The sequence below is a fragment of the Peromyscus californicus genome, unplaced genomic scaffold (assembly GCF_007827085.1).
Source record: "Peromyscus californicus insignis strain IS unplaced genomic scaffold, ASM782708v3 Scaffold_3__1_contigs__length_106647218, whole genome shotgun sequence".
Classification (NCBI taxonomy): Eukaryota; Metazoa; Chordata; class Mammalia; order Rodentia; family Cricetidae; genus Peromyscus; species Peromyscus californicus.
In genome coordinates this window covers 94,746,381-94,884,738 of record NW_026294551.1, presented here as the reverse complement: position 1 = coordinate 94,884,738, position 138,358 = coordinate 94,746,381, and the positions used below count along the sequence as shown (strand labels likewise).

At 50.9% G+C, this 138,358-nt stretch overlaps 7 protein-coding genes and 1 pseudogene across 21 annotated transcripts; 3 read left to right on the top strand and 5 right to left on the bottom strand.

The window, feature by feature from the left end:
* Window positions 1-25,347: 25,347 nt before the first annotated feature.
* On the top strand, window positions 25,348-36,440 carry Pkmyt1 (protein kinase, membrane associated tyrosine/threonine 1). The gene is given in 9 exon segments (XM_052759184.1): window positions 25,348-25,554; window positions 30,641-30,826; window positions 30,828-31,133; window positions 31,961-32,454; window positions 33,128-33,234; window positions 33,376-33,548; window positions 33,718-33,875; window positions 36,037-36,114; window positions 36,206-36,440. Coding segments are annotated over 8 exon segments (1,473 nt in total). The 5' UTR covers window positions 25,348-25,554; window positions 30,641-30,781; the 3' UTR covers window positions 36,318-36,440.
* Window positions 35,892-40,059, bottom strand: Paqr4 (progestin and adipoQ receptor family member 4). The gene is made up of 3 exons (XM_052759183.1): window positions 39,548-40,059; window positions 37,840-38,061; window positions 35,892-37,724 (listed from the first exon to the last, which is right to left on the bottom strand). The coding sequence occupies exons 1-3, from the start codon at window positions 39,711-39,713 to the stop codon at window positions 37,291-37,293; spliced, it is 822 nt and encodes a 273-aa protein (XP_052615143.1). The 5' UTR covers window positions 39,714-40,059; the 3' UTR covers window positions 35,892-37,290.
* Window positions 40,060-40,771: 712 nt separating this feature from the next.
* Kremen2 (kringle containing transmembrane protein 2) lies at window positions 40,772-48,174 on the bottom strand. Its single transcript, XM_052758267.1, has 13 exons — window positions 48,128-48,174; window positions 46,418-46,482; window positions 46,239-46,311; window positions 44,890-44,979; window positions 44,674-44,769; window positions 44,254-44,448; window positions 43,257-43,348; window positions 43,061-43,185; window positions 42,725-42,878; window positions 42,061-42,393; window positions 41,856-41,981; window positions 41,697-41,775; window positions 40,772-41,463 (listed from the first exon to the last, which is right to left on the bottom strand). The coding sequence occupies exons 1-13, from the start codon at window positions 48,172-48,174 to the stop codon at window positions 41,253-41,255; spliced, it is 1,686 nt and encodes a 561-aa protein (XP_052614227.1). The 3' UTR covers window positions 40,772-41,252.
* A 59-nt stretch (window positions 48,175-48,233) lies between these two features.
* On the top strand, window positions 48,234-51,100 carry LOC128122638 (uncharacterized; annotated as a pseudogene).
* A 2,876-nt stretch (window positions 51,101-53,976) lies between these two features.
* Window positions 53,977-72,231, bottom strand: Flywch1 (FLYWCH-type zinc finger 1). 2 transcript variants are annotated; one of them, XM_052759176.1, is made up of 8 exons: window positions 72,043-72,231; window positions 65,949-66,292; window positions 65,154-65,579; window positions 63,831-64,289; window positions 63,424-63,687; window positions 58,991-59,254; window positions 57,746-58,255; window positions 53,977-55,093 (listed from the first exon to the last, which is right to left on the bottom strand). In XM_052759176.1, exons 2-8 carry the CDS (start codon window positions 66,175-66,177, stop codon window positions 55,071-55,073), a joined length of 2,175 nt encoding a protein of 724 aa, XP_052615136.1. In that variant the 5' UTR covers window positions 66,178-66,292; window positions 72,043-72,231; the 3' UTR covers window positions 53,977-55,070. The 2 variants fall into 2 exon arrangements, with proteins under 2 accessions (XP_052615136.1, XP_052615137.1); XM_052759177.1 differs by having other exon boundaries at window positions 65,949-66,287.
* Window positions 72,232-77,676: 5,445 nt separating this feature from the next.
* On the bottom strand, window positions 77,677-98,912 carry Flywch2 (FLYWCH family member 2). 4 transcript variants are annotated; one of them, XM_052759178.1, is made up of 4 exons: window positions 88,595-90,524; window positions 86,877-87,039; window positions 80,601-81,028; window positions 77,677-77,874 (listed from the first exon to the last, which is right to left on the bottom strand). In XM_052759178.1, exons 2-4 carry the CDS (start codon window positions 86,987-86,989, stop codon window positions 77,783-77,785), a joined length of 633 nt encoding a protein of 210 aa, XP_052615138.1. In that variant the 5' UTR covers window positions 86,990-87,039; window positions 88,595-90,524; the 3' UTR covers window positions 77,677-77,782. The 4 variants fall into 4 exon arrangements, with proteins under 4 accessions (XP_052615138.1, XP_052615140.1, XP_052615141.1 ...); XM_052759180.1 differs by lacking the exons at window positions 86,877-87,039; window positions 88,595-90,524 and adding exons at window positions 81,223-81,272; window positions 86,694-86,843; XM_052759181.1 differs by lacking the exons at window positions 86,877-87,039; window positions 88,595-90,524 and adding an exon at window positions 97,784-98,912.
* Window positions 98,913-108,476: 9,564 nt separating this feature from the next.
* On the top strand, window positions 108,477-130,633 carry Srrm2 (serine/arginine repetitive matrix 2). Of its 11 annotated transcripts, none has more exons than XM_052759168.1 (15): window positions 108,511-108,937; window positions 112,394-112,665; window positions 113,517-113,624; window positions 113,827-113,991; window positions 115,875-115,952; window positions 116,308-116,370; window positions 116,626-116,658; window positions 117,075-117,125; window positions 117,866-117,958; window positions 118,611-118,803; window positions 121,074-127,660; window positions 128,379-128,666; window positions 129,757-129,870; window positions 129,979-130,083; window positions 130,166-130,633. In XM_052759168.1, the coding sequence occupies exons 2-15, from the start codon at window positions 112,424-112,426 to the stop codon at window positions 130,173-130,175; spliced, it is 8,130 nt and encodes a 2,709-aa protein (XP_052615128.1). In that variant the 5' UTR covers window positions 108,511-108,937; window positions 112,394-112,423; the 3' UTR covers window positions 130,176-130,633. The 11 variants fall into 11 exon arrangements, 9 of the variants coding, with proteins under 9 accessions (XP_052615133.1, XP_052615132.1, XP_052615130.1 ...); XM_052759167.1 differs by having other exon boundaries at window positions 108,513-108,937; window positions 116,311-116,370; window positions 129,976-130,083; XM_052759165.1 differs by having other exon boundaries at window positions 108,783-108,937; window positions 129,976-130,083.
* Window positions 130,634-131,199: 566 nt separating this feature from the next.
* Window positions 131,200-137,178, bottom strand: Elob (elongin B). Its single transcript, XM_052759182.1, has 4 exons — window positions 137,088-137,178; window positions 136,849-136,983; window positions 135,403-135,508; window positions 131,200-131,372 (listed from the first exon to the last, which is right to left on the bottom strand). The coding sequence occupies exons 1-4, from the start codon at window positions 137,088-137,090 to the stop codon at window positions 131,260-131,262; spliced, it is 357 nt and encodes a 118-aa protein (XP_052615142.1). The 5' UTR covers window positions 137,091-137,178; the 3' UTR covers window positions 131,200-131,259.
* Window positions 137,179-138,358: the final 1,180 nt, after the last annotated feature.

Below are 138,358 nucleotides of genomic sequence, written 5' to 3'. Positions count from 1 at the left end.
GTTGTGTTTGAGAGTCTGGACTCCGCCTCCAGCGGGGAGATATGGGTATCATCTATTGACCTCACTGAGAGCTGTCACTGGAGTAGGTGGTGTGGGCTCACTATCCTCCAGTAAGGAGACAAGCCTTGTGAAGTGGAACAGTTTGTGAGATGAGGAGGGTCGGGGAGGTCAGGGCTGCTTCTGAACCTCCGTTCTGAACCCCTCCTTGGAGGCCTGTGTGTCCACATTTGCAGCTCTAAGAGGAAGAAATGAAGTCATCCAGTAGCTAACACGGGATGAGGACGAGTGACTGGCTTTAAAAATATTTTTTAAGCCGGGCGGTGGTGGCGCACACCTTTAATCCCAGCACTCGGGAGGCAGAGCCAGGCGGATCTCTGTGAGTTCGAGGCCAGCCTGGACTACCAAGTGAGTCCCAGGAAAGGCGCAAAGCTACACAGAGAAACCCTGTCTCGAAAAACAAAAAACAAAAAACAAAAAAAACCCAAAACAAAACAAAAATATTTTTTAAAAAATTTGGAAGTGTTCTGTAATCTGGTAGAGTAAGGAGTCCCAGAAGCCTTACCTGCTTATGGAGGTGTTGTTTGTAGGAACTGTGCCCTTCACTATTCAGAGATCAATAGACTAAAGGAGAAGGTATTTTTCAGCCACCATGTGGTTGCCGGGAATTGAACTCAGGACCTTTGGAAGAATACCCAGTGCTCTTAACCTCTGAGCCATCTCTCCAGCCCAGAAGGTATTTTTAATGGAGGGGATTTTTTATTTAGTTGTTTTTTGGTTCTGGGGCCTGAATCTACACACTTGTACTCTTGACTGAGCTATATCCCTGGTCCCTGGGGTTCATAATTGTTTGAGATAGCTAATTTAGTTCAAGTTTACAGGCCATTCTAAATATCTAATGTATAATTTAATTGAGCATTAATCAAAGAATGTGAAAGTAAATTCTTTTTGGTTTTCTGGTTTTTGTTTGTTTGTTTGTTTCTTTTTTTTTCCAAGACAGGGTTTCTCTGTGAAGCAGTCCTGGCTGTCCTGGAACTCTTCTGTAGACCAGGCTGGCCTTGAACTCACAAAGATCTGCCTACTTCTGCCTCATGAGTGCTGGAATTAAAGGTGTTCACCACTGCCGTCGGCTGGAAGTAATCCTATATCTAAATTATTAATTCAGTGACATCTAACCATAAGGAAAAAATACTTTTGGCCTGGTGTGGTGGCTCGTGCCTATAATTCCACCACTGGGAAATGGAAGCAGGAAGGACAGGAGTTCTAAACAAGCCTCAGCTGTATAGCAAGTGAGAGACCAGCTTCTAACTTACGTAACTGGGTTTCATAATGTCCTGTATCAAAAGGCTGGTGAAATGACTTGGCAGGCAAGAGTGCTTGCCACATAAGCCTGACATGTAAGCACACTTTAAAGCCTGGAACCCACAGTAGAAAGTGAGAACTACCCCTAAAAGTTGTCTTCTGGCCTCCACTCTGTGGTATACATGCACTCACCATCACACACAAATCATACACCTACAAAATAATAGTAAACTAAGTTAAACTTTAAAATATGATATTTTTATTTTTTTAATTTTAATTATTTTATGTGCATGGGTGTTTTGCCTGCATGCATGTCTGTGTACTATGTGCATGCAGTGCCCTGGAGGCCAGAAGAGCGACTCCGAGCCTCTGGGATTACAGACAGTAGTGGACCGACTTGTGAGTGCTAGCATGGAGTCTGGTTCTCTAGGAAGGCAGCAAGTGTTCTAACCACTGAGTCATCTCTCCAGACCCCACCTTTATTTTTTGAGTAGGGCCACACTGTATATAGCCTGTGCTTGGCCTTGAACTCTGAATTCTCCTGCTCAGCTTCTCAACCTTCTTGCTTCCAACTTTCAAGGTTAGAGTACAGCCATCACACCCAGCTTCTTTAACAACTTTAGTGAATGATTACAAATGAAAACAAGTTCTGAAGTGTTCCTTTTCGTGGTAAACACTCCCTAAGACCCCCCCCCCCCCCCCCCCCCCCCCCGCCCCCCGACCCGACCCAGAGGCAGTCTTTCTTTTCTAGTGCTCGAGGTCAAACCCAGGGTCTTGAGCATTCCAGGGACATACCACTGAGGCACATACCTGTATCACAAATCCTAATTGGTCTTAATAATAAAAACCCAGAACCAGATATTGGGGTAAATGCTGAAAGATCAGAGAGACAAAGGAACAAGCCACAGCCACCTCTCACCTCACCAACTCCTCAGCCTGCAAGGAGTGAGCTCCTGTCTCCTCCCACCTCTCTCTGCTCAGCCATGTCACTTCCTGTCTCCACCTCTCTAGTGCTGGGATTAAAGGCATGAGATCCCAAGTGCTGGGATTAAAGGTGTGTGCCACCTCTGCCTGGCCTCTATGGTTAACCAGTGGCTAGCTCCTCACTCTGCTCTCGAGGCAAACTTTATTTGTTAGAGCACAAACAAAATATCAGCATGCATACCCAGCCAAAAGAACCCTAGGTTGGACATGTTTTCCCCCTAGACTGTGACCAAGTGACACCCCTCCCTGGGGACAGGCTTTGAGCCTGTTTGTTGTCATGTCTTTCATTTGGAGTAGAGCCTCTGGCACAGAGCCACATCGTCATTTGATGAGGAGTGGATAAGTGGACAAATGACGCAGGATATGCCAACTTCATTGCGATCAGCCCTCCTCCAGGACACACACACACAGGCAAACAACGGATCACACGGCTTTCATACGGCTTTTATTAATACTTCAGCCCAGAGGATACCACAGGCTGGGCAGTGCCCTGGGCAAGTCTTGAGATCCACTGCTATGCTCCTCTAGCCAGGCTCTAATGCAGAGACCCTCGGGGTGGTGGGGAACAGGCTCCATGCTCAGCATTTCCCAGAGGGGCAGTGTCCTGGGGAGAGGCAGAACGGAACAGCATCTAGGGCACTGGTGATGCTGCTGAGGTCATCACTCAGCAGTCTAGGGGCCATGGAGCCTACTATCTCTGCCAAGGACTGGGAACACCTGGAGGGATGACAGCAGTGACCCCTGAGTGGAGCATGTGGGCCACCGTGACTCCTCTTACCCCTGTAACCATTTCCCAGTTGGCTCTTGGAATCTGCCTTCACTTCAGGATCCCCTACAACACAGACCAAAAGACAGGGGCATGTGGGACACCAGGGGACTTCTGCCTACCCAGCTCTTTCACTTCAGGCTTGTGGAGATATCACTCACCAAAATGTTCTAGTCCCAGCTCTGGCCTCAGCTGCCCATAGGGCCCTGGGAGGAAAGGGTTAGGACAGCTAAGCCATACAGCCCTGGGTCCCCTTCTTTTCCTCCAAATCTTAGTACAGCATTCAGGCTTGGCTCAGGGCCTCCCCTTAACTCTGTGTTTTCCTTCTCAGTCCCTCCTGTACCCTGGTACCATTCCCTCAGCCATGGGTATGCTCCCTCCTTCCCTACACACAGCTGTGGGTTGTGCCTGGATTCAGGGCCCTGATACTGCCCACATACCCTCACTCACACACCCCATTTACCTGCCTGTTTTCCAAGGCCTGCATATCCATATCCTGGCTTCATTCCAGGCCCCCAGAGCCGGAGGGCTGGCCAGGGGGAGCCATGCAGGGACCCAGCCTGACCTGCAGGAGAAGAACTAGTATGGGAACACTATCCCCCAGAACTGGGCATTCAGGAGGCCCCAGTCCCTCTGGACTTTGGAACCCTCTTGATCTCCCTTGCTGGATTATTATTATTGTAGTTATTATTATTATTATTATTATTATTATTATTTTACCATTTCTCTCTAGGGTTGGAACTGTTGCTTTGGGGTACAGAAGAGTCTCCTCCCTGAGTCCTACAAAAGATCAGTTATTTATTCCTACCCAGCTCTTGACTATGGCTAATCCTCTTCGTTACTGTATCTGTTACCCTGAGTCCAACTCACCATTCCTAAAACCATTGGCTATAGGGAACCCTGGAGGATGAAAAAGAAGGTGGGGGTGGTGATAAGTCTAGCTTCCTGTCCCATATCTCAGCCCCCACCCTCATCCTGCTCCCCAGGCACCTGACTGCAGGGTCTCCGGGAAAGTTCCAGCTTCCAGAGCTCCGTTCCCATAATGGAAACCTGCATGAGAAAGGTTGGAGCAGGGAGGGCCAGGACAGGGCAGCCAGATAGGAGCTCTTAGCAAGGAGATACAGAAAGACCAAATCAGGCTGCAGAGGCAGAGCCCTTCCACCCCACCCCTGCCCCCTAGTGGCGCAGGCATGTAATTTCAGCTACTTGGGAGGCTGAGGCAAGAGACCCCAAACCTCAAGGTTTGCCTGGGCTCTAAAGACTGTCTCGCGCAGAAAGGAAAAGCTGATGAGATGGCACAGCCAGCAAAGCACCTGCAGCCCTAACGTGCGAGCTCGATGGACTGAGTTTGATTCCTAGAAGTCACATAAAAGTGGAGAGGACTGACTCCATAAAGTTGTCCTCTGATGCTGGGTGGTGGTGGCACATGGCTTTAATCCCAGCACTCAGAGGCAGAGGGCAAATCTCCGAGTTTGAGGCCCGCCTGGTCTACAGAGTGAGTATTAGGACAGCCAGGGTTACACAGAGAAACCTTATCTCAAAAAAAAGAAAAAAGTTGTCATCTGACCCCCACGTGTGTGTCATGGCACATTCACACCCCCCCCCCATAACAATAAAACTTTGAAAATAGAAAGTAAAAAAGGCCGGGCGGTGGTGGCGCACGCCTTTAATCCCAGCACTCGGGAGGCAGAGGCAGGCGGATCTCTGTGAGTTCGAGGCCAGCCTGGGCTACCAAGTGAGATCCAGGAAAGGCGCAAAGCTACAGAGAAACCCTGTCTCGAAAAACCAAAAAAAAAAAAAAAAAAAAAAAAGAAAGTAAAAGGCTTGGCATGGTGGCACATGCCTTTAATCCCAGCACTTGGGAGATAGAGGCAGGTGGACTTCTGTGAGTTCTAGGACAGCTGGGGCTATATAGAGAGATCATGTTTCAAAAGACCAAAATAATAATAATAATAATAATAATAATAACAACAACAACAGCAACATAAAATAGAAAGTGAAAAGAAGGCTGGGGTATTTGGTGGCTCCATCCCCCTGGCTCAGTCTTTCACCTCCTTATCCAGCCTGCTCCAGCTCTGCTTTCCTGCTCCTCCTCCAGGAAGGCTTCCCTGTCTTTTCTTCTGGGCAACTTCTTTTTTTTTTTTGGTTTTTTGAGACAGGGTTTCTCTGTGTAACTTTGCATCTTTCCTGGAACTCACTTTGTAGACCAGGTTAGCCTTGAACTCACAGAGATTCGCCTGCCTCTGCTTCCCAAGTGCTGGGATTAAAGGAGTGTGCCACCACCGCCCGGCATCTGGGCAACTTCTAAAGCTGCTTTCTTCCCAGCTTCCTTCTGACCATCACCTTCACCTCAGGCAGGGTCACACCTGGCATTGGCCATCATTGTGGAGGAGAGGATGTGGGTGAATAAGAAACAGAACCGTGGTGGCACATGTCTGTAATCCTAGCACTCTAGAGGCAGTGGTAGGCAGATCTCCATGAATTCCAGGCCAGCCAAGGCTATACAGTGAGATTCTGACAGAGAAAGAAGAGAGAGGGGGGTTGGAGAAGGATGGAGGGAGGGAGATAGAAACCGGAGGGCTGAGAGCCGGCCGGAATAAAGAGTCTGGCCATGAGATAGATTTGCTTGAGCCCAGGATGGGCATTTGGAAGGGCTCACCAACTTTCTGCAGCTTGAGGCCATGGAAGCCTGAGGGAGAGGAGACTGTGGGTCAGATATGACCCTGGCCCTTCCCTCCCTCTTCTGGAGACAGAGGAAGGGGGGGGGGTTGGGGGGGGAACATCCTTCTCACCAGGTTCTGCTTCAGCTCCATAGCCATTGGAAGGCTGGTAACCTGTGAAAGGGTGGGGGTCAGTGATGGAGGGTAGAGACTTTGCAGATCTCCTTAGGGACGGCATGCTGACCTAGGGAACCTGAAGAAGAAGCAGGAACTGGCCCAGTTTACATGGAATAGAACCAAAGGAAGAACTTAGAAAGCAACAAGAGACTTTGAGGGTAGACTATGGGAGGGTCTTCCTGGCCTTAGGGTACCAGAGGCAGCTTGAGAGAGAGAGAGACAGAGAAATAGAGAAGTTGAGGATTTGTCCCTCTGAGATTTACGACTTGGAGACAGACAGACTCATACCTGCTTTCTGAGGTTTCAGCCCCCACTGCATGGCCGGAGTTGGTGCTAGAATGAGGGATTCAGAAATGAGCCCTGTACAGGGTCTCTCTGAACTTCAGAGGATATGACATCAGAAAATGCAGCCAGGTCCAGCCCTTACAGAGCCACAGGCCTCCTGGCACCTCCCGCCTCCTCAGGCTCCACACTGACCTGGGAATTTACCATTCTGCACTGGGGGTAGGAGCTGGGATCTCAGGCCCCAGCCACCTCCTTTGTCTGAAGGGACTGCTGGAGTGGGAGACCTGGGAAGGAGCTGTGGTGGGGCAATCCCACCATTGCAGGGACCTAGATTGGGGAGGGAGGCAAAGGTGAGGAGCCGGCTCCGGGTGGTTGCTCACACTGTCACTCAAGACACCTTGGCCAGGACAAACCATGGTTTGCAGTGGCTTCCAGGACATGCACAGCATTCCCAGGAGACATCTTACAGGTGAGATAGCCCAGTTCTGTGGGCCATACTGCTCAGGGGGCTAAGAGAGTTGAGACAGGCAAAGGGCTCTTGCTGTCAGCCATGCCCTCTGACCTCTCTCCCCACCTGGCTGGAGTACTCACCTGGCTGGGCTGCCATTCCATTTCCATTGTTGTAGCCTGGGAAAGAAAAGCAGTAAATGAAGGGCAGGATGGGGTGGGTCTGCCAGAGAGGCAGGGGAGACAGAAGGCAGAGGTGAAGGGTCTCTCTCACTTGCCTGTCTTTGGAGGTTTCATTCCCCCTCCGAGGCCTGGTGGAGACAAAGAAATAATCACATATACACACCCTTCCCTGGGAGTGAAACCTCTGCCCCTCCCCTCCCCTGCACTCACCTGGCGGGATCCCCATCCCCAGCCTGTTTTCTGGCATGTACCCTGGGAGGAAAGCAGGCTATGAGGACTGGGCTGACATTGGGTGTAGAAATATCAAGGGAGGCAGGAAGAGGGACAGAAAGAGCCTCCCCTGGTTTCAGAAGTTTCCCAGCCCCTCCCAGGCCTGAGGTGAGCTGGACAGGGTGTGGGGGACCCCACCTTGCCCTTGCCCCTTCCCAGGACCATCTGTGCCTGAGGGGCCTTGTTCCCCTTTCTGTGCCCCTTACCTGGCTGTGCTCCTTGACCTTGGAAGACTCTAGCTCCCAGCCCATTTCTGTACCCTATGGAGACGAAATGAGGCTACCTCTCTTCCAAAGAACTTTCCTCTGATCTCTATCTAGTATCTGGCTTACAGTTCCTACCCCTTCCTCCCCTTCCTGGTCCATAGTTGTAGGGAACTGCAGGGTCTAGTGGGCAGAGAGAGATGAAGGATGGAAGGGCCCTATTCAGGTTTTGAGAAGCCAGGGGGCCTTCGGATGGGTCCCAGAGTGAGTGTGCACTTGCTTCCTTTGCTCGACTCTCACAGCCCCTGCACCGCCTCCAGTACCTGCCTATTGCCATTCTGAACTGGGAGGAGGAGGGGGAAGTGAGTGGAGGATGGAACTAAAGTTAGGGAGGAAGGGATTTTGGTCTCTCCTTTGGAGTCAGGCTAGAAACTAGAGACTCCTTTGGACCTGTCCCTGCAGACCTGACTGGGGACCATGACAGGATAGCCAAACACTAACTCCCTTACCCAGCTGGATTCCAAGCCCATGCCCATTCCGAAATCCTGGGGATACAGACGGGAGGGTGCATTAAAGAGGGAGGAAATTCAGGGCTGGGGGGACAGGCAGAAAGACAGGCTAGAGCTGGGCGCACCTGGCTTCTGGGACTTCATGTCTGTTCCATAGTCTGAAAGAGATACAGGGTACAGGTGAGAGATACTGGGTTCCCTGCCTCTGGGCCTCATAAGCCTGGCCCAGCTCCTACCTTGTCCATAGCCATTTTGAGCAGCAGGGCCTGTGGGAGGATAGGGAAGATGTTATAGGTGGGCTGTGGAAGAAGAGGCCAGGATGAGGAGTCCCTTAGTGTCCCTCACCTCCTCCCTGGCTCCACGATACCCGGTATTCCTGCTGGTTTCCATTCTTCCTTCATAGGAACTAAGGCTGGACTCTCCTCGGAGAGAGGCACAGGGAAGCCCCCTCCCACCATGGGCTTAAGGACTAAGGGTGGTGAGGACATAGAGAGAGAGAAAGGGCATGTTATCCTCACCTGGCTTCTGAGACTTCCCGCCTACTCCTGCATTTGGCAAGAGACAAAGAGGGGCTGACTGGATTTGTGTCAGGGACTCCCCTCAATCCTCTATCCTCTTGATATCTGTCCCTGGCCTTTCTCCCCATCTGCCCAGTTTCCTAAAATTACCACAAGACCCATGCCCAGAAGACCACACCTGGCAGGGCATGCAGTCCATTTCCATTCCCATATCCTGGGGAGAAAAGGGAATGGGATGAGATGGGGGGCGCTCAAGAGGAGGCAACCTCTGAAGCAAGCAGGGAATAAGGGGCTATGGCTATCCCCTTCTCTGGATTCCTAAGTCTCCAGCTAGGAGGTTTCATACCCCTCCCAGGTCTGTGAAGGAAGAGGGAATCCAGGCCTCAGGCTAGACCACTCACCATTCAACTGACCTAACCCTCTTTTTGTGGTCCCAGCCCCAGCTCTCTAAGGGGCCTGTCTTTGCCTTATGGTCTTCGACTGGCTGGGATCCTGTCCCAGGAAAGGCCCCAGCTCCCAGCCCATTGCCATAAAGAGAGAAGGAGGGAGACACGGTGGGAGTATTTATGGATTCAGGAGTGCATGGCCAGCGGCCCTGTGCTGACTGGTTTTGTCAACTTGACACAAGCCTAGAGTTTCTGAATTGAGAAAATGCCTCCATCAGATCGGCCTGTGGGGCTTTTTCTTGATTGATGACTGATGTGGGAGGGCCCAGCTCACTGTAGGCAGTGCTGATGGTCCTGGGGGCTATAAGAAAGCAGGCTGAGTAAGCCATGAGAAGCAAGCCAACAATCCGCACGCCTCCATGGCCTCGGCTTCAGTTTTGTCCTGTCTTCCCTTCACGGTGGACTGTGACCAGGACATCTAAGCCTAAATAAAATCTTTCCTGCCCAAGTTGGTCATGGTGTTTTATCACAGTAATAGAAACCCAGACCCAAAGTAGACAAGACTCACCTGGCTTCTGGGGTTTCCTGCCCCCTCCAAAACCTGTGGGAGACATGCACAGCTGGTGAACCCTGCTTGCTCACCCCTGCCGCATATACACACTGTATAAAAGTCTCCCGGTCCCTTCTGGACCCTGCCCCTACCTGCTCCAAATCCATTCTGGGCTGCCATGCCTGTGGAAAAGCAGGACATGGGGTTCAGCTGAAGTGGAGATAAAGGGTTCCTCTCGTACAAAACTAGAAACCTAGAATCCTGGAGGCCTGCTCTCAGCACCCCCTCAAATTTGTACCAACTCTGCCCCTCTGAGGCCTAGGAGGGGAGCACAGAGGGACCCCCAGATGTGGCCCCCAGATGTGGCTCCCTCAGGTCCTTCTCTCACCTGGCTGGGCTCTCAGTCCATTCCCATTCCCAAACCCTGGAGGGACAAGAGGAGGTGGAGTTGATTCAAGGGGAGCACTATCACCGGAGAGAGACCAGCATTGGCAGGAGTAGGTCCCACTGCCTTCTGGGGTTTTGCATGCAATCCAAAGCATGAGAGAGAAATGGGGAGCAGGTGAGGCCCCAGGAATGCCTCTCTTAGAACCCTGGTGCCCTGGCTGTAACCCCTGCCAGTTCCCTGGTGCCCTCACCTGGCTGGGCTGCAGCTCCTATTCCGTGCCCATTGCCAAACCCTGGGAGACGGCAGGAAAGAGTGAGGGAGGCCAGGCTACACAGGGGTGAGTGGGCTGGGCAGGGACAGGGCGGGTCTCACCTGGCTTTGGAGGTTTCATGCCCCCTCTGATGCCTGAGAAGGAAACAGGGACTAGGTGAGGAACCAAGGGCTCCCCAGAACCCCAACCCTAGCACATTCCTTCCATCCCTTCCTTTACCTGGTCCATGGCCATCCTGAGCTGAGGGACCTGAGAGGAAGGGAGGGGTGAACAAGGGGCAAGAGGCCTATAGTCAGTCCCCTCTTCATAGCCACGCAAAAACCAAGGTTCCTGAGGACTTTCCCAGTCCTCCTCCTCATTGACTGGCCCTGTCCTCCAAAGTCTTAGAGGGGAAGGTGGCTGTAGGCAAGTAGACCCCACACCCCCACCCCAACCCCACCCCCCCACCCCCACCCCCCCACCCCCCGCCCACACACACACACACACACACACAGCTCACCACCATCACCTGGCTGGGCTCCCAGGCCAAGTCCATTCCCATTCCTGAATCCTAGGGGCAAAGAAGAGTGTGAATGAAGGAGCGTTCCGGGCCAGAGGAGTGACAGGCCGAGGAACAGCTCAGGACAGGGCTTACCTGACTTCTGGGGCTTCACACCTCCATAGTCTGGAAGAGAGACAAAGATCAAGGTGAGGGACCTGGGGTTCCCATTTGGGGTCCTCCCAAGGAGCCCAGCCCTGCTCCTGCCTGGTCTGTAGCTGCTCTGAGATGCAGGACCTAGTAGGGAAAATGAAGGAGACTAAATATCAGCCCTCTTTCTGAACCTCAGCCCAAGGCCTAGAGCTCCATCTCCATCTGCCCACAGACAGCTGAGCATGGGTCTTAGGGGGGTCACACTGTGCGCCCTCTCCTTATATCTTTCTTGCTTTCCCTGCCCCACCCTGAAGCATCCAGCATCTTCACACAGTGTCCCTAGTGGCCTCTGAGGATTCAGACCTACAGTGCTTACTTATGGCAATCCTGCCCGAACTTCCGTCCCCCAGGTCTGGCTCCAGCAACCCCTCACTTTCTGTCCCTCTTCTGTCCTCTGCTGCTCCTCGGTTTCTTTCCCAGGTTCCTTTCTTCCGCTCATGTTCTAGAAGGTGATGGTTCTTCTTCTGGGATGAAACTTTAGCTTCCTTCTTGGGTCTTGCCTCTCTACAGCTCTGGATGCCATATCCAGTTGCCTGGGTCCTTCCTTGGGTATCACAACCAGCCAGAAACATAGCTTCCTCTTCCATCCACACTATGTCCTGCCTTCTGGGCCCCTCAGCCATTTCTAGAGCCCGCCACCTCTTTCTGTGGATGTCCCTCTCTTCCATGCTCCTCAAGCCTCCACCTCTTGAGTGGAACACAGCCAACTTCCCAGTTTCTACTTTCTCTGTCTTAGAATGCTCAGGGTGGCTCTTGTGACAGCCTCAGTACTGTGCTGTTGTCCTATCTGTTTTCCCAACACGCCTTGGGCTCCCCCACCTGACTAGCCGGGGACGGGTGTGGTTTGTTGAATGAATGTTTGCCGTGTGAGGCTAAGTTGGAAAGCAAGCAGGTGGTCTCACCTGGCTTCTGGGGTCTCACTCCTTCTCCAAGGCCTGGGGAAGAAGAGAGATTTTTAGCCCTCCACATTAGCACTCCCACTCAGGGGTGTTTGAAAAATCACAGTGCTTCACCTGGCTGGGCTCCAGTTCCTGGGAAGGCCCCAGCTTCCAGCCCATTTCCATTCCCAAGTCCTGGGGAAACAGTGAAAGAAAATGAGATCGCGAGCCTGGGGGAAATGCACGTGTGTAACACAAGGATGGGCACCGTGAGAGTCTCACCTGGTTTCTGGGACTTTCCAATTCCCCCAAAGCCTGGAAGAGACGTGTAGGTGAGGTACCCTCATTTCTGGGCTGGCTTCTTTCCAGAAACTCAGCCCCGGACACCCTGCACCTGTCCCTGTCCTCTTTACCTGCTCCAAAGTCATTCTGAACCCGGGCAGAGGGAGTTGACCCAGCGCTATGGATGCACTTAAAGGGGAGTGAGGCTGAGCTGGTCAGCTCCTGGCTCTTCCTCATTCTTTAAATTCCTTCCCAGTTGGATCTTTTTTTTTTTTTTTTTTTTTTTTTTTTTTTTTTTTTTAAAGATTTATTTATTTATTACATATACAGTGTTCTGCCTGCATGTGTCCCTGCAGGCCAGAAGAGGGCACCAGATCTCATTACAGATGGTTGTGAGCCACCATGTGGTTGCTGGGAATTGAACTCAGGACCTCTGGAAGAACAGCTAGAGCTCTTAACCGCTGAGCCATCTCTCCAGCCCCCCCAGTTGGATCTTTACTTCTCTTTTGTTTGTTTTGAGACAGGGTCTCTCTATCTGGTCTGGAACTCTCTCTGTAGAGTAGGCTGTCCTTGAACTCACAGGCGTGTTTCTGCCTCCTGAGTGTGGGATTAAAGACCCTCATCACTAGCCAGGTAATAGTGGTGCTCGCCTTTAATTCCAGCACTCAGGAGGCAGAGGCAGGCAGAGCTCTGAGTTTGAGGACAGACTGAGCTACAGAGTGAGTTCTTTTTGTTTGTTTCTTTGTTTGTTATTTTAAAGATTTGTTTTATTTATCATGTACACAGTGTTCTGTCTGCATGTATCCCTGCAGGCCAAAAGAGGGCACCAGATCTCATTCTAGATAGTTGTGAGCCACCATGTGGTTGCTGGGAATTGAACTCAGGACCTCTGGAAGAGCAGCCAGTGCTCTTAACCTCTGAGCCACCTCTCCAGCCCCCTTGTTTTTGTTTTTCAAGACAGAGTTCCTCTGTGTTACAGCTCTGGCTGCCTTGGAACTCACTTTGTAGACCAGGCTGACCTCGAACTCACAGAGAACCGCCTGCCTCTGCCTCCTGAGTGCTGGGATCAAAAATGTGGGCCACCACTGCCCAACTTAGAGTGAGTTCTAAGTGACCCTATCATTGTGCTCGGTTTTGTTTTGTATTAGAGACAATGTTACTTGTAACTCAGGCTGGCCCCCTAACTCACTATTAGCCTGGGGTGGCCTTGATAGAGGGTTTCTACCTCCTAAATGCTAGGAATACTTGTGCCACCACACCCTGTTTTGGGGTTTTATTGTTGTTGTTGTTTAGTTGGTTGGGGTTTGTTTGTTTTGTTTTTAAGACAGGGTTTCTCTGTGAGGCTCTGGCTGTTCTATAACTCGCTCTGTAGCCCAGGCTGGCCTTGAACTCACAGAGATCCGCCTGCCTCTGCGTCCTGAGTGCTGGGATTAAAGGCGTGCGCCACCTCTGACAATGCTGTTTTTTGTTTTGTTTTGCTTTGTTTTTTTTGAGAAAGATTTTGCTTTGTGGCTCAGACTAGCCTGGAGTTCACTGTCTTCCAAACTGACCTGAAACTCTTTTTTTTTTCTATTGAGAATTTTTTTTATTCATTTTACATATCAATCACAGATCCCCCTCTTCCCTTCTCCCACCCCTCTAGTCTTCCTCCCCAACCCACCCTCCTACCCCGCAACCCACCCCAGACCTGGAACTCTTGATGCTCCTGCCTTGGCCTTCTGAGCCCTGGGGTTACAGGTGTAAACCACCTTACCCCAGGGGTTTTGGTTATTGGCCCATAAAGTGAGCTCTCCAGCCTGTGCATGGTTGAACTGGAGCTACATGGTGTCCATAGGGCTCAACACCAGGTCTGGCTCAGGGATGCATTTGGGAGATTGGTTAAATGAATGACCCCCTAAAACCCCTGCCTTAGGGTCCCCAGGTGGGGGCCCTGGACTTGCCTCTCCATCAATTCACTTACCTGGTTGAGCTCCCAGGCCGTTTCCATTGCCAAATCCTAAAGGGAAAATTGGGTGTGAGCGGAGAGTTTGAGGGGGGCTTGGGAGTAGATGAAGGTGACAGGTGGGTGGGGACAGAGCCAAGAGGACAGTGGGAAGGACAGGTGACTGCTCACCTGGTTTCTGAGCCTTCGTGACAGCTCCCAAACCTGGGGAAGACCCAGGGAAACTAAGCCACATGCAGACCCCACACCACTCCGACTGTTCTAGAAATCAACTTTCTTGTTTCTTTTTTTTCACTGGAGATTAAATTTGAGGACCTATGCACACTGGGGAACTGCCCTACCACTGAACTATATGCCAGAGACCGTTTTTTTTTTTTAACTTTTATTTTCATTTTATTTATTTTAATCTATTTTAAAATTCTTTGACAATTTCACTTACGTATTTAATGGATTTTGGTTATTTTCACACACACATACTCACACAAGCACACACACACACTATTACCTTCTCTTATCCCTTCCCACCCTCCTCTCACTATTTTTTGTGTGTGTGTGTGGGGGGGGGGGGACAGGGTCTCCCTGTGTAGCCCTGACTAACCTTAAACTCAGAGATCCTCCAGCCTCTGCCTCCTGAGTACTGGGATTAAAGGTGTGTGCCACCACCGCCCTGCCCCACTATTTATTTTTATGTTTTTATTGAGAAAGTCTTACTATGCAGCTCTACCTGGCCTGGAACTCTCTCTATATACATATACTAGTCTGGCCTCAAACTCACAAAGACCAACCTGCCTCTGCTTCCTGAGTACTGGGAATAAAGGCATATACCATCATGCCCACTTTATTTAGTTTTTGAGACAGGGTCTCATGTAGGCCAACCTGACCTTGAGCTGCCTATGAAATTGAAGATGCCCTTGAACTCCTGTTCTCCTACTTCTGCCTCTCAAATGCTGGGATTGCAGGTACATTCATTAAGCCCAGTTTATGTGGTTCTGGGGATCAAACACAGACCCTGACGTGTGCTGGACAAACACTGTTCCAGCTGAGATAAGTCATCGGCCTCTAGTTTCCATTCTGAGACAGGGTCTCCCTAGGTTTCCCAGCCTTGAATTCTCTCATCAGCCCAGGCAGTCCCTAAACTTTCAGTCATTCTGTTTCAGCCTCCCAGGTATCTGAGATTACAGGTCTGTGTTCCAAGACTTGATTCCAGAAATAACGTCTCCTACTTTTTCTTTTTTTTTTTTTTTTTCTTCAGAGCTAAGCACCGAACCCAGGGCCTTGCACTTGCTAGGCAAGCACTCTACCACTGAGCTAAATCCCCAACCCCTTATTTTTTTTTCTTGAGACAGGGTTTCTCTGTGTAACAGCCTTGGCTGTCTGGATCTCGCTCTGTAGACCAGGCTGGCCTCAAACTCACAGAGAGCTACCTGCCTCTGCCTCTGCGTGTTGGGATTAAAGGCACGCACCACAGTAGGCCCCAGAAATCAGCTTTTGCTCTCCCAGACTATGACTTCCCCTAGATTCTCCCCTACCCTTATCTCCAGATCCCCAGTTTGGCCCAGATGCCCTCACCTGGCTGGGCTCCAACTCCTGGGAAGGCCCCAGCTCCAAACCCTGGGAGACAGCAGGAAAGAGTCAGGGAGGCCAGGCTACAGAGGGGTAAGTGGGCTGGGCAGGGGCATCGGGACAGGGCAGATCTCACCTGGTTTTGGAGGTTTCATGCCCCCTCTGATGCCTGAGAAGGAAATAAGAACTAAGTAAGGAACTAAGAACTCCCCATAACCCCAATCCTAACACATACCCCCAGCTCCTCCCATCTCCTCCTTTACCTGGTCCATGGCCATTTTGAGGTGCAGGGGCTGTGGGCAGAGAGGCAGAGCTGCAGCTGGGCCAGTATGAGGGTAGACTGAGATAGTTCAGACCACTCCCATGATATCCCTACCCCAGACATTTGTGTCCCAGGCCCCCAGCAGTTCTCTTAGAGAACATGCCCAAACACCAGCCTAGAAGATCCTCTCTAGGCCAGAGTCCACTTCCACTGCTCTTGGGAGGTAATGCAGTGACAGAGGTAGAGATGGGGAGAGATGGAACCTGGAGATGACAGAGCTAAGCTGGGGATGCAGCATCACAGGGAGAAACGAGAGAGAAAGAGAGAGACAGAGACAGAGAGACAGAGACAGAGAGAGACAGACAGACAGAGAGAGAGGAGGCTGGGCATGGTGGCACACATCTTTAATCCCAGCATTTGGGAGGCAGAGGCAGGTGGAGCTCTGTGAGTTTGAGGCCAGCCAGGTCTAAAAAACAAATTCCAGGACAGCCAGGACTGTTACACAGAGAAAACTTGTCTTGAAAAACCAAAAGAAGGATGAAAGGAAGGAACGAACAAATGAAGAAACGAACGAAGGAACGAACAAAGGAAGGAACGAAGGAAGGAAGGGGCTGGAGAGATGGCTCAGAGGTTAAGGGCACTGGCTATTTTTCCAGAGGTCCTGAGTTCAATTCCCAACAACCACATGGTGGCTCCCAACCATCTGTAATGAGATCTGGTGCCCTCTTCTGGCCTGCAGGGATATATGCAGGCAGAACACTGTATATATAATAAATAAAATAAAAAGGAAGGAAGGAAGGGAGGAAGGAAGGAAGGAAAAGTGCAGAAGAAGGCAAGGAGCAGGCCTTCCCCTCACCTGGTCTCTAAGGTTTCATGTACCCTCCTAGGCCAGAGACAGGCATAACAAGGTTGACATCCCCTGCCCTCTTATTAAAACTGTGCCCCGAGCCCTCTTCACCAGCCCACAGTTACTTCACCACCCTGCCTCAGTTACTCTCACCTGGCAGACCTTCCTGCTTCAGGGGATCTACTGATGCCCAAGCCATTTCTGCCACTAAATACTGAGAAGGGGTGGTGGACATGCTTGGGGGACATAGGGAGCCATGGGTAGAGATGGAGCTAAGACACGGGCAGCGCAGGATCTCCAACACCTAGCTTGGAGGTTTTCTCCCCTCCCAGGCCTGGGTCAGCTGGAGAGCTGAGCTCTGCCCTTCATTCAGAACCAACCTCTCTCCTTTTGGTTCCAGGGGTCCTTACCTGGCTGTGCTCCCACCCCTGGAAAGACTCCAGCTCCCAGCCCAGGTCCATATCCTGGGGTGAAAGAGCCAGAAAGAGGAATAAAGAAAGGATGGGGCATCAGGCTGAGAGAGGGACAGGCAGGAGAGGGCGCTCACCTGACTTCTGGGGCTTCACAACCCCTCCAAAGCCTGAGGAGAGAGATGAGGCAGATGATGGGACCCCAGGGACCAAGGCTCCCTCCTGGGTTCTCAGGTCCATACCCATTCTGAACTGAGAGGCCGAAGGTGCTGTCTGGGGCTCAGTGAAGTGGTGACCAGGGAGAGTTCCCTGTCCTCTCCTCCCCACACCTGACACCAGAGCTTGCCATGGTCTCTCCTGCCTGCTTTTCCTAAGCCACCAATTCTGTCTCCTTGAGGTCCGGGAGAACTAGCCTAGCGGTATCACACCCCCAAAGAGGAACATTCCGGTTTTCCTGCACCTCACCTGGAGAGGACACTATATCTTGGCAAGTTCCTGCTTCTAGACCATTGGCATTACTAAATGCTAGGGAGACAGGGAAGGGTGTCAGCGAGGTAAGGAGCGGGGGGTGGGGGGGTGGGGTGGGGGGGTGGGGGGGGAGGTGAGTGGGGTGGGGGGGGGTGGGGCGGCTGCAGAAGTAGGGAAGGACAGGCAGCACCCGAGGAAGGCTCACCTGGCTTTGGAGGTTCCATACCCCCACCAACACCTGAGAAAGAGATGAAGGTCAGCTGAGGGTCACAGGCCGGATTCCCTCTTCCTAGGGACAACCCTTGGTTTCTGACCACCCAGGCAGCCCACCTCTACCTGTTCCATAGCCATTTGGAGCTGGAGAGCCTGTGAGGTGAGAAAGAGCTGAGTTGAGGAAGTGTGGGGTCCCAGTTGAAGTCGGGGAGGGGAACTTTGAAATTCTTCTCTGAGATCAAGATAGACACTAATGATCCGAAATGTCTCCCCAACCCCATCATTCACCAGTTCTTGTCTCAGAGGCAGGAGAAGAATGCCCCAAATGCTGACATCCTCCCATCCTGTGACGCTCACCTGGCTTGGTGTTCCTGGGCCCCCGCTTAGATAGATGGAGGTGAAGGGTGTGAGGAAGAGAGAGAGGAAGACAGGGAGTGAGCGAGCGAGGCTGGGAGAGCTCACCTGGCTTTGGAGGTTTAGCACTTCCAAAGGCTGGAGAGAAAGCAAGCAGGTAAGTGCCGAGGCCCTCCCGGAACTCCCCATCGCTCACACAGTCATTCAGTGGGTCTCCCCACCTTCTGGGGCTCAGATTGAAGAAGGGTGGGCACAGCATGGACCACCCCTCCTTTCTTCCATCTCTCTACCTTCCAGCCCTACCTTCCTTCCTTTTTCTAGGGTAGGGATGGGGTGGGACAGTTTTACTCTGTAACCCAGGCTGGCCTAGAACTTACTATGTAGTCCAGGCTGATGAATGCTCAGTGATCCTCCCACCTCAAGCTCTGAGTTTGGGGATTACTGGTGTGAACCACCACACCCAGCTTCCCAGGGTTCTGAAACCCTGTTATCTGCCTGTTTCCACCCTTTTGGGGGAGAGAGACTAGAGTGTCCTGCCTGGCCCTCAAGGCCTCGCTTCACCTCACCTGCTCCCAGACCACTGGAGGGGCTGTAGCCTGGGGGAGAACGGGAAGTTTAGTCTAGGGATGGGCAGAAGGGCAGGAGCCTCTCTGGGCCACTGCCAACACCTCTGACAATTGAACCTCATCTGTAGCCATTTGGACTGCCAAAGCCTGTTGAGTTGGGGAGAATTTAGGAGGGAGCCTGGAAGGCTAAATGTGGATGCCACATCTGTTTGGGAAGCTCAGTTTCCCCTCTTGGTCACATAAGGAGGCCCAAGGACAGGCCCAGAGGAGCAGTCTGGGATTAGGAGACTGAAGTTGGGTTCCTGGCACAGACAAAGGTGTCCAAGCCACACCCCTGGCCATTCGAGGGGCGGAGCTCACTCTGCTCTCCTCCTCGCCTGTGTGTATAGCCCTCCCCTCCCGTCCAAAGATCTTCACCTTTGGACCCTTCCCTCCCTGGAAATCCCCTCCCTTCCCCTCCTCAACTCCTCTCTTCATCCAGTCTCGGGGATCTGCAACAGGGATCCCTCCTCCTACCCTTAGGACCCCATAGGCCCCTTCATGACACTCAGTCCCACCGCTAAAGCCGTGAAGCCCCTCCACCTTCCGGCTCGCTGGTCCCCTGCTGCGGTCCCACCTTAGCACCCTGCCCTTTTTGCTGCCAGAACCTTCCTCCCTTTGTCTTGGCCTGCTCTCTACTCTTGACCAGCTCCAGCCCCTCTTCCAGGGGCCCCATGTTCTCAGGGACAAAACTCCCAGCTCTTCCAAGAGGATGAGTGTCTGAGCTTCCCACCCTCAAGCAGACATTGCTAATGTTGCCACTTGGGAGGAGACCCCATGTGAAGGAGGCCTTCATATCTGGAGTCCCAGAGCTGGGGACCATCTAAGGTAGTCCCTAGAAAGCTCCAAAAGTCCCTGGGGTCAAAAGTGTCCAGAGGGCCACTTACCTTTCCCCAGGTTGGGAGGGAGTCGGGGCAGTCCTAAGGAAGCAAAGGGTGCTGATATTCAGGGCTGGAGTCTCAGGAATGGAAAGGAAGCAAAACTCAAATCTACCGCCATTGCCCCTAAAATCCTCCTCATCTGAATTTTCTGCCTGCCCAGTCTCCCCTAGCCACAATGCCCACCCCTCCCTGATCACTCCAGAACTCAAGGGTTTTTTTTTTGTTTTGTTTTGTTTTTTTATGGGGACTTATGTACCCCAGACTAGCCTCACACTTGCTGTGTAGACATATAGCCATGAAACCAAGAATGATCTTGAACTTCTGGTTGCGCTGCAAACACTCTACCAACCACATTCCATCTCCACCCCCCCCCCCCCCCCCCCCCCGGGAACCCAGGCATCTAACCCCTGTTCTAGTCAAATCTCAGTCCCAGGCCAGCTGCCTGGACCCTCCCCAGAAACCCATCCTCACCGCCTTGCAGGCTCCCAGGAGTCAGGCACAGCAGCGAGAGAGCAATGGGAAAGACCCAGATGCCCATGATGTCCAGGGATTGGGAGGGCTCAGCACCCTTTGGGCCTTTAAACAGCTTTGCTGGGAGCTTAGTCACTCAGGCCCCCAACTGTGAGGGGCAGAGGATCTGCTTGCAAACCCTAGGAGGCCAGACCAGGGCCTCCCCCTAGAGCAGAACAGGCGCCTGGTCCACTGGGCCTCCCTATAATGTACACCCTCATCCATCATTGGTGCTGACAGCTAGGATAGGCCTCCCTGGGGCTCCTCCACCCCTGTCAGTGACTCTGGTCCTGGCACCAGGCAGGAAGGGTTCAGATGTCCCCCCAGCAGCTGGGGAGAAGCAGGTTGGCACTGTGTCCCCCCAAACAGCTGTGGGAAAGGTGGGAGCAAGGCCAGAGATCTGCTCATGGCTGGCACAGAGCTCTAGGAGAGTGTTAACTGTGTTACTAGAAAGGCAAATGGGAGATGCAACAGTGTATCAGAAGAGTCTGACCTGGATGTGAGCTATTGTCCTGTCCGATCCCCCTGGGATCACTAGAAATAGACCTTTTGCCCCCAACTGAGGACTGACTCGCTAGAGTCCAATCCATATCCTATGCCCTTCCTCATTCCATGAGGGACAGTAGCACACAGGGATAGATTACTCCGTTTTCTGCTGTCTTGTTTCTTTGTCTGCATGCATTGACATGAGGGGTAAACTCAGGATCTACTGCTTAGGATGGGTGGAGTAGGCTGCGTGGGGGTGCTTGAGGACTTGGAGAACCTTTCATTCCTCCTAGGGCCTGGGCAACTGAACCTGGGCTTGGTGCAGGGGGCCTGGTAGGGGGTATTTAGGAGAGGTGAGCCTGGGATAAGCTAGGGTGGGGTCTGGCCGGTAAGTGCCCCCACTCAATGCCACAGTGAATCTGTGGACCCCAGTGAGCTGGCTGAGGATGGCATTGACTCAGCCCCTAGCCCTTGGACTCAAGTCCAAAAAGCCCCATATCCTGTCTGTCTGTTGGCTTTTCTCAAACCTAGCTGAGCCCTCCTGGAGCTGCTGGCTAGGGGGCTAATTTGCCAAGGCTGGTTTCCAGACAGGGTGGAGGTCTGGAGTGCAAGGAAGGCACAATGAGGCTTCTTGACATGGGGCCTCGGAGCCCACCATACTTACAAGCCCAGTTTAGCAGTCAGTAGACTGAAGACTAGCACCCAGCACCCTTCACTCACAGGCCAGCCCCAGCCCCAAGCTGGCTCTACAGCTCACTCATTCTTGGCTCCCCTACACTCAGGGCTACACCCCAGTGATAATCTCTTTCCACCCTGGGCTCTTGCTTATAGGCATGCATATGACCAGTCCTGTGGTATCTCTTGGCCTTCCCCTCAATCCCACCTTTTGTGCAAAGCTCCTCTGGTGATTGCAGGGCCCCTCAGCCCAGCACCTCAGCATAGCAGCACCCAGCACCCCACTTTCATCCTGCTTGAATGGATTGGATCTTCCATTAGTCTCTGGGAAGGATGCAGAGGTGGTCTGGCCCCAACAACTTCCTAAGAGTCCAGGATAGGGAGAATGCTGCTTGCTTTGCCCCAAGGCCATGGGTGCTGGTTCTCTGATCCTTTTTACAGAGGCCAGCTGAATGGATCTAAGGCAGGGCGATAAGTTGACTTTGGACCTTGGGCGCTCATCTGGCCTTTCTGAGTCTGCGTACTTTCCTCCAAAGTGATGACAGTAAGAGCCCCTTGGGCCAGGGCTATTGGGACTTCTCGTTTTGTAGGTGGGGAAACAGAGGCAGAGAGGAAACGGCACATGGCCCAAATAGTACAACTCCTAAGTTCGGCCAGAGTCTGGTCCCAAGCAGTCCAAAGAGTTCTGAGTCCTCTCCCCTGCTCTTAGCTTTCCCCAGTCCCCTGAGCAGGAACAGGCCCAGTTATATCAGCGAGCTTCAGAGCTGGGACAGCTGAGGGCCCCCTAAGCAGAGCCAGACATACAGACACACAGGACTCATTTGGAGGGCGCCAGGGAGGTAGGAGGAGAGAGTCCACTGGAGGTACACTGTGACAGCCTGCTTGGCCAGTGCCAGGCTGCCGGAGAGCTGGCACAGGCCTGTAGAAAATACCAGCCAGCCGGGTCCTTGGGCCAACTTGATGTCTGCTCAAGACCCACAGACATCATTTCTCCACCCAGCTCCACCCAGGCAGTCTAAGAACAAAGACTTGGGAGTTCGAAGAACCCCTGGTAGAGCACTCCTCTGGCTGTTGAGCACCTCGGGCTAAGGGGATGTGGCCTGGATCTAAACAGAAAAGCAACTAGAGGGGTTATGGCAGGGGTCTAGGAGACCGCTGGGACTCTGGAAGTGCAGGACTGATACCCAGGACACGCGTTACCTAAAATGGCAGCCTGCATCAGAGGATTCCCTGGCAGTTGTTTGACCCCCGGCAGCACCTGTGAATTCGAGAGGACAGCTGGAAGCACAGCCAGGCGCCTGTGGGCAGACATCTCCCGCACCAACAGCTGCGCTGCTGCTCCTCAGCTGCCCCTTCCGCCCCGTGTCAGCCACATCTGAGCTTCCGACTTCCCTGGGCTGCCTTTGGGACACCTTCCCAGACATTACCCAGGCACTCACAAATGGGCAAAGCTGACCTCTGTTAACCTCTTCTCTCACCCACCTGCCAATTATTAGAATTTCTGCAACTGTGAAATATGATATACACAGAGAAGCATACACGAGACAGAAATATACAACTTAACAAATACTCAAACACTATGCAACTGAAACAGAACGTAGACAGTTCTCAGAAGCGTCCATCATGGTTTCCTTAGGATCTCCAGGATTCCATCTGAGACTATCATTTTCTCCTCCCCTTTCTTGTCTTCAGTTCCGTTTGTGATCCCATCTGAGTGAGGGAATCTTCCTCAGAGTCTGGGAGGTGTGTACAGCTCTGTGGTACTGTTGTAACGAAGTGTCACACTAGGTGTCTTGGATGTGGGGGTGAGGCTTGTGGTATCTAGCACCTGGCCCAGGTTTGGAGGCGTCCAGTGCAAGAGTCCTGGTGTTTTGTTTCTGGTGTTTTGGTTGTTGAGACAAGGTCTCATATTTACTCTTGGCTGGCCTGAAATTTGCAATGTAAACCAGTCTGGCCCCGAACTCTGAGAGACTGACTTGTCCCTGCCTCTGAATGCTGGGATTAAAGGCATGCACCACCTTGTCCAGCTAAGAGTCCTGGTTTTGATCCCTTTGGAAACATGCCTCTGTCTGTGTCACCAAAGTGTGATTCCTGACTTAAACAGCTCTGCTTATGGTCTTGACTGATGCAACCCATGTTTGATTTTGTATCAAGGGGAGAGAAGTCTCTTCCACTAGAGCAGTGGTTCTCAACCTTCCTAATGTTGTGACCCTTTAATACAGTTCCTCATGTTGTGGTGACCCCCAACCATAAAATTATTTTCACTCCTACTTCAAAACTGAAATTTTGCTACCATTATGAGTCATAATGTACGTATCTGTGTTTTCTGATGGTCCTAGGTGGCCCCTGTGAAAAGGTCGTTAGACTCCCCCGAAGGGTCATGACCCACAGGTTGAGAACCACTACACTAGCGGCTCCGCCATCTAACCCATAAAAAGTGCTAAACCAACCATTCCCAGGGTGGTCCTCTGCTGCTACTTCATGCATATTTCACTTTCTAAGCCAAGCTTTGACTTGCTGGCCTGCTGCTTCTGTTCATACATTTTTTTTCTTTTTTAGCAATGAGACCATGAACCTGGACAGGAAAGGGCTGACCTCTCTGGTCAGCATCTCCTACAACCAAAGCAGTTCACATGTATTTTCTCAGCTAGTGATCATTTCTCCAAGGAGGGAGGAGCTATTCATTTTACACATGTGGAGCCTGGCAGAGCAGTACTACAGCCTTTATTTCCCTGACACAACATCTGCATACTTACCTGCAACTTCTACTAATTCGTGTTTATTGCATGTGTAGTGCAGCGTTTCTCTACAGAGTGAGATGTTTGTTGAAGTATGCTGCTGAAATGAAATGTTTATTTATCCCTGTAATGCTGAGGATTGAACCTGGCTTTCACACATGCTAGGCATGAAGTCTATGACTGAGCTTGACAGCCTAGTCATTTTACTTCCTTCCCCATTTCCCTCAAAAGACAGGGTTCAAGTTGCTAAAACTGCTTCCCCTCCTTTGAGACAGGGTCTTGTTATGTAGCCTTGGCTGGCCTGAAACTTCTGATAAAGACCAGGATGGCCTCAAACTCAGAGATCCTCCTGCCTGGTTCTCCCCAGATCCCCAGTGCTGAGATTACAGATCTCCACCACTATGCCTAACTTTCATTTGTTTGTTTGATTGATTTTGAGATGGGATCTTGTTATAGTACCCAACTGGCTTCCAAATTCTGGGTTCACATTTTTTGCCTCAGCTGCCTCTGAGCTTGGGGTATAGTCATGTGCCATTGCATTGGGGTTTTGTTGGCGGTGGTCTGTTTGTTTCAAGCATTATGAATTAAACTTTGAGGAGTGGACAGTTGAAAGTGGGTGGGGCCAGTTGGAGAGGGACCTGTCTGGGGTCCTCAAGGAGGACTAGTCTGAGTCACAGGTGCCCTGGCTCTCAGAGACGCTAAATCAAAGTTTGGGGGTGGGATGCACCCTGGCTCTTGGTCTTTATAGCCACAGCTGTGTTTGGTCTGGGCCTAGATTTCTCACTTCTGGATTAAATAAAGGTCCCCTTTGGGAAGAAGCAAGCTCCACGCCACGTTTGTTCTGCGCAGGCTTTCTGCTAACCACTTTAAAGGAATCATCCTAGGTTCATTGGCTCACTTTTACAAGAGAGGTGACGATCTGAAGCTTGGAGATGGCTGTGCTGGGATCCATGACTGGTTCTGTCTGGCCTGGAGCTGACCCCAAGGCCTATCTTTTTCCTTAGGCTCATCATAATTTTGTTTTCTTCAATATGGTATTTGTTTTGTTTAATATGGTATTACTTTTTCAATTATATGTCTTCTGAAATAATAGCTTTCCTTTACACAAACATTATTTGAAGGCAACTTTATTTAAAATACAGGCAGCACAGGCCCTTGGATCACTTCTCTCCAAAGGAAAGCTTGTGCACAAGGAGGCTCCAGCTTCTTAGAAGAGGCGCTCCCCATCGCTCTACTAGTGTGATGAAGATCGGCGTCCGAATGTGTAAGATGATGTGTAACGCTCACTTCCGGAGGAAACGCCACTTGGGTGGAGGGCCCTGCCTGTCCTTTTATGGATTCGAGAATTAAGGCAGCCCAGAGACGGTAGCGAGTATGGGAACCAAAGTCTGGAGGCCGACAAAAGTCCTCGGAATCCTGGGGGAGGAGAGGATCGCTCCCACCTGGCGTCCAGGACTAAGAATTCAGCTCCCCATTCAGCAGCAGGGCCCGAAGAGGTGCGCCTGCGCAGTGAGAGCGCTCGGCCAGGCTTCGGGGGCGGGGAGGCCTCGGTGCGCACGCAGGACGCGAGGCGGAGCCCATGCCGGAGCCCGACGGGCTGCGCCAGGCGGGGGCGGGGCCACAGGAGAGCCTGGGCGGGGCCTCGAGGCCGGTTTGGAATTTTTGGCGCGAGCTGGCTCCGCGCGCGTTCACGGGCCGTTCCCCTTCGCAGAGAGTGCTTCGTGCCGGTGTCCAGAGGCGCCGCTGCCCGACCCCGGCCTGCCCGGCCCCCGTGAGGCCCGCAGCGGCCTCCGCCGACCCGGAACCTGGGACCTCGCTGCTGCGCCGCGCCCCGCCCCGCACAGCCTCCCCAGGTGAGCCCACACCCGGGTGAGGGCTCCGGGCCGCGCCGCTCTTCCGCCCGGCGCCCTGCCCCGCGCCCCCGCCGCGCTGCGCCCCGAGACGGCCCTCGGCCTCCTCCCGCAGTGGCCCGTCGCCCCCCTGCAGCAGCCCCACCCCTCCCTGTCCGTCACGGGCCGCCTGGCCCTCGGGTGACTCCGGGTCCGCGTTGTCGCCCACGCCCCGCCTACTCCCGCGGACCGCCCTGGGTGACTGCCTGTCCCTCTCCACTGGGAGCCCCTTTTCCATCACTGCCTCTCTTTTCCCTCGTCTCTCTGGGAAGAGCCCCTTCCGGGTGACAGCCGGTCTACGCAGTTGTTTGTCAATTGCGGATTGACGGAGCGAATTCAGCAGCAGCCCTACCCCGGAGGAACTCACAGTCTAGCGCTAGACGGTGATCAACAGATGTGTCCAGCCCAGTGAGAGGGTGAGGAGGCCCCTGGAAACGCGGAGGTCACCCTGGCTGATCAGTGGCTCCGGGACACTCTGGACTCAGCCAGGTCTCCACTACCGGCCCTTCTCACCCCATAAAGGCTGTTTGACCAGGCCAGAGGTGTTAAAACGTAAATGACATTGAGAGGGGCCGGTCTTCCTGGCTGGCGACAGAAGGTGATGGGTTCCCCGATGCTAGGCATGGAGACTGTATTTCTTCTTCCTTTAAAAAAAAAAAAGAAAAGGCCGGGCGGCGGTGGCTCAGACCTCGAGGTCAGCCTGGTCTACAGAGCGAGATCCAGGACTGGCACCAAAACTACACAGAGGAACCCTGTCTCGAAACCCCCTCCCCCCAAAAAGAGTATTTCTTTTTGTTATTTTTTATATGTATAGGTATTTTGTCTGCACGTGTGTATGTGCACCACGTTCGTGCCTGGTGTTCACATAAGCCAGAAAAGGGTGTCAGATGTGTGCTGGGAATCAATCCTGGGTCCTCTGGAAGGGCAGCAAGTACTCTTAACCACTGAGCCATCGCTCCCTCCCTTCAAGGATGTATGTTTAACCAGCATGATCATGGATCCTGACAGTCTGGTTCCTCCAAGAAGACCTTTTTTTTTTTTCCTTTTGGGGTAGGGACCTGAGTGGTAGGCCGGCACTCTATCACTAAGCGCATGCCATCTCTGGGATGGGATTCTTAAAGTAATGAGAGCCATAATAAGAGAGCCTTCCAGCCAAGCAGCTTAATTTAAGTCCCTAACCTCACTTGGCTAACCAAGTAATTGGATCTAGCCACACTCTCAGCTAGGTGTGGCAAATTTTGATACATGTGTTTCCCCCTAGTGGACTCTTTCTTTCGCTTTCAATTTGTTTTTGTTTTTTGTTTTTTTTTTTCAATTACAACATTGTAGCAACCTGATGCTCCCCTCTGCCCCAACAGGCACACGGTTACTGACACGTGGTACCACTGTACTTGAGTCATTTCAACTACTATCTAAAGCACCGGTTATGATAACAGTTAGCCAGACACCAGTCTTAAATCCTTCAGCTTTTTGTAGGCCAGTGCAGAATTGCAATTCCACAAATTCCTGATGCTAGGTGCTCTTCATAATTCAAAATATCCCAGATTTAGGGCCTGGGATTATATTAATAACTCTGTTGATACAGCATTTACCTAACATGAATGATCCCTGAGTTGGATACCCAGCACTCCGTAAACTGTGTGTGTGTACATGCCTGTGATCTTAGCATTCTGGAGATGGTGGTAGGGGGACACAGTTATCCTTGGCTGCACAGCAAGTTTGAAGACAGCCTAAACTAGGGACCCTGTCTCAAAAAACAAACAAAAATAAATCTCAGATTTAGAAAGGTAATATTGTCTCATATTTAGAAAGTACAGATGTAGGGGTAAGGATGTAGCTGTGGTAGAATGCTTGGCTGACGTGTTAGGCCTTTGGCTTAATTCCTAATACCATAAATGTAATAATAGCTTTTTTTTTTTTTTTTTTTTTTTTTTTTTTTTTTTTGGTTTTTCGAGACAGGGTTTTTCTGTGTAGCTTTGCGCCTTTCCTGGAACTCACTTGGTAGCCCAGGCTGGCCTCGAACTCACAGAGATCCGCCTGGCTCTGCCTCCCGAGTGCTGGGATTAAAGGTGTGCACCACCACCGCCCGGCCTCTAAGTTTAGTCTTATATGAGAGTTTGACTTGGGGGGTGAGTTCTGAACATCCACATGAATTATAGGATCAGCTCTTTCCAGGCTGTCCTCTGAACTCAGAGATCTGCCTGACTCTGCCTCCTGGGGTGCTAGGATTAAAGGCGTGCACCACTACCACCTAGCATGCTCATTGTTAAGGAAGCCAGATGGGTTTCTGACAGGGATTGTACGGAATCTGCAGATGAATTTGGAGAGGTTGGACAGGGGTTTGTTCTCTGTGCTAGAGAAAGGCTGAGCTGAAGGTCTCTGAAGGTATAGTGCTTTAGGCAAACACTGTACCATGAACTATGCCCAGTTCACAACTTTAAGACCATTGCCATGAACATGTTTTCCTTTTTATTTAAGTCTTTAGTTGTTTGTATATGCATGTGTTCAGGGGCCTCTGCAACCACCAGGACCTGCAAGGGGTTAATCTGTGTGAGACAAGAGGGAAATCTCGTTCAGCACGACTCAGGAGCCGGTGTTGGTTCAAACTTCTAGAGGCTGACGCGGGGCAGTTTACTGGAGGCATATTTAAGTCCAGTACAATTTGGGGAAATGTGTCCTGCTGTAACACGATCCCCTGTGCACAAGGATAATCAGATCAAAACTCTTCTCAGTTCTATTGATAGTCTACTTGTGCTATCTTAAGGCCTAGAGGAGGACCTGGCCTCCGTCATACAGATAGTGTAGAGGTCATCTCGGCTATTAGCCACCTCTGGTCCTGCTCATGGGAGCTTGGGGGAGCCAGGTATGGCCTAGCTGTATAGATAGCATGGGGTTACCTAGGCTATTCCCAGCCTTCTGGGCAGAAGAGGTTAATATATCTTTTTTCTTTGAAAGGACAGTCCTGTGTATTTAACATTCCTGGTTTTCCTAGTGCTATTTATGAGTACAAAGACATTTGTGCTCCTAAAACATGTGTCTGTTTTGGTTTTGGTAGTAGGGATCAAAGCAGCCTAGCACATGCCAGGGAGGTACTCTACCATCAGTTGAGCTATACTTCTTCTTCCTTCCTTTCTCTCTCTCTCTCTCTCTCTCTCTCTCTCTCTCTCTCTCTCTCTTTTTTTTTCTTGAGACAGGATCTCACTATATATGTAGCCCTGGCTGGCCTGGATCTCTCTCTCTGTGTAGACTAGGTTGGTCTCAAACTCATAGAGATCCTCTATCTCCTGAGTGCTGGGATTAAAGGCATACACCATCATGCCCAGCATTTCTTCCTAGTTTTTTAAAAATAATTTTTGATATTATTTTATGTGTATGGGTTTATTTATTTTATGTGTATGGCTTTGCCTGAATGTATGTCTATGTTCTACATGTGGGCAGTGCCCATGGAGGCCAAAAGAGGGTGTCAGATTCCCCTGGAAGTGGAGTTACAGGCAGCCATGTGGGTCCTGGGAATCAAACTTAGGTCCTCTGGAAGAGCCGTCAATCCTTTTAAGAGCTGAACTATCCCTCTAACCCTTCTTTCTTTGTTTTGAGACAAGATCTGAATATGTGGCCCAGGCTGACCTCAATTTTGTGAACCTCTTGCCTCAGTCTCCCTAGGCTAGAATTACAGGGTACCGTGTACCAACCCCAACAACTAAGACATAAAGTTTTTCATTCACTAAAAATATTTACTATTGTCGGGGTGGAGTGTGCCGTGACATGTATGTGGCGGTCAGAGGACAACTTTGTGGAATTATTCTCGCCTTCTGCCTTTATGTAGGTTCTGGGTCTTGAACTGATTTTGTCAGGCTTGCAAGGCAGGCACTTTACCTGCTGAGTCATCTTTAAGCCCCCCCCCCCCCCCCCACCCCCCCCCCCCCCCCCCCCCCCCCCCCCCGTTTTTTCTTTGAGCAAGGGTCTCATGTAGCTCATGCTGGCCTTGAATTCTATATGTAGCCAAGGATAGCCTTTGAACTCCTTATTCTCTTGCTTCTGCTTCCTAAGTGCTGTGATTATAGGTGACAATCATTGTGCCTAGCCCCCACCCCTTATGACAGCATTGTCAGGTATGAACTGCACCCTGTTTCACAATCAAGTTTTCCTGGGGGCAGCCTTAGGGCTCTATTTTACAGCCCGCCTCCACCTCTGGGCAGTCTCTCTGAGCTGTGCTGTGGACAGTGGTGCACTTCCTCCCAGCTGGCCCTGTTGCCTAAGGAGCAGGGTGCTGAGACAGGACAGAGGTCTCTGAGATTGTCTGTTGCCTCTTCCAATGCGGAGCTCCCTTCCTGTGAATGAGCTGGGGCTGGGACCATGGGCTTCTCAGCCTGCTGGGCCTGACGTAGAACCTCCATCTGGTCTGTCGGGGACAGGAGAGAGCAGAAAGCCCCTGGTTAGTCCATTACTCGACCGAATCCAGCCTCTGCCCTGTGGAGTTGGTGGGAGACTGAGTCATGCTGAGAACCTGCTCTTCCGAGGCGGACACTTTAACTTTGACAGGGAGGTGAAGTTCTGCAGGGAACTGAGGCGGCAAGAGCCTCCGCTCTGGACATGTGCCCACAGTGCTGGAGACTTGCAGGTTCTACTCGGTCTCCACGTTGGTACCAAGATTTGCTAGATTTTCTTCTGTAACGATCTCATTTTCTCTGACTTAGTATCACTTCCGGAGACTAAGATGGTTGTGTAAGTTTTCGTCTAGTCTATCTGTTTCTGGGGAAAGCCCATAGGTCTCCTCATTTTATATACATACTCTAGAAGAGAGTCAAGTTTTGGAACTCACAAGTTTTTACTGTGATGAGGGATGGCATGATTTTCCCATCTCAGGACCTTGGGAGAGTCTGCAGAGAAGACTGAATGGGCAACTCTAGAGCTGCCTGCCTTATAATTCCTCTGCTGGGTATGAGGCCCTCGGAGATAAAGGCTTATGGTCCTGACTTCATATTTATGTCACCTCAAAGCTAGAGATGGCACAGTGTGTAGGTGTGTGATGGCCTGTTCTCCTTCTCTGCAGGTACTTGTGGCCCACACAACCTTCATGTGGAAAGTAGAACGTGTGTGTGGCAAAGGAGTGGCTGTCTTGTGGGCCACAGAATCAAGCACTGTTTGAGTGGACGGACACATAGCTCTGTGCTCTGATCCTCTAGCATTGGTCATGTCCATGCCCACTGAGGGCACCCCACCGCCCCTAAGTGGTACCCCCCATCCCAGTTCCAGCCTACTTCCGACATGCAGAGCCTGGTTTCTCCCTCAAAAGGCCTGGGGGCCTCAGCCGGAGCCTTCCACCTCGGCCCCCTGCCAAGGGCAGCATCCCCGTCAGCCGTCTCTTCCCTCCTCGGACTCCAGGCTGGCACCAGCCCCAGCCCCGGAGGGTGTCATTCCTGGGTGAGACCTCAGAGACCCTGCAGAGTCCTGGATATGACCCAAGCCGGCCAGAGTCCTTCTTTCAGCAGAACTTCCAGAGGCTTAGCCGCCTAGGTCATGGCTCCTACGGAGAGGTCTTCAAGGTAAATGAAGGGTGGTTTCCTAGGCTCCTCTGGGGAACCTCTTTGCCTTGGTGGGATAGTGTCCTAGGTATCCTCCTGCCCTTTATTCTTTGACAGCTTGCCTCTCTAGGGCTTGCAGCCACCTCCCACCCCCACCTCCCACTCCCCACCTCCCACTCCCCAGCTCCCACTCCCCACCTCCCACCCCCATCTCCCACTTCCCACCCCCACGTCAAGCGCCTCGAACGCATGCCTCGCGCACACTGGCACCTTGTTCAGATCCTGGTACAGCCTGCAGCAGATCTCTGTTGCCACTCCTCTGCTTGGAGATGGCTGTGCTGAGATCCATGACTGGTTCTGTCTGGCCTGGAACTGACCCCAATGCCTACCTTTTCCCCTAGCTTAGCAGGCTCAAAAGCTGTACCCCTTCCCATCATAATTTTGTTTTCTTTAATATGGTATTAATTTTTCAATCATTTATATGTCTTCTAAAACAGTAGTTTTCCTTTACACAAACACTATTTGAAAGCAATTTTCTTTAAATACAAACAGCACAGGCTCTTGGATCATCTCTCCTCTCTGGAGGAAAGCTGGGCACAACAGAGCATACTGCCCTGTTGTTTTGGGACTAAATCTTTCTCTTAGCAATGGGCCCTGGTCAGAGGCATAGTCTGCCCCATCTCTGTTGCTGGGTCTCCAGTGCGTTCTCCTGCAATGGACGTGTCCAGGTCATTATCATTGTTTTAGAGGTCTAAGACTGACGTGTATTCCCCTGCATGGTGAAATCTTAACAATCAGCATCCTCTGATTGTCTCCCATCCTGCCTCTGGGCAACACCTCCCTTCCAGGTGCGCTCCAAGGAAGATGGCCGACTCTATGCTGTTAAGCGCTCCATGTCACCATTCCGAGGCCCCAAAGACCGGACTCGCAAGCTGGCTGAGGTAGGCGGCCACGAGAAGGTGGGGCAGCACCCACACTGCGTGAGACTGGAGCAGGCCTGGGAGGAGGGCGGCATCCTGTACCTGCAGACCGAGCTCTGTGGGCCCAGCCTGCAGCAGCACTGTGAAGCCTGGGGGGCCAGCCTGCCAGAGGCCCAGGTCTGGGGCTACTTGCGGGACACTCTTCTGGCTCTGGACCACCTACATAGTCAAGGCCTAGTTCACCTTGATGTCAAGCCTGCCAACATCTTCTTGGGGCCCCGGGGCCGCTGCAAGCTGGGTGACTTTGGACTACTGGTGGACCTGGGTTCAGCTGGCGCTGGTGAGGCTCAGGAGGGAGACCCTCGCTACATGGCCCCAGAACTGCTGCAGGGCTCCTACGGGACAGCCGCAGATGTGTTCAGGTGAGGCTGGGATGTGGAGAGGTCCTGAAGGAGGCTCTTATTGGGGACTGATCAGCAGAAAGGGAGGGACCGCCCAAAGGAAGAGCTCTTTCCTGGTACTAGGGTAGGAGGGCATTCAGGCCTGGGAGGTGTTGGCCCTGCCCACTAGCTGAGGGGTCTCCAGAGTAAGCAGCAAACTCTCTAGAGGCCCCTTTACATTGTAGGCCAGACATCTCCTTGGCTAGCAGCTCTCTGGTTAGGCTCCATCACAGGGAGAGTAGGGTGCAGTGAGGCTGAGGAACTCGTCAAGTCCACAGTTAGCATCTGGAACTGTACGCAGGCCAGGCTTCTGAGTCCACACTGGCTCCTACTGCCTTGCCTTGGTTGTATTCTGTTTATTCCCACAGAATGATGATGCCAAACCTAATCATCATGGAAAGTAATTTACATGCCAGTGAGGTTCTGACGGACCTCCATTGCAACATGCTTAAGTGGGGGTCTCTGCTTCACAGCAAGGCCTCCATCTTGACTAGTGCTTACTGGCCTCCTCAAAGCTCCTTGCCCCTCTCCCACCAACTTCATGGTTTATGGGGGAAGAGAGCAGCCCTTTCCTACCAAGATGCTGCCTAGGACTGGGATCTGTGTCACAAAGTGGACTTTGCCTCTCCTTTTCTTCGTGCCCTGTCCTTCTTAGTCTGGGTCTCACCATCTTGGAAGTGGCCTGCAACATGGAGCTGCCCCATGGTGGGGAGGGCTGGCAGCAGCTGCGCCAGGGATACTTGCCCCCCGAGTTCACTGCTGGTGAGTGGGGGCTCAGGAAAAGAGGCAACTACTATCAGCTTCTCTGGTAAGGGGTGGCTAGTAGTAGGGGCACCATTGAGCTGAGGGCCCAGTCAATAAATACCCTGGCTCCTGACGTGCATGACTCTGCCTCATGGGCAGGTCTGTCTTCTGAGCTGCGCTCTGTCCTCACAATGATGTTGGAGCCTGACCCCCAGCTTCGAGCCACAGCTAAGGCCCTGCTGGCCCTGCCCATGCTGAGGCAACCTCGTCCCTGGAACGTTCTGTGGTATATGGCTGCAGAAGCCCTGAGTCGAGGTTGGGCCCTGTGGCAGGTAAGCCTCTGTGGTGGTCTACTCCAACTGTTCCTTGCCCAGGGGACCTACCTAGTCTGAATTTACTATATAGACTAGGTTGTGCTTGTTCTTCTGTCTTCCTACCTCAGCCTCCAAGTGCTGTGATTTTTGTCACAGGCTTGAGTTCTGAGGCCCCCTTTCCCCTCAGGCACTGATCACTCTGCTATGCTGGCTCTGGCATGGTCTGGCTCATCCTGCCAGCTGGCTGCAGCCTCCGGGCCCACCAGCCACACCGCCTGGCTCTCCACCTTGCAGCCCCCTCCTGGACAGCAGCCTCTCCAGCAGCTGGGATGACGACAGCATAGGGTGGGTGAGAGTCTAGGACGTGGGGGTGGGGGTGTGCGCGCATCACGTGGTCAGTGACAGCATAGGGTGGGTGAGAGTCTAGGACGTGGGGGTGTGTGGGTGTGTGCGCGCATCACGTGGTCAGTGACAGCATAGGGTGGGTGAGAGTCTAGGACGTGGGGGTGTGTGGGTGTGTGCGCGCATCACGTGGTCAGTGACAGCATAGGGTGGGTGAGAGTCTAGGACGTGGGGGTGTGTGGGTGGGGGGTGTGCATCACGTGGTCAGTGACAGCATAGGGTGGGTGAGAGTCTAGGACGTGGGGGTGTGTGGGTGGGTGTGTGCATCACGTGGTCAGTGACAGCATAGGGTGGGTGAGAGTCTAGGACGTGGGGGTGGGGGTGTGTGTGTGCATCACGTGGTCAGTGACAGCATAGGGTGGGTGAGAGTCTAGGACGTGGGGGTGTGTGGGTGGGTGTGTGCATCACGTGGTCAGTGACAGCATAGGGTGGGTGAGAGTCTAGGACGTGGGGGTGGGGGTGTGTGTGTGCATCACGTGGTCAGTGACAGCATAGGGTGGGTGAGAGTCTAGGACGTGGGGTGGGGGGTGTGCATCACGTGGTCAGTGACAGCATAGGGTGGGTGAGAGTCTAGGACGTGGGGGTGTGTGGGTGGGTGTGTGCATCACGTGGTCAGTGACAGCATAGGGTGGGTGAGAGTCTAGGACGTGGGGGTGGGGGTGTGTGCGCGCATCACGTGGTCAGTGACAGCATAGGGTGGGTGAGAGTCTAGGACATGGGGGTGGGGGTGTGTGCGCGCATCACGTGGTCAGTGACAGCATAGGGTGGGTGAGAGTCTAGGACACGGGGTGGGTGTGTGCATCACGTGGTCAGTGACAGCATAGGGTGGGTGAGAGTCTAGGACGTGGGGGTGGGGGTGTGTGCGCGCATCACGTGGTCAGTGACAGCATAGGGTGGGTGAGAGTCTAGGACGTGGGGGTGGGTGTGTGTGTGCACATCACGTGGTCAGTGACAGCATAGGGTGGGTGAGAGTCTAGGACGTGGGGGTGGGGGTGTGTGTGTGCACATCACGTGGTCAGTGACAGCATAGGGTGGGTGAGAGTCTAGGACGTGGGGGTGGGGGGGTGCATCATGTGGTCAGTGCCACATGGCAGGCATCAGGCTCCATGGAGAGGAGGGTGGATGGGCCTCTGTCATACCCAGGGGATGAGGACTGGCTGTGTGGGTGTGGCTCATGGTCTGTGTGGGCAATTATGACGTCCCGCACAGCTTTGCCAGTCATTAGTGCAGGATTATAGCCCCCACCTCTGTAGAGGTTGTCCCTATTCAGGGACAAAGTGCTGTCCTTCCCTGGGTGGATACTTCTAAGAACCTGCTAAGTCCCTATCCTGAGAGGATTCCCTTTGTCCCAGGTGTCTGCTAGCCAAGGGAAAGTGTAATTAAGAAATTGCTCCGGGCTGGAGAGATGGCTCAGAGGTTAAGAACACTGGCTGTTCTTCCATAGGTCCTGAGTTCAATTCCCAGCACCCATATGGTGGTTCACAACCATCTGTAATGAGATCTGGCTCCCTCTTCTGGCCTGCAGGGATACATGCAAACAGAACACTGTATACATAATAAGTAAATAAATCTTTAAAAAAAAAAAAAAAAAAAAAAAAAGAAATTGCTCCATAGCCGGGCGGTGGTGGCGCATGCCTTTAATCCCAGCACTCGGGAGGCAGAGCAAGGCGGATCGCTGTGAGTTTGAGGCCAGCCTGGGCTACCAAGTGAGTTCCAGGAAAGGCGCAAAGCTACACAGAGAAACCCTGTCTTGAAAAACCAAAAAAAAAAAAAGAAATTGCTCCATGGAAGAACCACATTCTCTCAGGATCCCTCCCTTTAAGTAGGATTTCCCTCACTCTGAAGGGTCTCTGTAACAGCAAAATACTAGAAAAGCCTCATTTACCAAAACTTGACTTCCAGCTCAGATGAATCTGAAAAGGGACAGAGATGCCCCTGAACATGGTCAGATAGGAAGAATTGACAGTTATCACTGTGTGTTTATTGTTTTAGTCATGGCCTACCTTCACCAAGCAGGGGCCTGGAACCAAGCAGGATCAGAGCTGGTTTGGTCCTAACCCTTCTCAACCCTCAACACCCTGTTTGTCCTGTCCTCTCTCTGTAGTCCCTCGCTCTCCCCAGAGACCATCTTGTCCCGGATCACTAGGAGAACCTCTACCCCTCGAGGCAGGTACACACCAAGGTGAGGAGGTGAGCAAGCCCAGGGCCTTGGGCTGTTGGGCACAGTCGGCTTTGGGATCCAGAGTCTCGTTCCTTTTTCTTTCCTCCCCAAGGGATGCCCTGGACCTAACTGACATGGACTCGGAGCCTCCTAGAGGTCCCTGCCCTACCTTTGAGCCACGGAACCTCCTCAGCCTATTTGAGGACTCACTTGACCCAGCCTAAGCCAGAGGCCCAGTCTTGGTGCTTTTAAACCTCTGACCCTCTTTCCTACCTCTCCCCTGGAAACTTCTGTATCTAATAAAAAGTAATGAATCTTGGGAGCACCCAAGGTTGCTCATGTGGCAACATAGCGCTTCTTGTCCCTTTATTGATTGCCTAAGGTCTTAGGCCTCTGGGATGATCTGGCCATGAGGCCATACTCTGCTAGAGCGTGGCCTTTGGCCAGCAGGTTGAAGCCACACACTGTATAAGAGATTTCCTGAGCAGACGTGTCTCTGATGGGCAGATCAGTCAGACAGACCATGGCACTGAAAGTGAGTCCTTGGTCCAGAGGGGTCTGAATCCAAAGCCGCCATCCCACACCTGTGCTGCTGCTTAGGGAAAGCAGCAGCTCCTCTCATGTCTCTTGGCCAGATGATACAAGCAGGACCAATGCCCACTTGGTCCTGAGAGAAGGGCCTGGTCCCACTGCCGTGAGTCCTGACTTCAGGAATGACAGGAACGGTAGAATTCTGGCTGCTGAGAGGTTTAGCATGCAGGGCAGAAAGATGGAGGTCAGGAAGCGGGGCAGAGAGACTAGTCCAAGAATCCAGGAGGTGTCTTCTGGGAGTGGCAAGATTCAGGTAGTGGTTCTAGGCTGGAGGCATGGTAAGTTGGCAGGCCTCAACTCTCAGACATGAATTCAGAGACTCTCACAGGTCAAACAGGGTAAATTCAAGCTCAAAGAATGATTTCCGTCTAGCTGACAGTACCCTGGAGGGAAGTTGGCAGGGAGAGGGGTTGCTGGAATTTGAAGGCCTGAGTGCAAGAAGTGGTTAATCCACAGGGAAGAATGAAGAGCCGTCTCCCAGAGAGGAAGTCCCATGTGCTGGTTCTTCCAGGGAACCAGCCCCTTGCAGACCAGCAAAGGAGGGAAGGTGGTGTTTTTTTGTCTCAGGAAGCTGTGGGCAGGCTGGTTTGGCAGCTAGGAGACAGCTCAGTCTGGGGGACAGGAGTGGCGAGCAGCCCAGAGCAGGTCAGGTACAACACCAGCATGTAGCTGGAGAATGGAACCTACACTGAGCAGGTGCATGATCTGGTGGGAGTTGCCCCAGTAGTCAAAGCGGCCAGGCCCCCAACGCTCTGGTAGACGTGCCACATTCACCAGCCCTCCAAGCAGTGCCAATGCATCCATGCGCAGGTAGCAGGGCAGGGAGCCTGGAGCCCCTGAGCCCAGCCCTACTCCACGGGCCCCAAACACCAGCAGGCGGGCCCCAGCTTGCCAACCAAAGGCTCGAAGCCGGGCACTGGTGGAGGGGGCAGTGAGGGCTCTCCAGCCAGCCACACCTGACAGTGCAGTGTAACCCATCAGGGCAGCTGGACGAAGCCAGGGTCTGCAAGCCAGAGTGCAGTGGATGATGGGCAGGGCTCCTGCAGAGAGAGAGAGAGCAGAGGAAAAAAAATATCAGTCCAAGCTAGCTGATTTTCCCTACCCAGGGTTCCTACCAGTAGCCCTTGCCTCCACCTTCCTGGGGCCCTGGCTCACCAAGAGTGTTGACAAGGCAGACTCCACACATATCCAGGGCAAGGAGCCGGGTGTACACAGGACTGCCTCCTTGGTGGCACATGAAGAGGTGATACAGCACAGAAGCTGCAGGGGGGGCCAGGCAGGCCACACAGTGTGTACCTCCCAGCCAGCCATCCTTGCCCAACTGACCCCAGGGCATGGTCATTGGCACCAGCACCAGGAAGCCCAGCAGGGCTAGCCCTAGAAGGGAAGGAGAGTTACCCATCAGACACACTCAGCATAAAGGAAAACATCCCAAAGGTATCAGTTGGAGCCAGGAAGATAGCTCATAGGTAAGGCTGCTAAGTCTGACAGTCAGTTTGATCCTGGATTCCACATGGTAGAAGAGAATCAATTCTCACAAGTTGTCTTCTGACTTCCACATGCCTTGGCAAATGTACACCCACCCACCCACACATGCACTAAGTTAATACATAAATATAAAAAATGTAAAGTGACCTGACTATCAAAAACACAAGAAAGACAGAGCAGGCAGAGTTCAGTGTTGCTGCCAGCCCACACACAAGCAGGTCTGTGGGTCTCAAACTTTCAGAAGTGTTACTGTCAGGGATCACTGCAGGTCTAGATGTAGAGACAATGAGCCACTTTGCAGGTGTGGAAACAGGCTTGGAGTAAGCCTGTCCCAGCTGAGCCCAGCAACTAGGCAAAGGATAGAGGATGGTGAACCAGGGCAGACTAACTTCTGAGCTATCCTGGCTGAAGCTAAAGCCACAGCTCCTCTTTGCCACACAGGAGGCCAGACCAGATCTGCCTGTCTGTCCCGGAGTGTCTGCAGAAGCCTGGAGAAGCATGACCTCAGCCTGAGTTCTGATTAGGACAGGAGGGACATACTAGACTCAGGGTTACTTAACATTGTCAAATGTTGGCTTTGGGTCTTTTTGTTTTCCATAAAGGAAGAAGGCCAAGAAAGGCCAGAATGAAAAGAAGGGACTGAAAGAAGCTTATCCTATCTCCACTGGGGGTGTTTTCAGGAGCTCTGTTCCTTCCGGTGCTGCCCTTTCTTGGAGATTCCCATCCTTCCCCACGGGCAGTTGGCATTGCTCTAATAGAGGACAAATGCAGGCATCAGCCCCACTCTTGATGGGGGTCTGACAAAACAATAGCCTTCTCCTCCTTTAGAGAAAAGCACAAGTCTAAACCTAGCTGGCCCTAGTCCCCTCTCCCAGCTGGGGCAGCTCAAGGACAGGCCAGGGCTGTGTCAGCAGAGCTCTAGGGGCCGCAAGAGGGAGGGGGGGACGGGCCACCAGGCGGAGCCCCAGGGTACTGTTATGGTGGTGGGGACACTAGGCTACCACGAGGAGGGGCTTGGGCAAGGCAGGGGCGGTCTTCTTCTTTCTGACTCCTCCTAGCCAGTGAACGCCCATCTCCAGGACGAGGGGGAGGGTGCCCAGGGCACAGGATTACCAAGGGGGATACTAGGATCCTTACCCCTAGAGCTCAACGGGATTAAGCTGGCTCCCACTCTGCTTCCCTCTCCTGCCTTGGGGCACTGCTGGAAAAGCAGAAGCTGGCAACGAAGCTTGGGACAATGGCAGCTTTGTCACCGCGGCGCCTGACCCAACCAGGGCAGGGGCAGCCTAGGACTCAGGCTGGGGGGCTGCTGCGCTCCCAGACAAGGCGGCCACGAGTACGGGAAGCATGAAGCATGAGGTAGCCGCCCACCTACCGTGTGTGTAGATGTTGCCCAGCTCGTTGTGCAGGTAGAAGAGGCTGCGCAGGCAGCCCGAGCCGCTGCTGGCCGGCCGGTAGCCCGTCAATACGAACTTATTGAACTGCAGGTGCGGTGGCGAGCTAGCCCAGTCCAGCAGACGCGGCCCGGACAGGAACGCCATGGCCTCACGCACTGCGGCCGGCCTGCGACCCTCTGTTCCCAGGCTTCCCCCTCAGTGGAGCCGCAGCGCTGAGAAGCTCATCCCGATTCACCTCCGGGCTGTCCGGTCGTCCTGCGTGGAGTCAGCCGGGGGTCCGGGCCCTCGTCCCTCACCCGCTGCGCACGCGCGAGCTCGACGCCCCCGTAAGGGAAAGGAAGCTGGCGACCCGGCTGCCGCTGGAGCTCAGCGCGTCCAGTTCCACCGTGGCAGAGCACCGCAGGGAGAGATCCCGTTGGCCGCAGCGGCGGACGGGCGTCTAGCCGCAGCCCTGAGGACGGGCGCGGCCGGACGCTGGAGGGGACGCCAGGCTCCACCCCGGCTCCTCGCCCCCGCCACCCTGCCCATGTTTCGCGCGCTGGATTCCTGACGTTCGCGTTGCAAGGACCAATGGGCGCTGCGGGCGGGGATGCTCCGCCCCGAGACCGCCCAGGCCTTCTCTTTTTAACATATGCGGTTCCAGCCTTCTTTGCATGGGGTGCCTGTTGGCTTGGGACGCGATGTTCTGGGTTGGGCTCCTCTACTGGAGTGGCCTGGCACCTGGCGTCTACCAACATTTCATACCCCAGCTTTCTTAGTGACCTCCAGGTTGCCGCATGTTTGGATACCCACCTCGGGTACACAGCCTGGCTACCCAGGCCTAAGCTCACAGTCAGACTCTGTCCAAGGTGCTGCTGGCTAAGGCCCCTTCAGATGAGTCCGGCGCAATGCTGGCGCGCACCCACTTTGAAGGTATACCTCCATTGGCCGGGTACCCAAGCGTCTAAGATGTGTGACGCACCTAGAGCCCTTGGCGAGACCCAGCCCTTCCGGCCAGGCTTCTTCGAGCTTGGGTTCCACCCAAATCGCTCCCTAATATCGCTCACAAGGCACACCCTCGGCCGGGCCCAGTACAGGCAAGGAACGGGCAAAGGCAGGAGGCCAGGGGAAAAAGGTCGGTTTTCTACTCTTGCAGGTACCAGAAAGAAATTTCTTCCGCATTAAACTACCCACAACCAGCTTCCACTTCCTCTCTCACAAGAAAGCTCACCGTGTGAAACGCCCAGCATCTCACCTGCCCAACAACACCCTTATTAACATAGCTCCTCCCTCACACAAAGAACTTGCTGACGCCTTTACCAAAATAGGCCCTTTATTTTAAGTCTATGGTCAGTCTTTAGATCACTTTTGTTGACCCATAACCTTTCACTGAGGGCAGCAGTCCAGGACCACCCCCAAAAGAGGCGCAAAGAACCCTGAAACCAGACACCACCCCTCACATCAAGGTCCAAGGATTAGGGTGTTGGATTCCTTTTGCCCTTTGGCTTCAACCATTTGGACCCCAAGGGTCAGACCAAGTTTCCAAATAGCACTGGATGCTTCCTGTCCGATTTTCTGGTCTCCCTAAGATGACCAGAGACCGAGCTGCCTTTAAAGGGGCACAAGGAAGAGGTAGGGTGCTGCATAATATCTCGGGTGTCCATCTCGCCGGCAGAAGTTGTGACGGACCCCCGGCATCTGGGGTCAGAGAGCAGAGATGAGAGAGCGCAAGGAGCTCTGGCTGGAAGCACTCAGGGGCCGGTAGCCCGCGGCAGGACCCTCAGCCTGAGAGTCCCCTGGGGGACAGGGCAGGGCCACCCCTCGGGGTCGGCGGTACCACACAGCCCAGCTTCTCCCGGGGCCCCGGGAAGGTCCCAAGGCCAGAGACCCTTTTCCTGGAGCCAGCAGACAGCTCCTAGAGAGGGAGCAGACATCAGCTGGACCCATACCCAGTCTTGCCTCCAACATCCTGCTCTGTCTGCGAACCCTTGCGTAATTCTCCCACGGCCTCGCCCCCTCAAGAACCCAGGACCTTCCTAGCTTTGTCCCCCCCGTCCTAGCTCCCCACCGGAGCCCCCACACCCGAAGCACGAGGCATCAGGCGCCCAGTGCGGGTTCTGCCCTCAGGCCCTGCCCCAGCGTCCGCACCGTCGACGCAGCACACGCAGCAGCGACAGGAGCAACAGCAGCAGCACAGAGATGGCGGTCACGGTGGAGAAGACTCGGGCTGCGGGCACAAGGGTGCGGTGAGGACGGGCCTCCGAGGGCCGCTCCCTGATTAGCTCCCACCTTGCAAGTCAGCCTCACCCCCTATGGAAGCCTGTGCAGCTCCGGGCTTGGGGCTGCAGCTCACGTCAGCACCATCGGGGTCCCCTGCAGGAGTTTCGGCCGAATCCTTAGGAGATGCGCTGTCCTCGACCGTGTCCTGCAGTCCTGAGGAGAGAGGTATGAGGTGAGGCGGCATGGAGTAGGGTTGTGCAGGCGGGGACAGGAGGGCCGGCTCCCTGCTCACCCCGGTAGGTGAGTGCGAAGCCTTGAGCATGGCCTCGTGCGTCGCTGCGGAAGGTGAGCAGTAGTGCAGCAGTGCGCAGGCGCAGAGGCCCAGGCGGCGGCGGGTGGGCACCGTCGAAGGCGCGGAGAAGGTTGCCCGATGAGACGTCGCGTAGCTCCAGCCGGTCTCGTGAGTCGGCCAATTCGAAGAGGCGGAAGGTGAGCTCTAGCACAGCGCCCATTTGGCCCAGTACCCAGCTGCAGTTCCGGTCTGGCCCATACTCATCCGGAAAATCCGGAGAGTAGATGACACCCTGAGGTGCCGTCCAGTTTCCCTGGCATGAGCCCACGGACACTGTGGGCGGGGCAGGTGGTCAAGAACCTGAGGCCATCCGGGCTCTTTCTTTCCAGCGCAGAGATCCCGGTGGAAAGATTCTCCTTTCCAGCTAGGCCTCATTCCCGCCCCAGTAGGCACCTGGCACCGACAAGTTTCTTTAAATAAGCTCCGCCTTCGGACCAATCCCTTATCAAGTGCGGGCTTCTTGCCCATTACAGATCCTGCCTTCAATCCTAGTCTCCCTATCTTGTCCCACTCCAACATCAGGCTTCCCCGATTCCACTCCTACTAGAGAATGGCACATCAGATCTCATTGAGACTCCACTCTTCATTCTGGTCCACATCTCACCTTCATAGATGCCCAGTCGCCCATCGCCTCCACACAGCTGGCCTGGGTGGCCGAAACAGATCTGGTCACAGTCGGTGGCAGGGGCTGGACGTCCCCGGGCCAGGTCGCTCTCAGAGCCACAGAAGCAGGCATAACCAGCCTCCACGCCAGCCAGCTGGGAGCACAGACTGGGTGACCCCAAAGTCAGGGATGGTGGATATGGGTGGAGTAGTGGGATGGTAGGTAGGGATTGATGAGGTTCAGAAGTTAGTGTCAAGTTTTGGCATTAGTGTTGGGAGCTGGGTAGGGTCCTGAGGTCAAGGTCAAGGGTCACTGGTCTGGGCCCAAAGACAGTACCTGGTAGCCCTTCATGCGGCAGAATCGAAGGCACACCTGGACTGTGAGCTTTGTGGAGGTACCACTGGGACCACTGAGGGCGGGGGGTGCCCCAGAATCCACGAAGCATCCCAGGTACCCGGGCACTGTGGAGGAAGCAAAGTCAGAATCCCACCTCTGAAAGTGGCCCCCTGGCTAGGCTCTTGAGTTCACTTACTGTGACATGTGGGGATATCACAATAGCGCCAGTAGATGCCCTCTTCTGTCTCTGGCACGTAGCACCATGGCTGCACATCACCATCTGGGTTCCTGTGGTCAGAGGGAGGCAGTGAGGAGCCCACCACCCTGCTCAGTGTGGCCACCACGTTTCTGTCTTTGTTAGAGGCCATGCTCCTCTCTATTAGGACACATTCTAGTTTTCTCCACCTGCTCCTAGACTTTGACCTCCCGAGGGGACAGGGGAAGTCACCATAAGAGCCTGGAGAGTTGTTTTTAGGTGTTTGACTTTGACCTCATGGGAGAACTTCTGACTTTTCAATGGGTCTTCTCTACTCTCTTGCATAAAATGTCAAAAAAGGGGCTGGAGAGATGGCTCAGCGGTTAAGAGCACTGGCTGCTCTTCCAGAGGTCCTGAGTTCAATTCCCGGCAACCACATGGTGGCCCACAACCATTTCCCAGCAACCACATGGTGGCCCACAACCATCTATAATGAGATCTGACATGCAGGCAGAACACTGTATACATAATAAATAAATAAATCTTAAAAAAAAAGTCAAAAAAGTCCAAGTGGTAAGCCCTCGGCTTTGTGCTTGGGCAGAAAGTGGCCCCCTTTCAGCCCCTGACTGATGCTCCAGAAGAAAGCTGTGACTTTGAACTCCTCACATGACGGGGTGTAGATGCTGCTCAAGTAAATACTACAAGAGCCAGTCCAATCATTCCAGGGTTCAAGTCCAACCAGATCTGGCATCCAAGGGCCCCTTGAAGGTGTAAGCCTTTTGTCCTGGCCCCAACTGGAGGCCTTGCAGAAAACTATCACCTAAGTCTGATATACCTTTAAATCCAAGTTTTCGGGAACCTGGTGAACCTAGTATGAGATAGGCCCCGCCCCTAAGTCTTCCTGAGGGTACTGTACCAGGCCAAGCAGACCTCCCCTCTGGCCCGCCTCCTGCCACCACTGGTCCAGCCTTACTGACAACTCCACCTGGCTCCTCACCTGCAGAAGTTGTGTGCGCCCAGCCCCCAGCGGCCCTGAGGATCGCTGGCGCTGCTGTAGCTGTGCTGCTGCGTCTGGTCCCAGAAAAGACAAGGGCGTCCGGCCCCGCGCGGGCCCGTGTAGTTCTGGTGGCCGCGGTAATCAGCGCCATTCACCTGGAAGCATTCGGACAGGCCTGCCCGGCAACCGTGGCATCTTGGAGCAGTCTGGACGCTCACTGGGCCTCCTCACTTCTCGACACCCAACTCCTGCCTGGCCCCAGCCAGGACTCCCCAGTTCCCACCCCCGAGGGGGCCTTCGGGCTGCTCAGCTGCTCCATCCACCTGCTCCCCGACCTCCCCAGTTTGGGGGCCCCAGCTCTGGGCGCAGAAGCCCAGGAGCTAGCAGCGACTTTGGCATGGCCGCTGTGCCTAAACTTACCTGGACTGTGCAGGCTCCCTGCTGAGGCCCCGCGCGGCGGCAGCAGCATTGGGAAGAGGAAGAGGAGGCATTGCAGAACCGGAGTCCTCATCTTCCCTAACCAAAGAAATGTTGCCTGGGCCAGAACACGGCCTGGGACGCCCCCCGGGGACGCTCTAGGGTCTCCCAGGTGACCTGAGAGGGGCGTTGTCCTCTGATCGTCTGTCCTGGTCTTACTTTGGTCTGCGCTGCCGGTCCGGGACCAGGAAATATCTTCCCGGGGTCTCTGCCCGGCTGTCGCTCCTCAGGGGTCTCTCGGGGAAGTATCTGGCCAGAGGATGAGCTCAGGATCGGCTTTGTAGCTCTGGGTCGTGCCTGGGCCCCCACACCCACCCCATCGAACTGTGCCTGGCACCCTGAGTCTCCCTCTCCCAGATCTCTAAAGCACTGCCTCCTGCCCCGTTTGTGTCCCTACAGGTCCCTCCCCTCTTGTCCCACAACCCCCCCCCCAAGACTAGAAGCCCCGCCCGCGATTGGAGCGCAGACAGCAGGTCCAGACGCCTCCCACGCCTGTCCCCCGGGACCCCCAGCGTCCCAACACGTGCCTCCCCACCCCTTTTTCTTTTTTTTCCCCAGGGTCAGCGTGGGTTCTATTGGGAGGGTATGGAGGGGGACAGGCCAGACAGCTTAGCAGACCTCTAGAGGACCCTAAAAGGAGAGTTACAGGACTCCCTCCCGCGGCTGCACCGAGTCAAATGGACACAGGCACTCTGATTCAAGTGCACGCGGGCACTCCCGTTCAATCCACTCATTCATTGTAAGACGCTCACACGCACATCTTCCCCGAGTCCTCACGCTACTCTCTCCCCAGCTCCCGCCGCCGCTGGCTTGAATAAGGAAGCGCCACTCCCTGCCCCTGATCGCGGGAGACAGGCAGGAATCGTGGACGCTCAGCCCGCGACAGGCAGGGGCAGCTGGTGTCTGGGGAGGAAGGCAGCTGTGTCCCCTGTTCCAGCCCGCCCCCTCTCCCGCTTCCATTTCTTTCACTCCCTAGGACCCCAGCCCAGGCTCTCCGGAGCCTTGCCTGCGGTGGAATTCCCCCAGCGGTGCCCCCCACCTGGCAGGGGAGGGGGAGGGGAGCAGGCCCAGGCAGGCGTGGGGGGAAATTCCCCGCCCCATCCCCCTGAGCCCAACTCCTCCGAGTCCTCTGATCTCCCAGTGCTGCCCCGGGGCTTGGGGGGAGGCCAGCGCAGGTGCGTGGGAGGGCGGGGGCGGGAACCCAGGGAGGGAGATGGGGGAGACCTTATGCAGCCCTACCCTGTTCAAACCCCTTGCCCATCAGACCAGCCTGCCCACCCTTTATTAGCCCGTATGTGTATGCCTTGGGCCCAGGCTGCCCTGGCCCAGCTCTGACAATCCTGGGCTTTCCCCAACCTAACTTGCATCCTGAAGCAGATGGAAAAGCAAGATTCATTGGGAGGATTCTGAGAGGCCGAAGCGTGCGTGGTGGAGATCAATAATTAGCTGTGGGAATCTTGCAGTTGTGTGCAGTTGGCCCGTCATGCGAGGGTTCTTGGGGCCACTACAACTCGCCAAGGGGTGAAGGGGGTGGGGTAAGGATGCGGTATTCCAAGGAGATGGGCTTGCGGAGGTTGTAGGCTGGTGAGGGGTGCCTCCTTTGGCACCTCTCTCAGTGGCCAAGCTGCGCTCTGGGCTAGAAGCCCCAAGCCGACCTGTCTGCCCTGGGTTTTCCTTCCCTTCCCACCTGAGGGCCAGAAGAAGCTGGGGGCGCTGTAGTCGGACCCCTCACATTTTCCGTGAGGGTCAGTCCTGTGGAGGAAGAAGTGAATGAACAGGAATGGGGGATCCAGACCTCAGTATACAGAGCAGGAATCATGGCAGAGTTAGCTGAGGAACGGCTCCTCCCTGGCAGAACCATGGGCCCTAAAACAGCCCTCCACAGTTTGGAGTGGATCTGCCCAGTCCCCTGCAAAGGGGCAAGAGAGGGAGGTGGTGCTCAGTACCAAGCTGGGGACACTGAGATGGGAGTGAGTGGGAAGCATCCTTGCCAAAGTTTCAGTCTGGGGTGGCTTGAGGAACCATTAAGAAATCAGAAAGACCTCATGCCCTGCACCCCTCATCATACTTCCCCAGCATTCCACACTGTGCAGGCAGCAGCCTGTCAGCATTCCCAAGGCCCTAGGGGGACATTTGCACCTCCCCATTCTGCAGATCCACGAACTGGGGCTCAGAGGCCCTTGGCAACTGTGAGCTCACTAGTTATTTAGTCTTGGAACCCGATTTTAAGCAGAGTATGATCTAGGTGCCGGGCATGACACCGGTGTCCCTATCCCACAACTTTGGAGTTCTCTGACTCCACAGGCCTAGGTAGTTACAGAGACACCAGATATCTCTCTCAGTGGACTTTTTAAACAGAGTCTCACTTGTTGCCCTGGTTGGACTGGAACTTGTCATAATAGACCAGATTGGGCTGGAACTCATAGATTCCTCCTGCCTCTGCCTCCCGAGTGCTGGGATTAAAAGCCTGGGCCACCATGCCTGCCTGCCAGTTCTCTTTTTCCTTGACCATAAGTCCCATTGCCTTCCCCACACCTCCAATGAGAGCTGCTATCCACAGCGGTCTCCCCAGATGGGGAAACTAAAGTATGGAAGGAGTTAGTCCAGAGTCACAGTGCCTAAGACCCCTGACCCTGGGACATACAGTGTATCTTGGCCTGTTACTTCCATGAATAGATTTTTACACAAACCTGTCATGTAGGGACAATAGAGAGAAAAAAGAACAGAAAACTTGGGCACGGGGGCTGGAGAGATGGCTCAGAGGTTAAGAGCACAGGCTACTCTACAAGAGGTCCTGAGTTCAATTCCCATGCAACCACATGGTGGCTCACAACCATCTGTAATGAGATCTGGTGCCCTCTTCTGGCCTGCAGGGATACATGCAAGCAGAACTACATCAGAGAGAGAGAGAGGGAACTTGGGCATGAGGGTGGGTGGCCCTCGCTCTTCTTTTCTTTGAAGTACATGATACCAAGTTTGTCCCATCCAGTTTAAAAAAAAAAAAGGTGATATGGTGGCGACATTGGGTGGCATTATCCAGGAAGTTTCCCAGGGTGCATTTGAGCCCATTTTATTTCTTCTTGGTAGTCTGAGTGAGGGTAGACCCTAGTGTGGACTCAGAGCAAAGGGAACCCCAAAATTTCCAATATGACATCCTGGTCTCTCAGCAGTGATACTGCCTGTAAAGGGACCACTCCAAGCTCTCTTTCTGTGTGCATACCTGCATTCAGACTTCCCCTCACTACCTCACCCCCACCCCAGAGGTTGCTCTGGTCTTTTTCACTGCACCTTCCACTCACTGAATCGCACCTCCCTTGCATCTTCCTTCACTTGGTCCCAGGTCATAAGTGAGACCTTGTGTGGGTGCTGTTTGTTGTTTTGGATCTCAAAAGCCTACCGTGATCTCCTGTCACAGTTTGCTGGGTCTAGCTCCTGTGTCTGCATCACCGCCAGGCCAACTGTGAGAGGGCAGGGCACAGCACGTGCCTCTGTATTGGGAGCGTATGTCATCACTTCAGAGGACCAACACTCCAGACCACACTCGCCTCCATGAGCTGCTGCTGTTGCTGCTGCTGCTGCTGGCTTGTCCTAAGTGCTCTGGTCACAGCCTGTGAAGGACTGGGAGACACTCAGAGGTGGAACACCCACTTGACTTTATCCATCTACTATGAGATTTGACTAATTACTTGAGCTCCCTTGGCCTCAGTTTCCCTACTGGGATGCCACCAAATGGCCACAACTGGAGAAATGGGTGTCCAGCAGTCCTGCAGCAAGTTGGCTCTTTGGGAGGAACAGAGGGTAGCAACCTTTCCTAGTTACACCTGCCACCAGCCTCCAGGGGGTGCTGGAGAACTCTTTCTTCAGACGGCTTATGATTTATTGGAAATTGCCTTTGTGGACTAGGTTGGCGATACTGAGAGGTGGAGTCAGTTTAATCTGCTCCGCCCATGAACTTCTTCAGGATGGACTTCAGGAAGGGCGGCTACTGAGCTGGGGCTATGGGTTAGGCTGGTCCTTCAGTGCGCCTCCCTCACAGGAGGCCTGGGAAGAAGGGGTTTCACTTTCGAAAGATGAGCTGGCTAAACAGAAAGGCCCTGTTTGGTCATTTGCAATCAAGCTAGCCTGGCGGTGCTTGATGCTAAAGTAACTGACTTGAGGGGGTGTCAGGGGTGTTGGGAACCTCTGGGAAGAAGACTGAGAGCCTGGAGGCCCACAGTGATTGGTAAGGAACCACCCATGACTTGGTTTCAGAGTCCGCTGGTTTGGAGCAGAAAGGTGAGAACTGCACCTGTCCAGCCTCCCCTCCTGCTGCCCCAGACCCCCGACTGTCTGTCCAGCCTCCCCTCCTGCTGCCCCAGACCCCCGACTGTCTGTCCAGCCTCCCCTCCTGCTGCCCCAGACCCCCAATTCTGTCTGTCCAGCCTCCCCTCCTGCTGCCCCAGACCCCCATTCTGTCTCTCCAGCCTCCCCTCCTGCTGCCCCAGACCCCCATTCTGTCTGTCCAGCCTCCCCTCCTGCTGCCCCAGACCCCCATTCTGTCTGTCCAGCCTCCCCTCCTGCTGCCCCAGACCCCCAATTCTGTCTGTCCACTCTCCCCTCCTGCTGCCCAAGACCCCCAATTCTGCCTGTCCAGCCTCCCCTTCTGCTGCCCCAGACCCCCAATTCTGTCTGTCCAGCCTCCCCTCCTGCTGCCCTAGACCCCCAATTCTATCTGTCCAGCCTCCCCTCCTGCTGCCCCAGACCCCCGACTCTGTCTGTCCAGCCTCCCCTCCTGCTGCCCCAGACCCCCATTCTGTCTGTCCAGCCTCCCCTCCTGCTGCCCCAGATTCCTATTCTGTCTGTCCAGCCTCCCCTCCTGCTGCCCCAGACTCCCGACTCTCTCTGTCCAGCCTCCCCTCCTGCTTCCCCAGATTCCTATTCTGTCTGTCCAGCCTCCCCTCCTGCTGCCCCAGACCCCCAACTCTGCCTGTCCATCCTCCCCTCCTGCTGCCCCAGACTCCCGACTCTGTCTGTCCAGCCTCCCCTCCTGCTTACTCAGACTCCCATTCTGTCTGTCCAGCCTCCCCTCCTGCTGCCCCAGACCCCCAATTCTGTCTGTCCAGCCTCCCCTCCTGCTGCCCCAGGCCCCCAATTCTATCTGTCCAGCCTCCCCTCCTGCTGCCCCAGACCCCCGACTCTGTCTGTTCAGCCTCCCCTCCTGCTGCCCCAGACCCCCATTTTGTCTGTCCAGCCTCCCCTCCTGCTTCCCCAGACTCCTATTCTGTCTGTCCAACCTCCCCTCCTGCTGCCCCAGACCCCCATTCTGTCTGTCCAGCCTCCCCTCCTGCTGCCCCAGACTCCCGACTCTCTCTGTCCAGCCTCCCCTCCTGCTTCCCCAGATTCCTATTCTGTCTGTCCAGCCTCCCCTCCTGCTGCCCCAGACCCCCAACTCTGCCTGTCCATCCTCCCCTCCTGCTGCCCCAGACTCCCGACTCTGTCTGTCCAGCCTCCCCTCCTGCTTACTCAGACTCCCATTCTGTCTGTCCAGCCTCCCCTCCTGCTGCCCCAGACCCCCAATTCTGTCTGTCCAGCCTCCCCTCCTGCTGCCCCAGGCCCCCAATTCTATCTGTCCAGCCTCCCCTCCTGCTTACTCAGACTCCCATTCTGTCTGTCCAGCCTCCCCTCCTGCTGCCCCAGACCCCCAATTCTGCCTGTCCAGCCTCCCCTCCTGCTGCCCCAGACCCCCAATTCTGCCTGTCCAGCCTCCCCTCCTGCTGCCCCAGACCCCCATTCTGTCTGTCCAGCCTCCCCTCCTGCTGCCCCAGACCCCCATCTGTCTGTCCAGCCTCCCCTCCTGCTGCCACAGACCCCCAATTCTGTCTGTCCAGCCTCTCCTCCTGCTGCCCCAGACCCCCATTCTGTCTGTCCAGCCTCCCCTCCTGCTGCCCCAGACCCCCATTCTGTCTGTCCAGCCTCTCCTCCTGTTGCCCCAGACTCCTGACTCTGTCTGTCCAGCCTCTCCTCCTGCTGTCCCAGACTCCCGACTCTGTCTCCTCTTTCCTCAACAGACCCCTAACTCTGTCTCCTCTCTCCTCAGGAAAATTATAGCATCAGCTGGGGGTTACAAATGCCCATAGGGGTGCCAATCGCTGCTGGAGTCCTGGCCCTCCTGGCTCTCCTGGCTCTGGCCTTTCACTGTCTCAAAGAGGTACCTTCCTTCTCCTGACTCCATGCCTCTGCCCACAGCCATCTCCTTAGAACCTGCTCCCCCTCCTCATGACTCTCTCTGTACCCAGGCCTGGAAGTCCAGATGGAGCCTTTGCTGTGGGGGCTGGAGGTGCCCTCAGACTTGGAAGAACCTGCAGTTTGTCTTCAACCACAGGCCGGATGAGGGCCAGCTGGGAATCCTTTCTTCAGAGCACCATGGCCCTCAGCTGCCTTCCTCAGTGTCCCCTGAAGGCCCTAATGGCACCAGGACTGGTCCTCAGCTTTGGGTATGAAGAGGAGACACCCCCCCCCCTTGCTTCAGAGGAGGTTGTAGTATCCGTCAAGCACCCTGCAAGTATTTGGAAAACCATTAACATGGATGGAGGATTGACTGCATGAGAAGGGCAGTGACTCTTGTGGGGGGAGGGGTTGGTCCTTGTCCCCCAGGACACGAGGGAGGGTCTAGAAGAAGGGTCTCTCTCCTCTGGCTTAGGGCAGCAAAGCTTTCTTTCCCCAAAGCCACTCTGAAGAAGCAGAGGTTCTGGTTACTCCATCTTTAACAGTAGCCTGTTCCCATGGGTGCAATGCCATGCATGACCCAAGAGAGAGCAGAGCCTCGGGCTAGAAGCAAAGGCCCGGGGCCCTCAAGAATGGCCACTGAATGGCACAGCAGGCAAAAGGAAGCTGCACCTGACCTCCTTCCAGTCCCAAGAGCTCTGTCACTGTCCAGGCAGAGTTCTCAGGCCTCAGGTCCGGCTGGCTCCTTCCTGGGACCACAGCAAGGGCCACTGCAACCTCACTGCTTGTAGCCCTTGAGCTTTCCCGGCTCAGCCCAGGTATCAGAGGAATCAGGGCCTCCTGAGGCATGTCTGGGTCCCTGGCTGCTGAGCACCAAGCTGGTGAGCTTTCTGGGTCAGGACACTGCAGCCTACCCTCTTGCCCACGTTTCCAGACCCAGAGCCACTGGAATCTGGACTCCTGAGACCCAGAGCCACTGGAATCTGGATTCCTGAGAACCCCCAGGGCCACTTGATCAGTTTTTCCTGGGCTTTTCCCGTTAGTAAGGGCAGGTTAGTTAGGTTGGCAGGTAGAATGTGAAAATGCCCCCAAGGTTGCTGTCCCCCGAGGTCCACAGGCTCATGAGCCAGTCCTCTGGAGCACAGATACAACCATGAGTGCACCTCGCTCTCTGATGAGGTCGTGCTATGGGGTGGAGGGACTGATGCAGATCCATTATAGCCTCTAATTAACTAAATTGTCTCTGCGTTAAGTAAGAGAGGGGGCCAGGAGCAGTGGTGCATGCCTGTGGGTGGGCTGAGCCAACTTGGCAGGGTGAGGCAGCAGGATCACTTGAGTCCAAGACATCAAGGCCAGCCTGGGTAACAAAGTAAGGCCCTGCCTACTTTTCAACAGGGTCTGCTATGTAGCCCCAGCTGGCCTGAAATTTGATTTGAGATCCTACCTTGACTCCCTGCCTGAGTATTGGGACTATAAGCACATACAGTCTGAGACCTTGATTCTCAAAAAAAAAAAAAAAAAAAAAAGTGGTGATGACGAGCCTGGATAGCCTGATCTGGTCTGTGAACTGTTCAAGAGTCTGCCCAAAGCTGCCCAGGAGAGGATGAGCCTCCATTCTGAGGCTGCCTGCCATCTTGACTGCTGCTGTGTGACCCTAGGCAGAGGACACTGTCCAGCCCTCCCAGAGTCCTGGTTCACCACAGCATGAGATAATAAATAGGAGTTTTTGGCAGTTTTTTCCTGGCAATTTGTTCTAAGGCAACAATGTGTGCCGAACAGGACAGGCTGGCAGGTCTGAGGGCAGTGAGGAGTGAGGCCACTTTGGGCAGGGTACAAATGCCCAGGGCTGTCAGGAGAGCCTGCCTAACCTCTACTACCCTCCTTTTTGGCAGGGGCCCTGCTGTGGTGAGGTAGGCTGCACTGGGCCTATTAGAATGAGAAGGGAAGATTGGCCTCCCCAGAGTACTAGACATCTTCTTTTGGCCTTCCAGAGCAAGAGGCTGTAGGATGAAGCAAGTGGGAACAGGCCTAAAGCCTGTGGTACCCTAAGCGGGTCCTGGAGACATCCTTAAATACATCTCTAGCGTCTGGTCCTTAAACCAGGTAATCAACCTCATGCACACAGTCAGGGAGAGAGCTCCATGGCAGGTACTGTGGCGTCTGCATTGATAGGTGGTTAAGGAGGTGCCTGGAGGCAGAGGTGGGTGGAAGCTGCTGCCGTCACCGGGTGAGTTGCTGGGGCCCCAGATGAATTAGAAGCAGAGGGATGGGGATGGATAGTAAATGCCCACTGTTGCTGGGTGGTGACGGTGACAACTTTAATTCCAGCACTCAGGAGACAGAGGCAGGGGGATCTCTGAGGCTAGCCTGGTCTACAGAGTGAGTTCCAGGACAGCTACACAGAGACAGGGCTATACAGAGAAACCTTGCCTTGAAAAATCAAACCAAACCAAGCAAACAAATAAAAAACCCCACTGTTGAGTTTTTGTTTGAAATCCTCGTCTCTATCTACCCAATGTAATCTACCTGAGATTACAGACATGTACTACTAGGCCCAGCCTTTCACAGGGATGCTGGGAATCTGACTCAGGTCCTCAGGGTTGTGTAGCAAGCATTTCCCCAGCCCCCAGACCATCTTTTTGACTGGAGGCCCAGAGTGGCTGACAGTCAGGGCTGGGCAATGGGCTAAGATAAAAAGTGGGCAGTTACCGGTCCAGACATATCCAGGGTCTCAAGAAGCAAACCTGGCCTTCGTGTGGTGCCCATTCCATTCTGGGCTCATCCCAACTCATTCAGGTGAGCTCATGAAGGAGTCCGGCTGAGGGGGTGGCACATGGCCCACTCCTCAAACCTTCCCTATGGCTGGGAACAGAGCCTCAGCAGGTGCCCTCCCAGTCCTGGTCTAGGCCAAGCAAATACCATAGCCCAGGAGTTGCCAAACACACCCATTACTTCCCCAGCACTTGGCAGATGCTATGTGGCTCTGTGGCAGCACAGACTTTTGTTGTAGAGGGGATGGTGACACACAGCAGCTCTGCACCATGAGACTAAACAGGGTTTATTGAGGGAAGCAGATGAGCAGAAGCCAGTGGTCGGCACCAGGCCGTCACTATCCACAGGGGTGGCTGCTTCATGGCTTGCTTGCTAAAGGAGAGGAGCATGCAGCTCTGTTTCAGGGTAAGGACAGCTGTCTACGGTGCAGCACGCAGCAAGTCCTGCAGTTCCCAGGGATGCTACAGTGTCATTTCTAGTGTGGTTCTCTTAGTTCTGTAGGAGGCAGGCTTTGATGCCATCTAACTTTCCTTGTGCATCAGGCAACACCATGGGCAATTCTTAGTGGTGCAGCCATCGCCAGAGCATGCCTATCTGTTGTCACCTCCTCCTGACATCTAGGCTGGCTCCCTCTGCCAGGAACTTCTGCTCCCACAAGAACTGTGGACAGGGGTTTAATTTAAGTTGGGACAGAATGCAAGACACAAAGTCTGACAGGAGGTACAGCAAAGCCTTGAGCCTGGCCTGCTCTGTCATGGTTGGGGTGGGCTATGTCCTAGTAAGCAGCAAGTGACTGAAGACCAGGAAGGCCCCACCCAGCACTTGTCCCTGAAAGATGCAAAAAACACAAACAAAAGACCCCCTGCTGTGGCTTGAACTGTCTTCGGAGGGTGGCAAGAAGTTCCCGTACATATCCTGGCTCAGGGCAAATTCATTTTGCTGAACTTTATGGAGCTCAAAAAGGGTTACACCCCCCTGGAAAGCTTTTTGCAAGGCTGCATGCTCTGGAAGCAGATGGTGCTGAGGCCTGGACAGCAGAGTGAGGTCGAGGTATATCAGTCCAGACACACTTCTCCACAGCTGTCTAAGGTCATAACGGTGGCAGCAGCGTGGCACAGGTCTGCAGACCACCCACCAGTTCTTGGCACTATTTTATTGCCAACACAAGATACCACGCAAGGTCCAAGCACTCCTCCTGGGAGAGCTCTGAGGAAATGTGAAGGTCGTCGATGCTTTGGAAGAGGAAAAGGAGTTGTCAAGCGCATCTGAGTGGATGGGAAGTGCCTGTGTGGATGGGAAACATCTGGGGTGTCAGTTGCTCCTCTGTTGCGTCAGAGAAGGCTCGCCTCATCGGGACTGGGTGTTCAGTTTTTGCGCTTTGAAGCTCCTGATGACAGAGAAATGTGTATCATTACAAAGGTTTTATTGGCCAGGCAGTGGTGGTGGACGCCTTCAATTCCAGCACTCGGGAGGCTGAGCCAGGCGGATCTCCGTGAGTTCGAGGCCAGCCTGGTCTATAGAGTGAGTTCCAGGAAAGGCAGGGCTACACAGAGAAACCCTGTCTTAAAAACAAAACAAAACAAAAAAACCCATTATGATCTGGTTTTTGTTTTTTTTAAACCCTCTCACCATATAGCTGAGGTGGGCTTGGAACTGACCACATAGCCCAGGCAGGCCTTGAACCAGGCATGCTCTAGTTTTTCCTCAGCAAAGATGAAACTGGGGCCTGATGTTCAACTGTGCTTGGAGGCCTGTTCTCCGAGACCAGCAGACTTGCAGGTCCTTCCTTTGTTACCACTGCACTGTCACAAGCCACACCAGTCACAAGTCTAAGAGTGGCTGGGCTGGGTAGTTCTGACTCACCATGACGCTGAGATGTCACCAGGGCCATACTCATCCGAAGGCTCAAGGACAGAGGACCCACTTCCAACATGATTCCTGCTCTAACCTCTTCTTGAATCAGTTTTTGTAGCTTTTATCACTCTTGGAATACTTTCGTGGGTCTGGGCATTAAATTCAGGGTCTCGCACATCGTACACAAACTTCCAGTCCTATCTCTAGTAATTCATTAAATAAGTTATCAAAGTTGTTGACATACCAATAAATGTTGTCTGTAATAGTCTATGATTCTTTTATTTATCATTTTATTTATTTATTTTTGAGACAAGTTCTTGCTGTGTAGACCAGGCTAGCCTTGAACTCATAGAAATCCACCTGCCTCTCCCTCCCTGGTGCTGGGATTAAAAGTATGTGCTACTGCCGGGCGGTGGTGGCGCACGCCTTTAATCCCAGCACTCGGGAGGCAGAGGCAGGCGGATCTCTGTGAGTTCGAGGCCAGCCTGGTCTACAGAGCGAGTTCCAGGAAAGGCAGGGCTACACAGAGAAACCCTGTCTCGAAAAACCAAAAAAAGAAAAAAAAAAAAAAGTATGTGCTACCACACCTGACTTATCCTTTTAGTTTAAGTTTTTATTTGTATGTAGTATGTGTGTGTCTATATGCCACATGTACCTTCAGAGGCCTGAAGAGGGTGATGGATCCCGGCAGCTGGAGTTACAGATGCTAGTGAACGGCACGACATTGGTGCCGGGATCCGAACCGAGTCCTCTGTCAGCACAGTTGGTACTGAGCCCACTGCGCCCTCTTCCCAGACCCTGAATCTGTGGTTTTTTTTTTCCAGAGCTGAGGACCGAACCCAGGGCCTTGCGCTTGCTAGGCAAACGCTCTACCACTGAGCTAATCCCCAGCTCCCTGAATCTGTTTTTATTCTACTTGGCAATCAACCTCTTTCTCCCTTCCCATTCCCCCTTTATTTTTTAAATGCTTATCTTATGTGTATGGGTATTTTGTCTGTATACCACGTTTGCCTGAAAGAAGAGTGCCCAATCCCCTGGAACTAGATTACAGAGGGTGGTGAGCCAGCATGTGGGTACTGGGAACTGAATCGGGGTCCTCTGCAAGAACAGCACGTGCTCTTAACCTCTGAGCCATCTCTCCAGCCCCAATAAATGCTTTCCTGACCAGGTATTGAACCTGGGCCACAATGGTGAGAGCACACATTTGTAATCCTGGCACTTGTGGGGGCAAGAGAGTCAGAATTCAAGATTGTCCTAAAATATATTGTGAGTTTGATGCTAGCTTGGGCTATAAAGACCCTATCTCAAAATAACAACAAAACAAAAACATTGGTTTTGTATTTGTTTATATAAAGGGAACTATTTTTTTTTAAAGATTTATTTATTATGTATACAGTGCTCTGCCTGCATGTGTGCCTGCATGGCAGAAGAGGGCGCCAGATCTCATTATAGATGATTGAGAGCCTCAATGTGGTTGCTGGGAATTGAACTCAGGACCTCTGGAAGGGCAGCCAATGCTCTTAACCTCTGAGCCATCTCTCCAGCGCCCCCTCCCCCCAGATACGGTTATACTGTGTAACAGCTCTGGCTGTCCTAGAACTCACTTTATAGACCAGGCTGGCCTCCAACTCACTGGGATCTGCCTGCCTGGGCCTCCCAAGTGTTGGGATTAAGGGCGTGCTCGCCACCATCGCCCAGCCTGGGAACTAATTTTTAATTAAAATTATTTGCAGACTTGTGTGTGTGATACATGTATACAAACACACAGTACTATTGCATCCTTCTGGGGTAGTCCTTTTTTTTTTTTAACCAGATTTTTCAAGAGACAACGACCTATAAAGTATTGAGCTGTCTTAGAATAAAAGGAGATCACTCCCGGAATGGTGGTGCACGCCTTTAATCCCCTTCCTTTAATCTCAGGAGGCAGAGGCAGGCAGATCTGAGTCCGAGGCCAGCCTGGTCTACAAAGTGAGTTCTAAGACAGCCAGGAGTGCTATTACACAGAGAAACCCTGTCTCATTGGAGGGGTGGGAGGGAAGAAAGAAAAGAAAAGAAAAAAAGAGGAAGATCAATTTGGAATTGGAAATGGTCTAAGGGCTACGCAATGGGAAGGGACCAATAGAAATGAGAGGAAAAGGGTCTGGAAATGAGGTCAGGCACAAAGCCCTGGTCACTTAGTACATACTTTTCTTCTTCTTGGCTTCACTGGTCTTCTTGGCTGTACTGGTCTTCTTGGCTTCACCGGCTTTCTTGGCTTCACCGGCTTTCTTGGCTTCACCGGCTTTCTTGGCTGCACTGGCTTTCTTGGCTGCACTGGTCTTCTTGGCTTCACCGGCTTTCTTGGCTGCATTGGTCTTCTTGGCTGCCCTGGTCTGCAGGGCTGCACTGGCTTTCTTGGCTGCACTGGCTTTCTTGGCTGCCCTGGTCTGCATGGCCACCCTGGGGAACAGCTCCTTCTCCCGCTCCCGCAGGGCCTCCAGACCATCCACGTCAGGTGGGTGGCAGTGGCTCCGCATCACCACGATCCGCCGGCCCTGGGTGATGGCGCGGCTGCGACAGCCCAGCCGAGCCTGGTCCCGGCACATCCAGTACACCTTCTCACCAGCGGCTTTCTCCTTCCGGTACAGGAAGGACTCATAGACCAGGAACCGGCCTCCTAGGGATGTCCGCAGGAACTCCAGTGGCTTCCGAGGCTCTGGAGGGGCAGAGTCATACCGTGAGGGGACCACTGGAGCACAGCCCTCGGCAACAGGGGACTGGGCCTCTCTCTGTCCACTGCAATCCCAGGAGGATCCACTCTGGGGCCTGTCCCCTTCCCTTTGCCTGCTCCTCAGGGTTCTGGGGACTGATGCTCAGCCACGCTCCTGAGACTCTCTAATATACTTGTTTTCCTTTACAGAGGCTCCAGTGCCGCCCGGGCTGTCCCTGGAGCCCTGCTGGAGGCCTCACCAGACCACAAACTTACTGGGGTTTCCCAGACAGAGGTGGTGCTTGCTGGGAGGCCTGTGGTTCATCGGATCTGTGTACTGGGGCCTGTCCTATCCCCATCCACCCACTGGCCACAAAGCCGTGATCAGACTTAAGAAGCTGAAGTCAAAGGTCATGTGATATTGGGGGCATGGCCAGAGAGAGCATGTGAAAACAGAAGCTGGGCAGAACGGGCCCAGGGGCAGAAAGGAGGAAGGAGAGGCCCTGGGACGGAGGGTCTTTGGGGTTCAGGCATACTGCTCAGGCACGAGTATGTACACTTCCAGGGACTGCCAGCCATGCCACCCCTGGCCTACCACCCCCACTTTTTCTTTGGATCAGAGCTAGTGTCTCAGCAATAGCAATCAATTGGTGTGGAAAAATCAGTGCTTCAAGCACAGAACCTGGAAAGGGACTGGAATGTTGTAGGGCAGTGAGGAGAAGCCACTCGCCCTCCACATACCTGGGCCGTTCCAGCTGCTCAGGTTAGGGAAGTTCTCCCGCTCCCGCAGGGCTTCCAGGCCCCCCATGTCAGGAGGGTGGCAGTGCCTGCGCATGACCATCACCCGCTGGCCCTGGGTGATGGCGCGGCTGCGACAGCCCATCCGGGCCTGGTCCCGGCAGGTCCAGTACACTTTATCTCCAGTTGCTTTCTCCCGCCTGAAGAGGAAGGACTCATACACCAGGAAGCTGCCCCCCAGAGGGGTCTTCAGGAACTCAGGCCCTTCTGCAAAGAAACCAGAGAAGCAATCAGGGAAGGGGGCATGGGAGCTAAACCTAACCTTGGGAGGGGAGGATTGGGGAATCTTCCCATTTTCATACCAAGAACACCATACACCTTGAAGAGACCCTACCACCTACTTCATGCCTTCCCACCTGCTCACAGTGAGATAGTCCTGTGTCCTCAAACCCCACTGCTTCCATCATGATACTGCAGGGAGGGGGCAGGGTGTTTGCTCATTTATACTAGGTGCCCTCCAGGGCATTGGGCAGGTACTCCATAGTATGAAGAACTGCGGTCAAAGCAGCTCAGAGCTCAAGGGGGGAGCTGGAGTCACGAGCCCCAAGGGTATAAGCGTGAGCTGTGGAGGTAAGAGGAACCTGAAATATAGCCTGGCCTTGCCCAGAGGACCCTCTAGCCCCTACCCTGCTTCCTTGTCATTTATACCTGTCATTTTGACCAGGTATAAGGTTCTACTGTGGTGGTTTGAATAAGAAGGGCCCCCATAGCCTCATAGATTTGAATGCTTGGTCACCAGAGAGTGGCACTATTTGGTGTGGCCTTGTTGGGGTAGGTGTGGCCTTGGGCTTTTTTTGAGGTTTCAGAAGCCCAAGTCAGGCCTAGTGGCTCTTTCTTTTCCTGCAGATGCAGATGCAGAACTCTCAACTACTCCTCCAGAGTCATGTCTACCTGTGTGCTGCCATCTTCCCTGACATGATGGTAATGAACTAAATCTGTGAAACACATCCTTTTCTAAGAGTCGCCGTGGTTCTGGTGTGTCTTCACAGCAACAGGACAGTTACTAAGACAGAAGCTGGCACCGGGAGCCAGGTGCTGCTGTGGCAGGCTTGACCATGCTGCTTGTTGTTGGAATGTGGACTCTGGATTAAGAAAGCAGTTGAACACACTGAGCAGGGCTTGATGGGCCACACTAGTAGGAGCATGGAAGACAGTGACAGACTAGGGAGTGGTCAGGAAGAAGCCGAGGAGGGGCAGCCCTGAGAGGCTGAAGGCTTGAGTAGAAGCATCTGACTCCGCAGCACAGCCCCTAGAAAGGTGGGGAAGGAGACCAGGAGGTCAGGACCGCCTGAAGAGCAAAGCAGCCCAGAGGCCGAGAGGGAAGGAGGCGTCAGATGGGGAAGAGCAAGCCTTGTGCCTGTGGGGAATGGTCCACCTCCTCCACACTGGAGTAAAATGTTTCTCAGGGAATGGCTGGAGAGGTGGAAGTTAAGCCATTAAGAGGACGGGTTGCTCTTCCAGAGGACCCAGGTTCAATTCCCAGCAGCCACACAAATGCTTACAACCATCTAGAATTCCAGTTCCAGGAGATCTGATGCCTTCTTTTGGCATCCATAGGTACCAGTCCAGCCTCTATGGACACCAGGTACACACATGGTTCATAAACATACATACAGGCAAAACAGCTATACATGTGAACACTAAAAAATAAATAAATAAAATAAAATAAAAAAAGGCTTTTGGGGAATAAAAATGGTAGAGTACAAGGGTAGAGAAACAGTAAGCCAAAGACACCAACAGAACAAGCAGAGGCAGAGGAATCGTAAAATATTAAGGATGTAGCACGATAGGATGTAGCACGATAAGACCCGAGCCAAGGGGTTGGAGAGATGGGTCAGCCACTAAGAGCATTGGCTGCTCTTCCAGAGGACCCAGGTTCAGTTTCCAGCACCCACACAACAGCTCACAGCCATCTGTAACTCTAGTTCCTGGGGAGCCAGTGCTGCCTCTGGCCTCCAATAAGCGCGCACACACACACACACACACACACACACACACACACACACACACACACACACACACGCGCGCGCAGGACAAACACTCCTACGTATAGTAAACAACAGAATTCAGCCAGGCCTTGTAACAAGATCTACACAAGCATGTGGAGAAGCTGAGCCAGAGAGGCCCTCGGGGAGCTGGAGGCAAACGGAAGCAAGGTGGGTCTACATATAAGGAACAAAGCAGGGTTGGCCCAGTGGGAGAGAGCGACACTGAAAGGGGGCAGCAGAAGTCTGTGAGGAATGTTCCCAAGACCCAGAACCCCAGCTGCCAGCTCTGCAGGGGCAAAGTTAGGCCCCCGTGTACACACAGGGCAGGGCCTTCCTTTAATAGGAGAAGGCCAGTGTCCATGGGAAAAGCTGCATGCTGGAAGGCAGACACCAGAGCAGGCAGGTGAAGACTGTGCCTGGAGAAACCAGCTCCTGCCTCAGCAGGACCCAGGCAGAGGCCACCATACTGCTGACACTAGGCACATACAAAGACGTCATTCCACTATGAATGCAGAAACTTAAAGCTTCAGTAGAAGAAACAGAAAACAAAACCTAGGAAATCGAGGACTGCAAAAGTGACCAGAGTCATCACAGGAGGATCAGTGACTAGGTAACTAGTCATAGAAAGCCACGAAACAGGAGCATTAGGTAGGCCTGTGAGAAGACACTGGGTCGTACCGGGCATGGTAGCTCTACCTTTAATCCCAGCACTCAGGCAGAGGCAGGAGGATCGCTCTCAGTTCAAGTCTAGTCTGGTCTATATATGGAGCTCCAGGACAACCAGGACTACATAGAGAGACCCTGTCTCTCAACCAAACCAACTGAGGAAGACACCACATTGAAGAACACAAGCGGTGGTCTGAAAGGCCCCTGGTGAGCCACAGCCTTGGCACACCAGGGTGGCAGAAGACTGTCGAGTTCTACAGCAGAATCTGCTCACACATATGGGTCAGCCATAAGAAAAACACTATGCTATCTTCAAATAGATTCAGCTATTGTGGAATGACGCTTTACAGCCTGGCACTCTCAGACAGCCAACACTGTCCAGCAAGTGTGTGGGGAAATTACCAACAGCTTCTAATGGGCAGGGTCTCAAACGGGTCCTCCAAGATGAATGGCTCAAGGACCTCTCAAACCAAGACAAGAAAGCCCAGAGGCAGGGCATCTGGCCAGGGACATCTAAGTGATAGGTAGGCCTGACATCAGCCCCAGGCAAGGCCGAAGCCCGCAGGGCTCAGCAAGCTTTGGGGTCGATTGTTGATGTGATGCAAACACAGAAGGATGGAGGCAGTGATGGGTCCCTGGAAAAAGAGGCACACACAGCAGCTGCTGGACAGCCACACAGGGAAGGAAAGAGAAGTGTGGAATAGTCCCAGCTCTGCACGGGCAGAATCTGATAAGAACAGAAGGCAGAGGCTAGTGAGATAGATCAGAAAACAAAGGCACTTGCTGCCAAGACTACCGATCTGAGTTCAGTCCCCAGGACCTACAGGACAAAAGGAAAAAACTGACTCCTCTATGTTGTCCTTGGACTGATACATGCATGCCAAAAGTACGCATGTATATATGTGTGTACACACACAGAGGCAGGCAGAGCTCTGTGAGCTTGAGGCCATCCAGAGCTACATAGTTGAGACCTGAGACCCGGTTTCAAAAAACAAAACAACAACCCCAAATCAAACAAATAGAAAGCACAAAACCTACTCAAGAAGTATACCAAGGCTAAATCAGTTCCTCTGGCTGGACGTCAGCAGGTAACAAGGAAACTGAACATGGATTAAATGGATTAACAGCAGTAGAATGCATTTTAAGAAATGGGGAAGCGGGCGGTGGTAGTGCACGCCTTTAATCCCAGCACTCAGGAGGCAGAGGCAGGCGGATTCTCTGTGAGTTCAAGGTCAACCTGGTCTACAGAGTGAGATCCAGGATAGGCTCCAAAGCTACACAGAGAAACCCTGTCTGGGGGGGGGGGGGGTGAGAAAAAAGGGGAAGCAAATGTTTGGAGCGGGGATGTGGGGCTGAAAGTGATATTATGTCCTGGCACCATCTCCCTGTTTATAAGGGTGTCATAGAAATGGAACAAAAAGGAGTGAGGATGATAAAACATCTCCTGTATCTGGAATAAGCTTAGGACCAAAAGGCCTTCAGTAGACTCTACTACTAACTTAAAATAACAGGAAAGGAGATTAGGTTTATCATGTTTGGGGCCTCAAAGAGTAAGTAGGCAGGTAAAGAGGAACCTGGGAGAGCAAATCCCAGATGGACTGAGTATGGGGGCAGAAGTTGGGGGCACAGAGGAGAGGACTGTGACTTCCAGAATAATTACAGAAGGAAGGAGGGCAGGACACATGTAACCAACAGAAAAAGCTGTGGGGTCACCACAGGTACCTGGGCCATCCCACTGAGAGTGGCCGGGGCGTTTCTCCCGCTGCCTCAGAGTCTCCAATCCTAACAGGTCAGGTGGATGGCAGTGGCTTCGCATCACAGTCACCTGCCGGCCCTGGGTGATGGCGCGGCTGCGACAGCCCATCCGTGCCTGGTCCCGGCAAGTCCAGTACACCTTCTCACCAGCGGCTTTCTCCCTCCGATAGAGAAAGGACTCATACACTAGGAAGTTGCCCCCTAGAGGGGTCCTCAGGAACTCTGGGCCTCCTGCAGGACATGAGAAAGGTAGTTAGGGGTGGGGCCAGAGGATGGAGATTAAGAATGCAGGGGTAGGTAGAGAAGGATGGCCACCCCCCTCCCAAAATAAGGCAACCAACTCTGGCCAGCAGGCCCCAAACACTGAGACTCACTGGGGTCCACATTCTGGTCCTCCTCCTCAGGAGACTCCTGCAAGGACTCCTGGCGCTCCCTTGCTCGCTTTCTGGACCTGGACCTACTGAGAGTCAGTGTGCCCTGCCCCCTGCGGTAGAACAAGCTGTCCACCCCTTGGAGCAGCGTGTCCTCGATGTCATCACAATCCTCCAAGTCCCCGGCGCCAATCCGCCTTGCCTGTATCTTCTTTATGGTCTTCTCCTGCTGTCGCCGGGCCCGCAGGCCTTCCATGTCAGGTGAGTGGCAGTGGCTGCGCATAACCGTCACTCGCTGGCCCTGGGTGATGGCACGGCTCCGGCAGCCATTGACTGCATGCTCCCGGCAGGTCCAGTACACCTTGCTCCCCACTGTCTTCTCGCGCTTGTAGAGGAAGGACTGGTGTACCAGGAAAGTGCCTCCATAGCATGTCTTCAGGAACTCAAGGGGCTGATACCGCACTGGAGGAAGAACCCAAGAAGGTCACACACCATGGACAAGAGCCCAGGAGGAACCGTCAAGGACTTTTCTCCCAGATGTTGACATACTTCCCTGAGCTGGGCATGTGTGAAGCCCAGTGCATTCCCACCAAGCCACCCAAGAGGAACAACGGTTCCTTCTCCAAGTCAATTAGACCTCAGCCCACCAGTTCACACCACAATGGGAGGGGCCAAGTTGGGCTCTGATTCAGCAGGTTATGCTCTGGGCCATTCTTGGGTTTGTTCAAGAATGTTCTCCCTCCCACTAGAATCCAGTGCTCAGTGCCCAGTCACTCAGATCCTCAGATCCTGTGGGTCAGGAAACTCCGGCTTTCTGGAAGCCACGCCTACCTACTCCAAGAATGCAGACCACCTCTCACCTAGCTAAGCAGCCCAGAATATGACTTGATTAGCATCACCCCACAAGCTCCACAACAGTCCAAGCTGCCACAACCTACCTCAGGAATAAGCCTGAGACCCCAGAATTCACATGAATTTCCTGAGGCTGAAGGCATCATCCATGGGGTTGGAATTTGAACCTGGGACTCAAAGCCAAGTCCCTGGGCACCCTGCTGAAACTTAGCCTGAATCACTGAAACCTGCCTATCAGCATGCAGATTTCTAGGACCCATACCAGGCCCTGCGGCACTGGGAAACTTTGAAAGGCCCTGGGACCCCCAGATCACAATGCTGTCTGTCCCATGGGCATCATGATGACTGGGATGCATTTATATTTTTGACTTTGAGCACATTTTGAGAACCTACATGAAATCCCACATTTGTATTTGGGCATGAAGGAGCTGAGCGTTCTTTCCTGCCCCAAGTGAGGAGAGGACATGTACTCACCCACTCCTGGCGTAGGGCGTTTCTTGGGAGGCAAGCTCTGCAGTGCCAGAGATCGGTACCCCTGGTCCTCCTCTGGCTCTTCAACGCTTTGCTGAGGGGTGGGCTCTGGCTCCACAGGGTACAGCCATAGGCTCACCCCTTCTTCTTGGTCTTCAGAGCCTTCAGGCAGGCCTGAGCAGGGCACCTTCTCCTTCCGGCGCCGCATTTTCAGGCCCTCCTTATCAGGTGGGTGACAGTGGTCCCGCATCACTGTGACTCGAAAGCCACGGGTGATGGCCCGTCCCCGGCAGCCCAGGTCTGAGTGCCGGCGGCATTTCCAGTACACCTTGTCCCCCACAGCCTTCTCTTGCTTGTACAGGAATGACTTGTGGACTAGAAGGCGGCCCCCATATGGGGTCTTCAGGAACTCCAGGGGCTGGGGGGCAACTGCGGGTATGAAAAAGGCTGGGTTAGCTTCTCTAGGGCAAGGCCCTTGGTGAGTGGGACTTAGAGTAGGGTAAGGTCCTCTGGGCAGGATGCTTTCTCAGGCTCCTAACTGTCAGACAAGCCCAGGTTTTAGAAGCTGCTTTTGTGATTAGGGAGAGGATTTAAGGAGTTTAGAGAACTCTGCATACAGTAGCAGTTCCCATGAGCCTGGGGAGAGGGCCTGGTGCCTGGGACACAGGATGTGCTTACAGACTAAGAGGTTCAGCTAAAAGGAAGAATGGGGTACCCAAGGTCACCCTGATGGAAAATGGGGGTGTAGAGGTCAACAGATATGGCAGAGCAAGGCCCAGTAGGGCCACGGAATCTCACCTGCATCTACTCTGCTACGTTTCCGGTGAATTATCCGCCCCTGCTTCTTGGCCGGCAAGGTCTGGGGGGTGCTGCTGGATACAGTGGCAGGGCCTGTCGGTTTGGATCCCTCTTTATCCCCAGCCAAGACCAGATTGGAGGACTCTTGGGGCTTCTTGGCTCCAAGAGATGGCTCTTGGCCAGCTTTCACACGCTCACCCTCCTGCTCATTGGGCTCAGGTAGGGGCATCCTGGGTCTGAGAACCTGGCCCTCAGGCCACCTTCAGCCCTCTGGTAGATGGGTCTCTCTTCCTCTTCTTCCTCTTGCTCCCAGGCCAGACTATGGGAGCCCAGGAGGCTCTGTCCTAAGAGAAGAACCAAGGCAGTTAGTGGAGGAGGTCCCTGGGCCTGGGACTCTAACCAATGGATCTGGGATGGAGTCTGGGGCAGATAGAACTTCCTCAGTGCCCTGGGGTTGAGAGGCTGTGGAGGGACTTGACATAGGTAGGAGCCCTGGGCAGATGCACTCACTACCAGTACCTTTCCTGGCAGCCCCACCCAAGCCCCTCCAGGGCTGCTGGTGACGAACGTAGTAAGTCACCTTAGAAGTCACTTCTACCTTAGAAGTCTCATCAGTGTCTAGCATAGGTCCCTTCCAGACCATTCTTAGTGACCCATCTAATAGTTAAGGACAGAGGCACAGGAACCAGACAGGCCTGAGAATGAAGAGGCTGAAATCCCATTGTGCCTGCTCAGATGCCAAGGTGCCTACCTGAGCTTGGTCCTGGGCACTTCACCTCAATGCTGGGCACCTGTCTCAAAGAACGCAGGCCAGTAAGTACTAGCTAGTACTTTGCATGGCAGAAGGCTGAAGCCTAGCTCCAGGAAATGGGACTCTCTGGCCTCACACAGGCTATCCCCTGACTGACTCTGGATGCCCCAGCTCAGCCCAGTCCTCCAGATACCACAGGGCCTTTGCATTGACCTTTGCAGTGACCTAGTGTTGCCTTGGCTGGGCAGAGGCAGGGTTCCACACTTCCAGTCTAGACAAGGATGTTTGTTTGTTTTTCTTTTTAAGATTTATTTATTTATTATGTATACAGTGTTCTGTCTGCACTTATCCCTGCAGGCCAGAAGAGGGCACCAGATCTCATTACGGATGGTTGAGAGCCACCATGTGGGTGCTGGGAATTGAACTCAGGACCTCTGGAAGAACAAACAGCCAGTGCTCTTAACCGCCGAGCCATTCCTCTAGCTCCTGTTTGTTGGTTTTTCAAGACAGGGTTTCTCTGTGTAGCCCTGGCTGTCCTGAACTCCTATGTAGACCAGGCTAGCCTCTAATTCACAGAGATCTGCTTCTGCTTCCCTAGTGATGGGATCAAAGGCATGTGCCACCACGCCTGGCGGTGGCTTCTTCTTTAATACCCTCAGTGAAAGAAACCAGGAAGAAAAGATCAGTCTCTTAGGATCTGTTTATATGAAGTATCTAGAGGGGCCAGCATACAGAGACTGACAACAACTGAACGATGGCATCTGGAGACTGGGAAGTGATTGCTAATAGGTGGAGCTTTTCTTCTGCAATCATCAGAGTGTTCCAAAATTGGTCGTGGTGGTGACTGCACTCTGTGCTGAAAACAAAAAATGGATTTGGGGATGGAGTTCCGTGGCTAAAACGCTTGCCTGGTAAGTATAAGGCTCCTTTCAAGCCCTAGAAGTGAGTAAAACCAGGCATGATGACAGTCCACCCGGGAGGCTGGGGCAGAATCTGAGGCCAATCTAGGCTTCCTAACCACGTTTGTCTCAATAAACCAGAGTCAAGGCCAGTGGGATGACTCAGGGGACAGAAGCCTGACTTAACTGTGCGAGCCTGATCCCTGGAAGCCTCCCCAAAGTAGAACTGATTCTGTAGATTCTGACCTCCACCCAAGGGTCACAGAGTAAGAACTCTCCCACATCACACAAACACAATAAAACAACACACACACAAATAAATAAAAATCAGATAAGAAGTGTAAGATGCTGACATTCGTGTTGATGAAGGTGTGGGGGTTTTCTATACAACCCTGCAATTCTTTAAAAATCTTTGTGTGTCTTTGTATGTACGTACATGAATGTACACACGTGTACCTTAATGTAAGTACGGGCAAGTGCATCATGCGTGTGCAGGTCAAATGGGTGTCAGTCAGTCTGCCGTCACCTCATTTGAGGAGTCTCTTATTCACTGCTGGAAGGAGAGTCCTGAGCGTCTCCTGTCTCCCATCTCACCACAGGATACTAGGACTACAGATGCTTGATACCACATCTGGTCTTACATGAACACTGGGATCCAAAACCCAGTCCTCATGATTATTGGCTGAGCCATGTCCCCAACCCTATTTCAGTTTAAAAAAAAAACAAAAAACAAAGCCAGGTGGCAGTGGTGGTGGTGGTGATGTAGGTGGTGGTGGTGGTGATGTAGGTAGTGGTGGTGGTGCACACCTTTAATCCCAGCACTCTGGAGGCAAAGGCAGATCGATGAGTTCGAGGCCAGCCTGGTCTACAGAGCGAGTTTCAAGACAGCCAGGGCTACACAAAGAAACCCTGTCTTGAAAAACCCAAAAACAAAACAAAACCCTAAATTACTTTTTATTTATTGTCTATGTGCATGTGTATATGCATTTGATTACATGTGAGGCACAGTGCACGGAGGTCCTGGGACATGCAGTAGTCAGAGCTCTGTAACCAAGATGGACTCTGGCTATCTAATCAGATCCTCAGCAAGGCAGCAAGTGCCTTTACCTGCTGAGTCATCTATCCAGCCATCCAGACTTATTTGTTTGGGGATTTTTTTTTCCTTCCTTGTTTGAGACCAGGTCTCACTATGTAGATCAGGCTGGCCTAGAACTCAAGGAGATCCACTTACCCAAACTGGCATCAGACTAATAATGCTGCTGTGGCTGGTCTTGAACGCCTGATCCTCCTTTCTCTACCTCCAACTGCTAAACTTACAGATGTGTGCTGCCATGCCCAGCCTTGTATTATTTACTTTGTTCATCGACTTGAGCTCTAATGTGTTCATTTTATACTTTTCGCTCAATATAAGCCTATAAGAAAACACAGTGTGGACTGGAGAGGTGGCTCAGCGGTTAAGAGCGCTGGCTGCTCTTCCAGAGGTCCTGAGTTCAATTCCCAGCAACCACATGGTGGCTCACAACTATCTGTGATGAGATCTGGTGCCCTCTTCTGGCCTGCAGGCAGAACAGGTAGGTATACATAATAAATAAATCTTAAAAAAAAAAAAAAAGAAAGAAAAAAAAAGAAAGCAAGCAAAGTGTGTTCAGGTTAGACAGATGTGAACAGGTCATTCAAGAGTCTAAAGGCTGTGGTTTACTCTTCCATCCTCTCTCCTCCCTCAGTGCTGAGGTCAGAGCTGGATGATTACAGTTATCCCAGGGTGGTCCTGCTGGTAGTCACACGTTACTCAGAGGGTCGGGGAGATGGCTCAGTGGGTAAAAGTACTTGCTGTAAAAGTATGAGATCCTGGGTTCAACTTCCCAGCGCCTATGTGAAACAGGGTCACAAGCCTGTCTATAACCCCAGCATTGGGGTGTGGAACCAGGCAGATCTCAGGAGCTTGCTGCTACCCAGCCTTACTGAAATTGTGAACTTCGTGTTCAATGTGAAATTCTGTCTCAAAAAATAAGATGGAAAGCCATTCCTGGCTTCCTCCTCTGACCCTCTTCCCAAAGTAGTGAACGAGATGCTCTAAGAGAAGCTATGCGGGCAAGCATCACTCCCGAGGCAGGATGATGGTGGTCGATCCCCAGAAAGACTGCCATTTACTACTCCAGTTCCACAGCCTCAGCACTGGTGGCATTCTAGACCTGATTCTGCTTCACTGGGAGGGGCAGGGCAGGGCAGGATGCTTATCGGCACCTCTGGCCTCTATATACTACATAAAACCTACTATCACCTCTTTTCCCGAGTTACTGTGGAACCAACACTGCTGGCTGTCTTGGGACTTGGGGCGCGCCAACAGTGGACTGTCTGAGAGCACTGTTTCAAAGCAATTTAGAAATACAGACACTGCGGCAGGACGTGGTGGTGCATGTCTTTAATTTCAGTACTCAGGAGGGAGGGGCAGGTGGAGTTCTGTGAGTTCGAGGCCAGCCTGGTATATTGAGTTCTAGGAGGCAGACCTACATAGAGAGACCCTGTCTCAGAAGAATAATTTCTTTCTTTTTTTTTTTTTTTTTAGAAATATAGACACTGAAGAGATACCAGCCAATTGGAGCCTATTCTACAAATACCTTGCTACAATTTGGATTATGAACGGCTCCCCTAAGAACCACAGTGGTCCTTAGAACACTGGGGTATGCCCTTGAGGGACCTATGGGAAGCTCAGCCCTTCTCACTGTTTCTTCCTGACTACGATCCGAGCAGCTTGCTCCATTAACTGCTCCGGGCCATTATCACACAGACCAACCATTGCAAGGAAATTCGCCTGCCAGATCTTGGACTAGAATCTCCAAAACCAAAGGAAATTAATGTGTTCTCACAACGTCATCATTCCCCTCCCCCTTGGGGAGTAAACCAGCACTGAAGTATTTTGTCATAAATACGGAAAGCTGGGGCTGGGGGTGGGGTGGGGATGGCTCGGCAGACAACAGCACTTGCTGCATACGCCTGAGGGCCTTAGCTTAGATGCCAGCATTCATGTGACTGGAGGCCTATAACCCCAGGGCTGAAGAAGGCAGAGACAGGGCTTCCAGGATGGCTCCAGGTCCAGGGAGACCCTGTCTCAAAGGAATAAGGCAAGGAGTGATGGAATAGGCCTCTGCATGGGTGCACACACACACACACACACACACACACACACACACACACACACACGATAAGGAAACATGGGAAGCCACCTGATATATTCCCCAATCATCCCAGATCAGAATCTTGGCTAGATGTCCTCCTTTACCTAGGATGAGGTACCCTCAGATGTCACTCTCTCTGTATATAATCATATCCCATCTGCTTTCCTGTCAAAGCCTGCCTTCCTCGCTGCCTCCTCTTCAGCTCAGCTACATCTAGGCAGTGCTCTGATGGTCTTCAGCTTTGGTCACTCCAATTCTCCCCAAGAGTACTGACAAACTGACATGTTACTCTTCTTAAAAATCACGTTTTTACACACACACACACACACACACACACACACACACACACACACGCCTCCAGCAAAAACCATCTCCATCACAGCCAAGCATCTCATCAGCTCTCCCTTAAGAAGCTCCCTTAGCCACAACTTCAGTTTTTTACCACAAGTCAGACTAGTGGCTCTTGGAAGAACAATGAGATAAACATACCTGAATCATACCAGAACACCTAAATCAAGCCCCAGCAATGGTATGGACCCTGGAGAGCAGAATAGTTAAAAAACAAACGAACAAAAAAAACCCACTACCACAACAAAAAGATCTTTCTTTGGAATGGTTATCTGATTGTGGAAGTAAGGAGTAAAGAAGGGTTTAAAGCTGTCAGATAAACTATGTCTTGAATCAATGGGTTAGCAAGTCAGTCGTTTGGAATAGAATGGAATGGAACGGAACAGAAAGGAATGAATTAGAACAGAGCCTAATAGATCTGCGTCATGTGAGCCGGGTAAGCCGCTCTCTTTAAACTTGTGATTCACGAATCTATCGTTAGGCACAGAATATACACATAAAACGTATTTCTCAGTCTAGAATGAGCCACAAAGTTTGAAAGCCATAACGGGCAATTTATAGTCAGAACTAGGAGGGATAACAACCGGCAAAAAGTGCAAGGTCACTGGGACCTGCGGCCGCAAGGATGGGCCGCGACAGAGGACAGAGGCAGGTAGACACGCATGGTGGACACGGTCCGAGGAAGATGGGCGAATGTGTGATCCCGGATTTAGGGATGTTGAGATCGGTACAGGGGTCGGGTGGGTTGATGCAGAGAGCAGGGAGAAAGGAGACGCACCGCGGGTGACCAACAAGGAGGCGGCCTGAGCCCGAGCTGCCGAGCTGGGGCCCCTCCCCAGCACCGGGCCCGACCCCGGGGCAGCCGGACGAGGCATCGCTCCGCGGACCGGACCCTCCCGCCCGCAGGGGCCCGTCCTCACCGACGGCAGCGGACCCTGCCTCTGCGGCGGCTGAGCCACGCGGTCCTTCGTGTGGGTCTCCGCCAACGGAGGCGTCGGCCTAGCAGCCGGCTGCTCTACGGACCAGGACCCCGGCGCCCGCTCCCGCCGCCAACTGCCCCCCGGAGAGCGATCCCGTGCCCGCGCGCGCGCCCCCGCGCGGAACCGGCTTGGAACACCGAAACACTATGCTGCGAGCATGCGCAGCAGAGGCGCAGAGCCATTCCCGAGGCGGATATCAATTCTCCGGGTCTTCTCTGCGCAGTACCAACCTAAGACCCTAGCCAATCAGAGTACAGGGGCGGGTGTATACCATGGAGGAGGTGGGACAACCCATAGTCCGAATGCTGCAATGGGGGGGGTGGGGGGGAGCAGGGCGGGTGGAGAGAGCGACAGGTGAATTTGTTGGAGGGATGCAGACTGGGCATCTTCAATAAGAGGATGCCAGCGGTCTTGATTGAGACTCCGGGGCCTTTCATAGGATTTAACTGTAGTGCTGGCTTAAATGCATTGTTAGGCCAGTGACCTTCCTGAACGTTCTTTTGTTTTTTGTTTTATTTTTACTTATGTATTTTTTTTCTTTTCAAGACAGAGTTTCTTTGTGTAGCCTGGCTGTCCTGGACCACTCTTTAGGCCAGACTGACCTCGAACTCAGAGATCTGCCTGCCTCTGCCACCAAAGTGCTGGTGGGATTAAAGGCATGCACCACCGCCACCCAGCATTGTTTTGGTTTGGTTTGGTTTTGGCTTTTTGAGACAGGCTTTCTCTTTGTGTAGCCCTGGCTGTCCTGGAACTCACTCTGTAGACCAGGCAGTCCTCGAACTCACAGAGATTTGCCTGCCTCTGCCTGCTGAGTACTGAGCTTAAAGGCATATGCCACCACTGCCCAGCTTCTCCTTTAAAAAAAAATACTTCTTACATTAATTTTTTTTTATGTATTTGAGGGCCTGTCTGCATGTGTATATCACCAATGTGCATGCCTGGTGCCTGTGGAGGTCAGAAGAGGGTATCAGATCTACTGGAACTCGAGTTGCCAAGAGTTGTAAACCACCATGTGGGTACTGGGCCTCAAACCTGAGTCCCCTGGAAGAGCAGCCAGTGTTCTTAATGGATGAGCCATCTCTCCAGTTCTCCTGAACTTTCTTATGAAGCACATTGAAGCCTTTAAATATCCTCCACTCCCAATCCAGGACAATCTGAGATTCAAAATACTGACAATAACAGATCACAAGTTTAAATAAAAATCCAGTAGCTGGGCTGGGCAGTGGTGGCTCACACCTTTAATCCCAGGACTCAGGAGGCAGAGGCAGGCAGATCTCTGTGAGTTTTAGGCCAACCTGGTCTAGAAAAGCAAGTCCTGGAACAACCAGGCTGATACACAGAGAAAGCAAAAAATACACAGAGAATCCAGAATTCATGTCCATCTTCAGGTATATAATGAATGCAGGGCAAGCCTGGTCTACATGAACTCTCTTAAAAACAACAAACCATAGGTGAATGAGTAAATAGAAGATAAAATAAAGGGTTTTTCAGAAATCTATAAGCTAAAAAACAGAAAACGCAAAGCCTGGTGTGGAGGAGCAAGCCTGTAATCTCAGGGTTCTGGAGGCAGAGGTAGGAGAATGAGACCATTCCGGGCTGCATAGTGAGTGAGTCCCAGGGAAGCTGATGCCACATAAAATGTCTCAAAAAACTAACAGGGCTGGAAAGATGGCTTAGGCAGTCGTTCTCAACCTTCCTAATGCTGTGAAGCTTTAATACAGTTCTTCATGTTGTGGTGACTCCCAACTATAAAATTATTTTTGTTGCTATTTCATAACTTTAATTTTGCTACTGTTATGAATCTCATAATGTAAATATTTTTGGAGATAGGGGCTTGCCAAAGGGCTTGTGGCCCACAGGTTGAGAACTACTGGCTTAGAATTTCTCAGCACTTCCTGCTCTTGCAGAGGACAAAGTTCAGTTAGGGGATCTGACACCCTCTTCTGGCCTCCTTCAGAATCAGGCATGTACATGTTACAGATATATGCAGGCAAATGCTCATACAGATGAAATGAAAATAAATCTTTGAGGCCAGGCAGTGGTGGCCCACCCCTTTAATCCTAGCACTTGGGAGGCAGAGGCAGGCAGATCTCTGTGAGTTCAAGGCCAGTCTAGTCTAGTTCCAGGACAGCCAGGGCTACACAGAGAAACCCTGTCTCAAAAAACCGACAAGTAAATAAATAAATAAATAAATCTCTGAAAACAAACAAAACTGAGTGTGGTGGTCGCATCTGTAATCCCAGCCCTTGTGAGGTGAATTTTGAGGCCCCCTGGACAGTTTGGCCAGGTATGATGATCAACACTCTGACTCCGAGCTTCTTGGGAGGTGGTAGAATAATCAGGAGTTCAAGGACACAAGGGGCCCTTGTTTTAAAGGCCAACGTTTAAGCAGGCATGCTCACCTGTCTTCCTAGTATTCAGGAGGCAGAAACAGGAGGATTGCTCCCACAGGAGGACTGCTTGCTCTGCCTTGTACTCTCTTGCTTTTAACACAGCTGAAAGGTCCTAGGACTAGCAGGCTCCCCCACTTGCCTTGCCATCCCTTCACCTCAGAGTTGGTGAGACACCAGCTTCCTGTAACCCTCCTCCCCTCCCCGGCCCCAGGTCTACTCTGATCCACACATCTGATCTACACATGGGCAGAACCTCTAAGCCCTCTGCAGTTTGGTAAATCTCAAACCTCTGCTCCATTTCTCCTTCCCATGCTCTGTTCAGCGACCCTGCAGGCTCCTCTCCTTATGGCCTGTTACTGGAAAACTCAGGAGCCCAAACAGACAAAAGATCCCTTCCCTGGTAGTGTTTGTTAGCTTATGTGGTGTAGGGATGGGGTAGGAAGAGAGAGCAATAAATCTAATACATCATACAAAGCTATCCTGTGCCTGGTCCTTAAGTAGCCCTTGCTTCTGACATTCTGCCGTGCAGGACTGACTGAAATCAGTAATTCGAGACCCCACTACAGGAGGCGCTCACCATTCAGGTACCTGGGCGATGAGGGAGTGGCGTGGATTGCGCTCGCCCCCATCTGGTCTCCAGGAGCAATTGTGAAGCAGAGTCTCAGCAGTGGAGATCTAGGAGTATTGGAAAGAGCCAGCCACTCTAACCCAGGAAAATATATATACACAGGCTGGAGGAAAACATATAGAGGTTTGCACACAAAAGTTAGAGTAGTCTTGGCCCCTTTTCTCCCTTGCTCTGTTCTCAGGCCTTCATGTGTCTGTGTGTGTGTGCATGTGTGTGTGTGTGTGTGTGTGTGTGTGTATGTTTAGGCCAGAAGTCAACACTGGATATTGGATGTATGTGTGTGTTTGTGTGTGTGTTTAGGCCAGAAGTCAGTGTTGGATGTGTGTGTGTGTGTGTGTGTGTGTGTGTGTGTGTGTGTGTGTGTGTGTTTAGGCCAGAAGTCAACATCGGGTATTGGATGTGTGTGTTTGTGTGTGTGTGTGTTTAGGCCAGAAGTCAACATTGAGTGTTGGATGCCTTCCTCAACTGTGCTCTTTCTTATTTTTTGAAACTGGATCTCTCACTAAACCTGAAGCTTGCTGATTTGGCTAGACTGGCTGGCCAACATTCCCCAGGGATGCTACTGTCTCTGACTACCCAGCTCTGGGGTTAGAGGCCCACCCACAGCATCCTGCTTGTGTGTGTGTGTAACATATGTGTGCAATATATGTGTGTGTGATATATATGTGTGTAATATGTGTGGGTATAATATGTGTGTATATGTGTGTGATATATGTGTGTGATGTGTAATATATGTGTGTATGTAATATGTGTGTGTAATATATGTGTGTGTGTGTAATATATGTATGTGTGTGTGGTTGCTAGAAATCAGTCCTTATGATTGAGCAGCAGAAAGCATTTACCAACTGAGCCATCTCCCTAACATCAGGTCCTGCCCCTCCCACGCCAACCCCCAAGCCCTGCCTCTGTCTCCTAAATGCTGGGATTAAAGGCATCTGACAAAAGTAGACAACCAAAAGCATGCAGCGAAAGAGAAACCACAGTGGACTCCCTTTAAAGAGAGCATTAGGACAAAAGAACTAACTTCCAGGGCTGAACAGAATAGAAATATTACAAACAGCCCTGATGGGGCTGGAGAGATGGCTCAGTGGTTAAGAGCACTGACTGCTCTTCCAGGACCCAGGTTCTATTCCCAGTGCCCACATGGCAGCTCACAACTGTCTGCGGCTGTGGTGTCAGGGGGGACCCAACAGCTTCTCACCTCCAAAGGTTCTGCATGCACATACTATACAGACAGGCAAAATTAATAATTTTTAATAAAAAAAAAGGCCCTATAGGGCTGGAGAGATGGCTCCGCGGTTAAGAGCACCGACTGCTCTTCCAAAGGTCCTGAGTTCAATTCCTAGCAACCACATGGTGCCTCACAACCATCCATAATGAGATCTGGTGCCCTCTTCTGGCATGAAGGCATACATGCAGGCAGAACACTGCATATAAAATAAATAAATAAATCTTTAAAAAAAAAAAAAAAAAAAAAAAAAGGCCCTATAAAAGCAATACAGCAAAATGGCAGGAGAAAAATGTGCCAAGTATGTTTCAGAGGCATTCAGTTTTGAAGACAAGTTTGGAACATAGGTCCCTTACATCCTACATTGAAAAAGATAATATTTTTCATACTCAGAAGTGGTTTTCAAAGAATAAGGACTCACAGGTAAAAGGACCAGAAGCCAAAGCCTTTGGGGTCTCTGGGAGTTCCCAACTTGGGGACTGGAAATGGAAGGCAGCTATGTTTTCCTTTCTTTCCCGTCCACAAGTTGGAAAGGGGTTCAGGCTGTGTGTTCATCTCTTGGGGTTGCCTTGCACTCTTGTTAGAGGCTCAGGCTGTGTGTATGTGTTGGCCTTACACTCTTGTCAAGGCAGATCCTCGACAAGTGTCAGGTGCAGGCTCATCCCTTCCTCAGTGGCATCTGTAGGGAGGATGCTGGGGTCCCATGCCTGGGAGCCAGCAATCTGAAAGTCTTCTTCTAGAAGGCAGGCTTAGGTTAAGAAGGACAGTGGCCTATATAGGGCAACCTTGGAGGACTCAGCTAGAGGGAACCTGATGCCACTTGTAGAGGGAAGGGCCAGGCAGTGATGAGGATCAGGCTGTCTCCGGTCCAAAGCAGGAGTTCTCAGTGTCCCATTTCAGGCTAGCATCAGCATGAAGACGAAGCCTTGGGAACCACTCTGAATTATGCCAAGAACTCATTTTCCAGACCAACAGAGCCCATCTGTGAGGTTAGGAGTTAGAGGCCTCAAGAGAGACTCCATTGAGTCTAATCGCCCAGGCCAGGCAAGTCTGAAATGGGAAGAAAACTTAGAAAGGAAGTCTCCAGAGTGATGGGGTCAGAGCAGGCTCCAATGACCCAAAGTCCTACAGTCCTACAATGTTTTAAACCTACCCTAGCCTAGAGGTGGTGGCATACATCTTTAATACCAGCACTTGGGAGGCAGAAGTAGTTGAAAGATCTCTGAGTTTGAGGCTAGCCTGGTCTACAGAGCAAGTTCCAGGCAGCCTGGACTATACAGAGAAACTGTGCTCGGAAAAAACAGCAGCAGCAACAAAAACCTACCCATGGTGGGAAATAGCATACAGCTTCTTTTATTTTCTCTCTTTTTCCCTCTTGCTTATAAAAGTAACTGATGCAGTGAGCAACACATGCCGCAGCAGTTGCCAAGGTTATGGGGAAGTGCTGGGTGCCTTGGGGAGCACAGTGGTCTCCTTGGGACTTGAAGAAGACACCCCAGACCATCCGCTGTCTTCTGGGCCATCTGTGTTTGGAAGAAAGGCAGATAGGTCAGGCTGGTAACAAAGAACAAAGGAAGGCTGGGAGAGGCTGGCCCTGCGCTCACACTGTTCTACTGTAAGCTGAGAGCCACCCTCACTTTGGCTTAGGGGTCAGCACAGGGCCAGATATCTTTGTTAACTAACTTAGAGATGTACTCACCACACCAGAGACACTGTTCATAAAGAGCCACCAAGTTCAGGGTTACAAACCTGAACTTCTAAAGTCATTTCTAGGAAACATCTGAGCAGGAAGTGGCTGAATCGCCACCACCTGGCCCTGGGTGGGCCAGAGACAGGGAGGTGTGCATGTGGGAACGGGAGGCAGGAAGTTGTCCACTGACCAAGAGCGCCTGCCCAGCACAGCCCTGAAGGGGTACCGTCCTTCCTTTGTGTTTCATCTGGAGAAGTGAGTTTTGTCCCAGTTCTCAAAGAAGCCATGGTGTTGCAGAGCCTGAACTTACACAAGAAGCAAGCTAAAGTCTCCCATGGTTGGAAAGGACACACGTAATGTGTCTATACCCAACTCTTGTGGGAAGAACAGATCCCAGCTAGACTCTGCTCCTTTCCCTCTGTGTAGGTGGCCTCAGTGTAGTGACAGACTCTCTGAGATCAGCCTCCCAAGGGTCTTGGAGACTCAGCCTCTACCTGTGTGCTGGTGAGAACCAGGTTGTGGAGACAGGGAGGCACCCCGAGCAGGACTGACTAGTGCGAGCACTCACAGAGAGTCAGCATATCAAGGTCTTTGACTTCTCAGTACTGCTCCAGCTGTGGGTGGGAGGTTGAGGATCCTTATGGTCCCCAAAGAACTCCAGGCTTGTAGTTATGGACACTCCATCTTGGTTTTCCTGAGATTTTAGCCCCTATGGGTGGGGGTGGGCAGTGGGACTATGAATCTTTGTGACCTTAAGATATCCCATTAAGTTTCTACTTGTGAGGCAGGGTCCCCTGCCCAGCCTAGCTAACTGATGGTAACACAGGAGCGCCCTTTCCTTCCTCATGCCAGTGAGTACATGGCTGATCCCAAGGGGCCACCTGTGCAAAGGCAGAAAGCAGGGGCCCGGACTCAGCTTTCCTCATCCCCACCATCTCAAGGCCTGCCAGACACTCTTCTGCTGGGAGAGATCAGCAGCTCATTTACCTCTTCCCTGCCACTGGGTGTGTTTGAGTGGCAGTAGCTCCTGCTCCAAGCCTAGTGGGGAGGGGAAACTGCTTCAGACACACACTCACCCTCCCAGGTAAAAGTCACACAAAGGCACAAGAGAGACAATGAAAGAGATGCTCACATAGACACACACACAGAACACACACAGTAATGGGCACACACACACACACACACACACACACACACACACACACACACACACACACACACACACACACAGAGTAAGACATCCCGGTCAGGGAACTTCCAGCTCCACCTAAGAAGGTGTCTTGTCACCCTCCCTGGGCCTCCAGGTGCTGTTGGCCTAGGGCTTTCCTTCCAGCTCTAGTGACTTTGGGAACTATGTGTACTGGCAAGTGGGTCAGACCCTGGACCAAGTCTCAAGTCTTTGACTTGTACATCCTGTGGCCATTCTTCCCCCACCTCAGCACAAACTCCAATGTCCTGACACTGAGCACTTCAAGTCGGCCACTTGCTGTCCTCCTCCACTCTCTTGAGTGCTCCAAGGACATCTGCCAGCTCTGTTCTGCTAGTCCCCAGCCAATTCCTCTGCTACCTGCCACCTCACTACTCCCAGGGAGGCCTGAGGTAACCACAGGTCCCAAGAATCTGACATGAGGCCAGCCTGAGCTGGGTGTGAGAAAGGGACAGTTGTCACCATCCAGCACTCACCCAGTCCCACTGGAGGAAGGGACACAGCCAAGGTGGAGCAGTGAGTAAGGGGTGAGTAAACTAAAGCTGCTCATCATCTCCCACCATCTCACCACCGTAAACCAAGACAAGAGAGCAGTGAACTTCCCCAGGGAGCTCTGTACCCTCATCAGCCTGCAACTTCTAAGGCTACTGTTTTGCTGCCTCCTGACAGTCCCTCAGAGCCCTGTTCTATCCTCTGTGGCGGCTTCACTGTGGGTGGAGCTGGAGCAGAAGAGGCAGGGAGGGAAGTCCCCACAGCTCCTGTTGGCCTGGAGTCCCAGTGCCCAGTGAGCACAGAGCTGCAAGTCTACAAACACAGGTAAACTGGCTGACTGAAGAAATGATGGCACTCTTTGTACTGGCTACGAAACGCTTGTGGAACAGGTGGCAGGTGGACCAAGAAGCCCAGGCCTTTGGAAACATCTGTATGTAGCCAAGCCCTTAGGAGTCGCCAGCAGCCTCCAGCATGGAAGTGCATGGCAGCAGGCCCACCTCAACCAGACACTCCTGTGATGAAGCAAGGCATGCAGGCCATGCAGAGGGAACTCTTCGTGGACGCAAAGGGACAAGGCTACTCTGCAAGACTAGGAGGGGCTAGAATAAGGACCCAGGCTCCTCAAGGAACGCCCAGCAGCACCTGTAACCCCTAGGGACCCAGGCTCCTCAAGGAATGCCAGCAGCACCTGTAACCCGAGCCCTCCACCTCCCACCTGTGCTCAGAAGTAGAGGAGCAGGGATCATGAAGGCAAAGGGAAGGAAGAGCGGGGACTCTTAGAACTGGAGCCAGGTGCCTGTGGCAGCTCTGAAAGGGGCCAGGTATCTTTGAGGGGGCAGCGCCAGCTACAGGAGCCTCACCCGGGTCCAGCTTGCTACGCTTCTGCTCAGGCTCCTGGGGGGCTGCTTCAATGGCCCGTTGAGCCTCGGGATGAGTCTTGAGGAGAGCCTTGGCCAGGGTGGCAGGGCCTGGTGCCCCCAGGGACATGATGCAGTGTACTCCTTTGCGCTTGGCCCCAGCCACTTTGGCGCTGTCTTTGGACGCTGTCAGCAGGACCAGTTTGGAGCATTTTCTGGGCTTCCTGGGGGCTGCTGGGACCACATCCATGCCAGGCTGGGGAGTTGGCTCCTGGCCGCCCTTCACGCTCTCACCCTCTTGCTCACTGGGCTTGGGCTGGGGCATCCTAGAACCAGCAGCCTGGCCTTCAGGCCACACTCGCCCTGGCAGATAGGTCTCTCCTTTTCCTCCACCTCCCTGGCCAGGAACCTGGGAGTCCAGGGGCTCTGTCCTGAGGGAGGAGGCAAAGCAGTCAGTGGAGGAGGATGGGGGTGCTACCAAATGGATTTGGAATGTAGCTTGGGGTGATGGTGGGAATGAGTAATTTCACCCTTCACTAACTGACTATCTTGTATGCCGTGAACTCATTCCATGCCCCCAGTGGCAATATATTTAACATCTAAAAAAGAGATGAGATGTACTTACTCACAAGGGAATTTTCCCCATTAGTCCATTACTCAGAAGAAAAGGGTCTCCTGTACAATGTAAATGTCAGGAAAGAAAACACACATGAGCTAAGCTGAGGTGCAGCTCAGTGGTAGTGCTCAAGCTTAGCATGCAAAAGGTCCTGAGTTCAATCCCCAGAACCTCAAAAAAGGTTTAATAGCAAGTAAATAAGATTAATACAAATCGCCGGACAGTGGTGGCCCATGCCGTTATTCCCAGCACTCGGGAGGCAGAGGCAGGCGGATCTCCATGAGTGAGGCTAGCCTGGTCTACAAAGCAAGATCCAGGACAGCCAGAGCTGTTACACAGAGACAAACAAACAAACAAACAAACAAAAAGACTAATACAAATTGATAGAATAAAAATTAGCATATTAAAATTTAGGACCAGGCATGATAGTATATGCCTTCAATCCCAGCATTCAGGAAACAGAGGCAGGCAGATCTCTGAGTTTGAGGCCAGTCTGATCTATATAGGGAGTTCCAGGACAACCAGGACTATATAATGAAACCCTGTCAAAAAAAAAACAAAAACAAAAACAAAAAAACAAACTCTAGTTTTAGTCTGGGGATATAGTTCAGGGACACAGCACACTTGCCTGGCATTTGAGTGGGTCAATCCACAGCACGGGAAGAAAAGATCTTGTTTCAGACAGAACACAAATTGACAAAGTGAAGTGACCCAGAGGCTCAGTGAGCAAAGTCTTGCTGTGCAAGCATGAGTCCTGAGTGTGGATACCAGCACTCACCTAGAAAGCCCAGTGTGGCAGCCTCTGTAACTCTGGCACTGCAGGGAGGGGAGCAGAGTCAGGTAGACCCCAGGGGAGAGTGTGCCTGCCAGTCTAGCCAAAACAGTGAGCTCTAGGTTCAGTGAGAGACCTTGTCTCAAAAAAGTTGCCAGGTGGTAGTGTCAGATCTCTGAGTTCGACGCCAGCCTGGTCTACAGGGCAAGTTCCAGGACAGGCTCCAAAGCTACACAGAGAAACCTTGTCTCGAAAAACCAAAAAAAAAAAGCAAGTGGAGGTACTCAGTACCAACCTCTGACCTGCACATGTGTAGGAGAGCACACCTGCAAACACATATACACACTGCATGTCACATGTATACACACACTACGCCACACATGCCACACACACAACAGCAAGACCCAGAAACCTCTTGGATAAAATGGTGTGAGGAAGAGGTCAGGCACCCTGCCCCACTGGCTTTCTTGTCCAAGTTCAACACAAAGCAACCCGAGTCAGGGATGAGATCTGATGTCAATCTTGACCTTCGTTACTGGAACCCAATGATGTCCCTCCCAAGTATAGCCATCATCCCACTCTGCCCCCAGGGATGTAACCTTGGGCACTTAGCGGAGTGGCCCAGTATCACACAGCCAGTAAGAGTTAGGACTAAAATCCAGTCCTACCGGCCAAGAGCCAATTCCAGTAAGAAAGGCCAGCTATGGGGAAAAGTGCTCCAGAGTGGAGTCCACCCTTAAATGGGCAGGATTATAATCCTAAGAACAGGGCTGGAGAGATGGCTCAGAGGTTAAGGGCACTGGCTGTTCTTCCAGAGGTTCTGAGTTTAGTTCTCAGCAACCACATGGTACCTCACAACCATCTAGAGTGAGATCTGATGCCCTCTTCTGGCTGGCAGGCATATATGCAAGCAGAACACTGTATAGATAATAAATAAATCTTTAAAAAAATAATCCTAAGAATAAAATATCCACAAGACAAACCCACAATGATATAAATAACTGAATGTATATTAGAGAGGGCCCAAGTCTTCCTCATGAATTCCAGGGCTGGGGACATAGTTGGGAGAGTGCCTGCCCAGCATGCACAAAGCCATGGGTTCCAGTCCCAACACTACATAAGCTTTTTATGTAGCACATGCCTATAATCTCAGCACTTAGGAAGTAGAGGCAGAAGGATCAGGAGTTCAAAGTCACCTTTGGCCATGTACAGGGTTCAAGGCCAGGCCGGGCTAAACAGGATCCTGTCTCAAGCTAGCAGAATTCTAAAGAGTACGCTCCTCCCCTAAGGTGGACCTTAAGTCCTCCCCCTTGTCACTTAGTGACTCACTCCCAAGGGAACAGGAATGCTAAGAATAGTAACAGAGCTCATATACCACCTCCACCAGGTGATCAAAGTCAACATCATCTGTGTTGAGTCACACAGCTGTGAGGCTGTGCTGTGCTGAGGCCCTTTTTCTCGGTGGGATCTTAGGAACTCTCAGCCCCACATCATGGGTTAGTCTATAAAATGCATGGCTAATGCTCTTCAAATCTGCCACGACGGCACAACGGTGCCTGTGGTCTGGGATGAATTTGAGGTGATGATGAGAATGTGTGATTTCACCTTTCATGGTCCCACCTTTCACAATCTTAAAGATTTATTTCTATTCTTTTTATTTATATGTATGTGTGTCTGTGTGAGTGAATGCCACATGTAGAGTGGTACCCTCTGAGGCTAGAAGAGGGTGTCAGCTCCCTTGGAGCTAAAGTTACAGGTGGTTGTGAGCCGCCCCCACACCAACCCAACTTAGGGCTTTGGAAAGAGCAGCAAGCGCTCTTAACAGCGGAGCCATCTCTCCAGACCCATCCTCTCAAACTGTAAAGTCCATCTCTCCAGACCCATCCTCTCAAACTGTAAAGTCCATCTCTCCAGACCCATCCTCTCAAACTGTAAAGTCCATCTCTCCAGACCCATCCTCTCAAACTGTAAAATCCATGAACTCCCTTTTCTGTTTTTGCAGTAGGCACATATTTCACATTTTAAAAGATAGGATACATTTATTCAAAAGGTAATTTTTATTAGTCTACTACTCAGAGAAAACCAGTCTCAGACCAGACCTCTCACATATGAGGTTGAGGTGGAAGGATCAGGAGTTCAAGACCAGCCTGGGCTACATGAGACCCAGTCTCAAACAAATGAATGAGGGAATAAATAAATAAATAAATAAATAAATAAATAAATAAGTGAAGCCAGGTGTGGTGGCTCACACCTAAAATCCCAGCACTAAGAATAATGAAGCAGGAAAACTGTCACACGGTCCAACTTGGGGGACGGGGGGAGCACTTCCTGCACAAACCTGAGGGTCTGAGTCCAATCCCCAGCACCATGAAAGCCAGGCCTGACCACCCAGGCCTGAAACCCAGCACTGGGAAGTGGAGACATTCAGATCCCTGGAGCTTGCTGGCTGTCCAATCTGCCTAGCCAAAATGGTGAGCTTCCGGTTCAAGAGAGAAGTGAGACGCTTTGTCTCCAGGGGAATACGGTGGGCAGGTGGGGGCGGAGGGTGGAGAGACATTCAACATCCCCTTGCCTCTGTGTGTGCACAGAAGCATTGCACACCATCACACACATAACACACACACACACACACACACACACACACACACACACACACACACACACACACAATTATCCCCACCCACCCCCAAAAAAAAGTGAAGCAAGAGTTGGTGTAGCCAGGTTGAGAGCTCGCCCACACTCAATCCCCAGCATTGTAAAGGGAAGCAGCTCTCACGACCTTGGTCATGACTAAGGAGACCCAGGAGAGCAAAAATGGCCCAAGACCCAAGAGCATACAATGAGCAGGAGTCATTCGCACACCATCAGGTCTGTGAGATGCCGAATCGTGAGTCCTGAGATGTCTAGGTCCAGTCCCCAGCAGTAGGAAGGCTAACACAGGGACCTGGGGGTTCAAATCACACCTACTTATGGAGAACCTGTCTCCAAAACAAGCATTATCAAGATGGCTTAGCAGGCAAGAGTGCTTTCCACCAAGCCTCAAGACCTGAGTTCCACCCCAGGATCCACACGTACCATGGACCCAGCTCCCACAAGTTGTCCTCTGACCGCCACAGGCATACACACACTCCTGCCCCCCCCCCCCAATCAAACAGAAGAAACAGCACCGGATAGATTGCTCAGTGGTCGGGTGCTTCCTGCTCTTCCAGAGGACAGAATCTGGTTCCCAGCACCCACATAAAGTGGTTCACAACCACCTGTACAGCTCAGAGGACCTGATGCCCTCTTCTGGCCTCCATAGGCACTGCAACACGTGGCACACAGACACATAAACACAATTTGAAAATAAACAAAAAAGAAAGGAAAGGGGGCTGGAGAGATGGCTCAGTGGTTAAGAGCACTGACTGCTACTCCAAAGGTCCTGAGTTCAATTCCCAGCAACCACATTGTGGCTCACAACCACCTGCAATTAGATCTGGTGCCCTCTTCTGGCCTGCAAAGACACATGCAGGCAGAACACTGTATACATAATAAATAAAATAAATCTTAAAAAAAAAAAAAAAAAGGAAGGAAGGAAAGAAAAAAGAAAGAAAAATGTGGAAGTGGAACCAAAGAGCAGGAAAGATGAGCACGAGGCAGGGCTCACGGGTTGGGATGGGATGTGTCCCCCTAAGCCTCAGGAGGAATACAACCCCGTTGACTCTAACAACACCCACATCAGACTTCTGGCCTCTAAAATGTACAACATTGAAGTTGTGTTATTTTTAAGTCACTAAATTGGTGGCGATTTGTTATAGTGGCCATAAAACAATTAAGGTCCAAACTCTTACTGACGAGGCTCTGGAGGCTTGGAACTTCACTTGTTATCTTTGGGTGCTCAACAGAACTACCTTCATCACGATGAGAGCGAGCCATGAATGTCCTAACGGAAGGACAGATCCTCTCACCCTCCCTCTCTGGGCCGGTCTGATCTGTGTGACTGAACTTGCCAGCATCAAGTGAAGGGTAAGGTCGTTGAACTCAGGATACCAACAGCTGTTCCCACAGCCACTGTCCTGCACAGCCATGGAGGACTTGTGATTGGACTGCTTAGGGAACGATTTGACACTGGGATGTGCCGGACATATTCTCACAGGGAGACAGAAGAAAAAGTCGGTGACCCTCCCAAAAGGCCAAGAATTGAATAAGATGCAGAACAGAGCACAGCTTCCCCAATGTGGGGTCTCAAATAAGGGCACCTCCCTTCCGCTGATCACCTTGACTCAGAATGGTACCTTCCACCACCCTTGCCCAACATGTCTCATCTTGAGTCTAAAATGCCCAGGCTCCCTGCTCCCCTCCCATCAGTGACCCCTCCCCTCCCCAGTCTCTGAAGCATCCCCCAGCTCCCAGCCCTCAAACTCTCCCACTGGGACAAGAACCCCCAGGACAGATGCGACAAAACTGCAGATGTTAAGGATGGGCGTGTACCAGGCAGAATGGACACCGACTGGGGTAGGTGCGCATTGGGTGGGGGCGTTCCAGATTGGAGGTGTCCAGGTTCGGTTGAGGGGTAGGGTGGGTTAGTGAAGGGAAGCATGGAGAAAGGAAGCGCCTTGCGGATGGCGGGCAAGGAGCGGGGCAGAGCCAGGGACCCTTCCCTAGCACCAGTCCCGGATCCCTGGACAGCCAGGCCGGGACCCTCCCGCCCGCTGGGGCCCGTCCTCACCGACGGCAGCAGGCCCTGCCCTCTCGGACGACGGAGCCGTGGCGGGTCCCTCAGCCTCAGTGCTTTTGGGCCCCCGCCTTGGCTCCCGCCGTCACCTCAAGCTGGGGTCACGGGGCGAGCGTGCGCAGTAGGGCCATGAGGGCGATCCATTCCTTTGAGAAATTCCGCCTATCCGGATATTACCTTCGCAACGGCGAGGGGACCGCTCGATCAATCGGCGTGAGAGGCGGGCTCATTACCCAGAAGAGGGCGGAGCCAGAAGGGATGGAGCAGCCTGGGTTTGGGATCCCGGGCATGGTTTACTGACGTCTTTCCACTCGCTTCACGCAGTATTTGATCTGGCTCCCTGTAGAGGAAGCCGGGACATTTATTTAAAGTTTTTTTTTTTTTAATGTCCCATTGAGGGGAGGGAAATGTTTTCCTCTTCATTGAAGCATTCCTAACTGCGCAACATCCTTTGTCATTAGCTCAGCTCTCACCGATTGGTCCAGTCCTCGCCCATTGGTTCATCCATTATCATAAGTTTAGCCCTCGGCCATTGTTGTTAGTCACCGCCTGCTGGTATAGCCCTGGCTCATTGACGGTAGCACTTTGTCCCTGAAACCTTGCACAGTGGAGGTGGAGACTGGGATGGCTCTGGACACTGCGTTTTTCTGTATTTTGTGTGCTTGCGCATACTGACATCCTGGGGTTGTCTGGCCCACACCCACGTGCGGAAAGGTTCACCTCCTTTACTCCCTCATGTCCCTGGTTCTGGGATCCTTGGGTCCCACCCTCCTTTCTGGTTCCTTTATCTCCTTGGCCCCATCTTTTCTCCTGAGTCAACGTCATTTCCTGGGCCTTCTCCAGTAACTCAAGGGCCTTCGTGAATCACACCGTCTGCAATCGATCACAGTCTTGGTTGTTTCTAAATTTATTATGTTATAAATATCTTCGTATATCACTGGTGTAAAGCCCTTGTCTCAAAAGATCAAAACAAGAAATCCGTCGAATTGGCTCAGTTAGATAGCTGGACTCAGCCAGAAGGCTGTCTATAAAGCACTTGCTACCAAGCCTGGCCTACCCAAGTTTAATCTCTAGGACCCACATAAAGGTGGAAAGAGAGAAATGAATGCACAAACTTGTGCTCTGATCTCCACACACAAGCTTATGACTACACATAGAAATAATTAATTAGGGCTGGAGAGATGGTTCATTGGTTAAGAGCCCTGGCTGCTCTTCCAGCCCCCACATGGCAGCTCATAATGGTCTGTAACTCCAGTTCCAGGGGATCTGATGCCCTCTTCTGGCCTCCGTGAGCACCAGGCAGGTGGTGCACAAACATACATGTAGGCAAAACACCCAAACACATAAAAATATTAAATATTGTGGAAGCTATTTTCAAAGCATAGAACCAATAAAGATCTTGTATTTTAAAAAATTAGCACACACACAAGCACACATGGTAGCACATGACTGTAATCCCAGAGACAGGAGGACTAAGAGTTCAAAGCCACCTTTGACTACACAGGAAGCTGTTTTAGGAGAAAATAATATATATGTACATTTTATTTATTTTTTTTTTTTTTGGTTTTTCGAGACAGGGTTTCTCTGTGTAGCTTTGCGCCTTTCCTGGAACTCACTTGGTAGCCCAGGCTGGCCTCGAACTCACAGAGATCCGCCTGGCTCTGCCTCCCGAGTGCTGGGATTAAAGGCGTGCGCCACCACCGCCCGGCTACATTTTATTTTTTTAATAGCATCTCACTATGTAGCTCTTGAACTTATCACAGTCCTCCTGCCTCAGCATACCAAGTTTTACTGGTGGTCAGGGTCTGGACCAGGTGTTTCCATGTTCTTAGTCCTTTTTTGGGGTATTGAAATGAAGACACAGATTTGTAAAGTAGCAAGGAAACTTTACTTACAGCAAAGAACAGGCTAGATACGTGTGGAGTGTGACCGCAGGCCGTGCGTGGAGCACTCTTCCAGGGGTTCAGCAGTTACCAGGGCTTGGAGTTTGACTGGCAGCCTTTGCTCACTGTGCATGTCCTTTCCCATAATGCAACTGGTTTTAATCTTATGCATGCCCATTTATGTATAGGCATAAGATAGTAAACAGAGGATTTTCCCAAAAGTTCACTTAGAAGGTAGAGTTTGCCTTGTTGTATATTGTAGTGATTTGAATGAGAGTATCCTCCATAGGCTCAACTTGGTCCCCAGTTGCTGGCACTGTTTGGGGAGAGTTAGGAAGAATGGCCATTTTGGAGAAAGCATGTCACATGAGGCAAGCTTTGAGAGTTTAAAGACGTCCCACATGTGCAGTTGCTGTCCCTACTCAGTGTTGATGGTTGAGATGTGAGCTCTCCGATTTCTGTTCCTGCTGCTGTGCCTGCTGCCTTGAATCCCTGCTGTGGTGAACTCTCATTCTTCTGGAAACTTAAACCCAAACAAACTTTCTTCTACAAGTTGTGTTGATCATGGTGTTTTATCACAGCAATAGAAAAGTAACCAATACAAACATGCACCTAAATTTAGATCAGGCTGGATCAGCGCTCCTGATGCTGATTGAGTAGAAACTGTACAAGCGCCAGGCAGTGGTACCACACACCTTTAATCCCAGCCCTTGTGAGGAAGAGACAGGCAGATCTTTGTGATTTTGAGGTGAGCCTGGTCTACATAGTTCCAGGACAGCCAGGGCTGTTATACAGAAAAACCCAGCACTTGGGAAGCAGAGGCAGATGGACCACTGTGAGAGAGTTCCAGGACAGCCTGAACTACCCAGAGAGGCCTTGTCTTAAAAACAAAACAAAACAAAAACAAATAAGGCAGGGCTGGAGAGATGGCTCAGAGGCTAAGAACATTGACTGCTCTTCCAGAGGTCCTGAGTTCAATTCCCAACAACCACATGGTGGCTCACAGCCATCTATAATTGGATCTGATGCCCTCTTCTGGCATGCAGGCAAAAATGCACACAGAACACTGTATACATAACAAATAAATAAATCTTTAAAAATAAAAAACAAACAAAACATTGTACAATTTGATAGTTATTAAATAAGGAGAAACATTTTATTGTTTAGAGAGGGCTGTACACTCATAGTACAGGTGGGTAAAGGTCTCAGGCTGCCATGTGCATTATTAGAAGCAGGTATATAACCCAAACCAAGTGGAATCCCAGATTGCTAAGCTAATATTCATCATCCCTGCATACTTCACAACTGTGAGATTTCAGGCATGCACCACATAGCCAAATTAGAATCCATCTCCCTCGGCCCTTTTATACTATGAATTATTATTATTATTATTATTATTATTATTATTATTTTGTTACAGAGTCTCTCCATTATGTAGCTCTTGCTGTCCTAGAACTTGATATGTAGATCAGGCCTCGAACTCACAGAGTTCTGCCTGTTTCTGCCTCCCAAGCACTGGGATTAAAGGCTTATGCCACCACTCCTGACAAGCTCTTTTTTTTTTTTTTGACAAACTCTTAATTATTGAGAAACTCAAAGAGATTCTGGTTATATGAGTTTAAAATTTGTCATATAGAGTTTTAAATGGAAAAGGTAAAAACTTACTTATTAAAAATAGCAGGACTGGGTGTGATGGTACTGACCTGGTCTATATAGTGAGTTCCAGGCCAGAGGGGCTACAAAGTGAGAGTCTGTCTCAAAAAAACAAAAATAAAATTATTAATAAATAAAGATTAAAAATAGAAGGAGAGTCCAGGTGGTGGTACCACACACCTTTAATCCTAGCACTTGGGAGGCAGAGGCAGGTGGATCTCTGTGAATTCGAGGCCAGCCTGGTCTACAGAACAAGTTCCAGGACAGCTAGGAGCTAGGACTGTTACACAGAGAAACCCTGTCTTGAAAAAGATATATATATATATATATATATATATATATATATATATATATATATATATATATATATCGATAGATAGATAGATAGATATAGATATAGATGTGTGTGTGTGTGTGTGTGTGTGTGTGTGTGTGTGTGTGTGTGTGTATCAGGAATAGCTGGGAATGGTGACATATGCCTGCAACCCCAATACTCTGGGGGTCAGGCTGGCCTTGGACTATGAGGGAGGAAGTTAGAGAATTGAGAATAGCCTAGGTTGCACAGTGAGACCTTTTCTCTAAAAACCAAAACGGGGGGGGGGGGGGGGGGGGGTAATCCCAACACTTGGGAGGAGGCAAGGGGATCAAAAACTTCAAAGCCAGCCTCAGCTGCATAGTGAGTCTATGGCCAGCCCGAGCTATGTGGAGGAGCTCTGTTTCAAACACACACACACACACACACACACACACACCCCAAACAGAAATAATTCTAGTATTCCAAAAGTAGAGGAGCAGAGGCAGGGGTTAGTAAAATAGCTTAGCAGTGCTTACAAACTCTGGACTTTAGGAAGATGCCCTCAGGCCTCTCAGACCATGGCTGGAACTCCTCCCAGGCTCCCCAATCCTGCCTGGGCTCACCCAGAGTGGTCTGGGTGGCCATCAAAGCTCTGCAGGAGCTTCCCCAGGAGCTGCTCACAGCCATCTTGTGGCTCCCTCCGGATTCTGACAGAGGAGGCAGCTGAAGAAGGCTGCAGCGGACCGGGGAGGGGGACGACACTGTTTCTACGGGGCTGCCAGCTGCCAGTGAGCTGATTAGAAGTCAACTGCTGTGTTGTTCCTGTCAAGCCCTTGTGGCCTGTGGAATGGTCACTGCCTCCCTTGGCATCCTGCTTCTTCAGCTTTTGTTTCTTCTTCTCTCTCCCATCTTGGAACACAACGGTGCTCTGGGAGGGTTCAAAGCCCTTTAGTTTCCACACTGAGCACCCCAGGCTTGTCCCCTCACCCCTTTCATCCCTGGGTCCTCGGTCACTCTGCAATCACTTCTTGTCCCCAGATGGTTTCCTCTGCTGCCCAGACTCTCACTTTAATGCTCTAACAGAGCCCTGGGCACACATGGGTCCTGAGAACCAATGGTAATTCAGGCCTTGGGTGGGAGACAGCATGGGAGGGGGCTGGGTAACCCTGGGGTGGATGTAAAGAAACAGTCTCATCTTCTATCTACTCTCTGCCACTCCCTCCGAGGGTCCCTGCCTTTGGCCCTAAATGTCATGCACACTGAAGCTGTCCCTACCCTCATCTATCTAGAGGCCCCTGCTGGCTCTTCTCCAAGGAAAGCATGATTGTGACATGTTTCATCTGGGCCTTCCCTTGGTGGAGAACCTTCTCCAGATTCAACCTGCCCAGTCTAACCCCCATGTTCTCCTGAGAATGTGCTATCCCACGGGAGTCCACCCTGGAGGTCCATTCTCCCTGGCTGCCCTCTCCTGATAAGGCACCATCAGTAGAACCCACCCTGGGAATGATTCCTTCTGGCTGTACCCTTTTGGGCATCCTGCTCTCACCTTGACAAGAGGCAAGCTCTGCTCAGTTACAGTGGTTACTGTCATCAGTAGCTGAAAATAAAACTCCTATTACCCTTTCCCAGAACGGTTTATTAAAGCAAACTGCTTTCTCCAAAGACATGTGACACGGGTCAGTTCTGAGCTTGCCTCTCAAGTGTACTAGTTTTTGTTTTTCCCTAGCTCTGAAATAAAAGTTCAACCAACTGCTCCTGACTTCTGGGTAGCAAAGGAACTCCCCAAGGAACCTTCTTGAGACTGAGCACAGAATTAGACGCAGGTGAAAGATGAAGGCACAGGCCTAGAGCACTGGGTTAGGCCAAGACCAGACAGAGCAAAGTTCAAGAACCCCATGACATCAGCCTCACCGCAAAGGATTTAAGAGGCCCCAGTGTTGATTGCGTACATGGGCCTGGACATGCAGAGCTCCACAGCTCTACCTAATCCTCATGATAACCACTAGAGCTACTCTTTTTGTCAGGGGAGTCATGGCCTCGGAGCTCAGAGCTGGAAGCCACAAAGGCTGGGGAGCTCCCTGAAAGAATCGGGGGTTGGGCTGGGGAGGGCAGCCTCAAGGTGCACACTGGAGAGAGTCTGGGGGACTGCAGGGGCTGGCCAGGGAGGGGGAGCTCACCCTGTCCTTTGCAGTGTAAAGGTACAAAGCGGGTAAGGACTCCAGGAGGCCCAAAGATCTGGCGGACTGGATCACAGGGACCCTAGAGAAGATGGAGACAGGCTGTGAATCAGAAGACCACAAACAGAGGCCACTACAGTGACTGTCATCCAGGGCCCAGGAGCAGTATCCAGGTGCTGTTCTTCCCAGAGCTCACATGGAAGAGTCCACCTCAGGATGCCGGGGTTCAACCCCACTTGCTTCTGTGTCCATGGCACACCGTGCAGGACCATATTGCTCTCGGCGATTTCCTTCTCTGGATATGCCTGCCTTGGGCTCCAGCTGCCCAGAGTAACACATGCAGCTGGCTGAGTCAGGACTCCGAGGGCAAGAGGGTGGGATGTGTGTGCCAGGCAAACATTCTACTACTGAGCTGCACCCGTTTCTTTAATGTTGTCTCCCTGAGCCGCCCATACTGTCCCTGAGCCGCCCATACTGTCCCCGAGCTTGTGGTCTCTCTGCCTCCACCTCCCAAGTTGCTAGGGTTATGCACCCCTTATTGACACATATGCAGGAGGGTTCTGGGGCCTTTAGTTCTCACTGGAGACAGAACAAGGAAGAGTTCCCTGTGGGCAGCTAAGGGTGATGCTTCCTCAACCCTGACAGTCAGAGGAGTGTTGAGACCTCTGGACAGAAATGTACCACAAATGCCCCACATGCTGTTGGTGACCAGGAGAAGAGGATCCTAACCTTGCCCAGGAGCTAGGCCATAGAAAGTTTCCACAGCCTTGAAGTAGGGCTCAGAGGAGGTGGGAGTCTGGCTGCTATGGAGCTCAAGTCAAAGCCACGGGGTCAACCAAGCCTGCTTGGACTGAGTACCATGGCACTATCCCTCCCTGGGCCTCTGTTGACAAAGACGCCCGTCTGACACAGGAGTTCCTCAAGAACAAGAAGAGGCTACACCTAACTAATATATTATATCCCTTTAGCTTTTTGTTTTCTTGAGACAGGGTCTCATCTGTCCTAAGCCAGCCTTGAACTCCTGCTAAGGCTGACTTTGTGCTCCTGCTCCTTCTGCTTCTGTCCTCGCAAGTGGGTAATTACAGCTGTTCACCACTGTCTTAATCACTGTTCCATTGCTGTGAAGAGACACCATAACCAAGACAACTCTTACAAAAGAAAGCATTTCAGTGGGAACTTGCTGATTGCTTCTGAGGTTTAGTCCATTAGCATCACGGTGGGGAGGGAGTGTGGCGGCCGGCGTGGTGTGGCGGCCGGCGTGGTGCTGGAGCAGTCAAGACCAGAGCTACATCCTGATCTACAGGCTGAGAGAGAGACAGAGACAGGGCTGAGAAACTGGGCCTGGCCTGGGCTTTTGAAACCTCAGAGCCCACCCTAGTGACACACTTCCTCTAACAAGACCACACCTCCTACTCCTTCTAATCCTTTCAAAGAGTTCCACCCCCTAGTAACCCACCATTCAAATATATGAGCCTATGGGGACCATTCTCATTCAAACCACCACAAATATCATAGTGTGTGTGTGTGTGTGTGTGTGTGTGTGTGTGTGTGTGTGTGTGAAATGAACAAAAGATTTGTGTGTGGTAGGCGAGCACTCTATCAGCCATCTTTTTTTTTTTTTTAATTTTCCTTTGTTTTGGGGTTTTTAGAGATAGGTGTCATGGGCCCAGGCTGGCCTGGAAATCTTGCAGCAAAGGCTGATCTTGAACTCCTGATGGATCTCGCTCTGTAGACCAGGCTGGACTCGACTAACAGAGATTCGCCTGGCTCTGCCTCCCGAGTGCTGGGATTAAAGGCATGAGCTACCACCACCCGGCTGTTTCTTTTCTTTTTCTTTCTTTTTTCTTTTTTTTTTTTGCTGATTCTTTTCCTCCTCCCTTCAAACTCTTGGGAGTATACACTTGCAACACCACCTATTGGCCTGCAACGCTCTAGGTAATCCAGGATGGCCTCGAACTTTCCATCCTCCTGCTTCAGCTTCCTGAGTACTGTGATTAAAACTACATTTGGCAGCCAGGTGGTGGTGGCGCACGCCTTTAATCCCAGCACTCGGGAGGCAGAGCCAGGCGGATCTCTGTGAGTTCCAGGCCAGCCTGGGACTACCAAGTGAGTTCCAGGAAAGGCGCAAAGCTACACAGAGAAACCCTGTCTCGAAAAACAAAAACAAAAAACAAAACAAAAAAAAAAACAAACTACATTTGGCTTTAGTGTTTTTAAGAAGTATTCAAGGGCCAGTCACGGTGTCAAACCCTAGTACTCAGGCAGAAGCAGGCAGGTCTCTGACTCTGACACCAGCCTAGTCTGCTGTCAAGATTCAAACTCAGGACAAACATCTGAGGTGCCTATTTAACATATCAAAGAGGATCTGGCTGAGTTTTCCCAGCATCCCTCAGTTACAGAGTACACATACCTCTTAGACAGCTGGCATACCCCCACTCTCTACCCTGAACTCTACAGCCCAGGGCCTGGGCTGCCCTCCTCCAGAGGCTCTTCCCTATATAATCCAGACATTTTGGTTACCCACCCTTTGTTTGTATCTTTGGGCCTCCTGGCTGCTGCACCTGGTTCCCCTCTCTCCCTTCTCTCTTCCCCTCCCCCCTCCCACATAGCCCAGCTCAGTCTGGTCATGTGCACTCTGGACTCTCCCAGATGTCCCTGCCTCTACCTACACTCTCCCTTTTATCTACAATAAACTTTCTGCTCCACTATCCCTAGGAGCAGTCATGTCCTTTCTTTACCTTTTTATTTATTTTCTTCATCCATCTGCATAGAGTTGTAGGCCAGTAAGGGCAACAGAGTAAGTCAGGGTTTCCAATTAAAAAAAAGTATTTAACCAGGCGGTGGTGGGACACACCTTTAATTCCAGCACTCAGGAGGCAGAGGCAGGCAGATCTCTGAGTTCAAGGCCAGCCTGGTCTACAGTGAGTTCTAGGACAGCCCTATATGGAAAAACATGACAAAAAAGTATTTAAGGGCCAGCAAGATGGTTTAGTGGGTAAGAGCATTTATTGATAAATGTGACAAGCCAAGTTTGATGATCCCCTGGACCCAGATGGTGGAAGACGTGACTCTGACTTTCAGAAAGCTGTCCTCTGTCCTGAACACACACAGGTCATGGTATTCAGGAACATACACATGCAACACACACACACACACACACACACACACACACACACACACACACACACACACAGTATTTGTAAAAGAACACATGCTATGGTCGGCAGCCCTAACTTATTTATGTTTAAAAGAATGCTAAAGCCGGGCGGTGGTGGCGCACGCCTTTAATCCCAGCACTCGGGAGGCAGAGCCAGGCAGATCTCTGTGAGTTCGAGGCCAGCCTGGACTACCGAGTGAGTTCCAGGAAAGGCGCAAAGCTACACAGAGAGACCCTGTCTCGAAAAACCAAAAAAAAAAAAAAAAAAAGAATGCTAACCCTGATTTATTTATGCTTTTAAAAATGCTAACTTGGCCGGGCGGTGGTGGCGCACGCCTTTAATCCCAGCACTCGGGAGGCAGAGCCAGGCGGATCTCTGTGAGTTCCAGGCCAGCCTGGTCTCCAAAGCGAATTCCAGGAAAGGCGCAAAGCTACACAGAGAAACCCTGTCTCGAAAAAAACCAAAAAAAAAAAAAAAAAAAATGCTAACTTGTATAAAGGGAATAATAAGTAATTCTAAGAAAATTAAGTCAGTGAGTTAAAAACTCTTAAACTTTTATCTGAATCAAATGGCCCAAGACTGTAATCCCAGTGACTCAGGAGGTTGAGGCAAGAAAATAATAAGTTTATAGCCAAAGAGGAGAAGTTTAGTGATATTCTGTGTCAAATAAAAAGTTAAAAAAGGCCTGGGCAGTGAGCTGCAAGATAGCCAGAGCTTTTACACAGAATCCCTGTCTTGAAAAACAAAACAAACCGAAAAAAGCTGGACATGGTGATGTGAAAGAAATAAGGACCTCACCACTCCTAGGTACGGTTGAGGAGGTTTTTCTTTTAGATATGAGGGAGAGTACAGTCAGAGGCATCTGGAAGGGTCCAGACTGAACCAGGCCATGAGATGGGGGCAGGGGCAGAGCAGAAGAGGAAGAGAGTGAGGAACAAGGGAGGGGACCTGGAGAGGGAGAAGAATCAAATGGCCAAGAGACTAAGGACCAAGAGGCCAAGAGAGCACTTGGCCAAATGCCTGGGCTATACAGGAATGGGAAGCTGGGAAAGGGAAGGGAAGCTCAGGGGCTGGAGACAGTTAGGGTAGAGAGCAGGGGTGAGAAGCTGAGAGGAGCTAGGGTTCTGTAACAGGTACATGCTATGCTGAGAGAGCCAGGTAGCCAGTTTTATGAATTACTGCTTGGAGACCCCCCCACCCCCCCCACCCCCCATCCCTTACCCCCCCCACCCCCCCCCCCCACCCCCCCAGGTACATGCTGGGCAGATGCACATCATGCGGGCATGGTGGTGGCAGCAGGGGGCGGGGCAGCAATTCACACCCCAGACGCTGCAGTCACGTGCAGAGTTTATTATAATAGAGAGATGAAGAGAAAGATAGAAGAGAGAGAAAGATAGGGGAGAGAGAGGGGGGGAGAGAGAGAGAGAGAGAGAAGAGAGAAGAGAGAGAGAGAGAGAGAGAGAGAGAGAGAGAGAGAGAGAGAGAGAGATGAGAGAGAGAGAGAGAGAGAGAGAGAGATGAGAGAGAGCGAGAGAGAGAGAGAGCGCACCCCTCCTGGGAGGAAAGCGGAAGACAGAGAGAGGAAGGGGAGGAGTTTTTCCTTAGAATGAGGCTTTTATGTCAGGACGCAGGGCGGCAGCAAGGGGTGGGATTTCAAGGGGCGATCAGCATATTAACTAACAGCCAGCATCTGCTTTGATCGCTAGTAGGCACCTCATTTAGTTATTTGTCCTGAGTTTCTTTGGGATCTAGCAGGTGTATGCCTGTAATCCCAGCATTTAGTAGGTTGAGAGAGGATGATCATGGTCCCCTTCAACGACATAGCAAGTTAGAGACCAGTCTGGGCTACATGAAATTCTGTGTCAAAAAAATATAAAGGGCTGAGAATACAGGATAGTGGTCAAGCATTAACACTTACCTTTGTCTTAGTGAGGCCTTGTCTAAAAACAAAATCCAAAAAGAAAAAAGAAGTAATATTAGCAATAGGTTTGTATGGACAGGGTTTTACAACCCCTCTCCAGTGTTTTTATTTCAGTTTCCTCCTTTGCAGTATGGCAAACAGTGTTCCTCTAGTATGGTGGCTCGTGCCTGTAATTCTAGCACTTGGGGAGGCCAAGGCAGGAGGAGTGAGAGGCCAGTCTGGACTTCTACTGAGCACCAGGGCAGTCTCAAGAAACAAAACAAGCAGCTGTAAGACTCCGGAACCTGCAGCTTGACGCTCCGCCTCGCTCGCGGCTCACAGGCAGCTGGAGTCGCTGTGCCTTTGTTCCGTGCGCCCAGGTCGGCTGTTTCGGAGCCTTGGACCACCTGCTCCGGTAGATGCCCTTGGTCCTTGAGTCCTCCTTGGGGCGTCAGGGAGGCGGCTTTGGGGCTTGGGCTTCCGCAGAGCGCTGGAGGAGGAGCAGCAGCAGTGGCACACGGTTCTCAGCTGGAATCCATCAGGCCTGGAAGATTGGGGGGGGGGCGGGGGGTGTTGGGGGGAGACTTGGACATCCTGGGAAGGTCAGGCGAGAGAAGGATACTTCCTGGAGATAGGCCCTAGGGGGCAAGATCTTCCGTAATCAAATCCAGGTGTGGAAAGTACCTCTGAGAAGGGTAAGGTTGTCATTGTGCCAGCCAGCTACCTGGGACAGGAATAGGGCATTTCCACATCCCAATTCAAGGTCACCCGTGAGAGTCTACCGAGGAAGAGCAGGCTTGCACACAACAAGGTGTGGTACCTGGAGTGGGCTTATTACTTCCGGGTGGGCAGAAAAAGATGACGGAGTTACTCCTCAAGGAAGCATCAGAGTGAATGGAGTCTCCACTCTGTGTCCTTCACTTGCCCTGCTGAGAGGTCCCCCAAAGGCAGTCATACTGGATTCTAAACCATAGAAGCCAGCAGCCTAGTGCTCTGAAAATCAGCCTGCTTCTAGAGGAGCCAAGCCCAGCCTGCCCAGACAGCGCTGCAGTAAATAGGTTACATTCCTTGGAAGGGACAGGAATAAGGCCCGGTTACCAGTTCCTGCTTTTGTACAACACTGTTCTCTTAGCATGACAGCCATTGCCAGCTTCTTATTTATTTATTTATTTATTTATTTATTTATTTATTTATTTATTTATTTAGTGTTTTTTTCCGAAGCAGGGTTTGTTTCTCTGTGTAGCCCTGGCTGTCCTGGAACTCTCTGAACAGCAGGCTGGTCTCTAACTCACAGAGATCCACCTGCTTCTGCCTCTCAAATGCTGGGACTAAAGTGTGCACCACCATGCCTGCCTGGACCACTTTTTTTTTTTTTCCCCAGATACAATTTCTCTGTGTAGCTTGCTATCCTGGAACTCACTCTGTACACCAGGCTGCCCTCGAACCCACAGAGCTCTGCCTGCCTCTGCCACTTGAGTGCTGGAATTAAAGATGTGTGGTGTCATCACTCGGCTAAAGAACTACTTTTATCAGTTTGTATGGGCACATGAGTGCAGGTGGCCACACAGGCCGGATGAGTTGGATCCCCCAGGAGCTGGTATTACAGGAAGTTGTTACTGAGAATCGAACACCGGACCTCTGGAAGAGCAGTACACACTCTTAACTGCTGAGTCATCCCTGCAGCCCCTGTGTGTCTGGTTTTTGAGACAGGGTCTCACTACATAATATTGGCTGGCTTGGAACTCACCAGGCAGACCAGGCTGGCCTTGAATTCATAGAGATTCACCTGCCTCTGCCTCCCAAGAGCTAGGAGTAAAGGCGTGCGCCTCCACTGCCTGACACTATTGCCACCTAGATCACAGCAGCTATAACAGTTCCCCAGAGACCCTCAAGATTGTGCCTATGATACTCCCTCCCTGAAAGAGTGGGTGCAGAGGGTGATCAGCCCTTACCTGAGATCTCAGCCTCTCCCTCCAGCACCTTCCTGTCAGCTCTTTTGTTTGTTTGGTTTTTGCTTTTTCAAGACAGGGTTTCTCTGTGTAGCCCCTCCCTGGCTGTCCTGGAACTCGCTCTATAGCCCAGGCTGGCCTCAAACTCAGAGATCTGCCTGCCTCGGCCTCCCGAGTGCTGGGATTAAACATGTGCATCGCCACCCGCCCGGCATCTGTCAGCTCTTGATAATTCTGACTCAGCTGCATTGGTCTCCTTGCCTCAGAAGGTAGAATGTGTGGACTAGAAGGTTAATGAGGTGAAGCATTTCATCTGTGCAGCTGGGAAGTCGTCATCAATTCTGGGGGTGTGGGGGGGTATTTCTGTAATGAAGCTGTTTTGGGGTCACACCAGATTGGACTGTGGTAGAATTGTTACTTCAGCCTGTCATTGGTGCCTCCTTAGGGCAAGTAAACTTTGTTTTTGTCTCTCAGGAAAGTTCCCACAACAATGTCCTCCCAACACACTGTAGTGTGACTTGGGTCCATGAATAAGGAAAGGAGGGGAGGGCAGAGCCCATGCGGCCAGCAGTAGACAGGTATGGTTACCATGTCTTCCTTCCCTGCTTGTTTTTGTTCTTAGGTTCTACTGAGACATGGTATGTGTACGTACACACATGTTCAAGCATGTGTGGAAGCCTGCCTGAGGTCAGTCTTCCTCAGGTGCCATCCACTTATGTTTGATTGTTGTTTTTCTTTTGTGTGTGTTTTTTCCAGACAGGGTTTCTTGTGTTTTATCCCTGGCTGTCCTGGAACTCACTCTGTAGACTAGGCTGGCCTCAAACTCAGAGATCCCATTCTGTGCCTCCCGAGTGGTCCCATCTTATTTTTTTTTAATTTACATTTATTTATTTTGTATGTACAGACATGTGGAGGTCAGAAGACAATTTGTAGGAGTCAGTTCTTCTCTTCTATTACATGGGTCCCCGAAACTGAACTCAGGTCATAAATGTTTGTTAGCAGTTGCCATTACCCACTGAGCCATATTGCCCACTCTCCTTGTTTTTGAGACAGGTCTCTCACTGGGATCTGAAGCTTGCTGATCAGGCTAAGCTGGCTGGTCATTAAGGGCCAGGGATCCATCAGTCTCTACCTTCCCAACTGCTGAAATTACAGCGGGCACCCTAGTGTCTGGCCGTTTACTTCGCACGCGGTTTTGAGGCTTGAACTCAGTCCCCGTGTTAGCAGAGCAAGCAAGCATTTTACTGGATTTAAGGGCTGACCTAAATTCATGATGTCTTCTCAAGACCCTTAATTATATATGTTTATATATGTGTGTGTGTGTATATATATATATTTTTTTTTTCTTAATTATATCTGCAAAGCCTGTTATCTCAAACCAGACTGCATGTCTGGGTGGACATGACATTTTGAGCAAGACTGTTCAAACTACTTGCTGTATTGCATGACACAATTTTTCAAATGAAAATTGAGAAACCATTTTGGAGGCTGTAGGAACTGGAGAGGAAGCCATCACTTGGGGCCAGTGTGGGTATGGACCAGTGTGGGTATGGGCCAGTGTGGGTATGGGCCAGTGTGGGTATGGGCCAGTGTGGGTATGGGCCAGTGTGGGTATGGGCCAGTGTGGGTATGGGCCAGTGTGGGTATGGGCCAGTGTGGGTATGGGCCAGTGTGGGTAAGGGCCAGTGTGGGTATGGGCCGTGGTGGCTGAGCGCAACAGAGCCAGGCTGAGGGATGAGCTGCCTGCCTCCTCTGTGATGTTATGATCCATCCAAGTAGGACTGGAGAAGGTGAAGCATCACATTTAAAACAAATTTTACTTATTATTATTATTATTGTGTATTTGCACGGTGTGTGGGGTGTGTGTGCATGTGCTACAGTGCTTGTGTGGAGTCAGAGGACAATCTGTGTCAGCCGGCTCTCTCCATCCACCATGTGGGTCCTACAGATCAAACTCAGGTGGTCAGGCTTGGAAACAAAGGAAGCCATCCCACCAATCCCTCCTTTTTCTTTGTAGGAAGAGAAAAGAAAAATGGGAGAGAGGTCCTGGGATGCAGCTCAGCAGTAGAGCACATGCATGCACAAGGCCCTGGGTTCAGTCTCCAGCACATCTCCCACAAGTAAGGACAATGGTCTTGAATAGATTTTCTCCAAAGAACATAAGAAAATCTTCAACCACCACATGCAGCATGTTCCATTTCATTAGTTATTGGAACTGCCAATCAAAACTATTATGGTAGGGATTGAAGAGATGGCTCAGCAGTTTAGAATACTTCCTGTTCTCCCAGAGGGACCCAGGTTTCCCCCAACACCCACATTTGGTTCCTAGACGTTAAGATTCAATGCTTTCTTCAGGTCTCCAAGGGCACCAGACACACGCATGGTCCACAGACATATATGTAGGAAAAACACTCATAAAATAAATGTATCTTAAAATCAAAACATTATAGTAGATCGCAGGCCGGGGAGGTGGTCAGGAGGAGCACATTCAAGTGCCTGGTCTATACATGGCCCTGTGTTTGATGTTCACCCTCAGAAGAGGGAGAGAAAAGGGGGGGATTATATAATTCACACCTACTGGAACAGCTATTATGAAAAACACAAAAATTGCCAAGTGGTGGTGGTGCGCGCCTTTAATCCCAGCACTCAGGGGGCAGGGGCAGGCGGATCTCTGTGAGTTCAAGGCCAGCCTGGTCTAAAGAGCAAGTTCCAGAACAGGCTCCAAAGTTACACAGAGAAACCCTTATCTCAAAAAACCAATACTACTACTACTACTACTAATAATAATAATAATAAATAACAATTATCATGGCACCAAAAATTCTCCTCTTAAATATAAGAAATGAAAAATATAGCAAAATGTAATATCACACATTGTAATCCCAGAATTTGGTAGGCTGAGGTAGGAGGATTGCTGTGATTTTAAGGCAAGCCTGGACTAAATAGTAAGATACTGTCTAAAAATTACCCTCTCCCCCCCAAAAAAAACCCCCAAATTGATAAAGAAAAATATATCCTGACAAAAACTTGCATGCAGAGTGGGCATCATGGCGTACACGCCTTTAATCCCAGCACTGGGAAGCAGAGGCAGGCGGATCTGTGAGTTCCAGGCCAGCCTGGGCTACACAGTGAGAACTGAACCAAAAAGAAAACAAGAACTTGTATTTAAATGGTTATAGTGATATCACCACTACAGCCAGAAGGCAAAAGCAATACAAATACTCTTGAATGACGTTCCACTGTTCTGTGACCCCACTTTTATTCAGTCATTAAAAGTAAAATTCTGTTTAGAGATTTTTTTTTTGTTGTTGTTGTTGTTGTTTTTCAAGACAGGGTTTCTCTGTGTAGCTTTGCGCCTTTCCTGGAACTCACTTGGTAGTCCAGGCTGGCCTCGAACTCACAGAGATCCGCCTGGCTCTGCCTCCCGAGTGCTGGGATTAAAGGCGTGCGCCACCACCGCCCGGCTGGAATTACTTTTCAATGAATACATTTTCTATTTGGGATGTTGTTAAAAAGGTCTGGAGTCGGGCGGTGGTGGCGCACTCCTTTAATCCCAGCACTTGGGAGGCAGAGCCAGGTGGATCTCTGTGAGTTCAAGGCCAGCCTGGGCTACCAAGTGAGTTCCAGGACAGGCGCAAAGCTACAAAGAGAAACCCTGTCTCGAAAAACCAAAAAAAAAAAAAAAAAAAAAAGTCTGGAAATAGGTAGTGGTGATGGTTGTATAACATTGTGAATATACTTAATACTACTGAATTATAGAATTAAGATGAAGCCGGGCGGTGGTGGCGCACGCCTTTAATCCCAGCACTCGGGAGGCAGAGGCAGGCGGATCTCTGTGAGTTCGAGGCCAGCCTGGTCTACAGCGCGAGATCCAGGAAAGGCGCAAAGCTACACAGAGAAACCCTGTCTCGAAAAACCAAAAAAAAAAAAAAAAAAGATAAATTCTGTTTTCTGTACATTTTACCATGAAAAACCTACACTAAATTACTATTTATTTATTTATTTATTTATTTATTTATTTATTTATTGGTTTTTCGAGACAGGGTTTCTCTGTGTAGCTTTGAGCCTTTTCCTGGAACTCACTTGGTAGCCCAGGCTGGCCTTGAACTCACAGAGATCCGCCTGGCTCTGCCTCCCGAGTGCTGGGATTAAAGGCGTGCGCCACCACCGCCTGGCCAAATTACCATTTATTATTTATCATCATAACAAAAATTCAAAAGTATCACAACTCCCTCTATTGGAGAAGCTGGAGACAAGCAGGCCCATTCATACTCTGCTAGTGGGGACTGAAAGGACTCTTGTATTGCTAATAAATGCTTGTTTTTGCTTACTTGATGATCTGCCTCCTTGGAGATGAAAATATAGCTTGGTGGTGGTGGTGGTGGTGGTGGTGGTGGTGGTGGTGGTGGTGGTGGTGGTGTACACCTTTAGTCCCAGCACTCAGGAGGCAGAGGCAGGTGGATCTCTGTGAGTTCGAGGCCAATCTGGTGGACAGAGAGAGTTCCAGGACAGCCAGAGCTACGCAGAGAAACCCTGTCTGGGGGTTGGTCGGTCGGTTGATCGGGGGAGAAAAGAAAAAAGATGAAAGCACACGTGCACTTGGTTATCCCTTCCAGTGTTTGCCGCCTTCTTTCTTCTTTCTGTGCTAAAGACCAGACCTCTGACCTCATGCACACTGGATATGCTTCCTGGAGTTTCAGCTTCCAAAGCTGTGATCCAAACAAATGTCATCACAGTGAGGTTGTTTGGAGTATCTTATTATACGAAAGGAACAGGAACTAATAGACCTTCATGATTTGTTTTTTGCTTGTTTTCTTGAAGTACCCAATGTGAAATGTATTTAGAAGGCAAAATCTGAATGACAGTTTGTTTATTCATCAATACTAAGGTTATATATTACTTCCAGGCCCTCTTAGAAGTGGAGACGGGAATTGGCAAGTATACTTATATCATGAGTTCACACTGATACCTCCACTTTTTTGTTTGTTTGTTTTTCCGAGACAGGGTTTCTCTGTGTAGCTTTGCACCTCTCCTGGAACTCGCTTTGTGGATCAGGCTGGCCTTGAACTCACAGAGATCCGCCTGGATCTGCCTCCCGAGTGCTGGGATTAAAGATGTGTGCCACCACCGCCGGGCTGTTTGTTTGTTTGTTTTTGTTTGGTTTTTTGGTTTTTTTTTTGTTTTTTGTTTTTGGTTTTTCGAGACAGGGTTTCTCTGTGTAGCTTTGTGCCTTTCCTGGATCTCGCTCTGTAGACCAGGCTGGCCTCGAACTCACAGAGATCTACTTGCCTCTGCCTCCTGAGTGCTGGGATTAAAAACCTATGTTGCCACTGCCCGGCTATTTTTAAAAAACTTTTTAAATTTTATGTGCATTGTTGTTGTCAGGTCCCCTGGAAATGGATTTACAGACAGTTGTGAGCTGCTATGTAGGGGCTGGGAATTGAACCAGTGAAGAAGAGCCAGTGCTCTTAACTGCTGAGCCGTCTCTCCAGACCCCCAATACCTCCAGTTCTAACTAATGTTGCCAGGTTTGTTCTGTCCTTCTACCTCTCTGTGTTTGTAGCTCTGTTCCTCAACTATAAGGAACTTGGTTTCCAAGCTGGGCGTGGTGGCACACTCCTTTAAAGTGAGAAAACCAAGCACAGAGAAGGCCAGGGAAGGGAGCATAAAAACAAGCCTGGAAGGGTTGATCAGACTGAGGCTTTTGAAAACTTGAATGATGAATGTTTCATTCAAGGGTCTTCTGAAGTGGGGGGCGGGATGCTAATCTTTCTAAGGCTTAGACCTACCCTTTAGGAGCCAGCTTTATTGGGTGTTTTTTTTTTCCTTCACAATTGAGAAATTTATAAAAAGGATTTCTTGGCTGAGCAGTGATGGTGCATGCCTTTAATCTCAGCACTCAGGAGGCAGATGCAGGCAGATCTCTGTGAGTTTGAGGCCAGTCTGGTCTATAGAGAGAGAGTTCCATACACACATGTACACATGTACTAGCACACACACATACCTGTGAACATGTGAGTGCACACACACTAAGTTTAAAAAAAGCTGTAAGTCAGTGTAATGCATGCATGTATTACATGACTTTTCCTGAGAAGAAAATATCTATTTACTTTACTTAGGGGACCAATGATTCCTCAAAGAAATGATTCCACCCAAATCAAATCTAGTTTGGTAACCAAGTAATTTCTTGGTATTATTTGGGCGAGGAATCAGAGTGTGGGTGACTGGGGCAACCACATCACAGCAAGGCCACTCTAGTATGGTGAAGACAGCTTTGTCTCAGGACCCCCAACCCAATCTGCAGTCAACTCTACCAGTTTCCTCTTGCCCAGCAACTGTCTACTGCCTATATACCTTTGAGACAGCCTTATGAGGGTTTTAACCTTCTAAGCTTCCTGAACCTTGTACACTTTGTTAGGCCTTCAGTTGTTTGTTTGAGACAAGTTTTCTCTATATAACAGCTGTTGCTGCCCTGGAACTCAAACTCACAGAGATCCTCCTGTCTCTGCCTCTTGAGTGCTGGGATTACAGGCATGCGCCACCAGTCTGGCTATGTCTTAAGTGCCTCCCACGAAGAGAGAATGTTTCAACTCAGAAGAATTAAACAGCTCAAGTGATTTAAAGCATGCTTTTGAATTTTTTGTTGTTATAAAAGATGTTATCAGAACAAGTAACAATGTCTCATCTCAATAAGGTTTGTAGATTACAGCATTGCTTCTATGTTACACTCATCTTTTATTTATCCATCTATTTCGTGTATGTGTTTGGGGGACTGGGGGTGGTATCATGCCACACATTTAGGAAGTCAGAGGACAACTTGCAGAAGTAGGTTCTGTCCTTCTACCACGGGTTAAATCCCTTTCCCAGTCGAGCCAATCTTGTTAGCTCTACACTCTTGCTGTTACTGTTGTTGAGAAGGGTCTTGTCATAATAGTCCAGGCTGGGATCTTCCTGCCTCAGTCTCTTGAGTCCTGGGAGTACAGACATGCATGCCCAGATTTCAATGTCATTTTGATTTTGAAAATTATGCTGTGGACATGTAAAGGAATTCACTGTTGTCATGGAAAAAGAACATTTTCCCCATGGGGTTGTCATAAACATTTAATGCACAATTCAGGTACAAAATTTGGCACAAGATATGAGGAATTTAGATGGGAATTTAGCTTATAGGAAAGGTCTCACTAGAAGTGATATGATCTTTAAAGAAACCACCACCCTTTACTTACATCCTCAAATACCTTGCCATATTAACTCCTAAGGTGTGTCTAGTTTGTGGAAGTCTACAGTATTGGGGACTTCAAAGAAACAGGGAAAGCACAATTCTAGAGCACAGAAACAGGGAAAGCACAATTCTAGAGCACAGAAATGTGAACTCAAATGTGGTGGCATAAACCTTTAATCCCAGCTCTCAGGAGGCAGAGGCAGGTGGGTCTCTGTGAGTTCGAGGCCAGCCTGGACTACAGAGTGAGTTCCAGGACAGCCAGGGCTGTTACACAGAGAAACCCTGTCTCTAATCTCACAATTTTGGAATTCTAGTATCTGAGTAAATAAAGTATTTGATGGTAAATTAAAAAGAAACAACAATATCAAATCTAATTTCTGGCACTCAAGACTGCAGACAGAAGCAATCAGATATTAGTTTGAAGGCTACAAGGACAGCTTCCTACAACTCTGCTTCGTGGGAGACCATCTTTTAATCAGCCCTAGAAAAAAAGGACTTCTAAAAATTAATGAGGGTGGGCTGGAGAGATGGCTCAGTAAGACCTTACTACTGTTCATGTGGAGGAACTAAGTTCGGTTCCAGCACCCACCTCAGCTGGCTCACAAGTCCTCAATACCTCTGACCTCCGCAGGAACTGCACTCATGTGTGCATATTCTGAACAGACAAACATGTATACACAAAATTTTTAACACATAAATTAAATAGGAAATAGGCTGGGAGTGTAGCTCAGTGGTAGAGCCCTTGCTGGCACATATGAAGACTCTGGGCTCGATTTCCAGCACTGCACCATACTGCACAGGAAATGGTCCAGTGGAGTTAAAAATTTTAAATTGTTCCTTCTGACACATTCCTTCACACATGGCACAGATTGTACAAGCGAAATCGCTTATCTAGTCTCTCTATTCAAAGGTAAATGAACATTGTTTTTTCTTTTTCTTTTTTTGAGACAGGGTTTCTCTACGTAGCCTGGCTGTCCTGGAGCTCGTTCTGTAGACCAGGCTGGCCTCGAACTCAGAGATCAGTCTGCCTCTGCCTCCCGACAGCTGGGATTAAAGGTGTGTGCCACCACCGCCAAGCAAGAGAAACTATTTCTTGTTGGCCTTCCCGCCCCATTTCATCTCCGTCTAAGAAGGTGAAAACTATGGACACCACAGGAGACTAGCTTGGCTTTTGCTTCAGAACCTGGGTCAGAGCCGGGTTCAAGGGGCTCCAAGGGAGCCAGGAGGCTTGACTCTGAAGCCTCTCCTCCTGAGAGCGGAAGACCAGGTGCTGTGTGGCCTCACACTTGCTAAGGAAACGCGCAGTCACAGGGAAGAGGTAGAGTTGCTGAGCCATGGCCGCACGACACAGGTAGACAAAATGGCGGCGCTGCCCGGAGAAGGCGCTATACGAGTCTCTCTCTACAACTGAACTACAACTCCCAGAACTCTCCGCGCGGAAGGCGTGAGTCTGAGCTATTCTCCAGCGTTGCGGGTTGCGGCCCCATACCCCTCCCCCTTCCTACAGAAGAAGGTTTCCAGAAGGCGGTGCCTCTTCGGTATGTTGCCCGGCCTTCCCCGCTTCTCCCCGCAGTGCCCGACGGGACTCGGGGTTTTTCGACTTCGCAGTCGAACGTCTCTAGCGCCTAAAAAAAAAAATTAAACAAAACAAAACAAACAAACGAACAAAAAACTATACTTCTCCGTGTGGCTTCAACGCCTGCGCACAACGCACTACGGCTCCCAGAGGGCCCCGCGGCTCTCGTGATTGCGTGCTGACGCACTCGGTCGTGCTGACGTGCACCGCGGTCCAGGCGGGGTGCGAGTGGCGCAGTCGAAGCCCGCTGCGGCCCCTGAGGAAGCGGCGAGGAGGCGGCGGCGGCGGCTGAGGCAGGCGGACCGGCGAGGCGGCGGCGGCGGCGGCGGCGGCGGCTTCAGGCCCCGAGGGATTCGTCGGCTCGAGCAGCAGCTGCGGCAGGACCTCTCCCCGTCGGAGGCGGCGGCCGGAGGCGGCGGCGGCGGGTGAGAGAAAGGGAGCGCGCTCGCCGGGTGGGGGAGGGGCGGCGGCCTGGGCTCGAGGCCAGAGCGTGCGGCGAACGGCCCCGGCCGGCCCGCGCGCGCCTGCCCGGCGCCTCCGCCGGCGCCGGCGCCTCGTCTCACCTTCCCCCCCCCCCCCGCCCCCTCTCCGCGGTGCCCGCCGCGCGCGGCCTCCAACTCCCCCGCCCCTCCCCCACCGGGCAACGGCGCGCGCCGCCGCCGCCCGCTCTCTGGCCCGCGCGCCCCCGAGGCGCCCGCCGCGCGCGCGAGGCCCTCTCCGGCGGTCGCCCTTGCTAGACCTGGGTCCGAGGAGCCCCTCCTTCCGCGGTCGCCCTTTCCCGTCTCTTGAGTGGCGGCGAGGGGGGGGGGGGTGGCAGCCGGGGGGCTGGTTCCCCGCCCGGGCTCCGGGCCCGCCGATCTTTTCCGCGGTTGACCCCGGCGTGGGTCCCCCTGGCCCTGCCGGGGGCCTGAGAAACGGCCGGCCGGCCGGAGCCTCGGACCGCGGGCGCCGCGCGGCCCCCTCTCCCCCACCCCCCCGGCCGAGAATAGGCCCGGCGGCGCGGTGAGGGCCGGAAGGCCTTGAACTCCGACAGGCCGTCGTTAGTATCAGTGCTGAGCCCAGGAGTGTGTGTGAGGTGGCGGGGGCGGGGATCCCCAAATGGTAAAAGTAAAAACGAAAAGGAAGACCGTGTGCTTCTTCCTCCTACCCTGCTACTTGTTTTTTCTTTTTTACTTTCTGGTTTTATGAGACAGGGTCTCTGCATAGCCCTGGAACTCACTATGCAGACAGTAGGAGGCAAAGAGATCCACCGAGCGCTAGAATTAATGGCGTGCGCCACCATGTTCCTCTCCTACCCTGCTTTTTAAACGTGTCTCCTCAAATGTTAAAGCTAGGGAGGCTTTTGGAGCTTTTCGATGGGAAGAACATTCTGGACTTAAACAGACTGGCTTGTGTCAGCCATTACTTGGCATGAAGTTCTTTCTTTCTTTTTTTTTAATGTGCATTGGTGATTTACCTACCTGCGTGTATGTCTGTGTGAGGTTGTCAGATCTTGGAGTTACAGTTGTGAGCTGCCACGTGGGTGCTGGGAATTGAACTCAGGTCCTCTAGAACAGCCAGTTCTCAACCACTGAGCCATCTCTCCAAGCTCCTTGCAGTTCTTTTAAGATATCTCAGAATTAAAAATTCAAGAGGAGACTATTGTTTTTTCTTCCTTTGGGTGGGCTTAGGTTAGGTCTCTTCCTGGGTTGATACTGGAGCTGTGTGTGTTACACGGTGCCTCCGCAGTTAGTAGTGTTTCAGTATTGAGTTCTGTATTTTACTCTGTCCTTTTCTGGACCCCACCCATTGCAGCTCTCTTGGTTGCCGTTTCTTTTCTTGAACATCTTAGTTTCTGCCTCTTCAGTAGTTTGGCATTCTAATAATTATTTTCTCTTGGCAACTTGCTTTTTCTTTCTGCTGTTAACCTTGGGAAGTTTGCCTACTTTGTGCTCCTGTTTTAAGTGCTGTCTGGTTTTGGTAGTTGGTAGTTGTGGTTTTCCTTTTAGTGTCTTGAGCACTGCTTTGATACTGGGTGTAACATATTCTCCCCTCTCCCCTTTATTTTTAGCTCTTCCCTGAAAGTTCTCCAAAATCATGATTTTTTTTTTTTAATACCTTTTGCTTAGCTTTCATCAGGTAGGGAGGGAGTGGGCAGATTTTTGTGTGAAATGGTGGAAGTGTGGGTGAATGGTTGGAAGATTGTTAGAATCCTTTTGCAAAGGACACAAATAAGGTGAGGAATCGATTTAGGCCCTAGATTTAGAGGAAGGAAGGAAGGATTGGTAATTTTAGACTTTTAAGAATGATTGTTGGAAGGTACTACAGATTTCCTGACCCTAAAAAGGTTTTTCCATTTCTTCCTGAATTTACACTTGCCTTTAATAGATTTAGCCTTATCTGTCATTCTTGACCCTGATAGACGTCTCTTACTTGCTTTTAGTTTTCTAAAAGCTGTTTCGATTGAGTAGGGTAAGCTTAGGCTACGTTTGAGTGGGATGGGGCAAAAGTATATTTTGGTGTTTGGTCTACATTCAACATTTGCCTATATTTTGTTTTCTCATACTTTGGTGTTGTTTTGTTTAGGAATTGATACATTAGTTCTGAAATTTCTTGAATGTAATCTCTTAAACAGCTTCATCTCTTCCATCTGCTTTTACTAACCTCCACTTTTCCCTGTTCTTGTGTGTTTTTATATGCTAGTTTTCTTTCATATCTTTGAGACTCCGTCTTGGAGAAAATGTGTTGGAGTTGGAGGAAAAAAAATAAAGCATATATCTTGAGAAGGGCCTAGAGAATGAGTAATACAGTCCAAAAAACTGGAGCTTGGGGGTTCTTAATCATGTTGAGGTTGGAACAAGATGAAAAGGTAGAACCGGACAGGAAAACATAGGGTTAAATTGAAGAGTAAAGCAGGACTAGGAAAAAAAAAGATGAAGTGCCAGACCAGAGATTGATAGGGAAAGTCAACAGTTTTACATTAAGATAATGGAGTTTGAAGGTTTCTAGATACTTGTAGAGAAAGTATGGGGACAGTTAGAACAGAGAAAGATGGTTTATGTTTAGACTATGAAGTTAAAAACAGGCGATATTTAACAAGAGCTAGCCAGACTTGGAGGAACTGCGAGGGATGTGGTAAACCTTACTGGGAAGGAAACTAAAATAATAAAATCATTGTAGTTGGTAGGAGCTATGAATATTTGGAATCAGAGATGGCTCACCTGCCCCATGTTAAGTATAAGCTTATGTACCCATGGTTCCTCTGTGTTTCTGATATTCTTGCTTGCCTGTAGTTTGGGTGTGAGACTGCATAGGACATTTGGTTCATGTTAACTAGCCAGTTTACCTATTTAGATACCTAGGACTGTTTATTCCATTTCTTGTTTGTTCAAGTTAGCCTAAATATTCTCTTGGAGGAGTCTTTGAAAATGGACTATAGGCTTTAAGGTGCTTCTGATCTGTAGTGTTTATTGTGCCATTTGGAGGACTTAGTTACCAGTAGTTACATTCAGTGTTTGGTGAAGATACCATTTGTATGTATTGTGGCCATAGAAGAATAAGGGATAGTGTGGAGAGATTTGAGACAAACTGGATTCTTGTTTGCTTATCGTGTAGAAAGGAAAATATAAGTACAAAGAACGGCTTAGAATTTGGTGAAAGTACATTGTGAGAAAAGGTTTAAAAGTAGATGGTGATTTAGTGGAAAGGTTGAAGTGTGGGGAGGATAAAGGGAGGGTTTTGTTTGCAGACTAGTGAAATGAGGAAGCATCATTTTGCTAATGGAGGTTCAGTGTGAGACTAAGCATTGAACTAAAGGCTAAGAGAGCCAGGGATGTGGGAGATGTGGTAAGTAGTTAGACTGGGGCCAGGAGCCTGACTGGTGTCTCCCCGCTCCCCTTCAGGAGCGGTGGTGCCCCCCTGGGCACAGGGCCATGTACAACGGGATCGGGCTGCCGACGCCCCGGGGCAGCGGCACCAACGGCTACGTCCAGCGCAACCTGTCCCTGGTGCGGGGCCGCCGTGGTGAGCGGCCTGACTACAAGGGAGAGGAGGAACTGCGGCGCCTGGAGGCTGCCCTGGTGAAGCGTCCTAATCCTGACATCCTGGACCACGAGCGCAAGCGGCGCGTGGAGCTGCGATGCCTCGAGCTGGAGGAGATGATGGAAGAGCAGGGGTGAGGGAATGGGTGGGGAGAAGCCAAGCACTGAGTGAGTGCTTAGTTGGGTGTTAGGTGGGATGTGTGGAAAGAAACTAGAGCAGGTTGAAAGCATCCTAAAAAGGAGTTGTAAGGAAGAAAGAAAATGAGCTTGAAGAGAATTGGTCAGTGCATGGTGGGATGTCAAGGAAACTGTTTGGAGCATTAATAGCAGCCTAAGGGGGTCTGAATTATTTAGCTGAATTTATGAAGGAGAAGGGGGCCATCAAGGAACAAAAATGTGCTGTACAGGAAAGTAGCATTAGGCAGAAGAGCTAGGTAACCTGACAGGTGTTGTTATTGGAAGGAAGAGAAAGGTAGGTGGATGTAAGGATTGCGGCCATGGAAGGTGGTAAAGGCAGAAGATCGGAATTGAAAGAGTATTTGAATAGAGGATATTATGAGCTTGGCAGAGAAGTGAAATTTTGGAAAAGGAGCACATTCAGGTAGAAATCTGTTTAGAGCAGTGGTTTTCAAACTTGAGCAATGGTATCCTTTTATACATTATGTTTTCTTTGAAGTCCCAGAAAATAAAAGATCTATTTGTGTTGAAGTTGGGAAGGGAGCACTGGGAACTCAGCCAGCAAGCAAACTGTCCTCTCTTGGCCCCTGAATTGTAGCATGTTTAAAATCCACTGTTCTAGAGAGCATAGTGTAGAGAAGGAAGGAGGGTATGGGGAAAGATAAGGAAAACTTAAAAGAACTTTTTGAGTGACAAGTACTGTGTGCATGGAGAAGGAAAAAGGACCCTTTTGGAGAAGGAAGCAATTATAAATTTGGACTGGGAAAACCCTTGTCAAGCTCTAATGTAGAAGGGATTTGTCCTTCAGGTACGAAGAACAGCAGATTCAGGAGAAAGTGGCGACCTTTCGACTCATGTTGCTGGAGAAGGATGTGAACCCTGGGGGCAAGGAAGAAACCCCAGGGCAGAGGCCAATGTGAGTGGTGTTCTTGTTGTTCTTTGGAGTCTATGCTATTATACCTACTGCTGTCTTTTCTTTTTACCTGGGACTTTGTTTTGCCTTCATTCACTTTCCTTAGTCCATAGCTGTTTTGACTCATCCTTATAATTAAGTTCTGAATCAGGGCTCTCATGTTTGTTCCCTGTATCCTTCAGATTTTGGCCTTTTTTCCCCTTAGGGTAACTGAGACCCATCAGTTGGCAGAACTGAATGAGAAGAAAAATGAGCGACTCCGTGCTGCCTTTGGCATCAGTGATTCCTATGTGGATGGCAGTTCTTTTGATCCTCAGAGACGAGCTCGAGAAGCTAAACAAGCAGCTCCTGAGCCTCCCAAACCATACAGGTAATCAGGAGAGAAGCTAGATCTGCTTCCTTGTTAAAAGTACTTGATTATAAGCCGGGCGGTGGTGGCGCACGCCTTTAATCCCAGCACTCGGGAGGCAGAGCCAGGCGGATCTCTGTGAGTTCGAGGCCAGCCTGGGCTACCAAGTGAGTTCCAGGAAAGGCGCAAAGCTACACAGAGAAACCCTGTCTCGAAAAACCAAAAAAAAAAAAAAAAAAAAAGAAAAAGTACTTGATTATATTGTTATTACTAGTGTTTCTAAATTTTTGTTTTGTTTTGTTTTTCTGAGACAGGATCTTACTATGTAGCTCTTGGCTGTCCTGGAACTCACTCTGTAGATCAGGCTGGCCGCCTTTCTCTGCCTCCCAAGTGTTGAGACTAAAGGCATGTGCTACTATGCCTTTCCAAGTCCCCCCCAAAGATTGATTGATTGATTGATTATGTATACAGTGCTCTGCCTGCATGCTAGAAGAGGGCACCAGATCTCATTACAGATGGTTGTGAGCCACCATGTGGTTGCTGGGAATTGAACTCGGGACCTCTGGAAGAACAGTCAGTGCTCTTAACCTCTGAGCCCACTTTCCAAGTTTTTATATTTGGTTGTCTTTGGGTCAAATTTTTATTTTTGTGTGTATGGTGGTTTTGCTTATATTTATGTTTTTGTACCATGTGCCTGGTGCCCCTGGAGGCCAGAAGAGGGCATTAAATCTCCTGGTGCTAGAGTTATAGGTGGTTGAGAGTCTTCTTGGTGCTTGGAGTGGAACCCCAGGTACACTGGAAGAGCAGCCAGGGTTCTTAACTGCTGACCCATCTCTCCAGCCCCTATTTTTATTTATTTTTTTGGTTTATCGAGACAGGGTTTCCTCAGTGTAGTTTTGTTACCTGTCCTGGATCTCGCTCTGTAGCCCAACTCACAAGGATCCGCCTGGCTCTACTTTCCGAGTGCTGGGATTAAAGGCGTGCGCCACCACCGCCTGGCTATTTTTATTTTATTTTTTTATTTTTTGGTTTTTCGAGACAGGGTTTCTCTGTGTAGCTTTGCGCCTCTCCTGGAACTCACTTGGTAGCCCAGGCTGGCCTCGAACTCACAGAGATCCGCCTGGCTCTGCCTTCCAAGTGCTGGGATTAAAGGCGTGCGCCACCACCGCCTGGCTATTTTATTTTTTTAAATAATTAATCTATGTGTGGTGGTGCACACATTTTATCCCAGCACTCAAGACAGATGCAGGCAGATCTCTGATTTTGAGGCCAGCCAGAGCTACATAGTTAGACCCTTTCTCAAACAATTTTAATGAAACTAGATGTGACAGACACCTTTAATCTCAACACTTGGGAGGTAGAGGCAGGAGGATCTCTTGAGTTGAGGCTTATTTCCTCTACATAGGTAGGTCCAGGACAGCCAGGGAGGGCTATATAGTGAGACTTGCCTCAAAATTCTCTCTCTCTCTCTCTCTCTCTCTTTCTGTCACTCACTCATTCACAAAATCTTGGACTTACTAGATACGAAACCACTTTTAAATTACAGGTTTTTGTTTTAGTTGTTTTTCAAGACAAGGTTTCTCTGTGTAGCCCTGGCTGTCCTGGAACTCACTCTGTAGACCAGGCTGGCCTCAAACTCAGAGATCTGCCTACTCCTGCCTCCCCAGTGCTGAGATTAAAGATGTGCGCCACCACCACCCAGCAAATTTATATGTTTTAGTTCAGAAGTTTTCACACACAGGTGCGGGTGCGCGCGCACGCACACACACGCACACACAAATTGGCATATAGCAGTTGTTCTAAGGTGAAACAGTTCTCAGTGAACTGTTGCAAGTATATTCATTAGGGTGAAATGTTTTAAGGAAATTTGTCCTGCCACCTAGAATCTCTTTGCCTTTTCCCAGCCTTGTTCGAGAGACAAGCAGTTCTCGATCACCAACTCCAAAGCAAAAGAAGAAGAAAAAGAAGAAAGATAGAGGACGGTAAGTCAGTTGGAAAGTTACTCTAGTATCTAGAGGGACCTTACCTGTTGTTGGGACTTCTGGAAGTTGAGTTTGCTTTGAGGTAGTGGAGAATCCAAATTGCAAAGACAGTTGAAGGGGACAGAATTGCTTTTTCAGGTTTCAGCTGAGAAATGTGTGCTTAGTGGGAAATGGTCGATCTGTCGCCCAGCCGAAAAAGCTAGCCAGCATCATTTCAGATTTCCGTTTTTATGTTTATCGATTGACTATAGAAGTAAATAAGGTGTGGAGCATTGATGCTGCAGTTTTGAGAATTACAGGTTAGAAGTCCAAAAAGAAAGCTAAATAAAATGACTTGCTTCTGAACCCATTTTAGCAGGTCAGAGAGCAGTTCTCCTCGACGAGAGAGGAAGAAGAGCTCAAAGAAGAAGAAACACAGGTATGAGATGGAAGGTAGTGTTTTTTAAAGACTCTACATATATAGCCTTGCCTGTCCTGGAACTCACTCTGTAGACCAGGTTGGCCTCTATCCAGCTCAGAGAGATCTGCCTACCTCTGCTGAGTTAATTAAAGGCATGCACCACCACCCCCTGGTTAAGATGGAAGTTCTTGGTAGTGATTGGAGGCAGCTCTTGAAAAGTAGTTGTGGTTTAATGATTTTCTCTTCTTTTTTTTTTCCCCCTCCAACCAACAGGTCAGAATCTGAGTCCAAGAAACGGAAACACAGGTAAGAAAGAACTTATTGGTTCTTGGGGGAGACATAATGGCACATGGGAATGGTAAGCTACTGCTTGATGGCTTTGTTTATATTTAGCCTGTAGGAGGTGTTGTCCCCCCCCCTTTGTTTTTAGTAGAGCTCAATCCTTTACCTACCTGTTACCAATAAAATTTGGCCAGTTATATTTCCATTTCACTTTACTTCAGATTTAATTAATATTTTAAAAATTGCCGGGCGGTGGTGGCGCACGCCTTTAATCCCAGCACTCGGGAGGCAGAGGCAGGCGGATCTCTGTGAGTTCGAGGCCAGCCTGGGCTACCACGTGAGTCCCAGGAAAGGCGCAAAGCTACACAGAGAAACCCTGTCTCGAAAAATCAAAAAAAAAAAAAAAAAATTCTTTTAGACAACATTTCCTTATTTTCCAGGTCTCCTACTCCAAAGAGCAAACGTAAATCAAAGGACAAGAAAAGGAAGCGGTAAGTGTATTAGAAGAAATACATAAATGCTCCCTTATGGGGAGGAATTGAAATCACTGGTAGTTAAGGATTGAGAGATGTGTATGTAAGGGGGAAACCCAAAACCTAAAACTGAATGAGTGCTATGTATGGCTCAACAAGTAAAAGGCCCTTTCCATCAAACCTAAAGAGATCAGAGTTTTATCTCTGAGACCGACATAATAGAAGGAGAGAATGAACTCCTGTAAATTGTTTTCTGACTCCCTTCTGCATACATGTACGCTCAAATTGAATGTGATGTGTTTTTGTTTTTTTTTTTTAATATATTCTTTTTTTTCCCCCAAAGATTTATTTATTATGTATATAGTGTTCTGCCTGCATGTATCCCTGCACGCCAGAAGAGGGCACCAGATCTCATTACAGATGGGTGTAAGCCACCATGTGGTTGCTGGGAATTGAACTCAGAACCTCTGGAAGAGCAGTCAGTGCTCTTAACTTCTGAGCCACCTCTCCAGCCCCTGTTTTTTTTATTTTTTTTGTATATTTTTGAGACAGGGTCTTTCTGTGGCCCTGACTGTTTTGGAACTCACTGTAGATTAGGTTGGCCTCAACTGGAAGAGATTGGCCTGCCTCTGCCTCCCAAGTCCTGAGATTAAAGGCAGGGGCCACCACGCCTAGCAGATTTTTTAAAAAGAGACAAGTTTGGAGAATTCAGAATAGGTATAACAGTCTTCCTGAGCTTTGTGGTGGTCCTTCTTCAGGTCTCGAAGTACAACGCCAGCACCTAAGAGCCGCCGAGCCCATCGGTCAACTTCTGCTGACTCTGCTTCTTCCTCTGATACTTCTCGTAGTCGGTAAGGGGTAGTCCAGGAGGAATGGAGGGAGAGGGAATGATGGGTTAATCAATTTAATATTTATTGAGCGCCCACGGTGTGCTAGGCGCTGCACAGACCATTCCGAAGACACGGTCCCTGCCCTCTAGAAGCTGACAGGCTAAAGCAACAGGATGGACAGACATATATACATTTCCCCTTGTCTTTTTTTATTTTTATTTTATTTTTTGTTTGTTATGTATATGGACTACCAGAATAGGGCGGGGGGTGGTTTGCTGGTTTGGTGGTGTCTGGGGGAGGAAGGAGTCCTTACCCTGGCTTCCTTAATCGGGGAAGGCTTCCGGAAGGTGGGCTCAGAGGTGAGTTGTGAATGAAGTGGGTAGGGAAGGGCCTGGGTGGAAGGTTTGGGTATGTTGGAGGGTGGTGAATAAAGGGGTAGAGGGGTATTATTTGGGATTATATTGGGGAGAGATGGAACAAAAAAGGACTTAACACTTGCATTTTTGAAAATGATTTGAGTCATGTGACCAAGACTCTTTTTTTTTTTTTTTTTTTTTTTTCCAAAGAGGGTTGTACATACAAGAAAGTGGATTGCAAGCTGGGGGTGGAGGGGGTTTTCTATTGTCCCTTGAGCTGATTTCCTTGCTCTCCCCTGCCCTCCATCAACTCACAGGTCTCGAAGTGCTGCTGCTAAAATTCATACAACAGCCTTGACTGGGCAAAGTCCTCCCCTTGCTTCAGGGCATCAAGGGGAGGGAGATGCACCTTCTAGTGAACCAGGTGCCACCAACATACAGCAGCCTAGTAGCCCAGACGCTTCTACAAAGCAGTCTAGCAGTCCGTATGAAGACAAAGATAAGAAGGAGGTACGTTCTGAGTTAGTGTATTGGGTTGCAGGGTTTTTACTTAGGAATCTGCCTTAAAGGGACAAGACAAAGTAGTGTAAGGTATCTTTTTGTTGTTGTTTTGTTTTGTTTTTGAGACAGGGTCTCTGTGTAGTTTTGGTGCCTGTCCTGCATCTCACTCTGTAGACCAGGCTGGCCTTGAACTCAGAGATCTGCCTGCCTCTGCCTCCCAAGTAATGGGATTAGAGACGTGTGCCACCACCGCCCGGCAAGGTATCTCATTAAGAGAAAATCTTACCCTTTTGAGTTATGGTCAGGTTTAGCTATGGAGGTTAACAAGGAGCTGTAGAAGGCAGTGAGTTTGTGTGTATATGTGTGTGAGAGAGAATGTAAATGGGTTGGGGGTTGGTTTCAAAGGAACAGACTGGAATAGTGTAATAGCAAGCATGAAGGTTTTGGACAGTATTCGAAGGAGATACAGAAGAAGAGAAAGGAAGAGTTCTCTGAGTTAGAACTCAGAAAAGTGGGCAGGCTTAGCAGTGCTGCACGATGGATATTTTATAAGCAACTGCTGAGAAATTTGAGTTTCTATTTCTACATTCCTCTTTCAGTTTACCAAGTCCTTTTACACCAAGTATTTAACAGTTGTGACCCACTAAATTGTGAAGTCTTCACAATGAAACTTCAGTGGATATTAATAGGTTTTATATTAGTAGTTTGTTTATATCCATACAGTGGAACAAAAGGTTTTTAAGAAATTAACTTTTCTATTTACAGTGTCTCTGTTTACTTTTTTTTATTGTGTTCCTTTTTTTTATTGTGTGCTTGTCATGGTTCACTAAATTTTTTGACCCTTTGATTTGGTGCCACCAGTCTGAAAACATTAAGGAGTGGCCTTTTTGGTAGTTCTGTTTTATACCCTCTATTCTAGTCCCATGGCTGATTGCTTCTACTGGTTTCAGTAATTAGTATAACTTAAAATCTCACATTTTTTGTCTCATTTAGAGCTAACTTTTTTTAAGTTACAAGATGGTTCATCTTAGAAATTTTACCCATTTTCAAGTTAAAGTGTTTATGGTTTTGGCCTATTTCCTGTTAGACCTTGGTGAATTAATTTTTGTGTGTGTATGATGAGGGGGAGGCAAGTGTGAGTTATCATGCTTGTTTGGGTGTCAGAGGACGACTTGTGGAGTCTGTTGTCTATTTCTACCTATATATGGGTTCTGGGGGTTGAGCTCTGGTAACCAGGTTTATGTGGCAAGTGCCATCTCATTTATTTATTTACTTATTTATTGGTCAGTGATTTATTTATCTACTTATATATTTAGAGACAGGGTCCCTTTACGTAGCCCTGGCTATCCTGCACTCACTGTGTATTCAGGCTGGCCTCGAACTCAAAGCTCCACCTGCCTCTGCCTCCTGGTTGTTGGGATTAAAGGCGTGCACCACCATGCCAAGACAAATCATACTTTCAAAACTTTGCCCCTTTTTATGCTGTTATAACTTAATTTAGTTCATACTTGAGTAAAGTTATTATTAGCCAAACTGTTTTCTCTTTCCATTGAATCATACCTTTTTTTTGGGGGCGGGTGGTAGTGTTCATATGTATCCCACACACACTGCCAGATTTCTTCCCTTGTAAAGAAAAAACTTCCTTATTTATTCTCAGGATACTGATGGTATTTGTTGGTAATGGTAGTGCATTGTTTTCAATTTGTCTTTTCTCTGAATTATTACTTGAGGTCAGAGATTGTCTATATAGTCAGGTTTTTTCCCTTAGTAGTGCTTTCTTTCTTTTTTTATTTTTTTGGTTTTTTCGAGACAGGGTTTCTCTGTGTAGCTTTGCGCCTTTTCCTGGAACTCACTTGGTAGCCCAGGCTGGCCTCGAACTCACAGAGATCCGCCTGGCTCTGCCTCCTGAGTGCTGGGATTAAAGGCGTGCGCCACCACCGCCCGGCCGCTTTATTTTCTTAATTTAAAAAATGCATTTATTTTGTATATGTGTGTGAGGTGGATATACATTACATGTACAGGTCAGAGAACAAGGTCAGAGGAATGGGTTTTCTCTTTCTACCACATGGGTCCTGTGGTTTGAAGCCCACAAGGCTATTTTGATGTCTCTCCACTAAGCATTACATAATGTCTTGTTAATTGAGTGTGACTTTGAGTAGGGAAAGGGTCAGTTGTTGTAAAGGGTGTATAGAGGGAAGTATTAGAAAGTTTTGGAATCTTATGGGTGATATTGAAGTTTTGGTGTTTATCACTATCCTTACTTTCTCTTTCACTCTTAGAAATCTGCAGTTCGACCTAGTCCCTCTCCGGAAAGGAGCAGCACAGGGCCAGAATTACCTGCCCCTACTCCGCTCCTTGTTGAGCAACATGACGACTCCCCACGACCCCTTGCAGCAATCCCGTCCAGTCAGGAGCCAGTTAACCCCTCATCTGAGGCTTCCCCAACCCGGGGCTGTTCACCAACTAAGTCTCCTGAGAAACCTCCCCAGTCATCTTCCTCAGAGAGCTGCCCACCATCCCCCCAGCCTACCAAAGTTTCTCGGCATGCCAGCTCCTCTCCTGAAAGTCTTAAACCCACACCAGCTCCTGGGGGCCGCCGAGAGATTTCTTCTTCACCCACATCTAAGAATCGTTCACATGGCCGAGCAAAGCGGGATAAATCTCATTCTCATACTCCATCTCATAGAACAGGGAGATCCCGTAGTCCTGCCATTAAGAGGGGACGATCTCGATCTCGAACCCCCACCAAGAGAGGTCATTCTAGGTCCCGGTCCCCTCAGTGGCGTAGGTCACGGTCTGCACAGAGGTGGGGAAAATCTCGAAGTCCCCAGAGGCGTGGCCGGTCTAGATCTCCTCAGAGGCCAGGGTGGTCCAGGAGTAGAAATACCCAGAGAAGAGGCAGGTCTAGGTCAGCAAGGCGAGGCAGGTCACACTCTAGATCTCCAGCGACTAGGGGCAGATCCCGTTCTAGAACACCAGTTAGAAGGGGTAGATCACGATCCAGAACACCTGCCAGGCGTAGATCACGATCCAGAACACCTGCCAGGCGTAGGTCTCGGTCTAGAACACCAGCTCGCAGGGGCAGGTCTCGATCAAGAACACCTGCTAGGCGCAGATCTAGGACCCGATCACCAGTTCGAAGGAGGTCTCGAAGTAGATCCCCAGCTAGGAGAAGTGGCAGGTCACGGTCTAGAACACCAGCCAGGAGAGGTGGCAGGTCACGGTCTAGAACACCAGCCAGGAGAGGGAGGTCACGATCTAGAACACCAGCCAGGAGAGGTGGCAGGTCACGGTCTAGAACACCAGCCAGGAGAGGGAGGTCACGGTCCAGAACACCAGCACGACGAAGATCTCGTAGCAGAAGTCTAATTAGACGTGGAAGATCTCACTCTAGAACACCACAAAGAAGAGGACGATCTGGCTCATCATCAGAGAGGAAGAACAAATCTAGAACATCTCAGAGGAGGAGCAGATCCAACTCAAGTCCAGAAGTGAAAAAATCTCATATTTCCTCAAGACGGAGCAGGTCTCTTTCTTCACCAAGATCCAAAGCAAAATTGAGGCGAAGCCTTTCAGGTTCTTCTCCATGTCCTAAACAAAAGTCACAGACACCACCAAGGCGAAGCCGTTCTGGTTCTTCACCACCTAAACAGAAGTCAAAAACTCCACCAAGACGCAGTCATTCAAGTCCATCTCCTCAGCCCAAAGTAAAATCTGGAACACCACCAAGGTCAGGGTCTGTAGCAAACACACAGGTTGATGAACACTCTGCAACACCACAAAGACAGAGCCGTTCTGAATCATCACCTGATGGTGAGGTGAAATCGAGGACCCCATCAAGACAGAGCTGCTCTGGGTCTTCTCCTCGAGTGAAATCTAGCACACCTCCAAGACAAAGCCCATCTAGGTCGTCATCTCCACAACCCAAAATAAAGACGGTAATATCACCAAGACGAAGCCGTTCTGGCTCATCTTCTCCAAGTCCTACTAGAGTGACATCTGGAACACCTCAGAGGCAAAGCAGATCAGTATCTCCCTGCTGCAATGTAGATTCTAGATTGTTGCCAAGACACAGCCGTTCTAGATCCTCCTCACCAGATACTAAAATGGAACTAGAAACACCGCTTAGACACAGTCACTCTGGGTCTACATCACCATACCCAAAAGGCATGCTCCAGACTCCTCCAGAGCAAAATCTCTCTGCGTCAAAGTCACCCTGTCCCCAGGAGAAGTCTAAGGATTCACCAACAGAAAGCTCTGGAACCTTTTCTCTTTGTCCAGGTGTAACACTTAGTACATTACCAGGAGAGAGTGGTTTTGGCTCCTCATTTGTGCAGCAGAAAGGACAATCTCAAACTTGGCCAGATCCCAGGTCTAATACTTCAAGTCCAGAAGGGAGGCAGACTCACTTGGAATCTCCATCACTGCAGAGCAAATCTCAAACATCTCCAAAGGGTAGCCTGTCCAGATCTTCATCTCCAGTCACTGAGCTGACACTCAGATCACCAGTAAAACAAGATAAAAGTGAATTATCAACAGATCCAAAGGTGAAATCAGGAATGTCTCCTGAGCAGAGTAAGACTAAGCCTGACTCTAACCTATATCCTTCAATAGAGTCTAAATCTCTTTTGGTACAGAGCAGATTGGAGCCTTCTGAATTAAAAGAGAAACTAGGTTTAATTCAAGAGGATGTTGTTGCATCATCTTTATCAAGAGACAAATTTAGTCCTATACAGGATAGGCCTGAGTCCTCTACAGCACTGAAAGATACGCCTCGAGTACTATCAAAGGAAAGAAGTGGAGCTGGGTCATCTCCAGGCACAAGAGACCAAAGTAGTTCATTACCTAATTCATGCCAAGATGAATTAATGGAAGTAGAAAAATCTGAGCAAACCTTTAGCCAGGTACTACCCAGTTCATCTCCAGAACATAAAGAAATGCCTGAAAGTAACATTGAATCATCTCCTGAAATAGAAAGGCCTGCTGTATTGTCTGCTCTTGACCAAAGCCAGGCACAGCTCTCTTCAAAAGCAGCAGAAATCCCTGCAGTGACTTCATGTTGGAGTGGACCACAAATTTCTCCAGAACATAAAGAACTGTCTCATTCTCCCCCTGGGGAGAATAGCTTTGAGTCATCTTTAGAGTTTAGAAACTCAGCCCTCATTTCAGAAGTAAATGCTGGATTTTCTCCTGAAGTTAAAGAAGAATTGAATGGGCCATTCATTAATCAAATGGAGACAGATCCATCTCTGGACATGAAAGAACAGTCAACGAGGTCCTCCAGGCGCAGTAGTTCTGAGTTATCCCCAGAGGTAGTGGAAAAGGTAGGAATATTTTCAAATCAGAGTATGTCTTCTCCTGTACTTGAGACTGTACACAGAACACCTTCAAGAGAAAGGAGTAGTTCTGCATCTTCTCCTGAACTGAAGGATGGTTTACCCAGAACCCCATCTAGGAGAAGCCGGTCTGGGTCTTCTCCAGGACTTAGAGATGGGTCTGGGACTCCTTCTAGGCATAGCCTATCTGGGTCATCTCCTGGGATCAAAGATACACCTCAGACCCCATCCCGGGGACGAAGTGAATGTGACTCTTCCCCTGAACCAAAAGTGTTGCCTCAGACTCCCAGAGCACGAAGTCATTCGCCATCATCCCCTGAGCTCAACAACAAGAGTGTCACCCCTCAGAGAGAAAGAAGTGGATCAGAATCATCAGTAGAACAGAAAACTCTGGCTAGAACCTCTCCTGGGCAAAGAAGTCGATCTGGGTCTTCCCAAGAGCTTGATGGGAAACCTAGCACATCCCCTCAGGAAAGAAGTGAATCGGACTCTTCTCCAGATTCTAAACCCAAGACACGAACCCCTCTTAGACAGAGGAGTCGCTCTGGATCATCTCCAGAGGTTGACAGCAAATCTCGACCCTCACCCCGGCTCAGTAGGTCTGGCTCATCTCCTGAAATGAAAGATAAGCCAAGAGTGCTACAGAGAGCTCAGAGCGGTACTGATTCTTCTCCTGAACACAAAATACCTGCCCCTCGGGTGCTGCCAAGACGTAGTAGATCAGGTTCGTCAAGCAAAGACAGGGGCCCTTCACCTGAAGGAAGCAGTAGTTCTGAATCTTCTCCAGAACACCCACCGAAATCCAGAACCGCTCGAAGAGACTCTAGGTCCTCAATGGAGCCAAAGACAAAGTCTCGCACACCACCTCGACGTCGGAGTTCTCGTTCATCTCCTGAGCTAACCAGGAAGGCCAGAGTCTCTCGTAGAAGCCGCTCTGCCTCCTCCTCGCCAGAAACTCGCTCCAGAACTCCACCAAGACGTCGAAGAAGTCCTTCAGTATCTTCACCAGAGCCAACTGAAAAGTCAAGGTCTTCACGGAGGCGGCGCTCAGCTTCATCACCCCGTACCAAGACAACTTCAAGGAGAGGCCGATCTCCTTCACCAAAACCTCGTGGACTCCAAAGATCCCGCTCCCGCTCACGTAGAGAGAAAACCAGAACAACCCGACGGCGAGATAGGTCTGGATCATCACAGTCAACATCACGAAGAAGACAGAGGAGCCGGTCTAGGTCTCGGGTCACTCGAAGACGGAGGGGTGGCTCTGGTTACCATTCAAGATCGCCTACCAGACAGGAGAGTTCCCGAACCTCATCTCGACGCAGAAGAGGCCGGTCTCGCACACCCTTGACCAGTCGGAAGCGATCTCGATCACGAACATCACCGGCTCCCTGGAAGCGCTCTAGATCTCGAGCCTCACCAGCTACTCATAGGCGATCAAGGTCCAGAACACCCCTTATCAGCCGACGTAGGTCCAGATCTCGGACCTCACCTGTGAGTAGGAGAAGGTCAAGGTCAGTGAATAGGCGCAGATCTCGATCAAGAGCATCCCCAGTGAGCCGAAGGCGATCCAGGTCCAGAACACCACCGGTAACTCGACGTCGTTCAAGGTCCAGAACACCAACAACACGCCGTCGCTCTCGTTCTAGGACTCCTCCAGTGACTCGAAGAAGGTCCAGATCTAGGACTCCACCAGTAACCAGGAGGCGATCTCGAAGCAGAACTTCACCAATTACTCGAAGAAGATCAAGATCCAGGACATCCCCAGTCACTCGGAGAAGATCTCGATCTCGTACATCTCCAGTTACCCGGAGGCGTTCCCGATCTCGAACCTCTCCAGTGACACGCCGCCGCTCCAGGTCCCGAACTCCTCCAGCTATTCGGAGACGCTCTAGGTCCCGGACACCACTGTTGCCACGCAAGCGCTCTCGAAGTCGCTCACCACTTGCTATCCGTCGCCGTTCTAGGTCTCGTACTCCTAGAGCAACTCGAGGCAAGCGGTCCCTAACAAGATCTCCTCCGGCCATCCGTAGGCGGTCTGCATCTGGAAGTAGTTCTGATCGGTCACGTTCTGCCACTCCTCCAGCAACAAGGAATCATTCTGGATCTCGTACACCTCCTGTAGCACTCAGTAGCTCTAGAATGAGCTGCTTCAGTCGTCCTAGCATGTCACCAACTCCTCTTGACCGATGTAGATCACCTGGAATGCTTGAACCCCTTGGCAGCGCTAGAACACCCATGTCTGTCCTACAGCAAACTGGTGGCTCAATGATGGATGGTCCAGGTCCCCGAATTCCTGATCACCCAAGAACATCTGTTCCAGAAAACCATGCTCAGTCTCGAATTGCACTTGCTCTGACAGCCATCAGTCTTGGCACTGCCCGGCCACCTCCATCTATGTCTGCTGCTGGCCTCGCAGCAAGAATGTCCCAGGTTCCAGCTCCTGTACCTCTAATGAGCCTCAGAACAGCCCCAGCTGCCAACCTTGCCAGCAGGATTCCAGCAGCATCTGCAGCAGCCATGAACCTTGCCAGTGCCAGGACATCTGCTATTCCAACATCAGTGAACCTTGCTGACTCAAGAACACCATCTGCAGCAGCAGCCATGAACTTAGCCAGCCCTAGAACAGCAGTGGCTCCTTCAGCTGTGAACCTTGCTGATCCTCGAGCCCCTGCAGCCACAGCTGTGAACCTAGCAGGAGCTAGAACACCAGCTGCGTTGGCAGCTTTGAGTCTCACAGGCTCTGGGACACCCGCAACTGCTGCAAATTATCCCTCCAGTTCCAGAACACCCCAGGCTCCTACTCCCGCAAACCTGGTGGGTCCTCGATCTGCACATGGCACAGCTCCTGTGAATATTGCTGGCTCTAGAACCCCTGCAGCTTTGGCTCCCGCAAATCTCTCCAGTGCCAGGATGGCTCCAGCATTGTCTGGTGCAAATCTCACCAGTCCCAGGGTGCCCCTTTCTGCTTATGAGCGTGTCAGTGGCAGAACCTCACCTTTATTGCTTGACCGAGCTAGGTCCAGAACACCACCATCTGCCCCAAGCCAGTCTAGAATGACCTCTGAGCGGGCTCCTTCTCCTGCTTCAAGAATGGTCCAGGCTCCTTCACAATCTCTTCTCCCTCCAGCACAGGATAGGCCTCGGTCCCCTGTGCCATCTGCTTTTTCAGACCAATCTCGTTCAGTTGCCCAGACCACTCCTGTAGCAGGGTCTCAGTCCATTTCATCCGGGACTGTAGTAAAGTCCACATCCTCTGCTAGTGACCACAATGGCATGCTTTCTGGCCCTGCCCCTGGGGTGTCCCATGCTGAAGGTGGGGAACCGCCAGCCTCTACTGGGGCCCAGCAGCCTTCTGCATTGGCTGCTCTGCAACCAGCAAAGGAACGTCGGAGCTCTTCCTCTTCATCATCATCCTCTAGCTCATCATCATCATCATCTTCATCCTCCTCCTCCTCCTCTTCCTCTGGCTCCAGTTCTAGCGACTCTGAGGGCTCCAGCCTTCCTGCTCAACCTGAGGTGGCCCTGAAAAGGTGAGGGAGTTAAGGAATCTAGGGGGAAGGTATTTACAATGGGTAGGGGAGTTGGGAGGGAGAAATCTTCACAAGTACTTGGCTTTTTGAGAAAGTGTGGGGGACCTTGGCCTTCAAGTTGGGAGTAGAAAGAACACTGGGTGGGGGCTTTGTGGGGAGGAATGGGACAGATAAAAGTCTCCAAAGGTTAATTCTCCAGAGGATAATGATAAGTTTTCCATCTCTACAGAGGACAGAACTAGAGGAAATGGACTTAATTTTACAGCAGGAGGGATGGCAGTTAGACCTCAAGAGGAACTCCCTGGGCTGGAAGGATCTTCAGAGGTCATCCCATCCCTCTCCCTGCCTCCAGGCAGGACGGCCCCTCCCCAGCCAACCTGCACTCACAGGGGCCTCCCCAAGCTGCGGCTCTCCAAGGAAGGAGACCACCCAGCTTCAGCTTCCACACCTGAGTCCAGGGGCCTTATTCCTTCATCAGGGACATTCTTGAGGTTTAACCTTGATCCCTTGTGCTTCGGGCCCCAGCCTGTTGCTTGTGTTAGCAGAGGTTTGGTCAGCTCTGTGCCACTGCTCCAGAGAAGTGCTTACTGGCCTGCCTTCATGTGTTCCCAGGGCCTTTCTCAGACACCCCTCCCCCACTGCCGTTCCTCCAGGCCAAGGAAGGTAGGGTTGGGGCTGGGGCATCTTGTCTCCTTGTGACACCTTTCTTTCCTCACAGGGTCCCCAGCCCTGCCCCAGCCCCAAAGGAGGCTGTTCGAGAAGGACGCCCTCAGGAGCCAACCCCAGCCAAACGGAAGAGGCGCTCTAGCAGCTCCAGTTCCAGCTCCTCCTCCTCCTCTTCTTCCTCTTCTTCCTCCTCTTCCTCTTCTTCCTCCTCCTCCTCTTCCTCTTCTTCCTCCTCCTCCTCCTCTTCATCTTCCTCCTCCTCCCCCTCCCCTGCTAAGCCTGGCCCTCAGGCCTTACCCAAACCTGCAAGCCCCAAGAAGCCACCCCCTGGCGAGAGGAGGTGAGTGCTTCCTTGCCTATTGTGGAGAGGGGGTTGGGCGTGAGTTCTCCAGAAAAGGGACCCTGGGTGAGGTTCCTGCTGGGGTGCCTCGTGTGGACGTCTGTGTCTGGTTGTACGGAAGGAGTCCGACGCTCCTCCCATCCTCCCACAGTGTTGTGTTCTGGTCAAGGGCTGCACTATCCAACTGAGGGCCCAGGCCAGAACTGGGAAGTCTAGGATTCTTCCTCCCTCTCCCCTCCCCTGACAAGCAGCCTGGTCTCAGAGATTCTAGCTCTAAGTCTCCCCATTGCTGCTGCAGGGCTCTGGTCTGGCCACCGTCATCTTCTCCCGACTCTGTCCACAGCCTCCTCCCTGTCTCCCTGCCTCCACGCCATTCTCTTCCACACGTAGCCAGAGGGATCTTTCTAAAACGCACATCTGGTTACTTCCCTTCACTCCACAAATCCTTCCGGGACGCCCTGTGGCCTGCAGGATAAAGTGCCACCTCTGCGGGAATGGCGTGTGAGGCTCTTCACCAGCTGCCCTTGCCCGCCCTGTGCTCCTCCTGCCCGCCCCCACACATGCCCTGTGCTCCGGCCATACCCAGCGCCTTGCAGTCTTAAGGAGAGCCCCATGCCTTTGGACATGCTGTTCCTTCTGCCTGGGATTTCCTTGTCTGCCTGGTGAACTCGTTCTGCAAGACTGCACTCAAACAGCACCTCCGAGAAGACTGCCCTGCCATTTCCTTCCCCTGCCCAGGTCCCCATGTTTGCTCGGGATCCCCAGGCCCATGCACATCCATCCCTGCTGGCCTGTTTCCTATGTAGGGGGCATGTGTGCCTTCATTGTTGACCTCCACTACCAAACAAAACTCCAAGGGCAGGGACTCTTTTATCTTTGCATCCCCCGCTGCACCCTGTGCCCTGTCCACTGGGGGCACTCGGTGGATGGTGTGCGGGCGGATGGGTGAGTGCGGACAAAGGTGGGTCTGAGGCTGGCCCTGTGTGGTGTGAGGTTTGGTGGTCAGGACCTGGGTGGGTGGTCCTGAATGCTTGCTTGGCTGGTGGGTTTGTGAGGATGTGGTGCTATAGAGGCCTACTCTGCTCCCTAGGTCACGCAGCCCTCGAAAGCCAATAGACTCCCTTCGGGATTCCCGATCCCTCAGTTACTCACCTGTGGAGCGTCACCAGCCCTCGCCCCAGCCTTCACCAAGGGATCAACAGAGGTAGGGCACATAGCAGGTGTATCAACTTAGCTCACGTAGCCACCATTAATTTGTAAGAAAGTCTTATTAGTACTGTTCTGGTGCCTAATTTCTATTATCTTGTAGCAGTGAGCGGGTTTCCTGGAGAGGCCAACGTGGGGACAGCCGTTCTCCTGGGCATAAGCGCAGGAAGGAGACACCCAGTCCCCGACCTAATCGCCACCGCTCCTCCAGGTGTGTCTTCTTAAAAGCCTGGTCCTTGTGAATGTTAGGGATATTTGTGGAGTAATGCACTGACCAGTCTTCTCTATTGCAGGTCTCCATAATCTGGATTCCACCGCACCTCATGCTCTGGTGACATGAGTATTCCTCATTTTCCCCAGAAGAATCATGGAAGGAGTCTTTGTCTGCCTTCCCTTGAACCTTGGCAGCATCTTGAGGGGAGGGTCCCCCCCCCCCTTTTTTTCCCTGTGAAATGTTGATCTCTGTGAGTTTTTCCTGGTTCATGTGTTTTTCGGGGTTGGAGTGGGAGGGAGAGTTTGGGGAGGGAGGGGCACAATTCAGGACATCTAGGCCTGGAGTTGTAATGATCCAGGGAGCTGTTACCCCTCAAGTTCCTGGGGGTGGGGGTGACTGATGTTTTGGGACTTGGTGAGGAAGTTGATTTGAAGGAGTTGCTGCACCCCTCCCCCCAACTTTCATGTTTCTTAAGGCATTTTGGTTTTTTAAAATCTGTACAGCAAAAGCAACTTTTCTGTCGAATAAAAAATGAGAAATGTGGTCATTGGGCCTATAGACTTTACTTGTGGCTAAATTTGAGTTGAAATAGAACAAATATGTAGTGGTATTTGCTTGAGAGGAGAGAAGGCTCAGCAGTCAAGAGCACTGATGTTCCAAAGGACCTGGGGTTAATTAAGAGGCTGTCCAGTCACACCAGGATTAAAGGGGGAAAAAAGGGTGGGGGGAGGGGAAACACAACCCCTCTTTTTTAAGAGAAGTCACATACAACGGGGCCCTATAGTCCAAGGTCATGGGCGGAGCAAATAGCACTACACAAATACCCATCCCTTGCTCAACAGGCTGGCCTGGAACTAGGTTTTCGGTTTTCACTGAAAACTCAGGCGGATCTCTGAGTTCGAGGCCAGCCTGGTCTACAGAGCAAGATCCAGGACAGGCACCAAAACCACACAGAGAAACCCTGTCTCAAAAAAAGCAAAAAACCCTTAAAGTCATTACCCTTTGGCCTGTAGGACACTTGAGCCATGAGACTACACCTTGTAAGCTTATGAAAAGTGAGCAAGTAGTAGAACGTATAATGGAGGAAGACGGAACAGAGAAAGCAGCCAGGTGGACAGCCAAATCATCTTTATTTTGAGGGAATGGGTCTCAAGGGGGGTGGGCCTGGGGCCCTCACTGCACAGCTTGTTCATTGGCACTGCCTCCAGAATCTTGTGGCTTCATCACATCCGGAAGCTCTGGAGGGCTGGAGAAGGGCTCTATGCGCAGGGCTTCAAAGGCATCATCTGTGGAAGGGAGCAGAGCTTGAGAAGATGCCCAATGTTTCTTTCACTTGGAAGGATGGTCAAAATGCCACCAAAACCATGGCCTTCCAACCTTGGTTGTGTGACTTGGTATTATGTCTTCTGTTCCCAGAGGCCTAATTTTACCACTGATCCCAATAGATCTCAACCAGTGTGACCAGGATGCCTAGCCTACACCTTCTCTCTCCAAATTGCCACACCCTCCACTAGCATCTCAATTTTTTTGCCACCAAATACCCAAAATCCCAAGACCTTAAGACAAACTGTTCACCATCATACTCCATACTCTGACTACAATATATATGCCCAATGCATCACAAGACTGAGCTGGAGAGAGGCCTCAAGTGGTTAAGAGTTGCATCAGGCATGGTGGTGCCCACCTTTAATACCAGCACACAGCAGGCAGATCTCAAGAGTTCAAGGCCAGACTGATCTACAGAGGGAGCTCTAGGACACCCAGGGCTGTTAAACAAAAAACAGTGCATGTTGCTTTTGAAGTGAACTGGTTTTCAAGTCATCTGACACAGGCAGGCACAAAACACTTAAAACCCGGATCTCTGAGTTCAAGGCCAGCCTGGTCTACAGAGCAAGATCCAGGACAGGTACCAAAAACCACACAGAGAAACCCTGTCTCAAAAAAAGCAAAAAACAAACCAAAAACCCTTAAAGTCATTACCCTTCCTTCTCTTTCCAATTAGTATTTGATTTCCATGCCAAACTTCTTTATGACCCAAGGCAGCCTTTGTACTTTTGGGTCTTAAAGCTGCCAAATTTAGGCTAACTGGGTATTCACAATGGAATTCAAATGTTACTTCAGAGTACTCAATCTGATCACTGCCTTGGGAATATAAGATATTACCACTGGCTTTAGTCATGTGCCCCAGACTAACCTCAAACCTGCTAATGTAGCCAAAGAGAACGTTGAACTCTCCCTAAGTGCTGGGATTTTAAGCATATTGTGTTGGTTTACTTTTTTTTTTTTTAAATGCAGTGCTGGGGATCAGACTCCCAGCTTCATGCCTCAGGTAATACTCTCAACTCCTTAGCCCTATTTTCACTGCTCATTATTGACTCAGTACAAAACAAATCCCCCCACCACATATTTTTTTTCCTGAGCTTGTCCCACACTTATGACCTGGCTCTCAATTTTCAACTGATGAGGTGTCCATACATGTCTGGAGATACTACTGGTTGTCAGACTAGGGAAGAGCTGGGACTGCTACCAGGAATTCAAGGATGCCAACAAGTTGACATGTGAGTGCTTGGACCCAGGTGCTCTGTAAGAGCAGTATGCACAACTAACCATTCTGGTCACAAATGCCAGCAGTGCTGAGGTGGTTGCACATGCCTTTAATCCCAACAGAGGTTAGAGGCAGGTTGAATATGAGGACAGCCAAGGTTATGCTGTGGGAAGTTCTGTATGGCAAATGTGTTGCTAATTAGTCAATAAATAAAACACTGATTGGCCATTGGCTGGGCAGGAAGTGTAGGCGGGACAAGGAAGAGAATAAAGCTGGGAAGTGGAAGGCTGAGTCAGAGAGACATCACCAGCCGCCACGATGAGAAACAGCATGTGAAGATACCGGTAAGCCACGAGCCATGTGGCAAGGTATAGATTAATGGAAATGGATTAATTTAAGCTGTAAGAACAGTTAGCAAGAAGCCTGCCATGGCCATACAGTTTGTAACCAATATAAGTCTCTGTGTTTACTTGGCAGGTGAGAGAGATTTGCCCTGACTGTGGGCCAGGCAGGAAAACTCTAGCTACAGGGTTACACAGAAACCGTGTCTGGGGGGTGGGGAGACAGACCCATCACCTAGTGCTACAAATCTTCAGTGACACAGTTCTTGATTGATTTCCTTCATTCCTGTTATAGGTCTAGTTAAAAATGCCATTTAACAAAAACATCCCTAATAGCAGTTAGTGTTAGGGAGACGCTTGAGCATGGACAGAGTGGCACCCAATTAGGTCCAAAAACCTAATGCTAACTGTCAGCTGCTTCTAGAAGTGCTTATGCAAATGTGTGATGGATACAGCAACCCTGAACATCATGTCAAAACACATTCTATGTGCCAGAAGGATTATAGTGCCTTTTGGGCCAGTCGCCTCCATATTCAATGCCTTATCAGGACCTCCACCCCCCCCCACCCCCCCACCCCCGCAAAAAAAAGTCACTTCCCTTAGCTTTGATATAACTATAATATAGGGCTATCAATGTCTTCCAGGACAATGTTAGCCTCTAGGGTACTAGGTTCTGCTTGGAGAAAAAGGGTGACTTTTTGAGAGAACACAACCTTGCCTTAGCTTAAGAAGCAGATAAGTTGTGTTTTCATCCTCATGAGCCCATGCAAAAGGGAACCTCACTTGACATCTGACCTGTGGATCTTCACTAGTCCTACAAGTGCCTCCATGTCACCTACCAGGCAGTTGTCTCAGGGCAGATTCCCATAATGTGGGGCACTTGCAGCAGGCAAGGCTCTGCCTGGGTGGACATGGGAGCTCCAGGCTGGGTGGTGAAAGAGTGCAATCAGCTATGCGTGAGCGGAGATTTACTTGATAAAAACTAAGAAGTGTAACTAGAACCATACTTTCCCTGCCTTAGCCTCTGCTTATACTTTCAAGATAAAGTACTTCCTGTCACTTTAAAAGATTTTCATGTATGTGTGTATGGCCTGTACCTATGAAGGTCAAAGGCATTGGATTGTCTGGAACTGGTGTTACAGATGGCTGAGCTGTGGATACTGAGAACTGAACTCAGGTCCTCTGCAAGAGCCAGTGTTCTTCATCGCTGAGCCACTTCTCCACATTTTCTTGCCCATATACACAGTCCCTAGGTCCACAGCTGTAAAAACAAGTTCTATGACCCTAGTTTAAAATTCCAAGAGGCGGGGCTGGAGAGGTGGCTCAGGGGTTAAGAGCACTGACTGCTCTTCCAGAGGACCTGGGTTCAATTTCCAGCACCCACATGGCGGCTCACAGCTGTCTGTGACTCCTGTTCCAGTTCCATAGCAAAGCACCAATGCACATAACATAGAAATAAAAAAAATAAAAAAAAAATTCCAAGAGGCAAAGAATAAAATTATTAAATCTCTTCCTGCCTCTAGGCAGGGTCTCTACAGAGCCCTGGCCGTCCTGGAACTCCTCTGTAGACCAGGCTGGCCTCTGCCTGGGATTAAAGGTGTGTACCACCAGTCTGACAGGAGATCTAACTACCCCAGCTCACTTGTCCTTAAAATCTGGCACAATCATTCTGGTCATGGTGGCACACACCTTTAGTCCCAGGGAGACAGACAGGTAGATCTGTTGGGTTCAAGGCCAGCCTGGTCTATAAGCAAGTTCCAGGACAGTCAAGGCAACATAGAGAAAACATGTCTTGAACCCTGCCCCATCAACCTCCAAAAAAAGAGATGAGGTGGGACAATATATAAAGTACAGGGCCAACTATTCAATAAATCCTATAAATATGGCTGGTACTAGGAAAGGAACCTGAAAGTCATCTTTATTTCCACAACTCCTGTTTGTGTTTCAGGTTTTTTTTTGTTTTTTTGAGACAGGGTTTTGTCCTGGAACTCTTCTCTATAGACCAGGCTGGCCTTGAACTGAGATCCACCTGCCTCTGCCTCCCAAGTGCATGTGTTTCAATGTTTTAAATAATTTTTTATGTGGATGGGTGTTTTCTCAGCATGTAAGTCTGCTCTGTGTGCATGCCTGGTGCTTCAAGGACACCAGAAGAGGGCTTCAGGTCCCCTGGAACCGGAACTACAGTTCTGAGCTGCTGTGTGGGTACTAGAGTGGAACCCAAGTCCTCTGGAAGAGCAGCCAGTGCTTTTAATTGCTGAGCTATTTATTCAGTCCCCAGGCTTTGCTTTTTAATAAGGAAACAAATACCTCATGCTCTTTGTGGACTGGAAAGATATCCCCTCAAAGCTTTGGGTGACTACAGGCTCCCCAAAGTCCTTCTTCTTTGGATGTTACCAGACTGCCAGCTGCCATCCAGGTTAGCCATCTTACCTGCTCGGAAGGCCAGGCCCACTGTGGCTGGGGCCTGTGGCCGTGCCGTCTGGCTAGTGAAGCCACACTCGCCCAGAGTTTTTCCATCATCAAGGAGCTGGTCATCCTGAAGAGAGAAGCAGGTTTGGGGGAGAGGTCCTAAAAGGGACAAGTCCCAAAGAAAGCCTTCTGGTCAGCATAGCATGTCAGCAACTATGTTGAGGAGAGTCATCCCTAAGTAAAGCACACATTCCAGAGCCAAGAATTTCCAAATCTGGCTGGATGGCTCACAGTAGTTAAAAGCTCTGGCAGAGAATCCTAAGTTCATTTTCCAGCACCCATATAATATATATTGGCTCACAACTCCAGTTCAAGCGAATCTGTTGTTTCTGGCCTTCATAAGCACCTGGACTGTGTTGGCATGTACCACACAAAAATAAAACTCACAAAGGCTCTGGGTTCTGGCTTTTCCAAGCTCTCTAGGTAAATAAAGATATTGGATTCTATTTATTTATTTTTTTTTGGAGAGTCAATCTCATACAGTAGATGCTCTGAACTTCTAATCCTCCTGCCTCTACCTCCCAAGTAGAATTATTGCCCAGTTTTTCCAGGCTGATGATCTAACCTAGGACTTTGATGCAGGCTGTGTTACCGTAACTCAACAGAGTTGTATCCCTGACTCCTAGTCAGGTTTTTTTTGTTTTTTTTTTTTGTTTTGTTTTGTTTTTTTTTTTAAATCAACCTTCACCTTAAAATGGGAATTGCTGGAATATCCAACTCACAGGGCAGTCAAAAGTTTCAATAACATAAGAGAGGCCTAGAAAGCTGTACTAGAACACTATGTGTGGTTCCTAGAATAGAAAAAGGGTCTTTCAAGGAAAAGCCCAGTGGGTATCATAGAGAAAGCCCTTCAGAAACAGGAAGCCTGGCTTTAATCTGGAGCAAAAGGTCAGCTCCCCTTTACAGCCAGAATTAGCTCAATGCACTTAGATTGACATCATGCTTCTGGGAAACCTGAATCGGGTTTGTGGCACGAGGATCCAACTCCATAGCCTGGCTTACTGAAAACTGGAGCTGGCTTCCCAAGTAAAAATGTGTGCTTGAATGAGAGGTGGTTCTAGAATATCAGGAGACTGGCTAGGTGAAGCATTGGTGGGATAACCTATCTTCTAGACAACACCGCATTCATCGAGTTCCACCCCACCCTCCAGCAGTGGGATTCCAGCGGACTCCCCGCAGGCCTTAGATTAGGTGCACTGTGGTTCAAACCCTGGCTTTGCGACGACCTTCGGCTGCATAAGATCACCGAGGCCTCGGTTTCCCTAACCGTTGAGCAAGGCCGCCTGGCAGGGCGGGGCGGCTGGCCTGGGACCCGATGCCGCCAGCCCCTCATCACAATCCGAGACCCCCTTGTTGGGCGTCCTGCCTGGCCCCCACGCGCGCAACCGCCACGCCCGCTCGTCGCACCTTGTACAGCCGCTGCTCGTCCGGCGGCCGCTTGAGGATGCCTTCGACTATGCGCTTTAATTCGAACACGGTACTCGACTCCTTGGCGTCCGTGAAGATGGTGGTCTTGTGGCGCCGGATCATGAGAAACACGTCCTGAGGATGGCGGGCCCGCGTCAACGCCAGCCCGCGGCCCCCGGCCTGGCCCCGGCGCCCCCGCCGCCCCCGGCCCCGCGCCCCTCCCCCCCGCGCCCGCTCACCATCCCGGCGGCTGCTTCTGGCTCGACGCGCCGGCGCGGCCACGCTCCGCCCCTTCCCGGCAGCCCAAGCGCGGCCGCAGGCCCGGCGTGCTCCGCGCGGCCCCGCCCGCCACGCCCCCTTCCTCCCGCAGCCCCTCCCATACCGTCGCCGCCATCTTAAGCGATCCAGAAGCGGCTCTCTTATACGATCTGTGGCGGCCATCTCGGTTGCCTGAACTACCCTTGGGCAAAGGCTGAGGCCCTGGTTTAGATTGCCTCATGGGTCTGAGGCGTAAGCGTGGCTTGCTTTGGAGCGTAGAGAATCAGGGACGACGATTCAAGTGCGTCTGTCGTTAAAAAAAATTTTTTTGAGTGTTTTACCTGCATTTATGTCTGTGCACCAGTTGCATGCAATGCTTGGGGAAGCCAGAAGAGGGCGTCGGGTCCTCTGGAACTGGGGTTGCAGCCGGTTGTGAACCGCCATGTAGGTGGCGGAAATGGAACCTGGCTAGCTTCTGAAAGAACAGTCAAGTCTTCATCACTGAACCATCTCTCCAGCCCACATTTATTTAAGGGTCAAGCTCATGCAGGAGTTTCGAGGGGTAACTTTACACCCATTTTGAGAAGGTGCACAATTTTGGATCTTATCACCACTGTATGTTATCCTTATCTAGCCTCAGGCTTGGGTTTGTTAAATCCAATTCAGGCATGTTTTGTGGCCTGTTAGGAGCTAGAGAAGTTATTGGTTTTAGAGAACTGGTGCTGTAGTTATTAGGGGCAAAGCCTGGGTCTTATCAGTCCTGGCTAGCTAGGCTTGGCCACCTGGTACACACCTGTAATCCCACCACTCGGGAGGCAGAGGCAGACAAATCTCTTGAGTTTGAGGTCAGCCTGGTCTACAGAGTGAGTTCCAGGACAGCCAGGGCTACACCTGTAAGCATTGCAGCTGGGATGATAAGGGATCCTGGCAGTCAGGAGCCAAGGAATACAAGTCACCCTAAGCATAGTAACTTATGGCCCTGCTCCAGGGAAAGGTTTCCCCAGTGAACTTACAGTTCTGCTCAAGTCCCCAGAGTGTAACAACTCCGCTCTGCTAGGAGAAGGTTTCCCCAGGGACAGTGGTACAGCCTTGCTTTGCTCCACTCCAGTGACAGAAGGCCGTCACCCAAACCCCATTCAAGAGATGCACCGGGAGGGCAGAATCCAGGAGAGTGACTACCTCTGTCACGTGGGGAAAGCAGCCCCAACTGCACAGGTGCGGGGCTTATACCGGGCTCCTTAGGGGTGGAGTT

Coding starts and splice junctions, on each gene's coding strand:
- Srrm2 (XM_052759165.1), top strand. CDS start 112,424: ATGTACAACGGGATCGGGCTGCCGACGCCCCGGGGCAGCGGCACCAAC. Junction 117,126..117,865: donor AAGGACAAGAAAAGGAAGCG/GTAAGTGTATTA, acceptor GTCCTTCTTCAG/GTCTCGAAGTACAACGCCAG. Junction 128,667..129,756: donor CCACCCCCTGGCGAGAGGAG/GTGAGTGCTTCC, acceptor TCTGCTCCCTAG/GTCACGCAGCCCTCGAAAGC.
- Kremen2 (XM_052758267.1), bottom strand. CDS start 48,174: ATGCAGACACAGGAGCTAGACCCAGCAAACTGTGACAGGAGATCACG. Junction 43,349..44,253: donor GGCGCACACAACTTCTGCAG/GTGAGGAGCCAG, acceptor CTCTGACCACAG/GAACCCAGATGGTGATGTGC. Junction 41,982..42,060: donor CTTCGCACTCACCTACCGGG/GTGAGCAGGGAG, acceptor CTCTCTCCTCAG/GACTGCAGGACACGGTCGAG.
- Flywch2 (XM_052759178.1), bottom strand. CDS start 86,989: ATGCCCGGGATCCCAAACCCAGGCTGCTCCATCCCTTCTGGCTCCGCC. Junction 81,029..86,876: donor GTCCCCTCGCCGTTGCGAAG/GTAATATCCGGA, acceptor CTCCTCCCTCAG/GACAGAGCCCCTGGACTCCC. Junction 77,875..80,600: donor GCGTAGCAAGCTGGACCCGG/GTGAGGCTCCTG, acceptor TTCCAAACACAG/ATGGCCCAGAAGACAGCGGA.
- Elob (XM_052759182.1), bottom strand. Junction 135,509..136,848: donor ACGAGCAGCGGCTGTACAAG/GTGCGACGAGCG, acceptor TTCTCTCTTCAG/GATGACCAGCTCCTTGATGA. Junction 131,373..135,402: donor GGGCCTGGCCTTCCGAGCAG/GTAAGATGGCTA, acceptor TCCCTTCCACAG/ATGATGCCTTTGAAGCCCTG.
- Flywch1 (XM_052759176.1), bottom strand. CDS start 66,177: ATGCCCCTACCTGAGCCCAATGAGCAGGAGGGTGAGCGTGTGAAAGCT. Junction 64,290..65,153: donor ACGCCCTACGCCAGGAGTGG/GTGAGTACATGT, acceptor TTCTTCCTCCAG/TGCGGTATCAGCCCCTTGAG. Junction 58,256..58,990: donor GAGCAGCTGGAACGGCCCAG/GTATGTGGAGGG, acceptor CTGCCCCTCCAG/AGCCTCGGAAGCCACTGGAG.
- Paqr4 (XM_052759183.1), bottom strand. CDS start 39,713: ATGGCGTTCCTGTCCGGGCCGCGTCTGCTGGACTGGGCTAGCTCGCCA. Junction 38,062..39,547: donor GGGCAACATCTACACACACG/GTAGGTGGGCGG, acceptor CTTCCCTTCTAG/GGCTAGCCCTGCTGGGCTTC. Junction 37,725..37,839: donor CTGCCTTGTCAACACTCTTG/GTGAGCCAGGGC, acceptor CTCTCTCTGCAG/GAGCCCTGCCCATCATCCAC.